The sequence below is a fragment of the Dryobates pubescens genome, chromosome 15 (genome assembly GCF_014839835.1).
Source record: "Dryobates pubescens isolate bDryPub1 chromosome 15, bDryPub1.pri, whole genome shotgun sequence".
Taxonomy (NCBI): domain Eukaryota; kingdom Metazoa; phylum Chordata; class Aves; order Piciformes; family Picidae; genus Dryobates; species Dryobates pubescens.
In genome coordinates this window covers 26,816,514-26,956,053 of record NC_071626.1, presented here as the reverse complement: position 1 = coordinate 26,956,053, position 139,540 = coordinate 26,816,514, and the positions used below count along the sequence as shown (strand labels likewise).

Genomic DNA, 139,540 nt, shown 5'->3' with positions numbered 1-139,540 from the left:
ATAAGAGAAGGCTCCAAGGAGACCTTATTGTGGCCTTCCAGTATCTGAAAGGGGCTACAAGAAAGCTGGGGAGGGACTTTTGAGGGTGTCAGGGAGTGATAGGACGGGGGGGATGGGGAAAAACTAGAAATGGGTAGATTCAGATTGGGTGTTAGGAAGAAGTTGTTCCCCATGAGGGTGGTGAGACACTGGCCTCATCCCTGGAGGTTTTTAAGGCCAGGCTAAATGGGGCACTGGGCAACCTGATCTAGTGTGAGGTGTCCCTGGCCATGGCAGGGGGTTGGAACTGGATGATCCTTGAGGTCTCTTCCAACCCTGACTGTTCTTAGATTCTGTGTGATTCTGAGGTGCTTGAGATACCTTCTCAAGTACCAGGTGTACTAGAAGCAGCCTGAAAGCCCTGAGGAAGTATGTGGTGTGCAAGTGACTTTCATTCAGCATATGGGCAAGAGAGCAGCAGGTTCCAAAACAGTGCCTTCTGCCCCAGGGGAATGTGCTGTTCTGAAAGGTTTGTTAGTTTTACACACCAGACAAAATCATTAATGAAGCTTAGTAACTAACCAGACTTCATAGTACTAAACCTTAGGGATATTTTAACTTTGGGTTTATTTTACTTCAGTAATTCCTTTCCCTGGTAAGTGCTGTTACAGAGGCTTTGTGAGGCTTTTGCTCACATCAGGCTGCCCAAACCTGTGCCACTCTGCCAGCGCAGAACAACCACCACTGGAAGCTGGAGACTGGCCTTGTTTGGCTGTTGTACAGTGACAGTGGTTCCCAGGGCTCTGAACTCCCTGTTGGAGATTTTCTAACCCTTTTTCCAAGGCTGCCTTCATCTGGTCCTACCTCTGTGAGGGACAAATAACTCCCTGGAACTGGCAGTTGTTCTGTACCAGCTGCAGGCTCAGGGCACAAGCAGGTTGAGGTTTGTAAGTGCTGTCCAATACTCTGCATCATTTCAAGTGCCTCTTTCTTTCTGCCTAGCACAAATTGCAGTGGGAAGTCCATCAGCGAGAGGAGGAGGTTGCAGAGCTGCAGAAGGCTTTGAGTGATGTGCAAGTCTTCCTCTTCCAGGAGAGGGAGCAGGTCCTGCGCCTCTGCTCGGAGAATGACCGCCTGAAGATCAGGTGGGATGGGTCACTGGCAATAGCAGCTGCCTTCTGGGGGGTGCTTCTGCTCTCATGCAGGTCTGGAGCCTTCAGAGGAACTACTATGCTGCACTTCCCAGGGAGGGGCTCCTATGAAATGTTACCAGTCAGGAAGGTGGAAGGCAATCTGTTCAGCTGCTAAATATGCTTCCACTCATTATTCCTCTGGTCTGGTAATAGAAAGAAGAGGAGAAGCTGAACACAGGTTGAGGTTTGACTTGAGACTTACCAGTTTGAATGTGGAGATTTTGATTTAACCAGGTTGTGGTGGGTTCACCCTGGCTGGTGTCCACCAAAGCTCCTCTAATCACTCCCCTCCTCATCTGGACAGGGAGAGGAAAGGTAGCATGAAAGATTCCTGGGTTGAGACAAGAGCAGGGAGAAACCATTGACCCCTTACTAACCCATTAGGACACAGAAATAGAGACAAATCTTGAAACCCCCTTCCCCCACCCCCCTCTTCTTACAAGGCTCAATTTCACTGCTGTGGTTGGGTTTTTTTACTACCTCTTCCTGTGCAGTACAGAGGCATGGAAAATGTGAGTTGTGGTCAGTTCATTACAGGTTCTGTGCCACTCCTTCCTCCTCAAACTTTTCTGCTGCTCCAGCATGGGATCCCTTCCGCTGGAGACAGTCTTCCATGGAATTCTCCAATGTGAGCCCTTCCCATAGGCTGTAGCTTCTGTAGAACTGCTCCAGCATTGGTCCTATCTATGGAGTGTAGTCCTTCAGGAACAGGCTGCTCCAGTGTGTGTGTGTGGGGAATCACAAGTCCTACCAGCAAATCTGCTCCAGCGAGGGCTTCTCTCCATGGGGTCCCAACTCCTGCCAGGAGCTTGCTCCAGTGTAGGTTCCTACAGGGTTACAGCCTCTTTTGGGCATCTGCCTGCTGTGGTGTGCTCCAGAGGCTACAGGCAGATATCTGCTGCACCATAAACCCCCCTGAGCTGCAGAGGGACAGTCTGCCTCACTGTGGTCTTCACCATGGGCTGCTCCCTTCCTCCTCCTCCTTCATCGCTTCACCTTGGTGTCTGCAGAGTTTGCTCTTCCAGCTGCTGCTGTACAGGTTTCCCCTACCTTCTTAAACATACTGCCACACAGGGGCTACCACTGCTGTTGATGGGCTTGGGCTTGGCTAGCAGCAGGTCTATCTTTATCCTTTAGCCAGAATTACTGAGGCTGGAATAGACCTCTGAGATCAAATCCAGCCTAAGACTGAACACCACCACACCAACCAGACCGTGGCACTGAGTGCCACATCCAGTCTGGCCTTAAACACCTCCAAGGATGGCAACTCCACTGCCTCCCTGGGCAGTCCATTCCAGTGTCTGATTGCCCTTTCTCTGAGGAAGTGCTTCCCAACATCCAGTCTAAAACTCCCCTGGTGCAGCTTCAGGCCATGCCTTTTCCTCTTTTGCACAAATTGCTTGAGAGAAGAACCTGACCCCCACCTTACTACAACTTCCCTTCAGGTAATTGTAGAGTGTGATAAGGTCCCCCCTGAGCCTCCTCTTCTTCAGGCTAAACACCCCCAGCTCCTTCAGCCTCTCCTCATAAGACTTTTCCCTCTGTTCCTTCAATTACATCATTGTGTTCTATTTGGCACAAGGGAAGTTTCTAGCAGCTTCTCCAAGAAGCCACCCCTATAGCCCTGCTGATACCAAAACCTTGCCACACAAACCCAATACACAGACCTTGCACCTGCCTGGCACAACTTCCTCCCTCAGCCTTAACAACCCTTAAGCTCAAACAGCAAATGCAGCCCAAAGCTAACAGTGCTCTGTGAGCTTGTGTGACAGCCACAATCTCAAAGGTTTTCAGTGGTGAGCTGGAGCCTAGCCTGCTGCACCAGACTAGCTGCTGGGGCAGATGACTTCCATATCTTCTTCAGAATGCTTGTGGGTGATGGCACCAATTTCTTTGTTGAGGTTTTAAGAGCATAAGTAAAAATGTGTGGTGGTGTGGTCTGGCACTTGTCAAGAGTGTGACTAAAAGCCTCATAAAGCCCTTAGCAGAGTCTGCTTTAAAACTATGGATGCTTACAATTTGCTGAAGAAAGTGTCAGAAAGGATTTCAGGCAGTTCATAACTCTGGAATGAAAATTCTTTGCCACCATGTGCTAATGCTGTACTGGCCTAGGTAGCTGCTGTGGGTTTAAGACTTAACCATAGAGAAGTCCTCCAAGTACCAGAGAGGTGCAGGGAAGTGGACACTGGAAAAAATGGAATCTTTTATTTCATCCCATAATGCCTCCAGCCCCTCTGCATAAAGTGACTGCAGAGTCAGTTCTGCTTTTTCCCCCCATCTCTCCTGCTCCCAGCATGGATTGCTGTCTCTTGTTTGGTATTTCAGGGGAGGCTTTTGGCCTTGAGCAGCTTGGTTCAATTTTTACTGTGTCACTGGGGCCTGGGTAGGGAGATATGGGGGGCCAGGGGGCGTTTAAGGCCTGGGGTTTTCACAGAATCAAATAGGCTGGAAAAGACCTCTGAGATCATCAAGCCCAACCTGTCACCCAACACCATCTCATCAACTAAACCATGGCACCAAGTGCCTCATCCAGGCTTTCTGAAAACGCTTCCAGGGACAGTGACTCCACCACCTCCCTGGGCAGCACATCCCAATGGGCAATCTCACTTTCTGGGAAGAATTTCCTCCTAACATCCAGCCCAAACCTCCCCTGGCACAGCCTGAGACTGTGTCCTCTCATTGTGTCACTGGTTGCCTGGGAGAAGAGACCAATCCCCACCTGGCTGCAACCTCCCTTCAGGGAGTTGTAGAGAGCAAGAAGGTCTGCCCTGAGCCTCCTCTTCTCCAGGCTAAGCAACCCCAGCTCCCTCAGTCCTACCCACCTTCAAATTTCTTCACTAAATGAGGTAAGAACCACACAGGCAACAGTTTTATGTAATGACCTGGTTTAGGGGAAGGCTTGTGGAAGGCTTTGGCATAATGAGGTTCTGTGGTAAGCCCAGGCTGGAGAGCTGGGCTGAGGCTGGGGTTTGTATGTTGTGTTTTTGTACCTAGCTGTGAACAGTACTCCTGTTTCAATCTCCAGTTCTTTCCAATCTGGAGCATTTTTCTTTCACTCCTTTGGGAAGGGATAAAGAGCATCTGTCCTTTCAAACCCCAGGAGAGTAATGTTGTCAGGTTTGAAGAGAGGAATGCTCCCCAGTGGCATTGGTGATGTTCTTAGCACATGGGCAACACCAGTAATGTCTCTGGGAGGCTGCTGGAGGTTTGTGAGCAATGTTCTCCAGAACTGCAGTGTTTTGGAAACCTGTAAATATTAATGAGGAAACTAGAAGGGTCTTGATGTGCTTCAAAATAGCAATGTGCTGACCACTGCCTTTGAATTCCAGGGAACTGGGAGATAGGAGAAAAATTCAGCATCTCCTGGCTTTAGTAGGAGCAGACGTAGGAGAAGTTACCTATTTTCACGAGGAGCCTCCACATAAGGCAAGTTCCATTTTCCTGTAGAACTCTGCTTTTGATTGTAATAAGAGCTGTACCCTAAGCAGCTGACCACAGACCAGGTCTGTCCCACAAATCAAAAGTTGCTTAATCAGCCCACAGCAGGAGGAAGCTGTAGCTCTGTAGCGATATCAGGTTTTAGTATAGCAGCTCACACATGAGCGGGAACAAGCATGCTGGCAGCAGGTCCTCTTAGCATCAGTTCCAGTGAGCCTTAAAACCCTCTCTCCCTATCAGCCTCTTAAATGTCACATAGAAGTTTGAAGCCATGTGGCAAATGTTCATTGAGAAGTTGGAGAGAACACTACAAAGAGAAGAATAAAGGGAGTACAGAAAGTGACCAGGTACAGTGTTTGAAGATAACTGTCTTAGAGTGCCTGTCTCTGAAGGCCTCAGTAAGGAATAAAGCAGTGGTGAGGTTGCTGCAGCAATTTCCTGGGCAGGAGGCTACAGAAGATCCATCTCCCCTAGGCAATATTATGTCAGACATCTCACAGGAGCTTTAAAATTCCCTGCAGCTCTAAAATCAGGCCTGTGACATAGCATTAGCCTCATTGGGGTTGTAACCTGCTCCCTTATGGCCTCCTGTTTTGAAGTGAGTTTCAGCTCAACAGCTGAGTGGTTTCAGAAGTTGTACTGGTTGGTTTTCATGCCAGGCTCGTTCAGTGGTCTGAGTGACCATGGTGATAAATCAAGCTGCATGGCTTTCTGTCTCAGTAAGGCAGAAAGGAGGAAATAACAATCTTCACCTTCCTCTTCCCCTCTCTGTGCCCCAATTGCTCCTTTTCCTGCTGAGAGTGCTGGTTTTCATCCTCATGAAGCCAGCAAAGGCAGGATTACTTCCCAGTTGTTTTGGGGGAGGGGGGGGGGGGGGAGAAAGAGGCAGAGATGGCAGAGCTCAGCCATGATAAAGGAAACTTTTCAACAGGAGCATTGCACTTGTCAATATTTGCCTTGTAGGAGTAAGGTAATGATGTTCTTTTACAGAACTGATTAAGATTTGTTCTTGGCTGTTTCAGCTTTGAAGGAGCTGGATGTTCAGTGCAAATATCTGATCTTGTTTCTGTAGGTTACTGTTCTGCAAAGGCCAGCCAGATCCAGAGGGTCACAGGAAAGGGAGGATGCTTCTCGAGCAGGTACCACACCAAGCTGATGAACAGCAGCTCAGCTAGGGCTGATACTTGTTTCTCTGTGTCTGGCCAGTGCACCAAAATGATTCCTTCCTGTGAACACCTCAGAGAAGTTCCCCAAGTGTCCCATGTGCACACACCTAGCCATGCAATACTCCCTTCAGAATCTTTGGAAATCACCTGACCTGGCCCTCATGGCCATGATCTGCTCAGCTGGGGAAAAGGAGCTGGTGTGACTGTTGCAAGGCTGTTCTGGAATTGTGCAGGTACCAACTGAACAGGGTTCAGCCACAGCTGCTCTAAGGTGTGGGGCTCTGCCTACCTTCAGTACAAACATCAGTGTGGGGCTGTGCACCTTCTTAATGGCTTTCTCTCTTGAAAGTACTTCCTCTTCCAAATGGACTGAAATTAGCTTAAGGAGCTCAAAACTCAGTCAGGGCTTGATGCTTGTGCAGCTTTGTCATCTGTCTGGTCATCATTTATGTCAGGCAATAGGTGAAGTTTACTTTCTGTATGTGCCAAGAAAAGGAGTAGATGGCACACAGTGTGGTATGACAGCATGAGGGTAAATGGGGGTGACTACCATAAGGGCTGAAACTTTCCTCTAGCTTTACTAGAGATTGTTGTGACTGTAGCAGTGGCAAGCTTTTGCTGTGCCTGTAGGCCTGCCAGGACATAAAATGTTCCTTGCTGGGGAAGGTAGTGCACATAAAGTGGACAAATCTTTTTCTGTTGAATTTCTACAGTAGATACCAAGAGGAGCACTTCAAAACAAGCTGCAAAAGGAGAGAAAAAAGAAAGTTCTGAGAGATATCAGAGAGATAATCAAACACTTCTACTTCAGGTAAAGACATTTGCTAACCAGTGGACATAATTTCTGTCTGTCCAGGAAATTGAGACCAATGTCTGATTAGATAAGATGTAGACATACCCTTTCAGAGCCATAAAAATGGAGTGAAACATCTTCCTTATGAGGAGAGACTGAGGGAGCTGTGGCTCTTGAGCTTGGAGAATAGGAGACCAATGGTTGACCTCATTGCTGTTGCTCAAGATGTGCAGGGTGAGTGCCCAGAGGCTGGAGCCAGGCTCTGCTGGGTGATGCCCAACACCAGCACAGGGGGCAAGGGTGGAAGCTGAGGCAGAGGAAGTTCCATGGAAACAGGAGGAAAAACATTTTCCCTATGAGGGAGACAGAGCCCAGGAACAGGCTGCCCAGGGGGTTTGTGGAGTCTCCCCCTCTGGAGATATTCCAAACCCTCCTGGATGTGTTCCTGTGTGACCTGCTCTAGGTGATCCTGCTCTGGCAGGGGGGTTGGACTGGAGGAGCTTTCGAGGTCCCTTCCAACCCCAGATATTCTGTGACTCTGTAGGTTTATGTCCACACATCTTCCTGTGGATTCTCACTTGCTCACTTAGCTGTTTCTTGGGGGTTGGGTTCAGTTTTGTCATGGGTGTAGACTTAGATTTAAGAACTTGGGTCTGGAAGCTTACACAATCAGATGTTCTAGTGATGTCAAGTGGGATTTGTTGCATTTGACTATAGAGTAAGTGATGTTATCTCCCATAATTTGATTGTGGCTATGAATTTACATTAAACCCACAGATGATATTCAGGGCTGGGTATTTTGTGGAAGCCTGATAAAAGCAATGTGTCTGAGATGGAATGAGGTGGCCCTGGTAAGATGCACCAGTAGGGAGGGGATGGGCTGGCTGAGGGGATTTGCCTGGTCCTGGAGGCTTTCCTTTTTGGTTCAGGAGTTCAATGCCAGGCTCAGGTTCAAGTGAGCTGTGCCAGCTCTTCCTGCCCTCACTAAAGCCTGGACAGAGAAGTGGCACTGGTGTTGTCTCTGGAGGGCCAGGCACCCCAGAGGTCAGGACAGGGCTGCTGGTATCAGATGTTCTCCATACAGCTCCAAGCCTTGCTGAGATGCAGTTTGTCCTCTCCCAAAGGCAGGAGCTTTGGGTGACAGAGTCATGCAGGCCATGTTCTGGGTCTGTGTAGGCAGTTCTTGGACCTTCTGGAAAGGGGTGGTGCTGAGGGACATGGCTTAGTCATGACCTAGAGGAGTTGGGTTAACAGTTGGACTTGATCATAGAATCACAGAACATTAGAGGTTGGAAGGGACCTCCAGAGATCATCCAGTCCAACCCTTCTGCCAAAGCAGGATCACCCAGGGCAGTCTGCACAGCAATGCATCCAGGTGGGGTTGGAAAGTCTCCAGAGAAGGAGACTCCACAGCCTCTCTGGGCAGCCTGCTCCAGGGCTCTGCCACCCTCACACCAAAGAAGTTTTTCCTCATGTTGAGCTGAAACCTTCTCTGGTCAAGTTTGTATCCATTGGTCCTTGTCTCATTGCTGTGCACCACCCAAAAGAGCTTGGCCCCCTCCACTTGACCCCCAACCCTCAGCTATTGATAGGCATTGATCAGATCCCCTCTCAGCCTTCTCTTCTCCAGCCTAAACAGCCTCAGGGCTCTCAGTCTCTCTTCACAGGGGAGATGCTCAAGTCCCCTAAGCATCCTCCTGGCTCTCCCTGGGACTCTCTCCAGTGATAATCTTTAAGGTCTCATCCAACCAAAATGATTTTGTGAATGCAGTGGTCCCTTTGCTAGACTTCAGTGAAAGAAAAGGTGTAGATGGCATAACAGAACAGGGATAAAATACAGAGTCATCAGCTGGGGGAGACAGCAGAGGCTTTATGGAAAACATGAGGAAAGATGAATCAAAACCAATTGAAGAGCAAAGTTGTACAGCACACAGATTTTTCTCTGGTTTTCTACTTCTAATGTTTTGCTGCTGCTGTTGAGGGGCAGTGATGGCTGACCTAGGGGCTACTTAGTCTCAAGCTGCACCAGGGGAAGTTTAGGCTGGAGATGAGGAGAAAGTTCTTCCCAGAAAGAGTAATTGGCCACTGGAATGTGCTGCCCAGGGAGGTGGTGGAGCCACTGTCCCTGGAGGTGTTCTAAAAGGGATTGGATGTGGCACTTGGAGCCATGGTTTAGTTGTCAGGAGGTGTTAGGTGGTAGGTTGGACTTGATGATCTCTGAGGTCTTTTCCAAGCTGGCTGATTCTATGATTTGTTCTGGAGCAGAAGTGTCCTGAACACTCCCTGGGTTTGTTCAGCTGCTTTCCTACACAGAAGCCAAATGCACATTTTGCTATTTCTTGTTTCAATTTATCTCCCTGACTATGTGCCCTAGGGGAGGATTCTTTGCATCCCTCCTCTCCTCTTCCCTTGCCAGCTTGTTTACATTCAGTAACTCCTCCTAGTTGGGTGACTTCTTTTGTTTGAGATCTAGGAAGGCAACAAGTTCATGCAACTTAGCTATTTTGCTCTCCCCACTTCCCTGGGAGATGGTAGCCATAGGGACAGAAGTGTCTGTGTATTGCACAAGAATTGTCACAGCCTGTGTGCAATTTAAATCTTTCCAGTCTCTTTGGTCTATTATTGTTGCTTACAATATGCCTGTCTTGCCTGTAGCATGATTCTTTTTTTTCCTTACAATGCTTCAGTTGTTTGAAACAGCCTTCCAGCAAGGCCAGGAACTGGAGAAGTTGGAACTCTCAAGGGTCTTATTGGGTAGAGTCTTTGGTCTGAATCTTTGAATTTAGAAGAGACTAGCAAGGACAGGAGCAAAGCTCCTGTGAGGTCTTCCTCAGTCATGCCTTTGCTTATGCAGGTGGAAGCCCTGCAAGCTCAGCTAGAAGAACAGACAAGATTATCCAAGGAACAGGTCAAGGCACTACTGGAGGACAGGAGGATTCACATGGAGGAAGCCCAGGTCCAGCATCAGAGGGACAAGGACAAGATCAAAACTGTAACAGATAAGTAAGTGTGAGAGAGTGACTGTGGTGTAGTCATGAGATGAGAAGAGAGGGCAACAATGGAGCTCTTTTGGCTTTCAGTGTGTCACCTCCTGCAGCAGGCAGAACAGCAAATCATGCAGCCATCTGTTTGGTACTGTGTGCAAGATGAGTGGAGTCATCTACACACTGCAAATCCTGCTTCACAGTGGAAGGTGATCACTTCCTTCATTAGATGAGAAGAGCTAAGCTCTTGAGGGAAGCACCTATCTCTTTCTTCCATGCTTCTTTCTACTTGCAATGGTGACTGAGAAAATGAATGTAGGAGCTGGGAAAGAAGTTAATTAACTCTGCTGGGATCCCTTTGTACAGGCTGCATAAGACTCAGGATCTCTTGTACCAGAGTACCCGTGACTTTCTGCAGCTCAAGCTTGATGCCAGAGCCAAAGAGAGAGCCTGGATAGCAGAGAAGGACAGTCTGCTGAAGAGACTTGACAGAGGTGTGGGGCAGCATAGCAGCAAGGAGCCAGGAAGAGAGAATAAGCAGAGACATACTAAGGAGGTGCTTCCAGCAGATGATGGAGCCTGCAAACTCCATGGCAGAGAAATAAAGGTAACTGTTTTGTCCTAGGCAGAGGCACTTAATCAGACAGGCTTTGACTAGCAAATGGAAAGCATCTGGGGTTTGCCATGGCAGGTAGCAGCTAACAGCTGTTCCAAAGCTGGAAGGGCTCGCCATAAATTCTGTTGCTGTTGCCACTAACATGACAAAACCTCTGCTGCCTCCAAACCAACACTGCCTGTGACTTTGAGGGGCATTTATGGCATCACTTCACTGTCAGCTTCCCTAACACCCACAACAAATCCATGTGCTGTGTGACCCCACAGTTCTTAACCCTCCTGTTGCACATGCCTTACTTTTGGTGTAAAGTTTCTCAGCTAAAGGACTTGCAAGGCAGTGCCTCTGTCTTCCTTGCTGCTGTCAGGAGAGACTGAGTCCTTTCAGCTGGAATCTCCCAGCTCTTCCATAGTAATCAGGATTTTTCTTCCACTTCTGGTATTCTTCCAGTGAGAAAGTGGGAGAGCTCAAGTGGGTAAACAGGCAGCAAGGAACTGGAAAGTAAACAGGCCCTAGGAAATTGCTTTAACTTACCACTGATGCAAATGCTTCTGAAAGGCAGTACTGGGTGAGCAGCTGTGAAAAGGAATTACAGCATGAGCTGAGTATTATTTTTAAGGGGAAGAGGAGAGAGCTCCTTAACTGGTGACAAGCAGTTGTGGAGAGCTGGTAATCTAATAAGGAGGTTTTGGTAATGGAGGTGTGTCTTAGTTTAGGGCCAGACAGATTGCTCTTCTACCCCTTCCAAAAGGGGCAAAACAAAAACACAGAAAGGACTGAATGGGATTGGACAGTTTAAATGGGAGTGCTGTTCACAGCTGCACAAAACAGTACAAAGCATATAAAATGCACAAGATCCACAGTCTGGGTTTAACACAGAAGCCCATTAAGCCAAAGCTTTACACAGACCTCCCTTTAAACCGGGCCAACAAACCCAAGCCTTCATGCCCCCTCCCTGCCATGCCTCTCTACCCTCCATACCCCACACTGTTGTGACACAGCAAAAATTCAGCTTGGCAGCCCCAGGGTCCAATTAGGCTGCTCCAGGCCTGATAGACAGCATTGCCAAGGCTGACTCCAAGCCTCCCCTGCAGGAGAGAGCAGCCCGTGTGTCCTCCTGGGAGGAGAGAGGGAGGGAAAAGAGAAGAAAACCGAAACCGCAGCCTGTATATAGGGATGCAGGACATATGGGAATGAAATACACTTCCCAGTCCCCCTCCTGGTCACTCTCTAGCCTCTGGAGATCTTCAGCTTTGTGGTTTCCTACAGGCACCCAGCCTCAAACTACCACAAAGTGGTGTTGGAGTGCTGTCCTTTGCACGTTCATTTTGTTAGCTTTAGATCCATTTGTTCACTTTCATTTGCCTGCCCTAGTGTCAGTCTGTCACAGTTGCTGTTCCAGAGCAGGGGAGACTTTGTGGGCACTGCCTTTCAAGTTGGTTTTGTCTGTTCCTCCTCTGTCCCAGTCACTGCTAGAACAGCTGAAGCAGGAACAGCACCTGTCAAACATGTACAGGGAGCAGTGTGTCGCTCTGGAAGAGGAGCTGCTGAGGATTCGTGAGGAGGCAGATGCTGGCAGAGAGCTCTTCAAGGTAATCAGTCTCTAATCGTTTGGCAGCTCTGTGATGATCTTCCAGCCTCCCTCAAAAGGGGTTGAGAGAGTTCTGTTGAGTTCTCCTCTCCATAGGAACGCTCAGAGAAGCTGGGGAAGCGCCTGAAGCTGGCGACGCAGCGCTACGAGGCCTTGGAGAAGCGTCGCAGCCTGGAAGTGGAAGGCTTCCGGAATGACATCAAACAGCTCCAGCAGAAGCTGAAAGATGTGGAGAAGCAGCTTTTTAAGGTAATAGCTAAGCAGTTCTGAGGCTTATCCTGCAGAGGTGTGTTCACAGTAGTGAAATGCAGCTAGAGTCTCCCTAGAGTGGGAAATAAGCCCCTTTGTGTTAGGCAAAACATGCCCTTCGTTTTCATGAAGCAAAACCAATTTCTTTGTTAATCAGTCAGGCATTAAGCTCCCCAGAGCTGTCCTGGCTGTACATTAGCTGTGCACTTCAGCTGCAACCCTGAAAGTTGTTCTCTGATGCCTGTAGCTCCCTTAGCTGTCTCAAAGTTGTAAGGCAGAGATTGGTTTCAGCAGTATATCCTGCAAAGAAAACAATGATTGGGCTTTCCTTCTGGGGACTGTAGTGTTTGGTTGGTTCCAGTAAGAGGGAGATCCTTTACCTAAGTATGGTGAGTATTCTGGATATCCCTCTGTTAGCATCTCATTTGTAACTCTGCAGGAACAAGGTCTTGAGGTTGAAGCTGTGTGTTCTTTAGTAGCTTCCAGATGTGTAGATTGAACATGGGGACAGCTTAGATGGAAAGCACAACCTGGGTGTTGCTTGGAGTTTAGGATGAGCTATTTATCTAAGCTATGTTTGAGAGGATGATCTAAGTTAGTATTGTCCAACAGGCCCTTTCAGCAGTCTGGTGGTGCCACTGGTTCACTTGTCTCTTGTTCTTTTGGCACATAGTGAAGACAAATGCCTTAGTCTAGAGCTTTGGTTCTTTTTCTAATCTGTTGTTTTTACTGCTCTGAGGGGTTTTAAGCTTTAAGGACCAAAGAGCATATGTGAGTGGTGGAGAAATTGTCTGTGACACCTTGACTTGTCCGTCTGTCTGGGTGTGCACTTAATGCTAGCCTTAATTTCTTTACATTTCTAACCACAAGAGGGCAGAGGAACAAAATAGTTGTAGAAATCCTCAGTGGTCTTTAAATCCTTCTCCTCACTTGATGTCAAAATGGCATTTCCTGATTTGCATATTAATATCTTTGTCCCAAAACTACACTGGGACAATGAGACACCCAAAAGGGTCAAGAGAAAAGCCTGAGAGCAGCTCCTAAGGCTGTGCTACTCTGCTGTTGAAAGTAACAGGGCTGATAATCCAGCAGCCTTTGTTCAGCTCAGTATGGCCATATGGCATGGCCTGAGACTGGGCATTGTACTTGAACTGCTGTTGTGCAGTTCAGGAGGCAGCAGGCTGGCCACAGCAATTAAGCCACCTCTAGATCTAGTAGCAGAAGGTGACAAAATGTCATCATACTGCATGGAGCTCTTGGAGCGAGCTAAAAGTTGGTTTACAAGCATTTTTAACTTGTCTCTTCTTGAGGGTCTCTAAATACCAGAGGAGTTAGAAGTCAGCAGATTGAGTCAACTTGGTGACCTTCTATCCAGATTTCTTCTTTGTCTTAATGTAGAAAACCTTTGTTCTTTTTGTTCCTGGAGCACCTTTCTATTGGTGAGCTGCATTAGCCTAGGGATAAGCTGAAGCATTCCACAAAGGGTCTCCTTTAAAGTTCTCTCTCTCATCCTCTCATCATCTTACTCTCTAAAGTGTATTCTGTTCAGGCTTGGCCCTTTAGCCTGTGTTTCTTTTCTTTAGGTGACTCTGAATATTGGACCAGACCAGGATCTGGCAATCCTTCACGAGATCCGCCAAGGAAACAGATTGACTCACAGAATTCAGGGAGAACTGAAGAACTTAAAGGCAAAAATCTATGCCTTGGAGAATGAGCTGCGGGCTGTCTGAAGCTGGGGTGTGAGCTGGTACCCTGCTTTCAGCAATGGGACATTGCTAGCTGGAACAGGCACATGAGAGCAGCTGCTGCCTGCTTTTGGCACCCAGTGGCAGCAGTTAATTTTATGACATCGTACCTGAGCCACTCCTGAGGTGCCTGATCATATTGGTGCTGCATCTGGGAGATGGCATCTGACACCTAATGTGATGACAGATAGATCAGGACTGTGCTTCTGACTTCTCACATCTGTGCTAGGGGTCAGTGTGTGCTGGCCTTCAACTTTATTTGCAGCATATTCTAAACCACATTCATGGTTATAATGAAATGAATAATCATGGAAAGATCTAGGTCAAGACCTTGAATTGCTTGACTGACCTTTTCCTATGTGAGAAGCAGCTTTTAAAGGGGGTTTAAATGACTTTGGTTTTGGTGCTTGGGCATTTCAGGTTGAACATCTTCATTGATAAAAGACCATGTATAGAAAGTACGTAGGGAAGTGTGGTGTCTGACTCACCCTTTGACAGCATCACTCTGTTTCAATGGCTTCCCTGTGTCTGGGTCTGACCTAATCAGGACAAACTTGACTGATATAATATGGTGGGAAAAGAAAAGCTGGCCTAGAACTCCTCTGCAGCACCTACACCTGTAGGAAATCCTACACTATTGGCTGTCCTCAGCCCCTTCCTCTGGGTTTATCACAACACACAGGAAGGCCAGAATAGGACACCTGGTATCCTTCTCGACCACCACTTTATTTGTACCTTGGTTATGTACCCACTATCATGGTCAGCTTTTGCTACAGCAGTTGCTGCTGCTGAGCTGCAGCTGAAAGTGGGCTGGAGGAGCAGGTGCCTGCAGATGGAACTCTAGCTGTACAATGATTATCTCCATACCAGACATCAGCACATCACAGTCCTAGCAAACAGGTGAAATCATGGCAAGGGTGACTTCAGGATGGTTTGTAATTGCATGTATTGAGATTTTCACTGTAGCATCAGCAAATATTGTCCACCTTGTAGACTGAGAGCAGAAAAGTGCCTCTGTTGCCTACTGTACTTTTCCTACCTTCTTAAATGGGACAGAAGCAGGATAAGAGCTTTCTGCAATAGACACCTGTTGGCTCCCAGCACTTCCTTTCCAGCTGGAAGGAGCTTAGCCTGGGAAAACAGGCAGTTTCTTTTGGATATGGTGGCCATGGAGATCCCCACTCAGTGTCTGAGAGAGGTAAATAAGCAAAAGATGTTCTTGTGCTGGCAAGGTGTGGAGAAAATTGTGTTTATAAGCACTAGCTAAAGCTCTCCAGGAGGGGAAAGTGCCTCAGGAAGGGAAGGCCTACTTCAGCTGGCTGTCCTTTGTGACAAGCTTGCTGTCCTTCATCCTCCTGGACTGTGGCCTTTATCTTTTTGTGTGTTCTTGAGGTGAAATTCATCAAAACAGACTTCAGTGTGGGTGGATGACAGTCTCTACCTAGATGCTCAACTGCTCCTCCAGTGTGCAGGAGGCTGTAGTATGTTGCACTGAGCAGTGCAGCTGAAAGTGCTGAACTGTTCAGAAACCAATTAGTGAACAGCTTGAGTGCTGATGCTATGGGACAGTGAAAGTTGAGTAAACAATGCTGTCCATTTGAGTCTCACTCTGCCTCAGCTGACTGTGGCAGTGTGAAGTGAGTTTGTATATGGAATGACATGCTACCCCTTTGAAGAGTTCCAAGTTAGCACAGCTCCTGGAAGGCTGTTCCTAAACACTGCTATGCAATGAAGCCACTGCTTCAGTAGGATCAATCTACTTCAATTCAGCTGAGGGGGAGCCAACACCAAGGTCTCAAGCTTACAGAAATAAATGGGTTTCTGTTTGTGTTCAACTCTTAGAAGCTGAAGAATTGCCTGTGAAGTTACATTGTCCTCACTTTGACAGCCACAGGCTTTGACTTTCAGGTTTGTAAGACTGAGAGGATGTATTGGGGAAGAAGGATGTAAATGTTTAATTTCCTGACTTCCTTACCAGTATTCATTAGTACTTGAAAGGCTGAACAGAATAAAATGACCAAGTTCCCAGTGTCCCTGCTGCTGTGTCAGAATCAAACTGTAGAGTGAACTTTGGTCTGAATTTGTCACTAGGCTCTGAACCCTTCCTCTTCCTGTGCCTAGTGGGTACAGGAAAATCATATAATTGTCAGAGCTGGATGGGACCTCAAGGATCAGCCAGTTCCAGCCCCCCTGATAGGGCCAGGGGCACGTCACACCAGGTTGCTCAGAGCCACAGCCAGCCTGGCTGCAAACACCTCCAGGCATGAGGCTTCCACCACCTCCCTGGGCAACCTGTGCCAGTCTCTCACCACCCCCATGGGGAACAACTTCCTCCTAACACCCAATCTGAATCTCCCCATTTCTAGTTTTGCTCCATTCTCCCCAGTCCTATCACTCCCTGACACCCTAGAAAGTCCCTCCCCAGCTTTCTTGTAGCCCCCTTCAGACACTGGAAGGCCACATGAAGGTCTCCTCAGAGCCTTCTCTTCTCCAGCCTGCACAACCCCAAGTCTGTCTGTCTCCATAGCAGAGCAGCTCCAGCCCTCTGCTCATCCTTGTGGCCCTTCTCTGGCCACCTTCCAGCACCTCCAGAGCCTTCCTGTAATAGAGGCTCCAGCAGTGGACATTCCAGGTGGGGTCTCACCAGAGCAGAGGGGCAGAACCACCTCCCTCACCCTGCTGGCCACACTTCTCCATGCAGCCCAGGATGTGGTTGGCTTTCTGGCTGCCCTCAGGCCAGTCCCTGTCCAGCCTATATTGGTAGCAGTGGTGATCTGTAAATCCATTTTATTTGGAAGTTCATCTATTTGTCCAAGGGCAGGAAGGGCAAAGCATTGTGCTGCTCTTTGTGTGACATGGTGTGGTCAAGTGAAACGTGGCTTTGTTGCCCACACAGATGTGAGCCTTCAAGCCAAGACTCTGCTTTAAAAACCCAGGTGCTTTCTGCCACTGCCAGCTACCCTTCAAGGTGTCAGTAAAGGATTACTGGCATTTCCAAAAGGGTTTCCTGGGAAAGGTTCCCAGACCTCTATTACTCAGCTCCCCCATTTTTGGGTAGAAACCAAGAAAGAGTATTTACTTCTAGGACTGCTTAGGGGTTTTGCTGCTTTAAGTTAGCAGTGTATGACTCAGAGCATTTTGATACAACTAAAGGCCAAGCCCTGGGTGCAGGATCACAGGATTTGAAAGATCTCCAAAATGCCTGGTTCCAGGAATATGGACACTACCCTGGAGAGGTGTAAAGGCAGGACTGGACAAATGTTCATGTTTCCTGCATAAAGAAGAGAGAAATGAGCAGTAGGAGAAAATTTGATTGTGTAGCCTTATTTAGATAAGGAAGGAGTGCATGCATTTGGGAGAGGATGTTGAAATAGTGGGCAAGGCAGAGAGCCACAGATGATTCAGCAGAAGAGAAAAGGTTGTGTAAGAGCTCCTCACATTAAGCAGACTGATTAATATGCAAGTATCTAGAAGATCAGAAACTACCAAAGGCCTCTCTGTGCCAGCAGAGAAAGGCTTAAGCAAGAGCTGGCAGCCTGAACCTGAAGTTACACACACATACTTTTAAGAATAAGATTGTGCTTTTCCCCTCATTGTAATCGGCTTTGTGTGGAGGTAACAAATTACATAATCACAGAACTGTCAGGGCTGGAAGGGACCTCAAGGCTCAGCCAGTTCCAGCCCCGCTGCCATGGCCAGGGACACCTCACACTACAGCAAGTTGCTCACAGCCATATCCAACCTGGCCTTCAAAACCTCCAGGCATAAGGTTTCCACCACCTCCCTGGGCAACCTGTGCCAGTCTCTCACCACCCTCATGGGGAACAACTGCTTCCTAACAAATAACCTCAGTCTCCCCTCTAGCTTGGATCTATCCCTTCCCCATCCTATCACTCCCTGACACCCTCAAAAGTCCCTCCCCAGCTTTCTTGTAGCCCCCTTTAGACAGTGGAAGGCTATAAGAAGGTCTCCTCGGAGCCTTCTCTTCTCCAGCCTGGCCAACCCCCACTGTCTCAGCCTGCCTCCATAGGAGAGGTGCAAATTCTACATCTCTGTCTTCAAATCAAGAACTGATTGCACTTCTGGAGAAGGTAACTTGTTTTAATAGATTACTAGGTTTGACACATAAGAACTTCATGAAAGATAATGACATAAGCTACCAGGAAATCATTTAATAGTTCCTCCTGGCTTTCCAGCCATGATTATGTCTGCAATATTTGTGGGACTTCAGCACTCCTGCATTTGCCTTAATTATAGTAATGTCTGCTGTGTCAGCAGGGCTGCACAAACAAAACAAGCCAAAAACCCCACCAAACAGCAACAACAAAACAAAACCTTAACATCCCTTATGACCTTCCTACACTACAATTTGCAGTAAATCCCAAATTGATGCATTAGGACTGTGCCTAGAAATGCAGGTGAACAGTACCCTGGTGACCACAGCTGTCAGAAGAAATTGAAGTAAGCATAGAATGGTCCAGGCCAGAAGGCACCTCCAAAGCTCATCCAGTCCAACCCCCTCTGCACTCAGCAGGGACATCCCCAACTAGATCAGGTTGCCCAGAGTCCTGTCCAGCCTCACCTTGAATATCTCTGGGGATGGGGCCCCAACCACCACCCTGGGCAACCTGTGCCAGTGTTCCACCACCCTCATAGTTAAAAACCTGTTCCTCACATCCAATCTCCATCTGCTCTTCTCTAGTTTGAAGTTACTGTCCCTGGTCCTGTCCCTGCAGGCCTTTGCAAACAGTCTCTCTCCATCCTTCTTGCAGCCCCCTTCAGGCACTGGCAGGCTGCTCTAAGGTCTCCCTGGAGCCTTTTCTTCTGCAGGCTGAACACCCCCAGCTCCCTCAGCCTGTCCTCATAGCAGAGGTGCTCCAACCCCTGATGACTCTCATCAGTATAGAAGGTCTTGAGAGGTGAAAGCTGTGATGATTCCTTTAGGCTACTGTACTCATAGGGAACACAGTTTGCATCAAAAGCTGAGGACTCTGAAACAGGCTGCTGGAGGTAAATGCAATTTAATCCCCAGGATAACAGGAAACATTGCTGCTATGCCTGCAGCCTCTCAGAAGAATGGGATGGGTTGCTGGTATTTCCTTTTTGGCACCAAATGAGCTATTGGAGAAAGAGCATCTTTGAGTATGAGTTAGAGTGGCTGCTCTTCAAGTGCACTCCAAAACTACAGCTTTCTGAGGATCCCTCGGTGGGGCTGGCTCTTCACTCACGCTGACTACCTTGCGTGGGTTAAGCGTCAGGATGCTGCTGGCCTGTGGCCACTAATGTGTAAATAGGGATTGTTTGGTTTTATTGTTTGGTTTTATTCAGAAAGCCCAGGGAGATCTTCAACAGGGAAGTGTCAATGTTGCAGCAGGACAACGATTAACCAGGCAGGCATGAAGCCTTTCCTTGTTGCAACAGGTTTGATTTGAATAAGAAGCTCTGGGTTTACCCTAGCAAAGCAAGTCCAGGATGTGCTGGATTCTGCTGTGTTGATTCAGAGATCAAATTGCCTTTCTTTAGCTGTAAACATTTATCTCAGTGTAGATTGCCTTCTAAGCTGTCCAGCAAATGAGTTCTTTTTCCTCTTCAGTGCTAGATTGGACAGACAGAAGTCTGCTCGGTGCCATGGGGGGAGGGGCTCAGGTTTGTGTGCTGTGCCCTCATAAAATGCCTGGCACGTCCTTGGGACTTCTGGAAAATAAGGGTGGCAAACACAACCTGGTACTTTGAAGACAGGGGAAGGGGGAAATTGAATAAATGTTTACAGATATCTGAGGGCTGGGGATCAGGAGGGAGTGGACAGGGACAGGCTCTGCTCACTTGTGCCCTGGGACAGGACAAGGGGCAATGGATGGGAACTCCAGCACAGGAGGTTCCACCTCAACATGAGGAGGAACTTCTTCACTGTGAGGGTCCCAGAGCCCTGGAGCAGGCTGCCCAGAGAGGTTGTGGAGTCTCCTCCTCTGGATGTGTTCCTGTGTGACCTGTGCTGGATTCTCTGCTCCTGCTCTGGCAGGGGGTTTGGACTTGAAGATCTCCAGAGGGCCCTTCCAGCCCCTAAGATCCTGTGAGCCTGTGAAATTCAGTCAAGAGTGGAGTCAGATGTGAAAACATGTTTTTCCAAACTGATCTATCTTTCACTAGAAGAACTGTCTAAACCTTGAAAAATCTTTTGAAGAGTCTCAGCTTAAAGTATGTGAAATCATTTTTCTAGGAGTGCAAACATGCTCTAGATTCTGAGAGATGGTTCTGACACACAGAAAGTCACTCAGGCCAAGTCACCGAACGGGCCCTGCAGTAAAGAGGTGCTCCTGGAGGTGCTGGTGATAAATGCACAGGTGAAAGCGATGGGCTTCCATTGCTGTGTGATCTTATTGGCACAGCTACTGTTGAGAGATAGGAAAAAAGAGTTAGTACAGAATCTCACAAAGGAAGCTTTGCAGCCAGCCAGGTGAGTTGTAGGAGAGCAACGGTGTGGTGACGGTGCTGGCAAAGTCAGCAGTGAGGGAGCGAGCACAGCCCTGGGAACAGTGCAAGTCTCAAACCCTGTCTCAGGCCACTTCATACAAATGGTGGCAGTGCAGCTGTGTTGGTAACAACCACTGCTGCTTGCTGCAACTGCCAGCAAGCCCCACAGCTCCACTGGGCAGGAGGTCCCTTTCCCAGCAGGCTGTAAATTGCAGACCAAGCCAGTTCCCTTACTGAGTTGTTAAGAGTGCAGCATCGGCAGGGACTCCTACGGGACAGTCACACCTGTAACGCCTTATAGAGCCTGCTCTGGTTCTGAGGACCCAAAAAGGGGAACTGCATCTGCAGAGACTGTCTTTTCCTCTTAAAACCACTTCTGCCTTTGAGCTGTTTTGATGAGGAATGTTGAGATGAAGTCATTGTTTGTGCTTCAGAGCATGGCTGAGGTCAGGAAGAGGGGTGTGGAGCCACGGGAGTGGTGAAAGCCAGGGACAGTTGGGGATCTTTGATGTGGAGCTGGTAATTAGTGTTAAAATGAAAATTACACAAGAAGAAAGAAGGGAAGGAGCAAGTGGCAGATAATTGAACCTTTGGGGAGGCTACAGAGAAAGGCTGTTGGCAGGGAACTAAAAGCAATTTTAGGGAACAGAGAAACAGTTGTTAGATAACTAGAAGCAAAAGCACAACAAGGAGGGGCAAGGGTGTGCAGAGACAGAGAGAGAGTGGGGAGCCAGGAGGAACAGGAGACACACATTAAGTGCTGCACTCCTATCAAAGGTTGCTTTTATCCCGAGGAAACAGCCAACACAGACAACAAACAAAAGCCAAAAAGGGCAGAAGAGACTCGAGTTGCCTCATCTGACAATCAGTCAGCTCCTTTGAAGCTGGTATTCAGGGCAGGCCTGGAGAGCTGTATGCTGAAGCTAGCTCTGATGTTCAAGGATGATCCAGCAGGGCAGTCAGCAGTATCAGCTTCCCCAGGTCACCTAAATGTGACCTGCACTTTATCCCTGCAGCACCTGTTTCCAGCTTCCTTCCCTAGTGGGCCTGACCCCAGCAGGTGAGATCATTGCGAGCTGTGGCTTCCAATGCTCCCACCGTGCACTCAGCCACGGGGAGCTATAGGCACACATTTGGGTGACTGCAGGACACTGCAACTTGGAGAGCACAAGGCTGCTGCTGGGCTTGGGGTAAAGCATTCACATGAGGTGCTTTATAAACAGTGATAGTCTTATTTCTGGGCATCAGTGCTCTCTGCAATGAAGCAGTGGGCCCAAATAAGCTGCTTTAACTGCACTGCAGGCCTGTTCAAATTCTTCATTTCACTACTATGAAGACAGACTGAGGGAGTTGGAGCTGTTCAGTCTGGAGAAGGCTCTGAGGAGACCTTCCTGTGGCCTTTCAGTATCTGAAGAGGGCTACAGGAAAGCTGGGGAGGGACTTTTGAGGGTGTCAGGGAGTGATAGGACTGGGGGGAATGGAGCAAAACTAGAAATGGGGAGATTCAGATTGGATGTGAGGAAGAAATTGTTCCCCATGAGGGTGGTGAGAGCCTGGCACAGGTTGCCCAGGGAGGTGGTGGAAGCCTCATCCCTGGAGGTTTTGAAGGCCAGGCTGGATGTGGCTGTGAGCAACCTGCTGTAGTGTGAGGTGTCCCTGCCCATGGCAAGGGGGTTGGAACTGGCTGATCCTTGAGGTCCCTTCCAACCCTGACAGTTCTATGATTCTATGGTTCTATTTATTACACACCCAGATTAGTTTTTCTCCTTTAATATTGCTCTGCTGCAGTGATGCTTGTAACAGGCTAACAGCAACATGCCACACTTGTTTCCTGAAGCTTTTTCTCCAGACACAAGAGCTCTTCACTATCTTTGTTATAGCAGGGTTCTATCAGGAGAAATCCTTTATTTCTTTACAAGTCACCAGTACTGCTGTTGGTCTGCAGTGTCACTTTCCCCCCCACCCTAGTAGCATTTTCACAATCGATGCTAACTTATTTTAATCTCCATCAGAGTTTTAGCAGAGCGCAGTTGTCATTTTTCAAAGTGAAGTTTGTTCTTTGAAGAACAGCAGGCAACTTCCTGCTAAGAATCCATTGATTAGTGTCAATGATCTGGACCAGGGGATGGAGTTCACAGGCAGTGTGCAGACAACACCAGCTTAGGCAGGAGTGCTGATCTGCTTTGGGCAAGGAGGACCTACAGAGGGATCTGTCCAGGCTGCATCAATGGGCTGAGGCCAACTGTGTGAGATTTAACCAGGCCAAGCACCGGGTCCTGCACTTGGGTCTCACCAACCCCAGGCAATGCCACAGGCTTGGGGCAGAGCGGCTGGAAAGCTGCCTGGCAGAAAGGGACCTGGGGGTGCTGGTTGACACCTGGCTCAATATAAGCCAGCACTGTGCTGAGGTGGCCAAAAAGGCCAAGAGCATCTTGTCTGGTATCAGGAACAGTGTGGGCAGCAGGAGTAGGGAAGTGATTGTCTCTCTGTACTTGGCACTGGTGAGGCTGTAACTCGAATGCCGTGTTCAGTGTCAGGCTGCTCACTGCAAGAAGCAGAGAGAGGTGCTGCAGCACCTCTGAAGGAGAGCAGCGAAGCTGGTGAGGGGACTAGAGCACAAGTCTCAGGAGGAGCAACTCAGGGAAGTAGAGTTGTTCAGACAGGAAAAGAGGCTCAGGTGAGTCCTCATCACTCTCTGTGACGACCTGAAAGGGGATTGCTCGAGGTGGGTGTCAGTCTCTTCTCCCATGTAACAAGCAATAGGACAAGAAATGGTTTCAAGTCACACCAGGGGAGGTTTAAATTGGACAAGAGGAAAAAAAATCTTCACCAAAAGGGTTGTGAGGCACTGGGACAGGCTGCCCTGGGAAGTGGCTGAGTCGCCATCCCTGCAGGCATTTGTTAAGCGGTGTAGATGTGGTGCTTAGTGACACAGTTTAGTGGCAGACTTAACAGAGCTGGGTTAACAGTTAGACTTGATCTTAAAAGGTCTCTTCTAACCTAAACGATTCTCTGATTCTCATTCTTTAAATGGTGAATAAAGTCTCACGTGGACCTGTATTTCCTACACATTTTTCCTACTATTGTCTCTCTTTGGTTTTTGTTGTGTTTTTTTTAGCAAATATGAAATATTTGGGTTTATGTCATGCTGGAAACAACTGCAGCCAGCACCCCACCACAACACCTCACCGGTGAGTGCCAGAGCCTTGTGCGAGAGGCCGGCTCTGTAACGATGACCTGGAGCACCGGCTCAGGGTCTGATTGTAGGGGTGCTGGTGGTGGCTGGGTGCTGGTGGTGGCTGGGCACTGGCAGCCCTCTCTGTCTGCACCAGAGGGAGCAGCACCACAATTCATGCTTGGCCCAGTGCCACGTGCATCTGCAGCCTCCAGCAGCGTCGGAAGTAGGAATGCAAGTGCTGAATCCTTGGAAGCTGCAGACTGGACCTCACCCTTAGGGAGGCAGGGGAGCCCCTGGGACAGATCTGTTCCTACCTGCCCTCACCTCGGGATTTGTTTCCAGTCTTTTCCACCTTGACAAACGCCACCTCTCTCCAGCTCCACAGCTGAGGTGTGAAACCCTCTGGATGCACTTGCCCCAACCAAGAGAAATCTCTCACACACAGAGCTGAAGAGACATGGCTATGAAACTTCAGAAAGGAAAACAGTGGTCTGCCCATCCCAGCTTGTGACAAGCAACAGCAGGGTCTCTACGTGCTGCCTGGACACTGGCAGCACAACGTTCAACACTTGATGCTGGGGACTTGCACTGCTTCTACTGGTGCAATGCTTGGGACGCTGTCACTTGGGCTGATGTCAGCCAGTCCCTGCTGGGGCACTGCTGCTCTTCCTTGGCCGTCTGTGCCATTTAAAGGCCTTTAGCATGCTTTCTTTTTGTGCAGCCTCTCACTTCAGAATGCTGCTATGAAAAGAAGCTGGACCCTTACAAAATGGTTTGTCATTGTTACATACATTTTAAAAACTGTGCCTAAGCTCGAGGTTTTCTCTCCATGGTTGCACACAGCACAGGGGCTGCTGCATCTGTGCAGCTGCAGAGCCTTTTTGGTGCCTGTGACCAACTGCCCACACAGTACGTTTGGTCAGAGGTCATCCTGGGCTCTCTGGGATGCATAACGTGCATCTCAGAGAGTTTACTTTCACCCGGGAGGGATTCAGTTCTCATCCTCTGAGATCTTTTGTGTGTGCGAACGAAGCCAACAGCGCGGGGGGGAGGGGAAGCTGAGAGAGCCGCTACAAAGGCGTGCTTGAGATGCGAAACGCTGAGCAGTGGGCGCAGCACCCCTCCTGCTCTGCCAGTGGGCTTCCGACGTCCTCCCTCTGCTGGAGCTGAACAGCCTAACATTGCATCTAGTCAGCTGCTTCACAGCGACTCGGAGATTTACGGAGCCTTGCTCGTCCTTGCTTCGAAGCAAGCACACTTGTTGCGCCAGGTGAGAGACGCTCGGAAGTGGATTCAGCTGCGTGTGGCTGTATGAACTTGAACCGCCCCGCTCTAGTCCTGCTTACCGCAGCGCGGAGGAGTCCCCTCTCGTCGGAGGGAACCACGGACGCTCCTGCCGGCACGAAAACTGACTCGGAGGAGGGTTTAGAGGTGGGAGCGTGGCCGCCCCTCCGCTGCTGGCGCAGCCTCCCCACCGCCTTGGCGGCAGCCGAGACCTGTGCCAGCGCTGACCCCGCGGGCCGGGCGGCGGTGGGGCCAGGCGCGATGGCAGCGCTCCCGGCGCCCGCCCGCTTCGGCAGCGCCGAGAGGGGCGGTACGGGGGCAGTCCCGCCGCGTAGCCCCCGGCTCGGCCCCGGCGGGGCGGAGGCAGGTGCGGGAGGCGGTGGCAGAGCCTGGCCGGGAGCTCCCTCGGCGGGGGCGCGGCGCCGCCCCACACCTGGGCCCGCCCCGCGAAGGAGTGGGGCCGGAGCGGCGGGGCCGGTGCGGCGCGGCGGGAGCATGGCCCGGGGCGGCGGGGGCCGGGCGTCCTGAGCGGCGCCATGCGGGGCCGGCTGCTGGCGCGGCTGCGGCGGCGGCGGCGACTGCTGCGGCTGCTGCTGGCCCTGGGCGCCCTGGCCCTGGGGCTCTGGGCCGCTTACCTGGAGCTAGTGGCGGCCGCGGCCGGCGGCGGGGCTCCCCCGGACCGCGGTGAGTTACCCTGAGGAGCCACAGGGGAGGGCGAGGCAGGGTGGTAGGGTCCGGTCCCAGGCCGGCTCGGTCCCGGGCTGCCCTGGGCGCTCCGTCCTGCTCGGAAGCCTCATACAGAGTAGCCGGTCCCAGGCCGGCCGAGGAGGAGGGGGTGGAGGCAGCGCCGCTGCAGCGGTGGCCGCTTCCCGGGTAGCCCTCGGGGACAGAGGTTTGGGTTTTGTAGCCCGGGAAGGAGATGTGGCTTCGGAGCCTTCGCTTTTCTGCCGTTGGCTTGTGGGCCCTCGCTCTCCTCTCCGTCAGGAGACCTGTCAAAGTGTGACCTTTCCTGGAAAGGCAGAGCCCGGAGTCACGGCTTTTGGTGTCTCTTGTGCGCGGTGCTCCGGTGCTGGAAGGCATCAAAAGATACTTTAAATACTGCTTTGGTTAAAGAAGTGTATGCAAAGGAGGAGGGAATGCATACCCTGCAGATGTGCCCTGCTCGCCTGTAGCGGCTTCGTTTTGTTCAAACTTCTGGTGAGCAGTGCAGCAGGGCAGACGCCAGGTGCAGCTGGCTGCTTTTTCGACCCGAGGAGGAGAAAACAGCCATTGCTAATCGCGGTCGGGTTTCTGTGGGTCTCTTCTCTTTTTTTGCAGCTACAAGAAAGCGTTAAACGGACCAAGGTTTTATAAAGCCTGTGGTGGGGTGGCTGCTGGGTTTGAAATCGTAGCAGTACTTGGTGCTGGTCTAGGTTGAGAGAGTAGTTTTCCGAATGCATGTGAGCATTTAACTAGTAATACTTTGTAGTATGCTAGTCCCTTAATCAATTAACGCCCTCGATTCTTATTTCCACAACTCAGACCTGGTTGCAGTCTTAAAGCTTTAGGCTGTGGCTGTGTAAGGAGCTCCACAAATATCTACCCCCACTAAGTCCATTACAGGACTTCAGCTTGTCCACTGCTTCTGTATTCTATGTGATGTTGAAGCTAAACCCACATATTTATTGTTCCAACAGCATAAGAGAACTGATTTCTTTGGCTGAGAGGAATCTTCTGGTTATAATCCACTGGGGGGTTTGCCTGGTGGAACTGGGCTGTGAGAAGATGAGTTGTGCTGTAGCTCTGCTTTGCATTGTATCTGCCATGCAGTCTAGCTAAGCCTCCTTGCACCACTTTGCCAACGCCCCCAGAGATCCTTAGAGAAGGCTGGAGGGGCGTGTGGAGGGCAGCAAGGGGGAGAACAGCCCTCTGGAGGCATTTACCATAGTGTCTGTAAGGAGAGAGGGTGTCAGGCATACAGCTGACAGTCCTCTTGCTGCCAGCAGTGTGAATGGAGGAGGAGGGGACTGGAGAAATGGGCAGAGAGCACGAGGACAGGAGAGATGTGCAGGAACAAGCAACTTTTCTTGCAGATTTGGTTCATCTCTGCTTTTAGACAGGGTTATTTTTGCATCTCTTACAGAAGACTGAAACTGTTGTAAGACTGAAACTGGAAACAGTGATGTGACTGTGGCTAGTACCAGATAAAACAGAGGATGAGCAAATTAATGACATTATATTAAAGCTCAATTATGTAAAAGTCCAGAGTCCCCCAAATCCACCAGAGATGCTGCTTCTCCTTGCATGTGGAAGGCATTTAAATGCTGCTGGAAAGAGTGGGAGTGTGAAACCCTCTGGCAGGCAGCTCCTCGTGGCTCTGCGGCATCACGGAGGGAAAGCTGTGCCCGAAGAGCTGAGGCTCTGCAGGCACACCAGGCAGGTGGCATCATGTTTTCCTGGCCACAAGGCCAGGATCCCAGAACCTGCTGATAGGAGGAAGGGTAATCTATGACCCTCTTGCCTCAGTACCTCTAAAAGCCCTCTTGTTGTAAGAGAAGGCAGAGGTTGGAGTGAAGGACAAGTGCTTTCTTTTGGCTGTGAAAACGAAGTCAGATTTTTGTCTGTGGAGACTCAGGCAGCTGCATTCGTGACTCCACGTGGTGAGACTCTGCAGAGATCCCAGGGGGCTGGGGCAGGTGGGAGTGACTCTGAGAGCAATTAATACTTCCCCCACCATTTCTGCATTGTTTTCTGTCGCATGTCCCAGTTGGGCACCCTACTGTAAGTCACACCTGGGACCAAGAGCTACCACCTCGAATTACCTGCTGCAGCAGCCTCCCCACTTATTACCTGTATTAGTGATAGTGTAAAGGCTGTTTGTTGGGTATGCTTTTTCTAGGCAAAAGGCTAAGAGTCTTCCTCCATTGGGGCCTGGATGCTGAAGAGCTGTTTGGTTTAGATGGAGATGTACTGTTTCCATCTGCTGTGCCTGTAACAAGAGTTTCTCCTTGCCTCCCTAAAAGGCCTTGCAGAACAGCCTGTGTATGGAAAGCCAAGGTATTTTCTCTTTCCAGAAAGGGGAACCTTCTTATTGCAAGGCTGTAGGGAGTCACAGAAAATACTCCCCTTCCTCTCAGCCATGCATGGGATGGAGCACAGGCTGTTGTGATGGCTCTGCCCTGCCCCTGCCTTGGAGCAGGTCTTCAGGCATGGTAGATCCTCCCCAGCTGGTCCTGTCCTCCCTTTCCCCCACAAGATCAGTGTGTAGTGGAGGAAGCAAACATCAGATAGCCTGGGTATGGGTATTTGAGGAAGTGATGCTTTAAAATTGTCCTGACTGTCCTCCTGTAATACATGAGCTGCTCTGGTATGCAACAAAGATGAGTGTCCAGATTGTCTGGATGAACGAGAGTGAAGAGCCTAGGAGAATATGCTGTAATCAGCAGTGTGTGCTGGCTTCCATGGCACTGCATCACTGCGCACTGGAGAGGCTCTGGCCGTGAGGTTCATTGTGCTGTAACATTAAAGGTCAAGGAACTGACCCAAGATGCAGAATTCAGGTTCAGTTTACCCCTTGGATTGGGATTAATGTGCTGATCAGGCTCCTTTTCTAGGTTTGGGATGTGCTGGACAGGGACAGGTGGCAGTATGGACTCTCAAGAGTTAGAACCTTCCTTTGAAAGTGATGCTGGAAGGAGCAGGCAGTCCAGGGAGGGGGGAGCAGGAATATATATATATATAAATATTTTTCTTGTGCTGTGACTGCATCAAGGTATTCCTTCATATGCTTCCCAGGGAGCCTCAGTGGCAGGACTATTGTCTCTCCCGGGCAGGAGGGTGTTTCTTTTCCTGCCTTTCTTTTGTCTTTTTTCCCTCCAGTTGAGCAGTTGGGCTGCTGCTGGCCAAGGAGTATTTATAGGAATCTTAAAAATGTTTACAGTTGAGTGAAGAAAAACAAGCAAGCTGATGTGAGTTGGAGACGGGCACAACTCTCCTCACATGAAATGTGGCCTGTTGTCATCCGAAACAAGTTGTAACAGGCAGGACCCTGCCTCCCTGCCAAGAAACCCGAGGAGCTGGAGAGTCTGTTTACTGCTGCTGCTGACAGGCACTAACCTCAGCTCCCTGCAGTTAGCTCTCCATCAGGAATGTTTTTCTCCTCTTTACTAGCTGCTGCCCCGCACGCTGTGCTCCCACAAGAGAGTGCTGGAGGCTGGAAACTTTCTCATGTCAAAGGTGGATGAGGTGTTGGGGTGGGAGAAAACACCAGTAAAGCACAGAGAAGGCAGGTCTGGAAGAGAGTCCTGCACCCTGCCTTTGGCTTGTGTCGTGGCTTGGGAGACCAATTCTCCCCCCACAGGCAAAGAAAGACTCAGACAAAGGGATTGCAGAAATGGTGGAAAGGTTAAATGGGAAAACAGTGAAAGTTTTACAGAGAACCACAAGCACCGTGACAAAGAGAGGGAGATCCCAGAAGGTACCCAAGAATGTCCCAGCCCCACCTGGGGGTACACCCAACCCCTCCCCAGGGCTCTTTCTTCCCCCCCCAGCCCAGCCTTGGGCTGGCCCAAGGGAGGCAGCTCATGCCATTCACCTAGGCAGCAGCGGGGACGGAAGAGGCAGTGAAGACCCCGCGCTGATGTATTATAGGGGAGCTGGGCATTATGGGAATGGAATACCTGGTTGCCTGTGACCACCCCCCTGGGCTGGGCCCACCCCTTGGCACCTCCCAGGTGTGGTCTGTGCAGCGGCATCGGGGGGGGGGCCGGCACCCAGCCTAAACCACCACAGCTTGGCAGCCTGGCCGGAAGGGGCAAGGGCAGGGACAGCCAAGACGCTGCCTCTTTCCAGAGCTGCTGTGGCTGGGTAGAAGGGCTGGTGGGACAGGGACCTCCTCCTGCTACTTCTGTTTTTCTCTTCCGTGTCCAGCAGTGCCTCATCCTGCCCACCCGTGCAGAAGGGTATGACTGAGGGAGCCAGGCTGGCACCAGCAAGCTGTGCTTGAAGGCAAGGACGATGAGCAATGCTCTCCCTTTGCTTTAAAACCTTACATCGACACAGTCAAAGCAAATCCCAGTGCCTGAGGAAACTTGGGGGTGAGGTCGTTCCCAGACACTGCTGTGCAGAGTGTTTCTTCTGCTGTCAGGACTAGGGTGTCCTGGGAGACTGGACATCACCTGCACTGATTTTCTTGGTGGCAGATGTGTGTCACTCAGCCAGGCACAAGCAGCGTGTGCATGACTGCTGGGAGGTGCAGCTTGTAGGAGTACGGGGCAGAGGGCCCTTCTTCAACCTGCCTCTCTCAGCTGCTTCAGCCTACTATTGTTCCTTCACCTTTCACTGTTGCATGTCAATAATAGTGGGAGTGTGTTACCTTTTTGGCTTGTGACAAGTGGATTCTCACTCGCTTCCAGTGTCTGGCTGCTGCTTTTCAAACTCACTAGCTGCAGTCTCACACTGAAGTGGAAACAGGAGGGGGTCAGAAGAAACCATGGGAATGTGATGATAAAGAAGCCCTTATACTTCTACCCCACCCATCTCAAGTGTCCTTTTCCTTCCCCAAAAACCTGGTTTCTCACCTCCTCTCCTCCCTGGTGAGCCATCAGGCACCCAGACTACTACAGAGAGCAGGAGTTGCTCAGAGGCTGACCTGAGCGTGGGCAAGTGCAGGAGTTTGTGTGAGAAAAGCAGCTGGCTGAGAGCCCAAGCTCCCTGCTGAGTGTAAGGCACTGACTTCCTTCTCCTGCACAGGCACCCTTGGGAGCACCTCTGCATGAGGTGAGCACACCTCCAGCTGCAGGTTCATTCCCATGTACACAGGCTGGCTTTTGCAGTCACTGGCATGCAAGGCTGCTTGCTGTGCATGCACAGGGTTGCTCTCTGGCACAGCTGGTGGAGGTGGAGGTTGCTGAGTGCCCCTGGTGAGACACTGGACTCTTCAGTGGTGGCTGAAGTATCTGTTTCCTCTCTGTGGAAACTGTTAGCCCAGAGGAAAAATTAGACTAGCTGTCACCCTCAAAGCACCACATCCTGACTGAAGAGCAATGCTGGCAGCAGGGCAGCATCTGTACCATTAGGTCTGCAGAGGTTCTTTCTGTGTGTTTGAGTCGAGACCCTCCTGCACAGGCACCTGTGCCAAGTGACACTGTTCCCCAGAGTGATCCCAGGCTGCAGGGAGGAGCAGGGGCACTGCAGCTGGATCAGATTCTTCACTTCCAGGTAGTCAGTTCAGTCTCCCTGAAAGATAATAGGAAGTGCTGCTGTCACATCTTGCTCTGCATCAGTGCCTGTAAAGTAAATTGGGGTTGCCAGGCTCATAGCCACAGCACAGATTGCTGTCACAGACTCAGCAGAGAAGCCAGAGAGCAGCCTCATGGTGAGGTTCACTGACACAGCAGCCATGGAATGCCTGGATCCTATCCTAACCATGCCAGACTTGTCCTGAGCCACTGCATCCTTCTGGGGCATGCCCTGCAGGTAACTTGTGGCCTTTTCTCACCTCTTGAAGTCAGGTCAGGATTAGACTCTTAACATTTTGTGGAGTGGCATGAAGTGCCTGGGTCCTGGTGCACGAGGTGAGCGTTGTGTTTGCAAGCCAGATTCCAAGAAAACAGTTTGGCTCCATCAAACCCTTTGCAAAGGTTACAGATCATTGTACATAAACCCCTGCTGTCCTCTCTGTGTGCACATTACCTGTGATGGGTTTGTGTTGTGCTGTGCCAACACTGCTTTGTATTCCTGCACCATGCTTGCTGGTGGGATCACAGGATGTTAGGGGTTGGAAGTGACCTCTGGAGATCATCCAGTCCATCCCCACTGTCAGAGCAGGACCACAGAACCATATAATCTAGTGCAGGTCACACAAGAGACCCTTAAATCCCACTGGATTGGCAGGACTGAGATCTCTTGGAGTGGCGCTCTTCTGTGCATCACCTCTGCACCATGGGGCTGGAAGAGGAATTCTGTTGTCTGCTGGAGGTGCATTTCTGCCTGTGGTACAGCCAGAGGTTTGTCTTCTCTTGCCTGCAAGTTCAGGAAGAGTGGCACTGGGAGAGATGATGGACATGGCCTTCCATCTGGTGGTTTGGAATTGCCAACATCTGCAGTATGGGGACCTACAAGACAGCTGGGGAGGGACTTTTCAGGGTGTCAGGGAGTGATAGGACCAGGGGGAATGGATTCAAGCTAGAAATGGGTAGATTCAGATCAGACATTAGGGTGGTGAGAGACTGGCACAGGTTGCCCAGGGAGGTGGTGGAAGCCTCATCACTGGAGGTTTTGAAGGCCAGGCTGGATGTGGCTGTGAGCAACCTGCTGTAGTGTGAGGTGTCCCTGGCCATGGCAGGGGGGTTGGAACTGGCTGAGCCTTGGGGTCCCTTCCAACCCTGACAATTCTGTGTTTCTGTACAAGCAGGGTTTTTTTTCTTGAAGACAGAGACTGCATTGTAGAGGTCATGGCAGTAGGGAAAGAAGTGTTGATGGGGTTCTTAGGACAACAACTCAGGAATCTCTAAGGTTATATATTTTGTTGTACTTTGAGTTTCCCTGTCTCATTTATTCTTGCTGGGTATTGATCTTCCCTTTTCCAAGCACTTCCCTATTAAATTACAGTATCACAGTGTCACTAAGGTTGGAAGATCTCAAAGATCATCGAGTCCAACCTGTCACCACAGACCTCATGACTAGACCATGGCACCAAGTGCCACATCCAATCCCCTCTTGAACACCTCCAGGGATGGTGACTCCACCACCTCCCTGGGCAGCACATCCCAATGGCTAAGGACTCTCTCAGTGAAGAGCTTTCTCCTCACCTCCAGCCTAAACTTTCCCTGGCACAGCTTGAGACTGTGTCCTCTTGTTCTGATGCTGGTTGCCTGGGAGAAGAGACCAACCCCTTCCTGGCTACAACCTCCCTTCAGGGAGTTGTAGAGGGCAATGAGGTCTCCCCTGAGCCTCCTCTTCTCCAGGCTAAACAACCCCAGCTCCCTCAGCCTCTCCTCACAGGGCTGTGCTCAAGGCCTCTCCCCAGCCTCATTGCCCTTCTCTGGACACCTTCAAGTGTCTCAATGTCCTTCCTAAACTGAGTGGCCCAGAACTGGACAGAGGACTCAAGGTGTGGCCTAACCAATGCAGAGTACAGGGCACAATGACCTCCCTGCTCCTGCTGGCCAGGAGCTTTTTTCAGGCTTGCAGTAAAGCTGAGAAGGACTTCCCAGAGAAGGCAATAAGCTCTCTTGGTTAGGCCTGGTGTGAGATGTAAGAAAGATCCATGTAATGCCTTGGGTGGAAACAGATGTGAACCTTGTCCTGGCTTTTCATTGTTTGACATTCATAGTCTGTGTCTAATCAACCCAACTAAAATTCACTGGGCTCTTGACCTGAGCTCCTCTCAGCTTGTGTCTTTCTGAAGAGACTTGCCCGTTAGACCTCTGTGACCCCCTGGGGTTTGAGGTGCTAAAATTGTCTGGGGCCATGTTCATAAATCATCAGCAGCACAGCCACTCATGTTGGTACAGGAATTTAAATCAGCTACACAGACCAAGGAGCTTCAATAAGTTTTGCAGGTGTTTGGTCACTTCACACAAACCCAGGTGCTGTTGGGTGGACCTGTGAGTCCCCCTGCAGCATCAGTGCCCCTCACAAAAGGTCACTGATTCTGGGTTTACCATTTTCAAAGGCTTTGTTATTGCAGTTCTCTTGGCTTTAGAGGCTGGAAGAGCTGTCCCCTGTTGCTTTATGTTGTAGGTCTGTCAGTACCCTCCCTGGGCACAGGAACTGCATCTGGTGCTGTTCTTGCTTCCCTTTTTACTTTTTCTCAGAGGTGCAAATGCTAAGTCCAAGGCCTTTGCATGCATCCATGGGAGATTTCTTCCTTCCTGGTTTCCATGTCTGTGACCTCGATGTTAATTTCAGACAGTCTAAATATTCTTGAGGTTGGGTGTTTTTTCCCCTCTGTTGAGCCAAACAGGAGCAACTGGCAGCCAGTGGGACTTAGTAATGTGAAAACATTAACTACCGATCAGAGGCTTGACTGTGGGGCCTTCTGTAACAGGCATCTCTTATCTGCCTGCCCTCTGCTCTGTGAGCATTAGGAAGATGCAGGCTTGTACAGAAGCCCATATTCCCCTGAAATGGTGTAAATTCATGCACACTATCCTGGTCTGATACTCTTACATCCTGTTTACCAACGCAAATATTTGATCTGCATCATTGCCTCTTAGGCTGCAGAATTGCCTGGTGAAGCTGTCTGGAAGTAAGGATGAAGTGCATTAATGATGTGTGGGTTTGGGGTTTTTTTGTCTGCCATTCTAAATAAATCTGTTTCTGCCTTGCATCAAGAGGCCACTTACTGCCGTGTCATTAGTGTGGGCTGTTTGTCTTGGCTGCTGTGTTTGGTGCTGGCAGCACCAGCAGCTTCCTCAGCGCTGCGGCTGGGCTCAGCCTGCTGAGCTGCAGCCTTTCTCGTAAAGGCTTCGCTTCCTACATTAGTTTTATTTAGATTCTGTAATGTTATTTTCTGAACTGAAAAATAAACTTGCAGTAGTCAGGCCTGGGTGCTGTGAACCCCCTCTAAGCTGCAGAACAAAATTCCTGCTGGTCTGAGACTATCCTGTCCAGACCACCCTGTGCTGATAGTCTCAATTAGCTGCAGCAGCAGCACACTCGGCATGAGCTGCTGCAGGCTGTGTTTTCTTGTAAGCTGGGAGAGTTTGGCTTGGTTTAAATCAAAAATGCAAATTAAGCCAGCAATCTGCCAAAGCTGGGTTTTCCATCAACCCTTCCTGAGCTGTAATTTCCAGAGCTGTACCCTGAAAGTAAATTGTCTGTCTCACACAGGAGTGAGTGGAAGAAGTCTCATTTTCCCATTGCTGTGCCTTCAAAGTATCAGTGCCTGCCTGTGTCCCAGGAGGTGGTGTGAACAGCAGCTGTGCCCCAGGGTCTGCACTCTTGTACCCATGGGAGGGGGCAGCTGCATCTACTTAGAAATTCCAAACAACACCCAAGTCAAGGTGTTAGGAATAGATGCACTACTGAATTCTTTCCCAGGTCATGTGTCCTTTAAATGTCATCCAGCCCAACCCCCCTGCAGTGAGCAGGGACATCTGGAACTCCCATCAGGCTGCTCAGAGCCCAGTCCAACCTGACCTTGAATGTTTCCAGGGATGGGACATCCACCGCTTCCATTGTCCTTACAACTAAAGAATGGAGCAAGGGTGAACCTTGGAGTGGAAAGAAACCTAACCACCTCCAGGCCCCTTGGTCCTCCCTCTGTGGCATCTGGCAGGTTCTTTGTGTTGTGCTGGAAGAGCAGACCAAAGGACTCCAGGCCCTCTCCTCCCCTCCTCTCCCTGCAGGCTCTGCGTAGAGGAGATGGCAGCTCTCCACACTCCAGGGCAGGGCTGGGGGATGGAAAAGAAAGGTGCATGGGACACTTGGCAATCAACTGTGGAGTGCTGGGAGACCTTGTGTAGGCCAGCTGCACCCCCTTGTCCGCTGGCAGGGTGTCTGGATGCTTTACTCCCCCATAGCTGCTGAAGCTGAGTTGCTTGCAGGGACCTGGGTCAGACAGGGGTCTCTGAGGACCCTTGATCTTCCTGAAACACTGGCCATCATTTTCTCCAGGCCCTTCTAGTTCCTAGAACAACCATCTTTGGCCACATGCATTGCCATCACAGTGGCCTCCTGCTAACAGGAGCCACCTCGCTGCCCTCTGTTCTGGCCACCGGCACACCATTTGCGGAGCTTGGAGCCTTTGGGTTCAAGGATGATTGGAAGAAAGGTTCCCCAGTAGCAGGGTGAGGGGGGCAAGGCAGGTAGGTGATTCACAGAATCATTCAGGTTGGAAAAGACCCTCAGGATCATCAAGTCCAACCCAGAACCCTACTTTGCAAGGGTCACCACTAAACCATAGCCCCAAGCACCACATCCAAATCACATCTAAACACATCCAGGCTTGGGGACTCCACCACCTCCCTGGGCAGCACATTCCAATCCCTGACCACTCTTGCTGGGAACAAATTCTTCCTACTGCCCAGTCTAACCCTGCCCTGCTGCAGCTTGAGGCTGTTCCCTCTTGTTCTGTCACTAATTACCTGGGAGAAGAGACCAGCACCAACCTCTCCACAACCTCCTTTCAGATAGCTGTAGAGAGCCAGGAGGTCTCCCCTCAGCCTCCTCTGTTTCGCTCTAACCATCCCCAGCTCCTTCAGTCACTCTCCATCAGATTTCTTCTCTGTTGTAGGAGACTTGGAGGAAGAGGAGGCACGGTCAGAGGTGGGGCACCATCAGCTGCATGGTAGCAGTGGGCATCACTGGTGGTGGAGGTGGATCCTTGCGAGCCTCTTCTCACTCAAACCATTCTCGGTGTGAGACAGGCGGTGTTGTAACGTGCTGCTGTGCTCGGGTGCCCTGCATTTTTGTGGCCTTTGCTAGCAAGTGTCTGCAGTCAGCATCCCTCTCTTGGGCTGGTAGGCAGTTTGTGAAACAGGGTTGTGCAGCACCACCGAGCAACACACAGGCTGTGCAGCACTACCTTACTGCTTATTCTCAATGTGCTAAGCCTGCGTCATTTCTTTTGCAGCTTCTTGGCCGAAACTTGAGCCCTGTGCCTGTAGGATGCTTTAGCTCTGAAGGACATTTTTTTCCCCCAGCATTTATAATTTGCTTGCTGTAATTCAGCATTCCCAGAATCACTGTATCCCTTCCTGCTGGTTCTGAGCCAGGCACCCAGACAGCAGCCTGGAAGGTATGTTTGTTGTTTTTATTCCCCTGTTTGTCCCACAGGTTGTGTAGTCTCTTTTGCTTAAGCCCAGACTTTTTCTAAGGCATGGCTGATGACCCTGCAGGCCTGTCCCCCTGCCTCATAAATATCTTCATGGATCTAAGTTCATGTGGGTCCTAGAAAGAGCTTCATTGAAGAACACAGCCGGTATGGTGGTCTGTGGAACAAAACTTTAAGTGACACTGGCCAGACCAGCTGTGAGCTCCAGAAGTACCAGAAGTGGTTTGGTATTGGCCATCATTCTCTTCTCCCCTTGCAGGCTGGAGCAAACTCCTCTTTATAAAGATACTTTAATTCTTCAGGGCCTAAGCAGTCAGGTTTGGGGAAGGAGGAGCACGGCAGGGGTTGCTTCATCATCTCTTTCTGCTCAGACTCCCGGGCTGCTCCAGTTCTGTTCTGGTTTCAGGGGCTGTTCCCAGTCTAGCTCTTTTGCAGCCACTTCCTCAGGATAGGAAGATGTTTGTAAGGTGGTGCATTGAAGGACAGTTGCACTGCTCTGGGTTGTGCTATGCTGGGAGCTTATTTTGTCCTTCAGTAGATGTATTCTAATCCTGTCTTTGCTGTTTTGGCCTCCTGTCTCTTCAGGGCATTGAGAGTGCTTTGTGAGGCCAGGGTCAGACCCCTGGCAGCGGCTGTTCTCCTTTGCCCTGCAGTCGCTGGCTGCACTCCATCAACTGGTCCCTGGTGTTCACCTGCCCCAGTGGTGGAGCTGAGCTCGCCAATATTTCAGCCTGAATTTGATTTGCTTCTCCTGCCAGCATCTTTTCATCCACTGGCAGTTGCTGGCATGATGCTGATCACCTGCGCCCGGTCTGCAGCTAAATGCTTCTGCCTTTCATGTTCCTTTCCTCTTTTTCTGAGTCCTCATCTTCATCCCTGCTGCTCCTCTGAGAAGTCCTGCTGGCAGTAGTGCTGCTGCCCATCTTGTGGTCATGCTCTGCACTTGACATTCCTCTGACCATTCTGCCATTCCTTATGGGTCTTGCAGGGTGTTTCCAGGTGTCTCCCCCTGACTTGCACTGCTTGCTGCAGTGGGGCAGAGGGTCTTTTTTGTGTGCTGGTGGGGCAGCAGAGGATGCAATCCCCCTCTGAACTCCTGCTGTCCCCCTGCCTCAGTTTGGCTGGTATTATTTCACTTTGTCTGTACTGCCTGATCGCTGTCTGTATTCCACTAGGTCCAGCCATGCAACTCATTTCCTTTGCTTCACAAGTTGTAATTGCTTTGCCAATTAACTTTGGGTCTCCCAGTGCTGTCTCTTGAGTGCTTTGTCCCCCAGCCCCATGCTCCCCAAAGGGCATGATTAGTTGGGTTTGGTTTTTTCCCTATACTTAGATTCTTTGTAAATTCTCCTTCCACCTTTTATCTTCTATCTCAGTGTTTGAATTAGATATCTGACACAGCCGCACCAACGGAAGGAAAGAAATAGTTTAGCAGGTCTTGTGCCTCTCAGAGATGTAGAAGAAGAAAGAGAAGTGCAAGACCAGCAGGACAGAAGAGGCAGCATTTGGCAACACAGACAGCAGGGCAGCTTTAACACAAGTAAGAAGTGGTCAGAAATGAGGCATAGTGAGATGAGTGTCAGAGCAGGGTGGTCAGAAGGTGCCAGTGGTCACTAGCAAGTTGTAAGGGAGAAGGAACTGAAGCTAAATCAGCAGCAAATACTTGGGATGTCAGTGGAGCAGAGGCTGCATGTCAGGTCTCAGGTAGAGAGATCATAAAGAGAGATGTGGAAAGGAATTGGAGGGCACGGAGTAAACCCCAGACCTGGAGTTTTGAAAGAGCTGGAGGAAAATGCAGGAACAGAATTATATGTATATTATTTATACATAAATTATGGATGCTGACAGGGACCATAAGCAGCACTACTGAGATGGTTAAGAACATATTTGGTGTCATAAGGGTGTTTGGTGCCTTAAAAATTGGTCCCATGGTGGCTTTCTGCTGGAGTCGGTGTCTGCCAAGCCGTCTGGGTTCCCTGTGCTCAGCCCTGCTTGGTTTTGCAGTGTGATTACCTGGTTTGCTCTGGGTGCTCAGCACTTTGCCTCTTTCCCTGCAGGAAAAGGGTTTGCTTATGCACTCAGGAATGTTCCATGTGTCCCTCTGTTTCCAAAAGATGCAAGCCCTTCTGCCCTTCAAAGGTCAAAGAAGAGATGTCTGCTGTGTGCGTGGTCCGTGGCTGGGTAGCATCTAATTCAGGAGCTGCCTACATTTGCCGAGGTTCACTCCCCCTCTGCTCTTTCCTAACCGTTGGAGCTTGTTGTGGGTTGAGGGAAACCAAGAGTTCATTGGTGTAACCATGAAGGAAAATCCTCCAGAGGCTGGAGAGTGCCAAGGGGATGGGCAGTTTGTCCCAGGATGTTGTGATCTGTTGCTCTGTTCCCTTCTCCTGTATCTCACTATTCAAGGGAGTGTGCAGCCAAGTCTTTCTCTTCTCTCTGTCTCAGGACATGCGCTTGCAAGCGAGCTTGGCTGCTCTTGGGCTGCTGAGGCTGAGGGGGGTGGAGGTTCTGGCCTGGTAGGCCCAGTGAAGGACTGAGCCTAGTTTGTGAATGGAATCCTTCTACCTGAATACCTTTCATATATATTTGTAAATAGAATTTCCATTTAAACTTCCAACCCAGTGTGGAACATTTTTATCTCACTCCTTGGGAAGGGCTTCTCTGTTCTTTTGCCCTGGGCAGCTCATGGCTCAGAGCTAGGACAGAGCTCTGTTCCTTTCCCTGCCCTTTGGATTTTTCTGTTGCACAGAGGACCAGGGGGTTTATGGCATGCAGTGTGAGCTTCCATCCAGGCACAGGATAAAGCTTACCCTGAATCACAGAATCAGCCAGGTTGGAAAAGACCTCAGAGGATCATCAAGTCCAACCTATTACCTAACACCTCATGACTAACTAAACCATGGCTCCAAGTGCCACATCCAGTCCTTTATTGAACACCTCCAGGGATGGTGACTCCACCACCTCCCTGGGCAGCACATCCCAATGGCCAATCTCTCTTGCTGGGAAGAACTTTCTCCTCACCTCCAGCCTAAACCTTCCCTGGCACAGCTTGAGACTGTGTCCTCTTGTTCTGGTGCTGGTTGCCTGGGAGAAGAGACCAACCCCCACCTGGCTACAACCTCCCTTCAGGTAGTTGTAGAGAGCAAGGAGGTCTCCCCTGAGCCTCCTCTTCTGCAGGCTAAGCAACCCCAGCTCCTTCAGCCTCTCCTCACAGGGCTGTGCTCCAGACCCCTCCCCAGCTTTGCTGCCCTTCTCTGGACACCTTCCAGTACCTCAACATCTTTCCTAAACTGAGGAGCCCAGAACTGGACACAGGACTCAAGGTGTGGCCTAACAGTGCTGAGTCCAGGGGCTCGACTCCTACCCCAAGCCCTGACTTCCAGAGCAGCCCCTGCGATGTTACAGCTGCCAGCCCCTGCAGCAGGGGCCTGCTACCCCCAGGGCCCCTTTGCTAGTGGGCAGCAGGGTGTTGAAGGCAGTGTTGCAGGAAGGAGCTGGAGCAGGCTGCTGTGGAGCAGTGCTTGCAGAGTGGTGGTTGCTTGGTGTGGTGCACTGGGCTCTGAGGTGCTCCAGCTCCACATCTGTCCATAGATCTGCAGGACACCTCTGGTCCTCTTGCACATTTGCAGCCTGAATTAGCACACGGGCAGAAAGCACTGCCGGCACTGCCCGGGTCCTGCCACAGATCCCCTCGGGAGCTGCCTTTTGTCCTTGCCTCAGCCCAAGCCAGCAGGGCTCTGTCCCTGCCTGCCACTGCTTTATATTTAGCTGGCAGTGTGCTGCCACAGAGGCCGGCTGAAGGCAGCTCCTCCCAGCCCTCACCCCGGTGCTGCCCAGCTTGCCACAGCGTTTCGGCTGCAGCTGCCTGGGTGGAGAGCTGGAGGCTAAAATTAGCAGGGAGCTCTCCTGCCAAATGCTGTGTCTGACCCAGCCGAGCCTGCTGAGGGGAGGAGGAACAAAACAGGCTTAAATCTCCCTGCACAGAGCACCCAGCATGCCTGCCAGCTTCTTGCTGCCCTTGTTGCAATGGGAGGGCATGCCCAACATGGGGTGCTTGGGGAGGTGCTGAGACAGTGGGGAGAGTAGGGTATTGCCTGGACAATTCTCAGGGCACAGCAGGAAATCTTGATTCTCAGAGCTCTGTTTCCTTCTCAGTCTCCCTTTGAATATAATTTAAAGAATTAAAGAGGACAATTCTTGCTCTTGGATGTCTTCAGCGCTGCAAACATCTTCTTGCTCGGGGGTTTGGCTGCCATAGGAAAAGTAGTGTGTGTTCCCTGCTTTCACCACACCAGAACAAGCTGCTGAAGACTTTGCTGCCCCTCGTAGCTGTCCCCCCCAAATGGGCAGTTGTTTGCTCTCTATTATGGGGCAGGCTCCAGGAGGGCGCCGTGGTGTGGTGGTCACAGCACCAACTGGGGTGAGTGGCAGCATCCCCTGGTGTGGTGGTCACAGCACCAACTGGGGTGAGTGGCAGCATCCCCTGGTGTGGTGGTCACAGCACCAACTGGGGTAAGTGGCAGTGCACAGCATCCCCTGGTGTGGTGGTCACAGCACCAACTGGGGTGAGTGGCAGCATCCCCTGGTGTGGTGGTCACAGCACCAACTGGGGTGAATGGCAGCACACAGCATCCCCTGGTGTGGTGGTTCCAGCCAGATTAGAGTGGATGGCAGTGCACACCATCCCTGTCCCTGCTGCTGAGCAGCCAAGGCTTTGGAGCAAGCTGCTGCAGCAGCTCTTGCCCCAGCTGGGCTCTATAGCAAGCATGTCAGTGATAATTGCTACTTACCGGTGTGAAATACTTAATGCCCATGAATCAAGCAGCATTACTTTGGCTCCAAATGACTTGAATGCAGGAAGAGAGGCTGCTGTGTCGTTATTGACTGTTGTGCTGCACCTAGCCTGCCATGAGGATACAGTCCTGCTGCTTTGGCTGCCCCAGGCATGCTCCCATTGTGTCTTTTGAGAACCAGCTTTGCTAGTGTGTGTATGCAGCAGCAGGGACTTGACTGGGCTCCTGCAGAATGCAGGCCTTGCCTCTGACCTTTCCCGTTGCACTTGCCTGAATTGCACAGCCTGGGGCAAGAAATTGATGGAAAGAAGCAGCAGAGAGGGACCTGATACCTTAAACCCTATCCTGCCTTTTATCTATGGCCTTAGGAAGGGCCTACTGCAGTATGTGCAAGGGCAGCACAACAGCAAATAGTGACCATTGCAGGGAGGATTGCAGAGCTGTGCAGGTTATATTGGTCCTGACAGCTCAGGAGGAGGCAATCCGAGAGACACCATGGGTGTGATGAAGCAAAACAAGCCCCCATGACAGCCTGATGAAGCTCAGAATAAACATACATGAGGTTTGCAGTGAGATATTGACTTCTTTTAGCAAGGGCTGGTGGGCATCGATGTGGGGAAAATGCTGTGCCAGCTGCAGGAAGGAGAGCCAGGAAGGCATGTTCATGGTCTGCCTGACAACTGTTGCTGCTGCAAGGGAGGTGAAATTCCACTTTTCCTGTAAGCAGCAATGAAAGGAGAGCAGCTGAGATGATGCCTGCACTAGCTGTGTCTTCTGTCTTTGACCAATTGGTTTGGAAAGTGGCCTCTCCCGTTGTGTGTGGAGGTGTGTGCAGAGGGTCCCTGCCTGCCCTCCTGCCAGGTCTCCATGACATTAGGTGCATGGGAAGCAAAGAGCTCCAGGACCTGGAGAGGGTGCAGTGCTGCTAGAGTCCATCCTTGCTCCTGTGTCAGCTCCAGGCACAGGTGCCTTCCTCCTGTGAGCACCACTCTGTGGTTTTCATGCCAGTGAAGTAAAGGAAACTACTTTCAAGGGAGTCTTCAGCATCCTTTTCCTCTCCCCACCAGAGGCAGAATGAGGGGTAGTGTCTGTGTGAAGGACATCAAGGTATTTTTAGCACAGATGAAGTAAGGCAAAATGTAAAATATGTGGGAAAGTGTGGCTCCTGCAGCTGCAGAGGAATTGCTCTCTGTGCTAGACCAGCTGAGGGCTCCTGCTTGTGCTGGAAAGGATTTGCGTGCCTGAATCCCAGCAAGGTGGAGGAAGTACCACCAGCTGCAGGCTTGCCCCGAGGCTGGGGCAGAAGGTGGCTGTGTCCTGCACTTTCTCCTTCATGCAAATCTGACAAGTCCTTTAGTAGCAGATTTATTCCTGATGCTGGCACCCTGCATCCCTGGCAGCTCCTGGCTCCCTGTGTTGGCACTGGAAGGCACAAGGGCTGGAGTGAAGCCGTGGGGCACTGGCTGTGATGAGGCTGAGTGCTTAAGCCAGTTGTGTCACTTTGGCTAACAAGCCTGAGAGGAAGGACCTGTCTTTTCCCAGCTGAATACTGCTCTGTGATGAAAAAGTATCTTTTTCCTGCACTTGCTGCTAACAATGAGAGGGACCTCCTTGCTCTTAATCATAATATACCGGGGGAGGAGGAGGAAATTGTTCTTCCATGTACTCTTCCAGTGCTGAACTCTGTTCTGGCATTCCCTCCTGGCAAAAATACTGATTCTAACGAGAGAGACACTTGAAACGTTCTGCCTGTGCTGCCTGAGGCTGTCCGGGAAGAGTCTTCTCTTGCAGCTGCAGCCCTGGGCAGCTCTGTCCCTGCCAGGCAGGCTGGCAGCATGCCTGCCCTGCAGAGCTGCTGGGAAGATGCTATAGGACAAAGGCTGTGTAATATGGAGGGTCCCTCACCCACCCTAGAGAAGGTGTTGAGAAGGGGCTGGTGTTCCCTTGAGGATGGGACAGTGTGTCCCCAATAGCTTGGCAAAGGAAGGAGTTGAACTTGTCCCTGTACTGAGTTTACCTCTGCAGTCAGGGTTTAAAATTCACTATTGCAATATTGGCCTGGAGCACCTGGCCTGCAAGGAGGGGCTGAGGGAGCTGGGGGTGTTCAGTGTGGAGAAGAGGAGGCTGAGGGGAGACCTCATTGCTCTCTACAGCTCCCTGAAGGGAGGTTGGAGTGAGGAGGGAGCAGCCTCTGCTCCTTGGTGGCAAGAGACAGGAGCAGAGGGAATGGTTCCAAGCTTTGCCAGGGGAGGTTCAGGCTGGATGCTAGGAACTATTTCTTCCCAGAGAGGGTTCTCAGACACTGGAATGGTCTGCCCAGGGCAGTGCTGGAGCCACCATCCCTGGAGGTGTTTCAGCAGTGTGTGGAGCTGGTGCTTAGGGACATGGTTTAGTATTGACCCTGCAGTGCTGGGTTGAGGGTTGGGCTGGATGACCTTGGAGGTCTCTTCCAACAGGATGTTTTTTGGGATCCTGCTGCCTGCCCTCTGCAGAGCTCAGTCATCTACAATGTCTGCTGAGATTCCTTCTCAGTGTCAAGCTGCCAAAACCCACAGAGATGCCTTTATTTGGCTCTGAAGATATGGAGACCGCTTACAATTCTTGTCTCGGACCTTGGGATGGTTCAGGGGCCTGCCACTGCCACCTGCCACAGCCCCCTGCCACATCTCCCCAAGGTGGTTCATTACCTGTGACAGTTCTCTAATCTGGTTTGCAGAGATGAGAATACACCTCTCCAGGGTTAAGTACACTTACCTGTTCAGTTTGTTTGGGGGAAATACATTTTGATGTTGACATGTGGAAAGCTGGGATCCTGGGTCTTGTTTGCTCTCTCAGGGCTGGTTTCCTGTGTGTATTTTCTCTGTTACTTTCATTTTAAAGTTACTTTTTCCATTTCATGCCCACATGCTTGAGACTGTGTCCTCTTGTTCTGGTGCTGGTTGCCTGGGAGAAGAGACCAACCTCTGCCTGGCTACAGGCTCCCTTTAGGGAGTTGCAGGCAGCAAGAAGATCTCCCCTGAGCCTCCTCTTCTCCAGGCTAAGCAACCCCAGCTCCCTCAGCCTCTCCTCACAGGGCTGTGCTCCAGACCCCTCCCCAGCTTTGTTGCCCTTCTCTGGACACCTTCAAGTGTCTCAATGTCCTTCTTAAACTGAGGGGCCCAGAACTGGACACAGGACTCAAGGTGTGGCCTAACCAGTGCAGTGTACAGGGGCAGAATGACCTCCCTGCTCCTGCTGGCCACACTGTTCCTGATGCAGGCCAGGATGCCATTGGCCCTCCTGGCTGCCTGGGCACACTGCAGGCTCATGTTCAGCCTACCATCAACCAGCACCCCCAGGTCCCTCTCTGCCTGGCTGCTCTCAGCCACTCTGACCCCAGCCTGTAGCTCTGCCTGGGGTTGCTGTGGCCAATGTGCAGAACCTGGCACTTGGATGTGTTCAATCTCCTGCCCCTGGACACTGCCCATCTGCCCAGCCTGTCCAGGTCCCTCTGCAGAGCTCTCCTACCCTCTAACAAGCCCCCAGCTTGGTGTCATCTGCACACTTACTGCTGATGGACTCAATGCCCTCATCCAGATCATCAATAAAGATGTTACAGAGCATGGGGCCCAGCACTGATCCCTGGGGGACACCACTGGTGCCTGGCTGCCAGCTAGAACTACCTGAAAGGAGGTTGTAGCCAGGAGGGGGTTGGTCTCTTCTCCCAGGCAACCAGCACCAGAACAAGAGGACACAGTCTCAAGCTGTGCCAGGGGAGGTTTAGGCTGGAAGTAAGGAGAAAGTTCTTCACAGGAAGAGTAATTGGCCATTGGGATGTGCTGCCCAGGGAGGTGGTGGAGTCACCATCCCTGGAGGTGTTCAGTAAAGGACTGGATGTGGCACTTGGAGCCATGGTTTAGTTAGTCATGAGGTGCTAAGTAATAGGTTGGCCTTGGTGATCTCTGAGGCCTTTTCCAACCTGGCTGATTCTATGATTCAGGGTAAGCTTTATCCTGTGCCTGGATGGAAGCTCACACTGCATGCCATAAACCCCCTGGTCCTCTGTGCAACAGAAAAATCCAAAGGGCAGGGAAAGGAACAGAGCTCTGTCCTAGCTCTGAGCCATGAGCTGCAGGGGCTGGCAGCTGTAACATCGCAGGGGCTGCTCTGGAAGTCAGGGCTTGGGGTAGCAGTTGAGCCCCTGGACTCAGCACTGTTAGGCCACACATTGAGTCCTGTGTCCAGTTCTGGGCTCCTCAGTTTAGGAAAGATGTTGAGGTACTGGAAGGTGTCCAGAGAAGGGCAACAAAGCTGGGGAGGGGTCTGGAGCACAGCCCTGTGAGGAGAGGCTGAGGGAGCTGGGGTTGCTTAGCCTGGAGAAGAGGAGGCTCAGGGGTGACCTTATTGCTCTCTACAGCTACCTTAAGGGAGGTTGTAGCCAGGTGAGGGTTGGTCTCTTCCCCCAGGCAAGCAGCACCAGAACAAGAGGACACAGTCTCAAGCTGTGCCAGGGGAGGTTTAGGCTGGAGGTGAGGAGAAAGTTCTTCCCAGCAAGAGAGATTGGCCATTGGGATGTGCTGCCCAGGGAGGTGGTGGAGTCATCGTCCCTGGGGGTGTTCAAAAAGGGATTGAATGTGGCACTTGCAGCCATGGTTTAGTTGTCAGGAGGTGTTAGGTATTAGGTAATATGTTGGCCTTGATGATCCTCTGAGGTCTTTTCCAACCAGGCTGATTCTGTGGTTCTGTTTCAACATGTTTGACACAATCCGACAAACAGCAGCACCTCCCAGAAAGGACTTAAAAGCTTGCTTTCTTCCTCCCTCCTCCCTCACCCCCTTCCTATTCCCTGTGTCTTGCTCATTTGATCTTAAGTGGGTGGTGGACTGAAGAAAGTTGTGAATTTGCTCTGGGTTTGGGGTTATTTTGTTTTGCTGTAGCAGCAGTGTGACAACTGTGTGACTGGAGTCTAAGAGCAGGAAACTCCTGGAAAGGCCAAGTTTGGTGTTCAGGTCTGACCAGTGGTCTGGAAGTACAGACAGTGGATGTATAAATTGTCACTGACCATCTTGAGTGAACAAATGGAGTGTTGGGGGAAGGCTTTGTGAGGGAGAAGAAAGAGGAAGATGTAATACAGTAAGCATCCACAGCACAGACACGTTGGAGCAGAGCCAGAGACCACCACAGCAATGATCCAAGGGCTGGAACCTCTCAGCTGTGAGGACAGGCTGAGGAAGTTAGGCTAGTTCAGCCTGGAGAAGGCTCTGGAGACCTTGTTTGTGGCCTTTCAGTACTTCAAGGGGCTGATCAGAAAGATGGGAGTGGTTGTTGTAGCAGGACCTGTTGTGATAGGAAAAGGGATGATGGCTTTAAATTAAAAGAGAGAAATTTAGGCTACCTCTAAGGGAGACAATTTTTTACACTCAGGGCAGTGAACACTGGCTCAGGTTACCCAGAGAGGTGGTTGATGCTCCACCTCTGGAACCATCCCAGGGCGGGTGGTTTGAGGCTCTGAGGAGCCTGCTGAAGATGTCCCTGCTGGCTGCTGGGGGAGTGCACTGGATGGCTTTGAAAGGCCCCTTGCAACTTGGATCCTGTGGGCCTGGATTTGGGTGAGTTCTGTTGCTGCTGTGATGCAAAGGCAGCTCAGGATTTTAGTTACTAGAAAGCTTCTACTGGGGGAATGGGGCTTCATATGTTGCTTTCCTGAGGGTAGAGGCCCCTGGAGGGAGGAAAGCTCAGGTGAATGAGCTGATCCTTAAACCTGGCAATGCTCAGGAGGTCTCCCAGAGCAAGCATGGTCAAGTGAAAGACAGAAAGAGAATGAGAAAGTAGTTACAGAGGGGAGGAAAGGATTTGAGCCACCTCTTCTGCTGGTGGCAAATGCTCAGGACAGCCCTTGTCCAGCTCTGGCCTCCTTGGCAGTTCCAGCTGAGCAGCTCTGCTCAGGAGAGGGCAGAGGCTGCCTCTCTTGAAGGCAGTAGATCTGTTGGTACAGTTGCAGGTACCTGCATACCTGCTGTGATGCTTCTGTCACACTCCTAGACTTCGCCAGCTGTGTCTGCTGTGGGTGCTTCGGATACGCCGCCTCACGAGCTGGCTTGAGTAAAACCTTGCCTTTGTGAATTTCTTTGCATTCCTTTGTAAATAAGCTTTATTTTGACAGTTAGAATAAAGCTCTGGATCATAGGATCACAGGATGTTAAGGGCTGGAAGGGACCTCCAAAGACCATTGAGTCCAACCCCCTGCCAGAGCAGGACCATAGAATCCAGCACAGGTCACGTAGGAACACATTCAGACAGGGCTGGGAAGGCTCCAGAGAAAGAGACTCCACAACCTCTCTGGGCAGCCTGCTCCAGAGCTCTGGGACCCTTACAGTAAAGAATTTCCTCCTCGTGTTGAGGTGGAACCTCCTGTGCTGCAGTTTCCATCCATTGCCCCTTGTCCTATCCCAGGGTGCAACTGAGCAGAGCCTGCTCCCTCCCTATTGACACCCAGCCCTCAGATATTTAGACATTGATCAGATCCCCTCTTAGCCTTTTTCTTTCCAGACTATGCCCCAGGGCTCTCAGCCTCTCCTCCCCAGGCAGTGCTGCAGCCCCTTCAGCATCCTTGTAGCCCTCCCTTGGACTCTCTCCAGCAGATCCCTGTCTCTCCTGAACTGGGGAGCCCAGAACTGGATGCAGTATTCCAGGTGAGGTCTCAGCAGGGCAGAGTAGAGGGGGAGGAGAACCTCCCTGGATCTGCTGGATCTGTGACTTTGTAAAGCGATGGCTGTAGCTTTGCTCCCTGCGAGTGTCTGTGCAAGGGTTCGAAAGGCATTTCCGTCTGTAGCACTTTCCACGTGTCAGGGGGGGTGGGGTGTGCTTCAGGTGCAAGCCAACCAGCCCAGAGTCCAGAAAGCAGCACTTGAGTCTCCCAACAAAACAAAAGGTCTGGTCTAATTCTGCATCTCGTGCTGAGGCTCACCTCATGATGATGCCTTTAAGTGTGCTGTGCTGCAAAGGCAGCTGAGCTCCTCCTGCTTGCTGAGCACATCTAACCAAACCTGTTTGCTCTGGAGCTAAGAACTATTATTTCCCAGCAGATTAATTGCTGAGCCACCTGCACTTCACTTTCTGTTGTTTCAGGTGTCCAGGGAATTTGATGCTGAGCTTTGTGGCCTGACAGAAAGCTGAGCTAGTGCTAGGGCAATTTTACATGCACTGTGCTGACCCAAGGCGGCCTGCATGGAGCTGATCTGTAATGAACAACTAATTGCAGCTCTTCCCTTCCCCTTCTGAGCCTGAGAAGGCCACAGTATGAAGTGGAGGTGAGGGGTTTGGCAGCTAAGTATTTTGCTGCTGCTCTTGAATGACCTGCTGACAATGCTTTGTGCACTGTTTGGTGGACCAGAGGTGTGTGGGCAATGGTAGCTGTACAGTTCTGCATGGAAGCCTTGTGTGCTGCAGCCACTTCCTTTGTATGGGGCTGGGCTGTGGCGCACTCATTAGATTCTACCCTGAAGTTTTAACTGGAGTTTTAACATTAGATTTAAAGTTAAGATCCAGCTTGGGGTTTGTGAGATGCTGCATTAAAGCGCCCTGGGTGATGCAGGTTGCATTCTGCACTTGCCATGAGTCAGAGGAGCAGGTGGGTTCAGGCCCTGCTCAGTGAGCTGGCTCACCAGAGCTGCTCCCTGCTCAACACAGGGTTGCTCTTGTCTTCCCTCACCCCAAGGCTTCCCTCTGTGTAGGACACTAGGGCAGTGACAGTGCCATGGGCAAGAGGATTCAGTACATGATGTTTGTCTAATAGGTGCTGCTGTCTCCCACCTAGACACGTCCCAAGGACTCGCTGTACAGATGGACACACAGGCACATCACAGAGCTGGGCTGCAGGTTCTGTACCCACTGCCTGCCCAGGGGAAGCCTGGATAGCCCCAGTGTGCGTGTGTCAGGGCTTGGAGCGTGTGCTCGCTCCTGTGTGCTGCTCCATCAGCTTTCCTCACCTCCCAGCTTCCCCACCCACACCCACGTGGAGGGACTCCCAAAGCCCCACACTGCTCTGCCTGTCCTTGCAAAACCTCTTGCATCACACGGAAATGTTCCAGCCCTTCATCTCTGAGACTGTCCACCCACCTCAGCTCACAGCTTTGTGCTCCCTGGTGTTCTCTGGGTGTGTAGATGAGCTCCCCGTGTTACTCACCCCTTTCCACACATACCTGTGCACCCCAGCGTGCAAGTACCTGCATGTCACTGACCTTGCCTGCTTAGTGCTCTTTGTAGTGTTCATAGCCTTTCTCTCCCCTGCTAAGCCATTGGGACTGCACAGCTTGTTGTACATTCTGGTGTTTTACCCTTCTGGGGTCCTTTAAGCTGGAGAGCAGCGTTCACAGATGGGGTAGGTGAGAGCCTGGAATAAATAAGACATGACACAGCTGTGGTGCTTGTAAGTTTCCTTTCTAAAGTGGCAACCATGCATTTCCCTTTCGGATTCTGACACCATCCCATGCTGGCTGCTCACCAACCTGATCCACATCCTGCAGAGAGGAGTTTCAGCTTCCCCCAGCACTGCTCTCCCACTTCATCCCAACTAGCAGTCCCCTCTGCCCTTCAGCACCTGTCCCCTCCTCACCTAGCCCTGCCCATTCCCACTGTGCTTGTGGCTGCCAGTGCCTGTTGCCTGTGCTTGTTTTGGCTGCAGTGAGCTAACTGGGCTGAAGTATGGGTCTGAGAGAGAGCAGGAGTCTCTGTGCCCCTAAGGCACGGTACAACACAGCAGCCTACTGGCACTGCACAGTCAGTGGTCGTTTCCTTTGTGGCCCCCTTAGCTTCTTGGTGAAGCTCACTGAGGGCTTTCATGCACTTTTCCTCTCCTTGGCCTGCAGCTTTCCTTGCTCATCCCCTCCTGGGTCCTTCTGCACTACGTATGTGCGTCTGCAGAGCAGAAGTACCCTTGGCTGCGAGTCTGCTGAGAGCCTGCAGCTAATCAGGGAGTGTACCTGTTTTCTTCAGCACTTTGTTCCTCAGGTGTTTTACAAAGACTTTCTTAATCTCCTTTTGCTTAATCAAAGCTGCAGGATCTTATTTCTCTCCCCAGATGTTTGTTGTTTTCCAGTTTTCAGGTGCTGGCAGGTGTGCAGGTACCTGAAGGTGTTGGGCACCTTCCTAAGGAACACATAAAGCAACTGTTCTGCCTCAGGAGGCAGGCATCTTAGATCAAAGAGTTGTCACTTGTAGTTCACTAGGATGAGAAGAATACTAAATACTACAATGCTGGAAACCAGTCTTCATTTCTGAGAGCCTTTGTGCTCCTGTTAGCCGAGATCAGAGATACTACCAATGGTTGTCCAGTCGCTGCAGCCTCTTCTTAAGAGGCTGAGAGGGCACAGCAGAGCACAAACAGCACCGAGGCAGCCTGCAGGGCTATTGAAATTTTAACTCCATAGCAGATTCTCCCCATCCCCCCTCCCCTGGAGGACGCATCCTCCTGCCTCACCGGTGCGGCAGAGGGGCAGGTCTGCCTGGTGGGCAGCTGAAGGGAACTTGTGCAGAGGGTCTCTGTGACAGCCCACGTGCTTTCTGGCCTTTGCAAGGTTTCCTGTCCTGGCACAGCCCAGCAGTGCTGCACTGGGTAGCTTTCCTGCAGGAAGGCTTTGATGTGAAGGTCTGTGTGGGGAACTGGTGTCAGTTACTGCATGCTGCCTCCCTGCTCGCTGGAGGAGGCTGGACTGGCTCCCAAGGGCAGGGTGTCACAGGAAGCCTTTCTGCCTTTGCACAGCTCTAGCTCATGAACCTTCCCTGCCTTGCCTGGGAAAGCTGACTTCAGGAATTGAGGATAGAAAGAGGCAGGTGTTCTTCTGGATCTTTCCAAATGCACCATGTCAAAACCCCTCTCCTTTCTGGTGGAGGTGCTGTGGAGAGGAGGCTGAGAAGTCATGGCCAAGGGAACTGGATGTGAAGTGGGTGATAGTGGCAAAGGATGAGTGGCAGTGGGGAGATAAGGAGAATGAATCCAGATCCCAGCCACCCCTGGCACAAAGTGAGTTGTTGCTGATCTCTAGGGACCCATCTAGACCTCCTGATAACCCCAAGAGAAGTGCAAGGGAATGATAAACCTTGTTCACACAAGAGCACTGTCACCTGCTGTTATCCAGTCCCCAGCTGGGTTCTGCCACTGCTCTCGCTCAGCTCATCTTGGATGGAGATGTCTCTGAGGCCAGGTGCATGTGCAGCAGGTCACAAATAACAATCCTGTGGGCAGTGCCACCGTTTAGGATGCTTCCTCCTGGCTGTGTGCATGGGGTTGTTTTTTTCATCTGCTCAGTCCAAGGGTGGGTGCTGGCTCTGTTTGGTCATCTGAGCTTCCTAGCTTTGAGGGTGACTCCTAGAATGCTGTGTGGTTGCAGGCTACCAGTGCTGGAAAGCAGCAGTAGCTCTGAGGTACCCCACTGTGTACCTGGCCTGTACAGATACAGATTACCTGTGACAAAATGCTGCTGGACAAAGGTCTGCAGAGACTCACATAACAATTCTGAGCACTTTCCTTGGGAATCTTGCAACAGTGGAGTAAGCAACTGGGTGATCAAGGACTCATTAAAAGTAGATGCAAAGCTAAACTGTGGCATGAGAAAGGGTTACAGCTGCCCTGGGTGCCAATATAAACCAATAGATGCCAAGATAAACCATAATATGTGTGCATTTGCAGGCACCTGTGCCTGTCTTTCAGCTAAATGGTATAAGCCAAATAGAATTCCTCTGGAGATCAGCTGCAAAAATCCTACTGGCCTCAGGCAGAGTAAGGTACAGCTTACTGCAGCTGACTCTTCAGTGCCTTGTGTGAAGGAGAGGTGGTTGGTAAAGCAAAACGGAGCTCTTCCTTCCCCAGGGTATGCTTGCCTGCTGCTACCACAGACCCTCTTCACAGATTGCATTGGCTTGGAAGGGACCCTCCAAATCCAGCCCCCCAGCAGTCAGCAGGGACGCCTCCTCCTGGGTGAGGCTGCTCAGGGCAGCATCAAATCTGAACTTGGATGCCTGCAGGGGCAGGGCCTCAACCGCATTGCTGGGCAGCCTGTTCCAGTTTCAAACCACTGACCCTTGGCCTTTCACTACAAGCCCTTCGAAACAATCTTTCCCCAGCCTTCCTGTAGGTCCCCTTCAGGTGCTGCAAACCTGCAAACACCATCCCCTGTCCACCACACAAGCCTAGCAGGAGCATCCCGGTGCTGGTTACGTCAGTCTGATGCTGGTAGAGTTGCACGGTTTGGGGGAAAAAGCTACACATGATGCAGGTCTCAAGTGAAACTGCTTGGAGTGTTTGTAGGGAGGTCAGAGAGGAGGAGGCTGCCATGCTCAGGCAGCATCTTCTGGAAGGATAGCAAAGGGAGTTAGAGGGAGGCTAGGAAGCCATGGGAAATACTCAGCATGAGCTAGGATTAGGGTTACAGAGAGGCATCCACCAAAACAACCACAGAGCAGTTGCAATATAGAATAGAATAGAATAGACTAGACCAGGTTGGAAGAGACCTTCAAGATCGAGTCCAGCCTATCACCCAACACCACCTAATCAACTAACCCATGGCACCAAGCACCCCATCAAGTCTCCTCCTGAACACCTCCAGTGATGGTGACTCCACCACCTCCCCAGGCAGCCCATTCCAAAGGCCAATCACTCTCTCTGTGTCGAACTTCCTCGTAACTCCAGGCTAAACCTCCCCTGGCACAGCTTGAGACTGTGTCCTCTTGTTCTGGTGCTGGTTGCCTGGGAGAAGAGACCAACCTCTGCCTGTCTACAACCTCCCTTCAGGTAGCTGTAGAGAGCAATAAGGTCACCCCTGAGCCTCCTCTTCTCCAGGCTAAGCAACCCCAGCTCCCTCAGCCTCTCCTCACAGGGCTGTGTTCCAAGCCCCTCACCAACTTCGTTGCCCTTCTCTGGACACGCTCCAATTGAGGGGCCCAGAACTGGACACAGGACTCGAGGTGTGGCCTAACCAGTGCAGTGTACAGGGGCAGAATGACCTCCCTGCTCCTGCTGGCCACACTGTTCCTGAGGCAGGCCAGGATGCCATTGGCCCTCCTGGCTGCCTGGGCACACTGCAGGCTCATGTTCAGCCTACCATCAACCAGCACCCCCAGGTCCCTCTCTGCCTGGCTGCTCTCAGCCACTCTGACCCCAGCCTGTAGCACTGCCTGGGGTTGCTGTGGCCAATGTGCAGAACCTGGCACTTGGATGTGTTCAATCTCCTGCCCTTGGCCTCTGCCCATCTGCCCAGCCTGTCGAGGTCCCTCTGCAGAGCCTCTCTACCCCCCAGCAGATCAACTCCTGCCCCCAGCTTGGTGTCATCAGCAAATTTACTGATGATGGACTCAATGCCCTCATCCAGATCATCAATGAAGATGTTAAAGAGGATGGGGCCCAGCACTGATCCCTGGGGCACACCACTAGTGCCTGGCTGCCAGCTGGCTGTGGCACCATTCACCACCACTCTCTGGGCTCAGCCTCCAGCCAGTTCCTAACCCATCGCAGTGTGCTCCCATCCAAGCCATGGGCTGACAGCTTGGCCAGGAGGTTGCTGTGGGGGACAATGTCAAAGGCCTTGCTGAAGTCCAGGCAGACTCCATCCACAGCCTGCCCCACATCCACCAGGCAGTCCCCTGGGCATGGAAGGTGATCAGGTTGGTCAGGCAGGACCTGCCCTTCCTAAATCCATGCTGGCTGGACCTGATCCCTTGGCCATCCTGTAAGTGCTGTGTGATTGCACTCAAGATGACTGTTCCATAACCTTGCCTGGCACTGAGGTCAGGCTGACAGGTCTGGAATTCCCTGGCTCCTCCAACTGGCCCTTCTTGTGGATGGGCATCACATTGGCAGCTTCCAGTCCTCTGGGACCTCTCCAGTGGGCCAGGACTGGTGGAAAATGATGGAGAGTGGCTTGGCAGCTCATCTGCCAGCTCTCTCAGCACCCTGGGATGGATCCCATCTGGTCCCATGGACTTGTAGGGATCCAAGTGGCTGAGGAGATCTCTAATTACCCCCTCCTGGAACAGAGGGAAACTATAGTGTGTAGTAGAAAAGACTAAGACTGGGGCACGTGGGTGGGGGTGATCAGAGGCAGTAGGTTCATCCTCGAGGTGGATGAACTGGCCCCTGGCACCCTCTTTGGCATGAGGAGCTGGTGAGGGCTGTCTGTAAGCATGTTTATACAGGTGCATTTCCTAAGTGAGTGACCAAATGCCATTTGTTGCTTCCAGGTGTCAGCAGGTTCAGTATCTCAGCCAGGCTGTTTGTGGTGAGTAACGTAGCACTAGGCAAGCAGCCCAAGCAGTTTAGATGCCTGTATGAAGACAGCACTGGCTTAACAGAAAGATGTGCCCACAGCAGCAGCATTTATCAGCACCCAGCTCTGCAAGAATAAGGAGGTGCAGAGAGCTGCTCATGGGTCCTGTCAGGCTGATGGCCAAGCAGAGCTCTGATATGAGCAGGTAAACCTCCAGTGAGATTCTCATACCTGTGCTAGTACTCAGCTCAGTGCAAGAGGAGTAGCACACCTTGGCTGCATGGAGCTGCAGCTGCCCCACGGTGGGACATCCTTTACCCTCCTGTCCTCTGTGCTGTTGCCAAGCCAGGCTGAGATGTCTAGGGGTTGGCTTTATGCAAACCAGCCTCATCCACAAGAGTTGCTGCAGGAGCAGAGCAGAGGGTGCCACAGGAAGGTCCTGCCTGCAGGAAGGAACCATGAACTTGCTGGTTAGGGGGCACGTGGGTTTGAAAGCTGGGCCCTGGGAAGCTGGTTGTGCCTGGAGCCACTCTCATAGCTGGCAACTGATCAGCACTTGTAGTGCTGTCAAAGGTCAGAACTTCACTGCAGGGGCCAAATGCTGTTCTCAAAATGCTGCTCCTGAGGGGACTTTCTCTAGACTTACCATGCTGTTTCTGAGACCAAAGTCAGGCCATAAGGAGCTAATTAAAGTCAGACTAGTATGAGATTTGATATGGTCAAACTAATACATCCTTGATCTGCATAACTGGATCCCTCTGAGTTACCAGACTTGTCTGAAAAGGCCACACTGAAACCAGACACCATTACCTAAAACTGAAGAATCCAATCTCTGGAGTTCCAAAGACTGTCAGGCAGGGGGCTGCTTAGAGGGTGACCCACCCAGGAGTTCCTCACTGGGCTGTACAGTAAGAACTGGCTAAGTAACAAAGCTGTCTGCCTTGGCTGCTGCAGCTAAGCAAGTGTAAGTAGAGTGAGGGCCAAGGGCTGGATCTAAGCCCACAGAAGCTAGTGGTAGGGCGTCCACTGTGTTGAAGCCTGTATAGTCCAGAGCAGCATTGGTTTAACAATGGAAGAGAATGTAAACAGGCATGACTGAGCTCTGGTATTCCCTGGAACCCAAATTCAGAATCACAGGATCACAGAAAACATCCTGTTGGAAGAGACCTCCAAGCTCATCCAGCCCAACCCTCGACCCAGCGCTAAACCATGTCCCTAAGCACCAGCTCCACACACTGCTGAAACACCTCCAGGGATGGTGACTCCAGCACTGCCCTGGGCAGACCATTCCAGTGGCTGAGAACCCTCTCTGGGAAGAAATAGTTCCTAGCATCCAGCCTGAACCTCCCCTGGCAAAGCTTGGAACCATTTCCTCTGTCCTGTCTCTTGCCACCAAGGAGCAGAGGCTGCCCCCTCCTCACTCCAACCTCCCTTCAGGGAGCTGTAGAGAGCAATGAGGTCTCCCCTCAGCCTCCTCTTCTCCACACTGAACACCCCCAGCTCCCTCAGCCCCTTCTGGTAGCCCAGGTGCTCCAGGCCCTTCTCCAGCCCCATTGCCCTTCTCTGGACACTCTCCAGCCCCTCAGTGTCCTTCCCAGGCAACCAGTACCAGAACAAGAGGACACAGTCTCATGCTGTGCCAGGGGAGGTTTAGGCTGGATGTTAGGAAGAAGTTCTTCACAGACAGAGAGATTGGCCATTGGGATGTGCTGCCCAGGGAGGTGGTGGAGTCACCATCCCTGGAGGTGTTTAGGAAGAGTCTGGATGAGGCATTTGGTGCCATGGTTTAGTTGATCAGATGGTGTTGGGTGATAGGTTGGACTGGATGATCTCAAAGGTCTTTTCCAGCCTGGTTTACGCCACGCCACGCCACGCCACGCCACGCCACGCCACGCCACGCCTCAGCAGTGCTGAGCACAGGGGGATGGTCACCTCCTGTCCCTGCTGGCCACAGTGTTTCTGATCCAAGCCAGGATGCCATTGGCTTTCCTGGCCACCTGGGCACTGCTGGCTCATGTTTAATTGACTGTCAGCCAGAGTCCCCAGGTCCCTCTCCAAGTGGCAGCTAACTCTGTGTGCTTGCCTGCTCAGGGCTATTGAGAGGTCTGAGAAGGACCGAGGGGAAGAACCAGCAGCGGTGGGTGAGGCAGAAGAGGTTCACTTGTGCCAGGATTCCCTTGCTTAAGGTATTCAGAGCTACTTTTTAGATTTTTTGGTTCTCTTTGAAAAGTGTTGAGGGTTGGTCCCACAGCAGAATGCAGGCTGGCTCCAGAAATGAAATTGGTTTCCTGCTTTCCCTCAGCCCCACAGCACGAGGGAGTGAAGCCATGAGATTCAGAAGCATTACTTCTAAGAGAAGTCTATGATGTAGGTGCTGGCTCACTGCAGCAGAGCTAGCTCAGTGCTGCAGGAGCCAATCATGCAAGTGGTGTGACTGCATTTTTCATAGATATATGTTTATTTGTTTAAGGGTTGGATAATTTAATGACTAATAGCAACTCTTGCCACTACACCTAGTGAGAGAAGAGCGATCCAGGTCTGTGCTGTAGGGCATAAGCTGACTGTCTGCATAGGTCATGAGGGCTTTGGTGGTTTTTTTCCCTCCTCTGTAAAGTAAATACAACCCAAGGTACTTTTGAAGGTTGTTTTCTTCTGCCTTCTAAACAGCACTTGGCCACTGGTCAAAGGCAGCTATCTGATGGGACGAGGCAATGGGCTGATCTGCTAATTACTGAATTCCTGCGCAGGGCTTTTCTTTCCTGCCCAGGGAGCTACTGTGCATGGGCTGGGCCTTTGCAGAGATGCCTCTTCTGCTCAGATGGAGTTCAAGCACCAGCTCTGGTCCCTAATTGAAACCAGCAGCGTTCAGGGAGCCTGGCCCACGTCTGCATGCTGAGAAGCCCTGGGCAGGCCTCTGTGGTTTCAGGAACTGTATTTCTGGCAGAAGCTCCTCAGAGCGGAGTGAAGAAGCTGCAATCAATCATCTAGCAGATTTGTTTCATTTGGGGTGTTTGCTGGTGGAACTTCCAGCAGCAGATCAGAATCTCCTCCTGTGTACTTGATGTTGTTCAGCAGCAGTTCCTGGCGTGGGCTTTGCTGTTGTTCCCCTGGATCTGGCTGATAACCCAGGCCTGTCGGGAGTGCTCGTAAGAAGTGAATTCAAAACTGGCCCCCAACGAGTAAACAAAGACACAAGCTGAAAGTATTTTGGGTTTGATTCTTCCAGGGTGGTTGAGTTGCCCAGAAAGCTGGCAGAAAGCTACCTTGATTACTGGGAAGAGGATGAAAAGAGTCCTTTGAGTGCTGCTGGTTGTGGCGAGTTGGTTGTGCTGTGTTCCTTCCGCTCCTGTAGCTGTACAGCCCTGTACAAATTGTGTACAGCTGTGCACACAAGTGAGCAGCTGGGCAGCCCTGACCATTGGGCAAGAGCCCTGGTGGGGGTGGTGTGCTGTTTTTTGAAAGAGCAAAAAATAACCTGGCCTGTTTTTCCAGCTTGTGGTTTGCACAGCATCCCTGCAATTGAAAAATGGAGTGAACTGCAGCAAGCTGCTAAAGGAGGAAATACAGGACTCTGAGATGCTGTCCTGTGTCACCTCCTGGACTGTGATTGCATTTCCATGTCTCATGGGTCCTGATTAAAGCCTGCACTTTGTGTTGCTCCACAGCCTCTTCTGCTTTGTTTATGATGTTGAAGCAGCCAGGATTTCACTAAGGATTTAGTCTTCTGTCTCAGCTTCACAAGTACCAGGCTGTTCCCAGATCCTCCTCCCAGCAATCCCTTCACATTCAGCTCTACACCTTGTCAGACTTCCTTTGCTGTAAGAAATGTGGCCCTACACTGTAAGGACATTAGCACTAAGGGTTCACCCCTGGCCCTTGTAGCAGCTCAGGAGTCAGCAGGGTCATTTGGTGCCCATCGCACCCAGCCCTTGCTGGGGCTCTGTGACTCTGCTGTAATGTTCCAGTTGGTGCTTTCCTCATTCTTGAGATGGGGAAGTCCTGGGTGTGAGGAATGACTTCTAGATTTTCCCATGTGGCAATTACTCCTTTCTCTGTCTCCTCCTCATTGCTCATTTTCTTAGCTTTACCCTGGGTGAGGGATGAGTCATGAAATCCAATGGCTTTTCATGAGAAGAGCCTTAGGCACTGAGCAGGTATGGAACAGGGAGTGCTAGGATTGCTTGGTGGCCATGAGGGAGGCATGAGCTGTCCACAGCCTTCAGGTGAAAAATGATGGTGCCTCAAGCTCTGATGGTTCAAAAGGCTGCTGGGGAAGACCCCTTGGTGGAGGTGGCCCCCAGGGGATGCTGAGCTGGATGGGAGCCCTTGTCACGGAGTCATAAAATGTTAGGAGCTGGAAGGGACCTCAAAAGCTCATCCAGTCCAACCCCCCTGCCAGAGCAGGGGCACCTAGAGCAGGTCACACAGGAACACATCCAGGCAGGTCTTGAATATCTCCAGAGAGGGAGACTCCACAACCCCCCTGGGCAGCCTGCTCCAGGCTTCTGTCACCCTCACAGGGAAAAAACTTTTCCTTATGTTTCCATGGAACTTCCTCTGCCTCAGCTTCCACCACTGCCTCTTGTGCTGGCATTGGGCATCCCCCAGCAGAGCCTGGCTCCAGCCTCTGGGCACTCACCCTGCACATCTTATCAACATGAATGAGGTCACCCTCAGGCTCCTCCTCTCCCAAGTTACAGAACCCTCAGCTCCCTCAGGCTCTCATAAGGAAGAGACTGAGGAAGCTGAGTCTCTGGACTCATAAGGACTTCTCCACCCAAGCAGAAGGCCGAAGCAGCTGAGCAGAGCACTGTTTTGGCTCGTTCACCAGCCTGCTTAGATGGTAGCCTGGCCTGGAGTCAGCCCTGGGGCTTGCTGTGGCAGCACCACAGCTTACTCACTGCCTCAGCAGCAGGCAGATCGCTTACAGCCAGAGAAGAGGAGATGAAAGGGAGCAGAGGGCAGAGCTATCATTTATTAATACTGCTGGGTTGTGTTTCTCTCCAGTGCTGTAAGACTAGTGCAGGACCTGCAGGCAGCTGATGAAAGAGAACACAGAGCTCACCAGGAACTTGAAGGAGGAGTTTCAAGAGGCTCAGTGGGAGATGGGCAAGTCTGGGTGCTCCTCAAAAACTTTCAGAGGCTGGAAGAGTCTGAGAGAGTCAGGGAATAACAGGAGGAAAGAAATGAAATAAAGGAAAACCCATGGGGAGGCCAGCTCAGAAGGGATGGCAGCAGCTGGCAGCCAGTGTGCTATTGCAGAGGTGGTAGGAAGAGACAAGATTCTTATCCCCCTTCTCTGTAATATTTCCTGTTTGATAAATAGTTTTAGGATAGTGTTATGTCTGCAGTGTCTTTCCTGTCACTGAGCTGTTGCTGGGGGGCAGCTTACCTCATGCAGAGGCCCTACCCACTTTTGCTAGCAGCAGTGAACTTGGGTTTTGTGAGGACCACCTGGAGCAAATTTTGGAACACCCTAAAAATGTCTGTAGAGTTTGGTGGGAAAGTGTGCATGCTCTGCATGGGTTTGTGCTGCGGGCTTAGAGCAGGCAGAAGCTCTTTTACCCCTCCCCAAAGGACTGAAAGGAAAATGCTCCCCACAGGATTGGAAAGGATTGGAAATGTAAATGGAAGTGCTGTTCACAGCTATATACAACAGTACAAAGCATACAGGATACACAAATCCATATTCAGCCTTGGCCCAGTTCTCCATCCTGGGCTTATCAAAACCTCTCTCCAAAACCTCCCTCCCAACCAGACCAGAACCCCAGGCTGCAGTGCTCCCCCCTCCTCCCCCCTCACCTCCCTACCCAGGCCCAAATGGCACAGTAAAAATTAGCCAGGCTGCTCAAGGCCAAAAGCCTCAGGACCCCCAAAATACCAAAGAGTCTGCACTGGGAGCAGGGGAGAGGGAAGATGGCAGAAGAGGCTGTGCTGTCTGTGTGTACAGGGGAGATGCAGGCAAGTGCTGGGCTTTGGTGCTTTTATCCCTTCCCTGCTCCATCTAATCTCCTCGTGGTGTGGACTTACTCTTGGTGCTCAGTGTAGCAGCTGGTTTGGGCATTACTGGGGACGTGGCAGGATGAGCCTGGGTAACTGTGCTGTCTTGCATTCTGCACCAGGCTCTGGACACTTAGGGGATTTGGTTCTTTCTCAGAGCAGAGTCTATGCAAGATCAGATGCAGAAGAAGGTTGATCTCTGTTGTTCCAGAGACATGGACTTCATGCAACGAAGCTGGGGAAGGGTTTGGAGCACAGCCCTGTGAGGAGAGGCTGAGGGAGCTGGGGTTGCTTAGCCTGCAGAAGAGGAGGCTCAGGGGAGACCTCATTGCCCTCTACAGCTCCCTGAAGGGAGGTTGTAGCCAGGTGGGGGTTGGTCTCTTCTCCCAGGCAACCGGTGTCAGAACAAGAGGACACAGTCTCAAGCTGTGCCAGGGGAGGTTTAGGCTGGAGGTTAGGAAGAAATTCTTCCCAGAAAGAGAGATTGGCCATTGGGATGTGCTGCCCAGGGAGGTGGTGGACTCACCATCACTGGAGGTGTTTAAGAGGAGACTGGATGAGGCACTTGGTGCCATGGTTTAGTTGATCAGATGGTGTTGAGTGATAGGTTGGACTTGATGATCTCAAAGGCCTTTTCCAACCTGGTTAATTTTGTATGCTGTGTTTGTATGATGGGATGGCACTTTCTGGTGCCCACCCTGGGCTGTCCAGTCCCCCTGGAGGGCTGTGCTCTCTGCTTAAGACACCAGCCTTAAACCCACAACAGCTGGGTAACTTTCCTTAACAGTCTGTAGTAGTGATAAAGTTGCTAATGAAACTCTTCTTTCATCTGGGATGGCCCAAAATAGAGCTGTTGATGAAGGGCATCCCACCAGGAGGGCTGCCTGCAGCAGCTGAGCGTGTCAGCAGCCAGAGGCTCTGCGGCGTGCTGCGTGTCTCATCCTGCTCGCTGGCCATCATGCTTCTGATCGTATGCAAAGGTGCAGTTAAAATGTTACCCTGACGTTTCCCAACTATGCAAAGTTAGGAGCACTTGAAGCTGAAGCCTTGTGAGGCTTCCTTTGGCAGCTTCAGTGCTGCAGAGATGCAGCCATTGCCAGAGGAGACTCTTTGGTTGTGGTGTGCCACTAGAAAGCATTGTTTTCCTTGCTTGTAAGGAGCACCAGCGTGCCCAGCAGCCTGATGTTCCCAGCAGCACCAGGAGCAGTTCTGCAGCAGGCCTGTGTGCACAGACTCTGGATCAGACTCTCGAGACACCCCTGTCAGTTTTGGTGATTTAGAAAGTGGGCTAATCAGGCCCCCCAATCCCCCTGGGAAGCAGACAGGCTTGTGTTATTCTCACCATCAGATGATGATTGAGAACCAGAGCACACTGGCACGTATCTAGGACGTGCCTGACTTTCACCACATGAGTGCAGTGGCATTGATCCTGGTGCAGGGATGGCTGCTGCTGCTTCCCTGCTTCCTCTTCACTGTGTGTCCTGTTAATGCCTTGGTGCTGCCATGGGGATTAGTGAATTTTCAAACCTGGAGACCTCTGCTCTTCAGGCAGGGTGAAAGCCATCTTCACTGTGCTGAGATGTCCAAAGCAGTGCTGAAGGCACCCCTAGGATTTCAGACAGTGCTGCCAACAAAGCCTGATCAGATTCACTCAAGCATCTCAGGTCCCTGCAGGCAGGTAAAAATCAAGGGGGTGATGTTACTTCAAGGGGCCAGTAAGGAAGCTGGGGACAGATTTACTTTTCAGGGCCTGCTGTGAAAGGAAGGGTGGTGGTTTAAACCAGAAGGGGGACATTTAGACGAGACAGGAGGAAGGACTGTTTTACACTGACAGTGCTGAGACCCTGGCCCAGGTTGCCCAGAGAAGTGGTACATGCCCTGTCCCTGGAATCCTTCCAAGCCAGCTTGGTTGAGGCTCTGAGCAACCTGCATTTCAACCCAAGCTGTCCACCAGGGACTCAAGGACCTTTCCTGCAAAGCTGCCTGTCCCAGGGCAGAGTTCTTCCACGAGATTCTTTGCAGCAGGTCCCTGAGTAAGACAGAGTTTGCTTTCCTGAAGCCCAGGTCTGCTGTTTGCCTTGTTGCAAGGTGACACCAGCCTGTCCACCACGCAAGGCAAAAATGATCTGCAGTTAATTGCAAGCAGTTGAAACCAGCCAGTCATTTGCACACACTGATAACTCTGAGCCCCAGAAGTTTCCAACCTCACTGCTTTTTGAGCAATCTGCCTGTAGCTACCTGAGCAGCAGAAATCCCAAGGGAAAGTTGCAGACATCCCTGCTGACTGCAGGGGGTTGGACCTAGATGACCTTTAAACGTCCCTTCTACCCAAGCCCATTCTCTGATGTATGCTGTGCAAGTGGCACTCGGTGGCAGCTGAAAGAGCAAAGGCATAAGAGAGCCTGCTTGGGCTTTTCTGAAACGGTGATGCCTCCGTGCACTGTGTCAGGGCTTCCTCCTGACTTAATTGTCACCAAGACCCAGGCTGGGCAAAGGAGCAAAACAAATGATCCTGGCAGGGGTGAGCAATTCTGTCTCTGCCAGTGTACCTGTTACAGCAGAACTGCTTTGTTTGATGGATAAGCTGACAGACAATGGGCCCCTTGCATCGCCTCGCAGGCTGAGGAGTGTTGGCTAGCAGTGGAAGTGCAATGGATTATAGAATAGACAAAGCCCTAACATCCTGCAGCAAACAGGATTTGCAGTTTGTGAACCCTGTGAAGTGCTGTTGTGGTAGGCTGGATGTTATTGTTGCTTTGTTTGAAATTAAAAATCAGTATCTGATTGCCGTAGTAGGGAGGTGAATAATGAGCTCAGGTTGCAAGGCCTCTCATTATTCCTCCTAGCATTCAATCCCTTCTCTTCATGTCCTTTCAGTCTCATTTCTCAGGGTTACAGTTTTTTGCTCACAGACTTGAACCTTGCTGTGGAGGAGGCAGATTTGTAATGGGGAGGTGGAAAGCCCAGAAGGAGGAAAGCTTGCAGTGGTTGTTGCAAACTCTGAAGTAGTTAATTGCATTGCCATTTTTAAGTCAGGCTCTAAAAAAGCACATGTGTGCCTTGGCTCTGATCCCAGCACTTTCCCTTGGGATTTCTGCTGCTAAGGTAGCTACAGGCAGATTGTTCAAAAAGCAGTGAGGTTGGAAACTTCTGGGGCTCAGAGTTATCAGTGTGTGCAAATGACTGGCTGGTTTCAACTGCTTGCAATTAACTGCAGATCATTTTTGCCTTGCGTGGTGGACAGGCTGGTGTCACCTTGCAACAAGGCAAACAGCAGACCTGGACTTCAGGAAAGCAAACTCTGTCTTACTCAGGGACCTGCTGCAAAGAATAGAATAGAATAGAATAGAATAGAATAGAATAGAATAGAATAGAATAGAATAGAATAGAATAGACCAGACCAGGTTGGAAGAGACCTTCAAGATCATCGCATCCAACCTACCATCCAACACCACCTAATCAACTAACCCATGGCACCAAGCATCCTGTCAAGCCTCGTCCTGAACACCCCCAGCGATGGCAACCCCACCACCTCCCCAGGCAGCCCATTCCAATGGGCAATCACTCTCTCTGTGTAGAACTTCCTCCTAACCTCCAGCCTAAACCTCCCCTGGTGCAGCCTGAGACTGTGTCCTCTTGTTCTGGTGCTGACTGCCTGGGAAAAGAGACCAACCTCTGCCTGTCTACAACCTCCCTTCAGGGAGTTGTAGAGAGCAATAAGGTCACCCCTGAGTCTCCTCCTCTCCAGGCTAAGCAACCCCAGCTCCCTCAGCCTCTCCTCACAGGGCTGTGCTCCAAACCCCTCCCCAGCTTTGTTGCCCTTCTCTGGACATGCTCCAGCAAGTCAACCTCCTTCCTAAACTGAGGGGCCCAGAACTGGACACAGGACTCAAGGTGTGGCCTAACCAGTGCAGTGTACAGGGGCAGAATGACCTCCCTGCTCCTGCTGGCCACACTGTTCCTGATGCAGGCCAGGATGCCATTGGCCCTCCTGGCTGCCTGGGCACACTGCAGACTCATGTTCAGCCTACCATCAACCAGCACCCCCAGGTCCCTCTCTGCCTGGCTGCTCTCAGCCACTCTGACCCCAGCCTGTAGCTCTGCATGGGGTTGTTGTGGCCAATGTGCAGAACCTGGCACTGGGATGTGTTCAATCTCATGCTGTTGGTCTCTGCTCATCTGTGCAGCCTGTTGAGGTCCTCTGCAGAGCCTCTCTACCCTCCAGCAGATCAACTCCTGCCCCCAGCTTGGTGTCAGCTGCAAACTCTGAATCTCATGGAAGAACTCTGCCCTGGGACAGGCAGCTTTGCAGGAATGGTCCTTGAGACCCTGGTGGACAGCTTGGGTTGAAAATCAGTCAGTAGTGTGCCCATGCAGCACAGACCAACAGCCTGCTGGGCTGCATTAGTAGAGGTTGAGGAGATGATCCTTCCACCCTGCTCAGCCCACACAGGACATCTGTAGTGCTGTGCCCAGTCCTGGGCTCCCCAGGAAAGAGACATGGACATGCCAAGGGCCTTGGAGACAATTACAGGACTGGAGCATCCAACATAGAGAGGCTGGGAGGACTGAGGCTGTTCAGTCTGGAGAGGAGCAGGCTCAGGGGGATCTTTTCCATAGATGATAGGAAGTAAGGAAGGAGGAAGCATACAGGCTTCTCACTGCTATTTGGGGAAAGAACAGGAAGCAATGGGCACAAACCAAGCCAGAGAAAATTCCATTTAAACATAAGAAAAACTTCTTTTCACTGTAAAGGTGGTCAGGCATTGAAAGAGGCTGCCCAGGGAAGTGGAGCCTCTGTCCTTGGAGGTATTCCACACCTGTCTGGCCATGGCCATGTGCAGCCTGCTCCAGGTGATGGTCATGGCTGCTCTGGGCAGAGATTCAGACTCGATGGTTTCCAGAGATGCCTTCCAAGCTCAGAAGGAATCCTGTGGTTTGTATTAGCATTTAGAAAACAAAGAATTAAAAGAAGGGATGGAGAATGGGCTGCCCTGGGCTCTTTATGGAGCCTGGGAAGCTACAGGCACACACAGTCCTCATCTCCATCCCAGGAGACACCAGGTTGGGATTTTTCCCATATGAACTGTGCTGCAGTGTTCCAAGGCACCAGAGCAGTGTGATGTGAAACCTGGAGCTGTGTGAGCTGCTGGGGTCAGCGGCACACGGAGGACAGACGAGTCCCTCGGCAGAGAGCAGCAGAGGGGCCAGCTGCCTGTCCTCACCAGAGCATGGCAGAAATGGGTGTGCTGATCTGTGTGGGGCAGCTGGTGGTGTGGCTAAGGCACTGCACTCACACCCTCATGGAAAGGGAATGAAACTAAACAGCTCAGTGGGGAGCGCAGGAGGAGCCTGTGGAAAAGGTCAGTAAAACATAGCAGAGAGGCTGAGAGCAGAGGTTGGAAATCTCAGGTCAGCATGTGAATAACTAATGTCAGATGGTATTTTCATTGGGTATTTATTCTGGAGCCAGGGCAGGAGTTTCTGTGTGGGTTTCCTGTGCTGGCTGACACAGGAGGTGGATTGCAGTTGTTACGCTTTCACTCCTCCTTGAGTTCATTAGGCACTTGCTAAATGAGTGCTGGGCAGCAGGAGCCTCTCTCTTCCTTGACTTATGGAAATTTCCAGCGCGTTGGAAAGGAAACAATCATTTTGCAATCGGTCCTTGCAAGCCACCTTAAACATTCGGCGGGGTGATTTTGCTGCTCCGGTGGAGAGCTGTGGCAGGGTTAAACATTGCACTGAAACAGGATAGCTCTGTAAGGCACGCTGGCCCAGCTCCAAGGTGACTAGCCCAGCCTCTGGGTGAAGGATCACCTCCTGCAACCCTTCAGGAGTGCCTGCTGATGGAGAATGGGGGCCCTGGAACAGCGTTTGGCTGGCCCCTGCAGCCTGGGCTGTGAGAAGTTCAGCTGCCTCTCAGCTTGTGGAAGGTTTGCTCTTTTTTGGATAAAAAGTGATTTCTGGTTCCCATCCTCACAAAAATCACAGATTGTCAGGGTTGGAAGGGACCCCAAAATTCAGCCAGTTCCAACCCCCCAGCCATGGCCAGGGACACCTCACACTACAGCAGGTTGCTCACAGCCACATCCAGCCTGGCTGCAAACACCTCCAGGGATGAGGCTTCCACCACCTCCCTGGGCAAGCTGTGCCAGGCTCTCACCACCCTCATGGTGAGGGAGATTTCATTGTCCAGCATGTTGTTTTGAGGCTGATTTGAGAGCCAGGGCAGGACACTGATGTGTGATTTAGTCAAGAAAGAGAAGAAACAGTATTTCAGAAGTTGGTATTTTGGTATTGGGTAATAGTTCCATAAAGAGAGTTTGCAGGACTGATTCTTCCCCATGGCAACCCGTGTTATGTCAATAAAGCCAGCCCAGAAGCAAGTGCCAGTGCTGTGCAGCCCTTCCCATTGCAGGCTGTGCATTTGCTTGGAGCCAGGATGCCCAAAGGGAGGCCTGGCAGCTCGTTTTGTCCACTTGAATTTTGAGCCTGTCTTGTGGAGGAGCTGGAGCATGCACATGCCCCCTTAGTACTCTGAGGCTTGAATTGGGGTTTAAGACACAGCTGTACAGGATGATCCATAACATAGCTAACCCTTAGGGATGGAATTCTGCCCCTGTGCTCAGCACTGCTGAGGCCTCACCTCCAGCACTGTGTGCAGCTCTGGGCCCTCGCTGCAGGAAAGATCTTATAGAATAAACCAGGTTGGAAGAGACCGTCAAAACCATCGTGTCCAACCCATCAACCAATCCAACCAACCTAGACAACTCACCCATGGCACCAAGCACCCCATCAAGTCTCCTGAACACCTCCAGTGATGGTGACTCCACCACCTCCCCAGGCAGCCCATTCCAATGGGCAATCACTCTCTCTGTATAGAACTTCTTCCTAACATCCAACTTAAACTTCCCCTGGTGCAGCCTGAAACTGTGTCCTCTTGTTCTGGTACTTGAGGTGCTGGAGCAGGTCCAGAGGAGAGCAACCAGCCTGAGGAAGGGACTGGAGGGAAAGGCTGAGGAGGAGAGGCTGAGGGAGCTGGGGGTGTTCAGCCTGGAGGAGAGGAGGCTCAGGGGGGACCTTCTCACACTCTACAAGTACCTGAAGGGAAGCTGTAGTCAGGTGGGGGTCAGGCTCTGCTCCCAGGCAGCTTGTGCCAAGAGGAGAGGGCATGGTCTGAAGCTGTGCCAGGAGAGGTTTAGGTTGGATGCTAGGAAGCACCTCCTGATGGGAAGGGGAATTAGAGACTGGAATGTGCTGCCCAGGGAGGTGGTGGAGTCGCTGTCCCTGGAGGTGTTTAAGGCCAGATTGGATGTGGCACTCAGTGCCATGGGCTGGTTGATGTGGTGGGGTTGGGTCAGAGCTCAGAGCTCTGTTCCAGCCTCAATAACTCTGTGATTCCTAGTCCTCTGGCATGCTTGCCTGCCCTCCCAGCCATCAGTTTGGAGGACATCAGTGTTGCACATTGCACCTGCGTGGTGGTGCTGCGTTGAGAGCTGCTGCACAGCTCCTCTGTGAGGGGATGAAGGCTGCCATTTAGGTTGAGAGGTCAGATGAAGCTCTGGGCTTAGATTTGGTGCTGTCAGCATCAGATGAGGAGTTTCACACACTCTTGAAGAATATCCTGAAATCCCAGTTGCTTGTTTTTCTCTGATTTTAATCAACATTTGACAAAGTGTGTACCTGGACCAGAATTTGGAATCAGAAGCATGGAGGTGAGCTTGTGCACAGGGATTGCATCCAAGTTCCTGCAATTCTTGAAGTAATTTTGTACCCTTATACCCAGGAACATTCCCTTCCCTTCAGGTACTTGTAGAGTGTGAGAAGGTCCCCCCTGAGCCTCCTCTCCTCCAGGCTGAACACCCCCAGCTCCCTCAGCCTCTCCTCATCAGCCTTTCCCTCCAGTCCCTTCCCCAGGCTGGTTGCTCTCCTCTGGACCTGCTCCAGCCCCTCAAGATCTTTCCTGCAGCGAGGGCCCAGAGCTGCACACAGTGCTGGAGGTGAGGCCTCAGCAGTGCTGAGCACAGGGGCAGGATTCCATCCCTAAGGGTTTGCTGTGCACCTGTGTCTTAAACCCCATTAGCATTACCAGAAGGGCTTCATTGGACTCGAGGTTCACTCATCAAACTGCTCCTCATCTGACCTCCCTAGAGAGCAACGCGAAGCAGTACCTCAGGCACTCCTCTTTGTTACTGAGAAGACGTGCTGTGTTTCTCTGGCTTTGCTACTCCCCAGGATGCCTTCTTTTGTTTCCTGCTCGGCGTAGCTGCCGTGTTGTCCCACCTTTCAATGTGCCTCTGTCTTCAAGGCTTGCTTTGGTGTCCGAGCAGGATGTCCCCTGCAGACCCCTGGCAAGTCCAATTGTTCTGCTGACCTGAAGAACTTAAGAAAGTGAGAATCATTGAACTCAATCGTAAGACCTTCCTGGGGGGGCCTTGAGGAGTGTTGGGTTAACATGCTTGCTTGCCTCAAGGTCAGACCAGCCCTACCTGCAGCCTCTCTGGCAGGCGTTTGTCCAGCCTGTTCTTTATCTTAATTCCTCTCTTCCTGTTGTCTTGGCCCCAGGCTGCCTCCAGACACCGCTGAATCTGATAGCTTAAGGTCATCATTTTGTCGCAGCGTTCCAGAGGCCACGGAAGCTGCTTTCAGTGGGGGTGGATTGCTGCCTTGGAGTCATTCAGTACAGCACTTTTGAGCAGCTGGAAGTGGCGAGGAGAGAAAAAAATAAGGTGTCAGGGGGGGCTGGAGGAAGTTTTCTAGAGGCCAGAATTGCACAGAACTGGACTGAAAATTAAGCTGCAGGCAGATCTCTTGGTGTCTGGGTGGCAGTGGCAAGCTGCTGAGTCTTTAGGACAATCTCCACCCAAGATAAATCTTCTTTCCATACCAGGCAACTTGAGGGCTGGATTGGAGTTTCAAAAGGCATTGTTATTATTTTTGGTTACTAATTTTTTTAGTAATAATAAATGTATTTTTTAGGAAAGAGGCAGACTGTATGCAGTGTGGGCAGCGTGGTGCCCAGCCACAGGAGGGGCTGGTTGGAGGAGCCAGGGAATTCCAGGCCTGTCAGCCTGACCTCAGTGCCAGGCAAGGTTATGGAACAGTCATCCTGAGTGCAGTCACACAGCACTTAGAGGATGGCCAAGGGATCAGGCCCAGCCAGCATGGATTCAGGAAGGGCAGGTCCTGCCTGACCAACCTGATCACCTTCCATGCCCAGGTGACTGCCTGGTGGATGTGGGGCAGGCTGTGGATGGAGTCTGCCTGCACTTCAGCAAGGCCTTTGACACTGTCCCCCACAGCAAACTCCTGGCCAAGCTGTCAGCCCCTGGCTTGGATGGGAGCACTCTGAGCTGGGTTAGGAACTGGCTGGAGGCTGAGCCCAGAGAGTGGTGGTGAATGGTGCCACAGCCAGCTGGCAGCCAGGCACCAGTGGTGTGCCCCAGGGATCAGTGCTGGGCCCTGTGCTCTTTAACATCTTCATTGATGATCTGCATGAGGGCATTGAGTCCATCATCAGTAAATTTGCTGATGACACCAAGCTGGGGGCAGGAGTTGATCTGCTGGAGGGTAGAGAGGCTCTGCAGAGGGACCTGGACAGGCTGGGCAGATGGGCAGAGGCCAAGGGCAGGAGATTGAACACATCCAAGTGCCAGGTGCTGCACATTGGCCACAGCAACCCCAGGCAGTGCTACAGGCTGGGGTCAGAGTGGCTGAGAGCAGCCAGGCAGAGAGGGACCTGGGGGTGCTGGTCGATGGTAGGCTGAACATGAGCCTGCAGTGTGCCCAGGCAGCCAGGAGGGCCAATGGCATCCTGGCCTGCCTCAGGAACAGTGTGGCCAGCAGGAGCAGGGAGGTCATTCTGCCCCTGTACACTGCACTGGATAGGCCACACCTTGAGTCCTGTGTCCAGTTCTGGGCCCCTCAGTTTAGGAAGGAGGTTGACTTGCTGGAAGGTGTCCAGAGAAGGGCAACAAAGTTGGTGAGGGGCTTGGAACACAGCCCTGTGAGGAGAGGCTGAGGGAGCTGGGGTTGCTTAGCCTGGAGAAGAGGAGACTCAGGGGTGACCTTATTGCTCTCTACAACTACCTGAAGGGAGGTTGTAGACAGGTAGAGGTTGGTCTCTTTTCCCAGGCAGTCAGCACCAGAACAAGAGGACACAGTCTCAGGCTGCGCCAGGGGAGGTTTAGGCTGGACATTAGGAAGAAGTTCTACACAGAGAGAGTGATTGCCCATTGGAATGGGCTGCCTGGGGAGGTGGTGGAGTCACCATCACTGGAGGTGTTCAGGAGGAGACTTGATGGGGTGCTTGGTTGCATGGTTTAGTTGATTAGGTGGTGTTGGGTGATAGGTTGGACTCGATGATCTTGAAGGTCTCTTCCAACCTGGTCTGGTCTATTCTATTCTATTCTATTCTGAGCTTGCAGGTTGGGAGTCAGCAGCTGAGGATGTGGTCATTGGGAGTGAAGAGTTAGGAACTCATTGTAGATGTTCCAGGATTTCAAGGTGGTTGTGCTCCAAAAATAATGTCAGATGTTACTGACTACCAAAAAAACAAAAGAAGGGAGCAGCGAAAAAGAAAACTATGAAACTGGAGTCCACAAAGGAGGAAATGACTTTGATCTTAAAAGCAGGAAGAAACCCCAAAACTTAAGCTTGTATCTGTGCTCTTCTGTCAGCCTGCTGCAAATCCTGTAGTTCAAGCAAGCCAAGCATCTCCATATCCTGTAAGTAAATGGTTTGATGCAAATTCTCTGTTTTAAAGGCAGAAACTGGCAAGAGCCTGGCTTGGTAAGTGTGAGACTCTGAGCTACTCCATAACCTTAATCTTGGTAGGAGTGGAAGCAGCTCTTTTTCACACTGCCTGTGGCTGGTTTGAGAAATTCATTGCTGTACATAAATGTCATGGTTTGAGGCCGAGTGCCTTTAAGAAACCATAGAGAAGACTTCCAGGAGGACCCAAGAGGGCTGGGGGGGGACTGGAAAGTGTAATTTGTTGTTATTTCATTCCCACAATGCCTGCATCTTCCCATTTGTAAGGGGACAGCAGAAGCTATTCCTTCCCCCTTTTTGCCTCCCTCTCTGCTCCTGGGTGGATGTGCAGAGCCTTATCTCAGGTTTGGTGCAGGGGGGGAGGTCTTGCTCATGCTGCCAGTTTGGGTCTGGAGCGACCTGGCTTGCCCTGGAGCCGGTGAGCTGGACTGGGAGCTGTGTCACTTGAGTATGCAGGGGTGCAGAGGGCTGGGGGGGCATTTGGGCCTGGGATTCTGACCTGCTTTGGAGGGAGTTCCCTGGAAGCTTTGGCCTAAGGAGGTTTTGGAGGAGCGTGGCCTATGGATTTGTTTGTGTTTCATCTGCTTTGCACTGTAGCCTGCAGCTCATGAGTGGCATTTCCAGGCAAACTTTCCAATTCAATCCTGCTGTGCTGTGTTTTGTTTAACTACTTGGAGCAGGGTTACAGAGCCTGTCTCACTCCTGAAACAGAGGCAAGAAAGAATGTGAATGCTCTAAAACTCTTAGCTTTTGATGGTAGTGCCTCATGAGGAGGCAGATACAGACCCAGCCCGTGTGCAGCAGTGTCTTGGGGACAAGCACACCAGCGCTGCAGGACAGCTGCCACACCAGCTGTAAATTACAGAGCTGAGCTTGCCAGCCCTTAATGGTTTAACTGCACAGCTATTACAGCCATAGTGCTGAGAGCACATTCTAGTATTTAAAGGCTCCTCCATGTGTTCTGTGTGGGTAAAATGATCTCTGGATTACTGTGACAGAGTAACAGAACAGAGAGTGTTTCTCTGCCTTTGCTGTGGAAGTTAGCAGTACCAAATCCGTGGTGCTTCTCTTACGTTCCTAGGAACAGCAGCAGGAGCTCTTCTGGGACTTTGAGTTAGTCTTGTCTCCTTCCCTTGAAAAACAAAGTGCCTTGCCTTTTCCCCAGCCTAATCCTTCATAGTTCTTCAGTACAGCTTTGCAGAGGCAGAAGAAAGGCAGGTGAGGAAGCACTAAGTTGCGTGGTCGGAGATGTGAGGATGGGCAGGAGAGGATTATCCCCATTGCTCAGGGGATGCCCCAGACAGGAGATGACAGCTGGGCAGTCAAAACTGCACCTCTGTGGCCTGGCATATCAGCTGGCTGCCAGTCATAGATGCCCTTTCTCACTGTTGTAGTTTGAGTTGGGTGCCCCTCTGGTGCATTCACTTCCTGTGTCCAGAAGTCCAGCCCAGAGGGATGGACACAGGAAATTGTGTATTTCCTACCATAATTCTTTGCACCACTATAAGATCCAGTGCGGAGTCTGGCACTTCCTCTTTCCTTCCCTCTCCGAGACTTGGTAACTGGGGGAGAGATCTCCCGGCCATGGGCCTGATTGGGCCCAAGGCCACAGGGGGATGGGCAGTCTCAGGCCTGGCCAGCTGAGACTAGCCCAGCAGAGGGAGGGGGAAGAAGGAGCCCTGGGGGTTTTGCATGCACCCTCAGGTGGGGATGGGATCTTTCTTTGTCACTGCGCTTTGGGTTTTCTGTAACATTCACTGCTTTCTATTTAAACTTTCATCACTTTTGCAATCTGTTTGCCTGAGTCGTTATTTCTGCCTGTGGTGGGGAGGGGACCTGCCCCAACCCATTACACTCACTCCTACAGGCTCTTGAACCTCCTCTTTCTTCAGCTTGGTAAGTGCAGATAGAATCACAGAGTGGGCTGGGCTGGAAGGGACCTCCAAACCTCATCCAGTCCAACCCCTCTGCACTCAGCAGAGACATCCTCAACTAGATCAGGTTCCCCAGAGCCTTGTCCTGCCTCACCTTGAATATCTCCAGGGATGGAGCCTCAACCACCTCCCTGGGCAACCTGTTCCAGTGTTCCACTGCCCTCCTGGTGCAGAGCTTGTTCCTAACACCCAAATAGTTTGCAGTTGTTTTACCTTGGCACACACTAGGTTGAAGCGAAAGCTTGGCAGCTCAGCCCCATTATTTTACAGGGCAGTGCAACTGGCAGCCATGTCCCAGGTTTCTTGCTCAAATTGAGTATTGAGTCCATCATCAGTAAGTGTGCAGGTGACACCAAGCTGGGGGCAGGAGTTGATCTGCTGGAGGGCAGGAGAGCTCTGCAGAGGGACCTCGACAGGCTGGACAGATGGGCAGAGGCCAAGGGCAGGAGATTGAACACATCCAAGTGCCAGGTTCTGCACATTGGCCACAACAACCACAGGCAGTGCTACAGGCTGGGGTCAGAGTGGCTGGAGAGTGGCCAGGTAGAGAGGGACCTGGGGGTGCTGGTTGCTCGTAGGCTGAACATGAGCCTGCAGTGTGCCCAGGCAGCCAAGAAGGCCAATGGCATCCTGGCCTGCATCAGGAACAGTGTGGCCAGCAGGAGCAGGGAGGTCATTCTGCCCCTGTACACTGCACTGGTTAGGCCACAGCTTGAGTCCTGTGTCCAGTTCTGGGCCCCTCAGTTTAGGAAGGAGGTTGAGTTACTAGAAGGTGTCCAGAGAAGGGCAACAAAGCTGGGGAGGGGTCTGGAGCACAGCCCTGTGAGGAGAGGCTGAGGGAGCTGGGGTTGTTTAGCCTGGAGAAGAGGAGGCTCAGGGGAAACCTTCTTGCTCTCTACAGCTCCCTGAAGGGAGGTTGTAGACAGGTGGGGGTTGGTCTCTTCTCCCAGGCAAGCAGCACCAGAACAAGAGGACACAGTCTCAAGCTGTGCCAGGGGAGGTTTAGGCTGGAGGTTAGGAGGAAGTTCTTCCCAGAAAGATGTGCTGCCCAGGGAGGTGGTGGAGTCCCCATCCCTGGAGGTGTTTAGGAAGAGCTTGGATGAGGCACTTGGTGCCAGGGGTTAGTTGATCAGATGGTGCTGGGTGATAGGTTGGACTGGATGTTCTCAAAGGTCTCTTCCAACCTGGTTCATTCTGTTCTGTTCTACTCCATTCCATTCCATTCCATTCCATTCCATTCTATTCTATTCTATTCTATTCTATTCTATTCTATTCCAATTCAGCACTGCAGTTCCATGTGCATATCCTCACTGAGAGTTTGGGGGGCAGGCACTCTGTGCCAGATCATGTTGTGGCAGGGGTGGATTTAATGGTTTAACTAGGACCATTTTAGTGGCTGAAGTAAGCTTTGAATTGAATCTCCCTCAAAGCAAGCCAGTGCCCCAGCCACTGCTGCTCAGCTCCTCCCTTCTGTATGAAATCTGCCATACCTAGAGGGCAGCAGCAGTGAGGTCTTGCTTTGGTGGCAGTGTCTGGGAGGAGACTGCAGAGGCAGTTTTGTCTGCTCCTTTTTCTTCTGCTCCCGAGGGCAGGGTCCTGCCTTTGCCTCCATCACACTGTTTTGTCCTTTTAACGTTCTGCAGGTTATTGCCAGAGTTTGCAAACTCAGTTTCACAAAGCAGTGAATCAGAGCCGTGGCTGGAGGAGGCATGGAGCAATTTCTGTCTGCACACACAGCCTCTGACTCCTGATTTCGCCCCAGAGGAGGCCAGCAATCAGACTGGCAGGGGTTTTGCAGGGCTTCCACTCTAACACCAGCTTTCATAACTTCCTCAGTCCTCTCAGCTCCAAGACTGTTGTTCTGATCTTGGTCTGAGGGCAAGGAATTCACTTTCTTCTGCCTATGCATTGTATTCACTTGAAAAAGTAACCAGAGGCTGCCTTGGCCTGGCTCTGCCCTTGAATTATTATTTTGGTACTTTCTGTGACCCCCTGTCTGTGATTCATGACTTGGCCTCAACTCTAAGGCTGCAAATCATTGGCTGTTCACTTTATTCTTCCCCCACACCTCTGTTTTTAGGAGGTCATTGTTGTGCTTGGTATGCCTGGGGTTGTGAGGCTGCACACGTGCTGTGTGGTACACCAGGAGGATGCTGCGTGGTAGACCAGGGGCAGGGGGTTGGCTTCCCCTGCAGGATGTTTGCCCTGGGCAGGGTGTGTGAAAGTCAGGCCAGGCTCTCTCATACCCTTCCTACACCATGGTGCACTCATGCCAGGCTCTCAATACCTTTCCTTAGAGCATGGTGCAGTGCAGCATATGGCCAGGTGACAAGAAGTTAGCTGCTGTCAGGCTGCAGGCACAAAACCTGTCTGCCTGAGGTGCACAGCTCAGCTTGTCCTCATGATCACACCGTCCAGAAGTATTTGGTAGCTGGACCACAGCCTCACTGCTCGTGCCACCCAGTGCCATGTGGTGGGGTGAAAGCACTCCCAAGTGCACTGCTGTAGGAGCAGGGCTGTGTGTGTGGAGTGTAGTCAAATGAGAGCAGGGAGTAGGAAGCAGAGCTGCGGTTCATGTTCAGGGCAGGAGGTTTGATCCATATGTGTTAGAGTCTGCTCCCTGAACTGAGCTCTTCTGTCATGTTCAGTTTCAAGCAGCCTTGCCCAGCATCTGTTGGACTGGTATGTTTGCAAGGCACCTAAAGGTAGTGTTTGATGGAGTGGAGCACTGCATCTCTACATCTGTTCAGCCAGCAATAAGGCAGGTATCACAGTATCACAGTATCAGTCAGGGTTGGAAGGGACCACAAGGATCATCCAGTTCCAACCCCCCTGCCATGGGCAGGGACACCCCACACTAGATCAGCCTGGCCAGAGCCTCATCCAGCCTGGCCTTAAACACCTCCAGGGACAGGGCCCCAACCACCTCCCTGGACAACCCATTCCAGGGCTTCACCACTCTCATGGGGAAGAACTTCCTCCTCCCCTCCAGCCTGAATCTCCCCACCTCCAGTTTCATTCCATTCCCCCCAGTCCTATCACTACCTGAGATCCTGAGCAGTCCCTCCCCAGCCTTCTTGGAGCCCCCTTCAGATACTGGAAGGCCACAATGAGGTCACCTCAGAGCCTTCTCTCCTCCAGACTGAACAGCCCCAACTCCTTCAGTCTGTCCTCACAGGAGAGGTGCTCCAGCCCTCTGCTCATCCTCCTGGCCCTTCTCTGGACACCTTCCAGCACCTCCAGATCCCTGTTGGAATAGGGGCTCCAGAACTGGAGGCAGTACTCCAGGTGGGGTCTCAGCAGAGCTGAGCAGAGGGGGAGAATCCCCTCCCTGGCCCTCCTGGCCACACTTCTCTTGCTGCAGCCCAGGCTCTGCTTGGCTTTCCAGGCTGCAAGTGCTCACTGAGAGCTCCTGTTGAGCCTCTCCTCCCCCAGCACCCCCAAGTCTCTCTCCTCAGGGCTGCTTTCCAGCCAGTCCCTGCCCAGCCTGGATTTGTGCCTGGGGTTGCCTCGACCCAGCTGCAGGACCCTGCCCTTGGTCTTGTTGAACCTCCTGAGGTTGGCTTGTGCCCACCTCTCCAGCCTGTACAGGTCACTCTGGATGGATCCCTTCCAAATAACGATAAACAGAACTCTGCTTCATACCTGCCAATTTTTCCTTGCCCTGAGCCTGCAACAAAAGAGGAGGAAAGGAAAGGAAAATGTTTGTGTGCAGAGCAGCCCCAGGACCTGCTCTTTGCTGAGGCTGCTGAGTGAAATCGTTTAGCAGGGTTACAGAAGGGCTGGGCAGCATGTGGGTGTTAATAGCATTTGCAGCTATGTAAGCAGCAGGAACAACAGCAGGGTAATTAGATCTCATCCTTCAGAGGGGAAGCTGATCACCTGAGAGGGTCTGGGATTTCTCCCTTGCACAGTTGTCAGGTACCTTCTCAGACTAATTGAATGTGGAGTGCTGGCTGGGGCCAGGGGCTTGGCAGTGGCTGGCTGGATCTGGTCTCCAAGTACAGCAGCTCTGGTCACGCTCCTGCCTTGAGGCCTGAGAGCTCCCCAGGTACTGCTCCTGTCTCTGGCTGTGGCTCTTTGCTCTTCAGTGTTTATTTATTTCTCTTGAGCACAGCTTCAGCTGCACTGCTCCAGAAGATTCATAACTGCTGCATGAGATCTCCCCAGCTCCACTTGCAGCTGAGGAAAGGCAGACGTGGCGCTGGGCCCTGACTAGACCCAAAGCAAGAAGCAGCTTCATCTTATTTCCTCTTGTTATGGCTTTTCTGTCACTTAGCAGTTGGCTTTCTGGCTCTTTGAGCAAGGGATTCCCAGCAGCCTGCCTTTTGTGGGGGTTTCTGCTTTACTGTACAGCATCTGTGTACCTGCCTGGATGTGCTCCGCTGTGATCTGGTGTGGGTATCCTGCTCTGGCAGGAGGGTTGGGCTGGATCAGCTTTTGAGGTCCCTTCCAGCCCCTAACATTCTGTGATTCTGTGAGCTGTCTCAGCCTCCTCTTCAGCCTCTCTTGCTTTTCTTTGTGTCCACTTTGTTTTCCAAAACAAGTTCAAGTCCTGAGGACTTTTCATCTCAAATCCAGTGGGGCTGCTGAGGCTCAGCCCCAGTGGTCATTTGTGTCCTCAGCAGGCAGCTGCCAGCCTGCCTGGCAGGAACAGGAAGGAAGAGGACCCCTTTTCTCTGAGGAGGAACCACCTTAATGTTTCTGGGCAGTAGCTGATGCCTGTGAGGCACTAAAGCAGAAAGCAAGGTGGATCCCTGCTTGTAGAAAGCAGTTGGCCAAGCCTCTGGTTGTAGGCACAGGGAGAATGCCGTGGGGGTGGAGTGAGGCTAAGAAGTGCAGTTTGAATGCACTCTGTGCAGAACCTCTGTCATCTCCAGCAAACTGATCTTCCCTTCTGGCCCTCAGCTGTGCCTTTGAGAGCATCTCTTTGCTCTTCAGGTCCCTCGCAGCACAAACCCATCCAACCCTCCCCAGCACTGTGCTGTGGCACGAGCAGCATGGCCACAGGCAGGAAGGTGAAGGTGTGGGGCTGATGTCAGTCCACTGAGGGAGAGCTGCAGGTTGCATGGATGCTGCTCTACCCTGGCTGCAGTGGCATCCCCCTCCCTGAGCTCTGCCCTGCTGCTTGCATGGCCACCAGACGGGCTGATTACAGTATCACAGTATCACCTCAAAGATCATCCAGTCCAACCTGGCACCACAGACCTCATGATTAGCCAAGCTGGCCCAGGAAAAAGCCATGTGCCTGCCTTTAATCTGGATTTAGGGTGAATCTCTGCCCTGGGCCATACCTCCTGGCCATGGAGAAGCTGGTCCTGATGCCAAGGAGAGGGCTGCTGCTTCTGACAAACTGTCCCACATCCACCAGGCAGTCCCCTGGGCATGGAAGGAGATCAGGTTGGTCAGGCAGGACCTGCCCTTCCTGAATCCATGCTGGCTGGGCCTGATCCCTTGGCCATCCTGTAAGTGCTGTGTGACTGCACTCAGGATGACTGTTCCATAACCTTGCCTGGCACTGAGGTCAGGCTGACAGGCCTGGAATTCCCTGGCTCATCCAACCAGCCCTTCTTGTGGATGGGCATCACCCTGGCAGCTTCCAGTCCTCTGGGATGTCTCCAGTGAGCCAGGAGTGGTGGTAAATGATGGAGAGCGGCTTGGCAGCTCATCTGCCAGCTCTCTCAGCACCCTAGGATGGATCCCATCCAGTCCCATGGGCATCCAAGTGGCTCAGCTACTACTTCCTAACTACTTCCTCATAGATTTCAGGGACACTACACTGCTCCCTGACCCCATCTACCAGTTCAGGAGGGCAGTTATCCTGGAGTCCTCCTGCCTCACTGCTGAAAACAGAGGCAAAGAAGGTACTTAGAACCTCAGCCTTTTCCTCATCTTTGGTTACAGTGTTCTCCTCCAGATCCCACAAGGAGTGGAGGTTCTTCTTGCCCTCTTTTTAGCATTACTATAGTTATAAAAATGCTTTGGGTTGTCTCTCACAGCAGTGCTCAGCTTGAGTTCTAACTGGGCTTTTGCCTCTCTCTTTTTTCTCCTGTGTGATCTAACAACATCCTTAAGCACATCTGGAGTTGCCTCCCCCCTTTCCAAAGGTGATATACCCTGGGTTTTCCCCTTAACTCCTTCAGGAGCTTGCTGGTCCATCTGTCTGGCAGGCTGCTGGCATCTTCAGCTATTCACCTGCCTGTGGGAGAGGCTGTTCCCAACATCCCAACCCTTCCCCTGGCTGTGGGAGAGGCTATTCCCAAACCTTTGATTTTTGCCTTTACAAACTCTTCCCTGCCTTTTGCCCTCCTAGCCAGGCCTGGGTTTGTAGAGGAGCAAACCCATCAGAAGGCCTTCTGGCCTTCCCTCTTAGAGGCACTGGAGTGTTTGCTGGGGTGTTGTGGCTGCTGCCTGCTGCTTTTTCCCAGGCATGTCCTCCTTAACTGGAATTAGCCATCCAGAAAGTGCTGCAGGCAGCTGGGCTGCTGAGCAGTGCTCATGAGGTGCTTGAGGCTAGCCTGAACTTCCTGGTGGTTTTGAGACAGAGCAGTGGATGTAGCTGCAGAGCTGCCCCACAGTTGTCATGCAGCAGGCAATATCCACAAGGTGATGTCTTGAATCCTGTGGCCTATACTGGGGAGAAAACCTGGGTCAGGATTTGGCCTCAGCATGTCTTCAGCTGCAGGAAGGTCACAGAATCACACAACAGCTTAGGCTGGAGGAGACCTCAGAGATCATCTAACCCAACCCCCTGCCATGTGCAGGGTCACCTCTCAACCAGCCCAGGTTACCCAAGGCCACATCCAACCTGGCTCTGAACATCTCCAGGGAGGAGGCATCCACAGCCTCTCTGGACACCCCATTCCAGACTCTTGCCACCCTTGTAGTGCAGAATTTCTTCCTAAGATCCAACCTAAACCTATTTTCCTTCAATTTCACTCCATTTCCTCTTGTCCTATGGTTGGACACTCCTGTAAAGAGTCTCTCTGCAGCCTTCCTGCAGGATCCCTTCAGGTACTGGAAGGCAGCTCTAAGGTTCCCCCAGAGCCTTCTCCTCTCCAGGCTGAACACCCCCAGCTCCCTCAGCCTCTCCTCACAGCAGAGGTGTTCCAGCCCCTGGATCATCTTTGTGTCCCTCCTCTGGACTTGTTCCCACAGATCTGTGTCCCTCTTGCTGTGGGGACACTGGGAAGGATGAAGCTACATCGGTTTTTTTAGCTCTCTCTCCTCCTAGTAAGGAAAGCCTGGGCCAAGCCAGGTCCCTCTCCAAGGGTGCCACATAGAGATTCCCAGGGAAAAGCCAGTCTTCTGGGAAGGAATGGCAGCACCAGGCCCTTTCTCTGAGGGAGGTTTTATCCTATTATGTTCTGAAAATCATTTCCCAGCAGGGTGGGAATTAGCCTGCCAAAGTACAGACTACCCAGCAAGGACTTCGCTGCCTGCAGATTAATTCCTCTCTCTCTCCTGTGCCTGGCTGATGTGTCAGTTAAATATTTGGACATCACAGAGGAGTGCCTCCCTTTCTTCTCTTTCCCAAGGGTCAGAGAAACGTCAGGCACTGGCCCTGGTGTGTGGCTGGGCTCTGCTGCAAGGCAGGCTCTGTGCCCTCTGAGGGCAGGAGCTGCAGTGTACGCGAGCCCAGGAGTCCCTGCACTGGCAGTGGCAGGCTCTGGTGGCCAGCATCCTCTTCCCAGGGGAGCTGGGTTCCTGATGCTTTGTCCTGAGATTATTCTGCTGAGCATGAAGTCCTGAGCTTGACAGTGAAAGCAAATAATCTCTGCCCTCTGCACAACAGGAAAAACCTCTTGGTGTCTTCACTTAATGTATCTCCAGCAACCAGCCAACTTCTGGTGCCCTTTAAAATGTTTCCTGTTTGAGAATCATAAAACCACAGAACTGTCAGGGCCCCAAGGCTCAGCCAGTCCCAACCCCCCTGCCATGGGCAGGGACACCTCACACTGCAGCAGGTTGCTCACAGCCACCTCCAGCCTGGCTGTAAACACCCCCAGGCAGGAGGCTTCCACCACCTCCCTGGGCAACCTGTGCCAGTCTCTCACCACCCTCATGGGGAACAACTTCTTCCTGACATCCAATCTGAATCTACCCCCTGCCCTCAGAGCAGTGAGTGCTACTTTCAGGCTGTTTCAGCCCCATTGAAGGTGGGACCATGTGTCCAGCTGCAGGACACTCACTGCTCACCAGGATTGCGTTATTTTGTGTGGAGACAGGAGCTGCTTCTCCTTTCCCATCACAGTCTCTGAAGCACAAGATGTGCTTAGCTGCATTAGTCAGTAGATTGCTCACCCAGAGTGTCTGACTGAAAGATCTTCTGCAGAAGATAAATATTGATGTTGATGTTTGTAGTTACAGGCTTAAAGCTGTAGCTTCAGATCAGAATCTGGTGGTGGGAAGATCTAACTCAGTAATTTGTGGCTGTTCAACATCTAGCAGGGCCTGGATGAAACCCACATAGCTAAGGCAATGTTCATGTCAGCAAAGCAGGACACAGACCATCTTTGTAGGGGAAGAATAGACTAAGGGCTTAGCACAGCCAGGGAGGGGAGTCTGTCAAAGGGTCATTCCTGGGGCTGGTTTGGGTTTGCCTTGGTCTCTTTATAGCCCAAAGGTGTGCTGGAGCTGATAGTCATGTGGCATGCTGTCTCTGTCCGGAGAGGGAAGGAGACTAGTTCTTTTGAATATTCCCCTGTTGTGAAATTAAGGGCACAAAAGGAGGCCAAAATATCAACAGCTAGGCTATTGATTACATAAATAAAATGGAAATAAGACGGGGAGAGGGAGAAGATAGGGAGGGAGGGAGAGAAGAGAGAGAGAGAAGAGGAAAGGAATCATATTACCACACCCCTCACCCACCCCAAGACAGTTTGAGTCTGTGGAGGAAAGATGCTGGGTTTGTGCTGAGGCTTTGGCTGGAGATGCGATGTGATCCCTCTGGGCAGCCTGGGTCTGTAGAGAAAGGGTGCTGAGGCTTTGGCTGGAGAATAGATGAGGTCCCTCTGGGCAGCGTGGGTCAGCTCCATGAGTAGCAGCAAGCGGGACTTAGGACACGGAGAGAGGGTTCAGTCTGCTTCCTTCCTTCTCAGCAGCATGCTCCTCCTTCAGCGTTTCTCTCTCTGCGGTTTTCTTCCCCTGCGTTTTTCTTCCCACTGAGCCAGTAGTGGTCAAGTCTTTTATACAGTTTTTAGTCCTTAGGTATGTGTCCAAGCATTCTCCCTCAGGAATTCAGGAGCCAGGAAATCATAAGTATCCAGATATCGTTCCCCAGGAAGTCTTTCTGTGTATTCATGTGAGTTTGGACAGTGGTCTGGATGGAGTGGGGGGGGGGCCTCCACCTCCTTCCTCTCCATCTCCCTGCCTACCCACTTATCACACATCAGGAGACAGGTGGAGAGTCCATTGACTCATCACCCTCCCTTCCTGGGGGTATCTGATAGCTGTCTTGAAGGCGTGCTGGCTGGGTCCTTGGGTCATTGTTATAGGCCAGCTGCAGTCCAGTGTTATTCAGTATTCAGTATCAGTATTCAGTATCACTAAGGTTGGAAGAGACCTCAAAGATCATCAAGTCCAACCTGTCACCACAGACCTCATGACTAGAGTAGGGAGGCCACTACTGCCCACTGCAGGCTTGAACTCACAACCTTCCCATTAAGGGTCTTATGTGCTACCAACTATCACGATGCAATCGCAAGGTGATTTGCATCCAGGATTGGTACTGTCTGGGCAAGCAGCAAGTGATTTTATCTTTGTTGAGTCACACCAGGAGTAGACTCTTACACATGCAAATGCCCCCTCCAAAGCAAACTGATGGAGCATGGTCCTGCTTAAGCCACCATGAGTCTCCTGTGCTGCTGGGGCGGGTGACCAGGCTGGAGATCGGTATGATGGTTCCAAAACAGTAGAGCTTCCCCAGCAGTGGGTTGTGCTGCCTGCTCACAGCCACTTTGGGCTTCAGAAGCAGTGCAGAGGACCCAGACTGTTGTCTCAACACTCAGAGCTGAAGCTGGTGGGATGGCTCCCTTTACTTACCAAGGCAGCCAGCTACTCTGGACCTCCTAGATGGGGGTGGAATTGATAGAGCCTGGCTCTGCTCCCTGGCACATGGATGCTGAGCTGCTCCACCTCCAGCCTGGGACAAACAAATGCTCGTGGCCCTTTTGGCGCTTGCACTCCTTACAGATAAGCTATCATGAGGTGTGGGCCCTGCACTGAGCTGCTGGCAGGTTGGTTAGCTGCTGACTCAATGCCAAAATGTTTAGCAGATCTGAAAACCACACAGTGTGAGACACTTCAGCACTGCAGGGAGGCCTGAGCTCTGCTCACCAGCACTGACTCGGTAGTGACACTGAGCTCCAGAGAGCTACAAGCTTGGGCTGCATCTTAGAATCAGAGACTTGGCAGGGCTGGAAGGGACCCCACGGATCAGCCAGTTCCAACCCCCCTGCCATGGCCAGGGACACCTCACACTACAGCAGGTTGCTCACAGCCACCTCCAGCCTGGCCTCAAACACCTCCAGGGATGAGGCTTCCACCACCTCCCTGGGCAACCTGTGCCAGGCTCTCACCACCCTCATGGGGAACAACTTCTTCCTAACATCCAATCTGAATCTCCCCATTTCTAGTTTAACTCCATCCCCCCAGTCCTATCCCTCCCTGACACCCTCAAAAGTCCCTCCCCAGCTTTCTTGTAGCCCCCTTCAGATACTGGAAGGCCACAATTAGGTCTCCTTGGATTCTTCCCTTCTCCAGCCTGCACAACCCCAACTCTCTCAGTCTGTCTCCATAGCAGAGCAGCTCCAGCCCTCTGCTCATCCTTGTGGCCCTTCTCTGGACACCTTCCAGCACCTCCAAATCCTTCCTGTAATAGAGGCTCCAGAGCTGGACACAGGGCTCCAGGTGGGGTCCCAGCAGAGTGGAGTGGAGAGGGAGAATCACCTCCCTGGCCCTGCTGGCCACACTTCTCTTGCTGCAGCCCAAGACAGGATTCTTGCTGATCTTTGTGCTCATCAGCTGCAGCTCCAGAGAGCTACAAGCTTGGGCTGCATCTTGCTCATCTTTGTCCATCCTAAGCTCAGGAGGCCAGCAGGGTTGTAGAAGGAAATCACCACTGCTCCTGGATCAAGCAGCCTGGTTGGTGAGGGGGGTGTGAAATGAAGCTGCTTTGAATCTGGAAGCTGCCTTCACTTTGTGATGCCATTGAGTGCATCAGTGCTGTGTTTAGGCTTTACAGCCCAGTCCCATCAGGGGCATTCTTTGCCATCATTTCCTTCAAGAAAAAGATTGAAAGCTTTTATTGTGCAAATATGTAGATATTCAGACTAGTATCCTTTTGATGGTTAAACTAGTGAATGATCTGCTTATTGTCATACTTCATTTTCCTTTGGGCTTGCTTGTTCAAACCCAGTGATGTTCTTGTCCTGGTTTAACGCAGCTGGCTCACAAGCCAGCCTCCCCTCACACAGGTAGAAGGGAGAGCAACACAGAAAAAAGCAAACCTGGGTTGAGCTAGAGAGCTTTCCTGTGAATGACACAAGCATGCCGTCCCCTTAGCCTCTTTGCAGAGCAGCTCAGCAAACTGCAGAAGCAGCAGCAGAAGCCAGAGACAAACCCACCCCAAACACACAGCAACCAGCCCAGAGGAAAAGCCCAGCATCCCAAACCCAGGAACCAGAAGCTGCAGGTGGAACAGGAAGCCTCTCATGTTTCAGTCTGAACTTCCAGCCCCAGGATCCTTTGCCTCAGCCAGCACTTGGGTTTTGAAGCTGGCCTGAGGGCAGCAGGCTATTGAATGTGGGCAGCAGACTCAGCTCAAGCCATGCCAGTTCTGTAGTGTGACCAGTGGGAATGGTAGGGGTTGGAAGGGACCTCCAGAGATCATTGGGTCCAAACCCCCTGCTAAAGCAGGATCACCTGGGTCAGGCCACACAGGAATGCATCTGAGTTGGCTTTGGAAGGCTCCAGAGAGAGAGACTCTCTCTGGTTATACTGTGATACTGTGGTACTGTGATCATCTAAGGGATCCACAAAGAGCTTCCCAGTGCTGGGGTGATTAATGGAATCTCTGGCATCTATTTGAGGGCTGTGATGAATCTTTAATACAACAAATTAATAAGGAGGAGGGGAAAGCTTTTAAGCAAGACAAAAGCAGTTTCTCTCTCTGTGTCAGTCTGTCAGCTCCAAAGTCACACGAACAGCTCCTGGTCTCTGCTGGACCATGGCGCAGTGTTAGAAGTCTCTCAGCCTCGTGGAGGAGCAGTTTATGTTGGTAGCTGCTGCAGCTGGTTCTTTTAGCCTGTGCTCTGACATCTCTCTGTTTCCTTTGTGCAGGATATGAAAGCTGGAGGGAGCTGGCTAAGGCTCTGGCAGGCACCAATGACCCAGGTGGGAGCCCAAGCCTTCAGTTTTCCTATCCACAGAAACTGGAACACCAGGTGAGGAGGCTTGAGATGCTTTCTGAAGGTTTAGAAGGGCAGACCTTCCCTTCTGATGCTGGCCCCAAGAGACAGCAGGAAAGGGAGCATGCCACAGGGCAAGAGCTGAGCTGAGTCACAGCAGTGACTCCACTGGAGCCAGCTGCCTTACTTCAGCTGTGCCAAGTTGCAGTCGTGGGCCCAGGCTGGCTGTGGCACAGGAAGGGAGCACCAAGCAAGGTGGGAGCAGAAATGAAAGGTCAGGAGGCAGTTTGTAGGTCTGCAGTGAAGCACATCCCAGTACTGCTGCCTGAAGGAAGCGCTGGAGGATTGCTTGGAGCTGTTTGAAACATGGCTGGGGCAAAAAGGTCTCACTCTCTGCTAGCAAACAGTTGCAAAGTGCTGGTGTCCTTTGCCCTCAGTAGCTCACCATGGAATGCCCCAGCCAGGGAACATCTTCACATTCCCATGGCAGCTCCTGCCCCTTGGCAAAGGAGCTTCAGAGCCTGCGTTTTCCTCCCAGGTCCTGGTGAGCAGGTGTGAGCTCTCTCCTGGAGCTGTCAGTGCTGGGCCATTCAGGAGGCTACTCTGACTTCCTCTACTTGTGTTTCAGAGCCAAGAGCTGCCAGGAGGTAGGAGGAATGAATCAAATGCTGCAGCTGTGGACAGCCCTGTCCCCTGGATGCCAGAGGTGGGTGCCTTTCTCCTTTGCTTTGCCTGAGGGAGCTCTAGAGGTCTGTGCAGCAAGAATGGAAGGCAGGGACCTCTGCCTGGAAATTAATTTGCTTCACTGGAAGTCCATTCCCTATCACACCCTCCTGCCTTAATGACACTTACAGACCTGAGTAATCATCTGGAAAGACAGGAGTGTCCAGATTCCTGACAATTTGTCTGTACCAGCCACCAAGGCTCCAAGCACTACCCACAGTTCCCTGAGAGCAGCCAGCTTGCTGCCTTCCTGAGAGGTAAAGTTTATTCAGGGCTGGCAGTGCACAGGGCCAAGGATCAAACAAATCAGTGCAGGACTGTGGCACACAGAAGTGACACACTGTGCTTCTGTGCTGGCATTGCTTGCTATCCACCCCCTGTGTGCCAGGCACAGATTTCCCCACTTCAGTGGCACTTGTGGTGAACAGAGACCTTCTCCAGTGACCCCTGAAGACTGGGGTAAATGTTGGTTTGTTTTCCTCATGCCTCTTACTCTTTCCTCCCCTGCTCCCTTATCTTACCATTCCTCTTCAGATAAGGGACCAATGCAGCTGGTTGTTAAGGAGAGGGACAGCAGCCCAGGGGCACTTAGCTCTTGGAGTCAGCTCACTGAGTTGCTCAAGGTGATTAGAGACCTGCACAAATTAGAAGGGCCTCTGTGGCTCTCCTGGGAAGGGAATAGGCTGCTGCCCCTGCACTCAGGGCAGGAGGGAAGTCCCTCCCTCTGGGCATAGCACTGGGCAGGTCAGGTCCCTGCACCATAGGCTAAAGCTTTCCTGGAAGCAGCCAGCAGCAGTCACCCTCCAGAGCCCAGAAGCAGCCCAGACCATTGATCTGTTCTGCTCCATCAGCTCTGAGGAGTGCCAGTCCCAGCTGAGCCTGAGGCAGCACAGGGCTGCCTCCCCCATGAGCAGCTGCTGCTCAAGAACCAGCAGGATGTGAGGGCCAGGACTGCTGGCAGGCACAGGGGGTGCTGCCTTCTCCCATGACACTGGGCAATACAGGCTTTACATGGCCTCCCCCAGCTTCTCTGAGGCTTAGCCCAGTGCCTGTGGTGCCCTCCCTGGTGATTTCTCACAAGCATGTTAGTCTTGAGAGCTGCCAGCTGTGGTGTGCAAGGAGCCTTTGATGGGCTAGAAATGCACCTGGTGGGGGCTGTGCTGTGGCTTGGGCAAAGGGCAGTGTTCAGCACAGGGCTGATTGGCAAAGCCCTCTGCTTTGCTGGTGGGGGTGAGTTCATGCCCCTGCATGCTGTGTGGCATGGCCCCATGCCTGGAAAACTGCTGCATGCCTCCAGCCCTGTCCTGCACTGCTCCCTGTTGGGGAGGAGAGCTGTGCCAGGCAGCAGGGCTGCTGCCCCAGGCCAGCTGTGTTGAGAGCTGGTGGCTGCCCAAATCCCTGGCTGTGCCCTGTGCCAGGGGGTGTGCAGCAGGTGCACTGTCAGAAGACACTGCTTGCTAGGGCACACAGAATCATCACAGAATGGTAGGGGTTGGAAGGGACCTCCAGAGATCATTGGGTCCAAACCCCCTGCTAAAGCAGGATCACCTGGGTCAGGAACCTTGTGTGGCTCAGTTGGTAGCACATAAGACCCTTAATGGGAACCTTGTGAGTTCAAGCCTGCAGTGGGCAGTAGTGTCTTCCCTACTCTAGTCATGAGGTCTGTGGTGACAGGTTGGACTCAATGATCTTTGAGGTCTCTTCCAACTTTAGTGATACTGAAAGAGATTACTGAAATTGTACTGAAAGAGGCCACACAGGAATGCATCTGAGTTGGCTTTGGAAGGCCCCAGAGAGAGAGACTCCACAACCTCTCTGGGCAGCCTGCTCCAGGGCTCTGCCACCCTCACACCAAGGAAGTTTTTCCTCATGTTGAGCTGAAACTTCCTGGGTTCTAGCTTGTATCCATTATTCCTTGTCCTATTCCTGGGTGCCACTGAAAAGAGCTTGGCCCCTTCCTCTTGGCACCCACCCCTCAAATATTGATAGACATTGATCAGATCCCCTTTAGAGGGGATCTCTCTGGACTAAACAGCCCCAGGGCTCTCAATCTCTCTTCACAGGGGAGATGCTCAAGTCCCCTAAGCATCCTCATGGCTCTTTGTTGGACTCTCCAGCAGGTCTCTGTCTCTCCTGAACTGGGGAGCCCCAAACTGGACACAGTACTCCAGCTGTGGTCTCAGCAGGGCAGAGCAGAGGGGGAGAAGAACCTCCCCAGCCCTGCTGGCCACACTTTTCTTGCTGCACCCCAGGATCCCATTGTCTCTCTTGGCCACCAGGGCACATTGCTGTCCCATGCAGAACTTGCTGTCCAGCAGCACTCCAAGGTCTTTCTCCATGGAGCTGCTTTCCAGCAGGGCAGCCCCTAACCTGTCCTGGTGCTTGCTGTTATTCCTCCCCAGCTGCAGGGCTCTACACTTGTGCCTGCTGAACTTCATGAGGTTCACCTTCCCCCAGCTCTCAGCCTGTCCAGACCTCACTGGATACAGCACAACCTTCAGGGCTGTCAGCCACCCCTTCTAGCTTTGCATCATCAGCAAACTTGCTGAGGATCTACTTTGTCCCCTCACCTAGGTTGTTAATGAAGATACTGAACAGAACTGGACCCAGCACTGATCCCTGGGGTACACTGCTGGCCACAGGCCTTCAACTTGGCTCTGTGCCACTGAGCACAACCCTCTGAGCTCTGCTGTTGAGCCAGTTTGCAATCCACCTCACAGCCCAATCACCTAGCCCACACTTCCTGAGTTATGGAGACTGTCAAAAGCCTTCCTGAAGTCAAGGTATCCAGTGCTCCCCCTGCATCTACCCCTTTGCTTCCTTCCCAGGATATCAGCTTAGTCAAGCAAGGGTTCCCCTCAGTAGATCCATGTTGGTTTCCCCATAGTAAATCCATGTTGGCTGCTCCTGACAACCTTACCAGGGGTAGAGGTGAGGCTGGTCTTCGTTCTTGCCACTTTTGAAGACTGGACTGACACTTGCTTTCTTCCAGTCACAGGCTCACAGGATGTCAGGGGTTGGAAGGGACCTCTGGAGATCTCTGAGTCCAACCCCCTGCCAGAGCAGGACCAGAGAATCCAGCTCAGGTCACACAGGAACACATCCAGACAGGGATGGAAAGGCTCCAGAGAAGGAGACTCCACAACCTCTCTGGGCAGCCTGCTCCAGGGCTCTGTGAGCCTCACAGTCAAGAAGTTTCTCCTTGTGTTGAGGTGGAACCTCCTGTGCTGCAGTTTCCATCCATTGTCCCTTGTCCTATCCCAGGGCACAGTGAGCAGAGCCTGTCCCTGTCCCTTCCTTCCTGACCCCCAGCCCTCAGCTATTGATAGACATTGATCAGATTCCCTCTCAGTCTTCTCCTCTCCAGACTAAACAGCCCCAGGGCTCTCAGCCTCTCCTCCTAGGGCAGTGCTGCAGTCCCTTTAGCATCCTGGTAGCCCTCCCTTGGACTCTCTCCAGCAGATCCCTGTCCCTCTGGAACTGGAGAGCCCAGACCTGGATGCAGTACTCCAGGTGAGGTCTCAGCAGGGCAGAGTAGAGGGGGAGGAGAACCTCCCTGGATCTGCTGGACACATTCTTCTGATTGCACCTCAGGATCCCCTTGGCCTTCTTGGCCACCAGGGCACATTGCTGTCCCATGCAGAACTTGTTGCCCACCAGCACTCCCAGGTGCCTCTCCCCAGGGCTGCTCTCCAGCAGATCCCCTCCCAGCCTGTCCTGCTGCAGTTTATTCTTCCTGCCCAGGTGCAGGACTCTGCACTGATCCTTGTTGACCCTCATCAGGTTCCTCTCTGCCCAGCTCTCAGCCTGTCCAACTCATCTCTGAATGGCCAAGCCTCCCAGTTTGGTATCTCAGCAAACTTGCTGAGCAGCCTCTGTCTGTCTCCTCATCAATGTCATGGATGAAGATGCTGACCAGGACTGGCCCCAGCACTGATCCCTGGGGCACTCCACTGGTCACAGCTCTCCAGCTGGGCTTGGCACCACTGACTTTGGACTCCATTTTGTAGCCCGTTCCTAGTCCGCCTCACTGCTCCTCTGTCCCATCCTTCCTGAGCTGACTCCCAAGGATGTCATGGGAGACAGTGTCAGAAGTCCTCAGGCATCTCTCCCAGTCTCCATGGCTTTTCAGAACTGATGGAGGGCAGCTCAGCAGCACCACCAGCAGCTCCCTCAGCACGTGTGGGTGCACCACATCAGGGCCCATGGATCTGGGCAGTTTCCCCTGGTCCAGATGGTCTCTAACCCAGTCTTCACTGACCAGTGGAACACCTCCCTCCCTCCTTCCCTCCCTCCCTCCCTCCCTCCCTCCCTCCCTCCCTCCCTCCCTCCCTCAGTTTTGCTCTCTTTTTCCCAGGGACTGGGATTGCTGTGGGCTGGTCTCAGGAGTGCAGACTGAAGCAAAAAAAGCCCTCAGCACTTCTGCCAGCTCTGCATCCTCTGTGACCACAGCTGCCTCCTCCCTGAGCAGTGGGACAGCTTTCCTCTCTGCTTCCTTTTCTCATGGATACATTTGAAGCACCTCTTCTTGTTTTCTTTTACCTCCTTAGCCACACTAAGTTCCAAGAGAGCCTTTCTTGTGTCTCCACCTATCCTGGCAGCATTTCTGTAGCTCTCCCAATGGCCCAGAGCCTTTTTCCACGTGTTGTGAATTTCCCTCTTCCATTTGGGTGCTCTTAGGCCCTCCCTGCTTACCCCTGCAGGTCTCCTGTCTGCTTTACTGTTCTGAGCTGGGAGCTGGGAGCTGGTTTGGGTGGCCTTGCCCTCCTCCTCCATCAGCTCTGCTCTCCAACCTTGCTTCTGTGAAGCACCCACCTCCTTCAACAGTTTTCTCTTTGTCTGTGAGGCAAAATTTCCTGCCCTAGCTACAGGGGTCAGCAGAGCCACCCTGAGTGCCAAGAGGGACGGATGGTTCACCAGCACCAGCTGCAGGACATGCAGGGGGATGCACAGACACGTCTCTACAGAGCTGCTTGCTGTCCTCCTAGACACTGGCTGAAGTTTCTCCTGCCCTGGGGATTAAGTTTGTTGTAACTCTGCCTAAATTAATCCCCCTGGGTCTGTGACCCTGTGGTGCCATGTGAGGCTGGGGACATGTGGTTAATTTTGTTTGATTAATCCAGAAAGGTGCTTGGCTATCACCAGGGCAGACCTGTGCTGTGGGACTGTGAGTCCCTTTTGGTACTGCCATGGGTGTGGAGGGGGAGGGTTTCCAGAGATGCACCTGGGTAGCCTGGTTATTCTCTTCTGCCTCTGCAAAAGCCTCTCTTCAGCTCTGGCAGCACAGGGAGCACTTAGAGCACGTGTCCCCATTCATGCCTGCACATCCTTGGGACCTCTCTCTAGAAGGAGGTGTGAGCAATGTCCAGGAGCACAGCTCCTCGCAGGCAGCACCTGTGCAGGTGCATAGATGCTGCATGAGACCAGAGCCTTGTGGCATCCTTCTGCTACCAAACCTGCCCTGAAGGGAAGCATCCTCTCCTTAAAGGACTGAAATATGAAGTTACTGCTGCTTGTTCTGTCCCTCCCTTCCTCACCCACTTGCACCCACCAGGTGTCAGGGCTTGGTGGGCCAGGGAGGGCTTTGCTGCTGACTCGTCTTGATGGATTCCCACAAGTGCCCGGAGCCTGCAGCTCAGCCCAACTGCTGGCTGCTGGCTGTCAGCCAGGCAGGGGAGCTGGGCCAGGCAGGAGGAGGGGCTGCAGCCGCTCCACGGACACAGAAGAGTCTCACAAAGTCAGGAGTTTCCAGCTGGCAGCACAGTGTCTCCTTTCTTCCCCGGCTCAGGCTCTCTCTGTGCCCTGTTTATCGTCCCCGGCGATGCGTGCCCTGGGCCGCACGCAGCCACGCAGCTGATTTGCCTCTGTCCTGCCAAAGCTGCCTGGGCTTTCATTAGGAGAGAGCTCTCTGCTTCGTTCTGCCCCAGTTACAGTGCAGCAGGTCGTGCCTCAGCTGCTGCACTCCTCCCAGCTCTGCTGCTTCCCCTGCCTCACCTTTCTGCCCTGGGGCTCCTTGCTCGCCCGCAGCTGCTGGGTGCATGGTGCCATCCTGCTGGGTGCTTTGCACACAGTCAGGCTTGGGCTAGAGAGAGGGGTCTGTGGTCTCTGCCTGCCTGGTTCTCCTTGGTGGTCTCTTTTCCTTGGAGGGGCTGATAGTCTAAAATCCCTCTCTAGGAGGCAGCAGGAACACCAGGGTCTCTCAGCACAAAGCCAGGGTTGCAGCATGCTCAGTGGAAAGGGTCAGCACTGGGGCCTGGAGCCCAGCCACGCTCCCAAAGCCATGGCTGCTGCTGGGGGGGCACCAAAGCAAGTCCCAGTTCTTGCACCAGCTCGGGTCCAGCTCTCCCTTCCTTTGGGCAGTGCTGCAGCTTTGTGCCTGTGGCACTGTGCTCAGCAGGGCAGCAGCCTGTGCAGGCCTCCCTGGGGAGGAGAGCTCTTGCAAGGATGCTCCTGGGCATCCTCTCACCGGTGCCCTCGGTGCTCAGCTAGTGGATCTGAGCTGGGTTCTTGCAGTGCTCCCTTTTCAGCAGGGGGGAGGTAAGCAGCTGGGAGGTGGAGTTGGGATGGGGAGGAAGCCGAGGGGCAGGAGAAGCCCTCTGCATGGGAAGGCACAGACCAGCGAGAGCCCAGGCTCTGGGCTTCTCTTCCTGGCTCTGCCCAAATCAAGCTGTTCAGAATTTTGAAAGCAGAGGGGTGTAAGGCAAGAAGGGGAAAATAGCTTCTTGCCTACTAGGCCCTTTGAAAAGCAGGGGCAGGTATCACAGTATCACAGTGTCACAGTATCACTAAGGTTGGAAGAGACCTCAAGGATCATCGAGTCCAACCTGTCACCACAGACCTCATGACTAGACCATGGCACCAAGTGCCACATCCAATCCCCTCTTGAACACCTCCAGGGACGGTGACTCCACCACCTCCCTGGGCAGCACATTCCAATGACAAACGACTCGCTCGGTGAAGAACTTTCTCCTCACCTCCAGCCGAAACTTCCCCTGGTGCAGCTTGAGACTGTGTCCTCTTGTTCTGGTGCTGGTTGCCTGGGAGAAGAGACCAACCCCTTCCTGGCTACAACCACCTTTCAGGTAGTTGTAGAGGGCAATGAGGTCTCCCCTGAGCCTCCTCTTCTCCAGGCTAAACAACCCCAGCTCCCTCAGCCTCTCCTCACAGGGCTGTGCTCAAAGCCTGCCCCCAGCCTTGTTGCCCTTCTCTGGACACCTTCAAGTGTCTCAGTGTCCTTCCTAAACTGAGGGGCCCAGAACTGGACACAGGACTCAAGGTGTGGCCTAACCAGTGCAGAGTCCAGGGGCACAATGACCTCCCTGCTCCTGCTGGCCACACTGTTCCTGATGCAGGCCAGGATGCCATTGGCCCTCTTGGCCACCTGGGCACACTGCTGGCTCATGTTTAGGTGGCTGTCAGTCAGCACCCCCAGATCCCTCTCTGTTTGGCAGCTCTCAGCCACTCTGACCCCAGCCTGTAGCTCTGCATGGGGTTGTTGTGGCCAAAGTGCAGCCCCTGGCACTTGGACTGGTTCTAATCTGGGAAGTCAGAGTCAGTAGCTGTGTTTCAGGAATCCCAGTGACACCCCTCAGGAGCTGTGTGCATGAGCTGGGAATGGTGGTGCCATTTACCTGCTGCCACAAGCTGCACAAGCCCTAAGCAGCAGATTTTTGCTGTGTTCCAGAGGAGACCCAAACAGTCAACAGAGCTGCCTGCAGTGGAGCTGAGCTGAGTTGGAGGAGCAGAGGTGGTAGAGTTTCAAACCAGCTGCTTCACTGATGACTTGTGGGGGCCTAAAATTGAAGTCTGTCTCGGTTTTCAGTCCCAGGGCACTGCTTTGGGCAGCCAGCACTGCCAATAAAGTTCCTCTTTTCTCTGTCAGAGGAAGCAGGCACTAAACTTGACTGCTGTAGCTCATGAGAAAGTCTGTTTGGCTTTAGAAAAGACTCAGAAACTGCATGCAAGAAATGCTCATTATTTACCAGTTAATTACTCCTAATAGCTGTGGTGCAGGAAAGCAGAACGACCTCATTAGCTCCTGCTAGGATCTTCTCCCCTCAGGGCTTTGCCAAGCTTTGGAGACAGGGGTATCAGGCTGGAAATCCCAGGGACCATCTCTTAACAGCGTTGGTGGAGCACCAAGTACAGTGGTGTCCACCTTGGGTTTAGTAGCCTGCCCTCTCCCTAATCCTGCCAAACTATGCAGTAAAGTCTTGTGTTAGAATGGGAGTGGTTGAGGCTCCTCTGCAGAGCCTTGGGCAGGGCTGGCCACTCTTCCTGGGCCTCTGTCCTGGCACTGCGGCTATCCCGTGCTAGAGCCAGCCCAGCTCTGCTGCGTTCCTGAGCCTCCCAGCCTTCCCTGGCTCAGTCTTTGCGAGAGGGGAGTGCAGCACCAGCCTCTCCACAGTGTGGGAGTGTTGTGCTGCGCTTGGGAGAGGTCTGAGCCTGCTACCTGCAGTGAGCACACAGTTTTCTGAGAAGAAAAGTCAACATTACTTGCAGGTAGCAAGCAGGCTGCCATAAGACTCAGCCTCCGTGGGAACCCAGCCTCTTCACCTCACTTCATGTGCCACAAGAAACAGCAATTGTGTTTGTTTGGTTTGGCTGAGGAAAGCCCTGTGAAACCCTTGGGTGTGAACCTGGGTCTGGCCGAGGGGCACGGGACTGCCTGGCAGCTATGCTCCAGTTCAGTGTTTGCCACACTTGCAGTGATTTATTTGTGCCCAAGTCCCTGCAGAGTCCCAGGTTCCTCCTGGCTGCACCCATCACCCCAAGCCCTCTGCATGGTTCCTCTGATTTTCTGCAGCATCAGAAGGAGGAGTTGCATTCACTTTGGCTCAGTGTTTCTCCTCTTGACTAATGGGCAGAACCCAGGCTGAGGGATGTCAGTAAAGAAGAGGATATGGTGTCAGGGGCCAGCACCAGCTTGCAGACATCAGTCAGGCCCTGGCAGAGTGGACACCAGTGAGACAGGACTGGTGAAAGACCATTGGAGCAGTGGCTGTGAGTGTGCTTTGCCTGGCACACGCAGAAATGGTTTTTCACATGCATGACCAAGGCCTGCAGCTTGCAGGGAGCATTACTGCATCAGCTGGTGCCAGGCCAAGCCTGCTCTGCATCCTTCCTCCCAGCCATGGCTTCCTCCAAAATGAAATTTCAACACTCTGTCCTGGGAAAAATAACTCCCTGAAGAAGTTTCTCTGCCAGGAGTGGATGGAGGGGTTGGGCCCTCCTGCTGCTGCAGCCCTGCTAGAGAGTCCCCAGCCAAAACTAAGAATGTGCTGCCATCTGTAGACATTTGGGTGCTGGTCAGGCTGTTTCCCCAGCCCTGCTCACACAGCCCTTATACAGGCAAGACAGCCACAGCAAAACCTCCCTGGTCCCAAGGCAACCTACTCCTTTCTTCAGCACTTCCCCATCTAAGGTAGCTTCTACAGTCTCCAGTTTATTTATTCTCCGCTGTTGGATGTCATTCCTGCATGGAGAGTTTCAGTGGCCAGCTCTGCAGGTTGAAAGCAGAGAGCTCAGGCTTTGCTGGGGTACAGCCAGCTCCTTTCTCCTGACTGGCTCTGGTGAAAAGAAAAGAGAAATCCATTCCATGAAGTCCCACAGGCAAAAGAAAGAAAGAAGCAAACCCAGCAGGCTTTTCCTAGCAAAGCTGTGCTCCAGAGCTCCATCAGGCATGGCCCCTGGCAGGGCCAGCTGTGTAGAGGGGACAGCCACCCAGGCCCAGACTGCACACTGCCAAGCTGGCCCAGAAGGGACTCCCTCCTCTCACAGCATTTTTGCTTCTTTGGGCACATGGAGGCCACATGGTCCTGCCTGTGCTGCTGCTCCCCACCCTGCTGAGCCTCCATCTCCCTGTCCCCATCATCCCCCATGAGCCTGACCTCACAGACACCCTTAAGAAGGAGATCTGCCACCTCTCCCTAGGGTCTGTCTCAGGTCAGGAGAACAGCCTTAAAATGGCAAGGGAGCCAAAGAGACCTTCTTGGGGGACATAAGACCCTGTGCTGTGCCTGCTGGACTGCAGAGGGCTGCTGCCACGCTGCAGCGTTTCCCACACCATGGCCTCACATCACAGCCCTCTGCTTCAACACCGCTTGGTGAAGCAAGATGGAACTAGCATCAACCACTTCACTGAGATGTCCTGTGCACTATTGCAGCTCCCTGGTGCCATTCACAGTGTCACCTGCTCCGGTCCTAAACCTTCAGCAGATTAGAAACAGGAGGCTGGCCCCACGTGTCCTGCAGAGCAGCCCCTTGCAACAGTGCTGCACTGCCAGGGGCCACTGCTGAGGCTGGCAGGAGAGTGGAGGGATGCAGGGGAGAGACACATCCATTCATGGTGCCCCACTTCTGCCCCTCAGTTCCAGGGTCTGGCCAATCTGCACGTGTTTGAGGACTGGTGTGGCAGCTCCATTGAGCAGCTCAGGAGGAACCTCCACTTTCCCCTCTTCCCCCACGTGAGTAAGATACCAACACTCTCTGTCCCCCACTTCCCAGCTCTGCCTCCTAGCTGGATCACCCCTGCTCCCTCTGCATCCTGTCCCCATCCCTCTCCATCACCTTCTCTGTCCTGCTGCTCCTGGGGGAGCAGGAAGCTTGCACATGGGCTCAACACTGGCAGCTTTTCTGCTGAGTGGGGGAGGCTCATTTTATCCATGCTGGTCTCACAGGCCTTGGGCACAGAGTGAAGGAGCCCTGTAGTTGGTGCTGTCCCTCCAGAAGGCTGGCCTATGCCATCTCCTCCCCACCATCTTGCCCACATGCCCCATGCAGCTCTCCCCTCTCTGCAGTGGCTCCTGCATCAGTTGCTCCCTACCTGGCCTGCTCCTTTGCCCCTTTCCAGCGCACACTGTTCCCCATCACCTTCCCAGGGCAAACCTCATGCTTCTCTCTTCCCTCTTGTCACAGGGCTTTTGCCTCTCCCCTTTGTTCCTATCACATCTAATGGTTGTGTTTGTTTCTTTCTCTTGCCCCTCAGACTCGAACCACCCTGAGGAAGCTGGCAGTGTCCCCCAGGTGGACCAACTATGGCCTCCGCATATTTGGCTACCTGCATCCTTTCGCCGACGGTGAGGCTCCCAGCCTGCTGTGCTGCTGCTGGGCACTGCTGCCTTCCCCTGCCCAGCCCAGTGCCACATCCCCCACAGCCCTAGCCAGCTGTGCATGACCAGCCCTGCCCTTGGCATGGGTGCAACACATCTGCCTGCCCTGCAGGGTGGAAGGACGAGGCTGGGAAAGAGCAGCTGGGAAGTGCTAGATCAAAAACAATGCTGCCTTGACTGTGTGGACGTGGGCACCAGCCCTGAGCTTTGCCTCCCTCTCTGGCATGCAGGGGGCTGTAGATGTCATCACTGCTGTTTGTTCATGAGTGCCACCTGACATCTGCAGCAGCCAGTGGCAGGCTTCTGCCCAGAGCAGCCTGCTAGCAGTCACCCATGCTGCCTAGTCCCCTGGCCTTCAGCTGCCATCCCTGTGACCCCAGGCAGGACAGGCACTCGTGTCTCCCTTCGTGGCTCCGGGTGCACGTCCCTCTGTCCAAACACAGCCTCTCTCACAGAAATTTGCTCTGGAAACAAAAGAGGAGGCAAAGAGACTTTGTGTGGACTTGTTGGCTTTTCAAGTCAGGTGTTGGATGAAGCCAGTGCAGGGGGCAGAGTGAACCAGATGTGTATTTGAGGTTTTGTTTTCAGTCACGGCTGCATTAGAGAGTTCAGAGAGGTTCAAAGGGGTGGGGGTGGTAATACCAAAAGAGAAGGTATGGTCTTACCAAGAAAAAGGGTGAGGACAGTCTTTTAGAGGAGCAGGATCCATTCTGTGCACAAGCCCTTACCCAGAGCCCTGCTTACTCCTTCTATCTTTCAACAGGGGAGTTTCAGTTTGCCATTGCTGCAGATGACAATGCTGAGTTCTGGCTGAGTCCAGATGAGAAGACTTCAGGTCTGCAGCTGCTGGCCAGTGTAGGCAAGGTACAGTGCATGCTGTAGGCTCCTTCTATCAAGGCTTTAATGTTTCTGTGAGGATGGAGACCTTCCTGTCTGATACACTTGTTTGGACTACCCAAGTTTCCTTTCCTGTCTGACTCCAGACACCAGCAGCACAGATGCCAGATGGGTATGATGTGACATACCTTGAGCCAGTGCTGTTGGGAGCCCCATCTCTATGATTAAAGAATTTAAATCTGAGCCAGGTCATGGAGCTCACAGACAACTTACCAGGAGCAGCTCCCAGTAGTTTTCCCTTTTCATCACTCCTAGGGCAGTAACCAGGGAAGAGACTTGTCTTAACCACAGCATTTTCTGTCCCTCCACAGACAGGGAAGGAGTGGACTGCGCCAGGGGAGTTTGGGAAGTTTCACAGCCAGCAGTCAAAGATGGTGAGGTGAGTAACAGAGCCCCTTGCTCCCAACCACCTCTGCACAGGAAATCACCAGGATGAGGGAAAGGAAGGCAGGTTTGTTCTGGAGAATTCAGCAATATGGAGAAGAGGATTACTCTAGGTTGTGGCCAAAGCTGACGTACCACATCCACACCTGTGCCGGCTGCTTTGCTGCTCTGCTGCAAAAGTGCAACACTGATTTCTTTATTTCCCTGGAGGAAGCTGCCACCAGCAGATTCAGACTCCTCTGTGAACTGTGTCTGAGACTCCTGCCCTGCAACTGGCCAGGTTTCCCAGAGCATAAAACCTAGCAGGCAGAACTGAAAGGGAGTAAGAACAGAATTAAACTGAGAAGGGTCTGTAGCCCTCCAGGTGCACAGGGGGAGCTGCCTATCTCACTGCCAGCATCTGGATTGTCTTAGTGGTCCTAGCTCTGCTCACCCTGAGAATTAGGTTGTTCCATGGGTGTGGTTGCTCTGCTGACAAGCTAAGAAACGTTACTTAATTCTGCTGGTGACAGACATGTTGTTCTTCACAGGTTGTCAGCTGCAGGCAGGTACTATTTTGAGGTGCTGCACAAGCAGGATGACAGAGGAACAGACCATGTGGAAGTAGCAGTGAGTCTGTGCAAATGGCCATGCCCTATATGTCCCCTTAGAGCTCAGGAGTGATGTTTGTAATGATTTCCCTCCTTCCCCAGGCCCCAGCTCCTCCTTGCATGAGATTTATCTAATCCCTTCCAGAGCCCTTACGTAGTTCTGTGTGGGATAGTCCTGGCCACAGGTTAGGACCCTTTCCCCTGCTTGCCTGGGGTTGTTCTGCCCTCTCCAATCTCCGCTGCAGCTCTTTGTCCTTTCCTGGCTTTGGATCTCAGCTCATTCCCAGTGTGTTACTTCTAGGTAAACTCAGCCATAGTATGCAGAAGGAGGAAGCTGTGAGCCCATCTGGTGGAAAAAACATCTTGTGCTTGCTCCTTCTGCTCAAGCTGCACTTCATTTTAGTGTGTTTCTCTGTTCTAGTGGAGAATGAATGACCCAGAAGCCAAGTTCAAAGTCATTGACTCCAAATACCTCTCCCTTTTTGCTAGTAAGTATTTGGACCACAGCTTTCCCCAAGCACCTTCCCATTCTTCCCAAACGCTTCTCTGGCATTTCCCCATGGATCAAAGCCTAGCCAGGCACATACCCTGCACACAGATCATGTGAAAGAGAAGTACAGAGGTCAAGAGAGAGACCTCTGGACAAGAGTGTGGCTCATTACATACAGGAGAACTGGCAGTAAGACTGGAACATTATTTCAGGAAAATCTAGAGGCAGAGAGGAGAGTCTGTGAGGGTGAGAGCTGTTCCAGATGTGCAGGTTGCCTGCAGAGAGCTAGGGATGCTGTGAGGCCCGTAAGATGGGATCTGGGTGTTTGTGGGGGTGCTAACAACTCCACCAGGGAGAAGGGGCTTGCTGTAGCACTTCCAGGGGATTTCACTCTGGGGGTTGGATACAGCACTGGGTGTCCACTCTGGGTGTCTTACAGCAGCTCTGTTTGGGGATGCTGTATTCTTCTGCACCAGCCTCAAGTCTCTCTGCTGGATTGCAGCAAGAACATTAGCTTGGTCCTTCCTGCTTTGTAAACCCTTCTTATCACATCAAGTGATATCTTCATCAGTTAATGAGCTCCTTAGTGCTCTTTACCTGTATCTAGCTTTGTCAGCATCGCTTTCCTCTGCCAGCATTCTCCCTTCCCTATCTGCCATTGCCTTTCAACATCTGTGGACTTTTTTCCATGACAACAGTTTTGCCCATGAAAGACTCCCTGACAATGGAGACATCTGTTTGCTCTGTCTTGGTTCAAAACCTGCTGCTCTATGTTTTGAAACCTGCCATTTGGCCAGGTCTAAGCTTTCCTTCAGGTCTTCTGTCTCCATCCTTTTTTCTTACACTGTTTTCTTTTTGTTTCTCTGTAGAAGGGAAGGCTCACACCCCAGAAGATCCCTTTGTGACTGGGCACAGTGCTGCAGTCTCATCTTTACTTGGCACCTTCTGCCCGTGCAGTCCTTCCCTTTCCCACATCAGCCTTTGGTTGTATCCTATCATCCCATTCCTTCTGGGTTCCCATGTTGTTCAGTTCCCAAAAGTTGCTGGCACTAACCCCAGCACCCCTGGCAGTATGCTGCCTTTCCCTCCTGGGTATTTATTTAGTTCCCCTCATCTCAGTACAAGATCCATAGAGACTTGAAGTCTTCTGGCAGCAGCACCCAACAAAAAAGCTTGCCTGTGCTTCTGGCTTACTGTGAGTCTCCATTTGCCTTCTGGAGCTTTATCCTCCTCAGCCACTGAAGGCCTTGTCCCAGGGTCCTGCTGCTTTTCCAGAACAAGAGAGAGCTCTGCTCAAATTTCTCCTCACTTTCATCTTTTCTCTCTCCTTTTAAAGTAAATGTAATGCTAATTATTCAGCTGTGGCCATTACAACCACATTCATCTGTTTGCTTTCAATGGTAGCCATGTTCCTGCCCCACAGCTTCTGTATCTGCAGCTTTCTGAGTCAAAGCCTTTCCTTCCTACAGTGTACAGAACCACAGAATTGTCAGGGTTGGAAGGGACCTCAGGGATCATCTAGTTGCAACCCCCCTGCCATGGGCAGGGACACCTCACACTGCAGCAGGTTGCCCAGAGCCACATCCAGCCTGGCCTTAAAAGCTTCCCGGGGTGAGGCTTCCACCACCCCCCTGGGCAAGTCTTTGCAGTGAAGCTGCACCAGTTAGGCATGGCTGTGCCAGAGACAGCATTCATGCAGTGCCATTTAGAAAGGGCTGACACTAAGGAAGGCCATTCCTGGGACAAGAGTCGAATTAGTTGTGCCCTCTCCGTCCTGCTCTCTCTCTGCTTTCTAGATGAGACACTGCTAAAGATGGATGAGGTCAAGCACATCCCTCAGACGCTGGCCAGCCACAGGAGCAGGCCTGATGACAGCACAGGCAGCAGGGCACACCCAGCTGACATGCTGAAGCCTGACCCTCGGGACACTCTTTACCAAGGTAAGACTTGCAGAGCACTGCAGGGGGTAGCTGCAGCCTGTCACAGGATATGCAGTAGCACAGCCAAGGAAGATTGTCCTTTTATATCACAGTACTCACAGAATTGTCAGGGCTGGAAGGGACCTCAAGGATCATCCAGTTCCACCTCGCCTCCCTGGGTAACCTGTGCCAGTCTCTCACCACCCTCATGGGGAAGAACTTCTTCATAACATCCAATCTGAATCTACCATCTTCTAGTTCTACCATTCTCCCCAGTCCTACCACTACCTGACATCTTAAGAAGTCCCTCCCCAGCTTTCCTTTAGCCCCCTTCAGATACTGGAAGGCCACAAGAAGGTCTTCTTGGATCCTTCCCTTCTCCAGACTGCACAACCCCAACTCTCTCAGTCTGCCTCCATAGCAGAGCAGCTCCAGCCCTCTGCTCATCCTCTTGGCCCTTCTCTGGACACCTTCCAGCACCTCCAGATCCTTCCTGCAATAGAGGGTCCAGAACTGGACACAGCTCCAGGTGGGGTCTCACCAGAGTGGAGCAGAGCAGCCACACATTTTTCTCCCCAGAGCAGAGCATACAATGAGAGTCACTGCAGGAGACAAAGCACAGGCTGGGCTCCTTTCCTTCTTCTTGGCATCCAGCTCTCAGCATCCCCCAGGTGTGAGGCTTCAGTTCAAGTGCTGTAGAGCAGTGTAAAGAGATGAGCTGCACAGGATCGTTTGTGTTATGCCTCTGTTAGTGTTTCACATGCACAGACAGAAGCTAGGCACAGAAGTAGCTCAGCTGATGCATCAGATCCAGCAGGGCTCCTCCAGCAGTCCTTGACTTCTTGTTTCTTGTTGGCAGTGCCTCTGCTGAGCAGGTCTCGTGTGCACCGCGCCTTGCCGGACTGCCCATACAAGCCCAGCTACGTGGTGAATGGATTCCCTCTGCAGCGCTACCAGGGCCTCCAGTTTGTAAGTTCTGTTCCCTGAACAGAGACCTGCCCAGGGAAGAAGCAAGGAGGAAGGAGAGATAGCTCATTAATCATAGTGTCATAACATGGTCCAGGCTGGAAGGGACCTCCAAAGCTCATCCAGTCCAACCCCACCCTGCACTCAGCAGGGACATCCTCCACTAGATCAGGTTGCCCAGAGCCCTGTCCAGCCTCACCTGGAATATCTCCAGGGATGGGGCCTCAGCCACCTCCCTGGGCAACCTGTGCCAGTGTTCCACCACCCTCATAGTAAAGAACTTGTTCCTAACATCCAATCTCAATCTGCTCTTCTGAAGTTTGAAGCCATTGCCCCTGCTCCTGTCCCTGCAGGCCTTTGCAAACAGTCTCCATCCTTCTTGCACAGCCCCCTTCAGGTACTGGCAGGCTGCTATTAGGTCTCCCTGGAGCCTTGTCCTCTGCAGGCTGAACACCCCCAGCTCCCTCAGCCTGTCCCTGTAGCAGAGCTGCTCCAACCCCCTGATCATGGGCCTCAGCGCTGATCTCCTCAGGCCTTCCCAGCTCTCTCCTGGTTAGTTCTGGCTTCAGAGCAAGTCACACCAGTGCACACATCCCAGCATGCTGCCCTCTCCTTTCCTTTCTCACAGCTTGCTACAGGCTGCCTTGGAGAGGCAAAGAGTTAGTGAGCAGTCCTTGCTCCCTCTGGGAGGGCTGGTGGCTCTGCAGCTGTGTCTGGGTCACCTGGTGACTGATGCCTGGTGTTTATGAGGGTTCTGCTTCATTCTTCTCCCTCCTCTTCAGGTTCACTTATCCTTTGTTTACCCGAATGATTACAGCCGCCTGAGCCACATGGAGAAAGACAACAAATGCTTTTATCAGGAAAGCCCTCATTACTTGGAAAGGTAGGGTGCTGAACATGCAGATTTGGTTAAGCAGGGAGGAAGGAGACAGTGTGAAGGCAGGAATTAGGGTGGAAGCTCATAATCACTTCTGTAGGGCTCTTAAAGATTCCCCAAGTCCTGCAAAGCATGAAAGCATTTATGGTGTCTTTGAATAAATGATGTTCCCTTTAAGTGGAAAGCTGTTTAGGTCTCAAGGGGAATCTTCCACTGCTTCTCTTGCTCTGTTAACCTGGGAGCTGGGTCAGAGTGTGTTTGCTTGTTCCCTCTACACCAGGGAATGGATTTCCAGCAAGCTTTGCCCGCCAGCAGCTGCAGCCTCCTTATGGCTGTGGCTGTGCAAACCAACCCATGCTCACCACCAGGTGTCTCTCTGGGGGAATAAATAAATGGTTGCCATTCATCTCCACTGGGCTCTTGCTCCCAGCTGTAGACCTGTGAGAGAACCACAGCAGACCCTGTGCAAGGATTCCCCTCTATTCAGAAGGACCTTTTTGCAGGATAAGGAGAGTCACTGTTCCAGTGAGGTAGGTCATGGTGACCTCCCTGTGCTCAGGGTTTTCTTCCTCCCTACAGGACTATTCTGAGGGCTGGAACAAAACACCATGTTGTAGGTTTGGGAGGGAACTCCTGGGACTGTGGCTCATAGTGAAGGGTGGAGAAGGTGGCTGCAGCCCAGGTTCTTTGCTCTGACAATTCATTTGTATTGTGACAGGGTGTGGGAACTGGGGAGCCGTTTTGCTTAGCATACATGGAGGGAGGTGGTCCTGGTAATCCCTGGCACACAGACAGTAGTGGCAAGAGAGAGTAGAGAGAGACATCGCTGCAGTTACCTGCCTGAGGCACTTTTGCAGCTTGATGACTTGTGAACACTACATCAAAAGGGAGCCTTAGGGAGCAGTTTAAGGGTGGCTGAAGGAGGGTTTCAGGATACTTGTGTTGGGATGTCCTTCTGCACTGATGAGAAAATGTCTGAAAGATAATAAGCAAGGAAAGCTGACCAAAAATTTGCAAGATGGGGATGATGATAGTCTGTGACTTGCTGGAGAAGAAGGATCTTGAAATGCTGGGTGGGTGTAATCAAAGTGAGGGATCATCATTCATTCATTCATTCATTCGGAGACAGCAAAGTACCTGTCATCAAACCTGTGTTTTGCCCTTCCCTCTGCAGATTTGGGTTCTACAAGTACATGAAAATGGATCACCCAGAGAAGAGCCTAGACTCCAGGGAAAAGACAGAGCAGCCAGGTAGGGGTCCTAGGGTCAGAGCCCAGAGCATCCTTTTGTCTATCACTTTTGTGAGTGACCTTTCAGCACCAGCTGAAAGAAGCCGTTTACTTTCTGCACCAAGGAAGTCTCAGCCCTTCCCTGCCTGACTGTTGTGGCTAGGAGGAGATTTTTGCTGCCACTTCGACTTTTCTCCAGGGCAGGTCAGGAGGTCACTAAACAGCGGGCTGGAGTAGAGAATGTGGCAGCTTCCTTTCAGGCCCACAGCTTAACTGAGCTGTGGTTCCAGGGGGGAAAAAAGATGCAAGCAACAGAGCCAAAGGTGTGCTCACACACGCCCTGCAGAGCTGTGGCCAGATCAGCTGAAAGCAAAGCCAGACACCTCCACAGCCTTTCGCAATGCCAGCTAAGAGGACCTGAGAAAGTTGGTAACTAGCAAGAGCACAGCTGCTGGGTGTGAGAGCATCCCTGTCCCTCTAAGCAGGTGTGGTGGGTTGAAATTACTCCCCAAAATAGAATTGCCAGACCAGCTCAGTTGGAAAGCAAATGAAGCTCTATTTACAAGCAGACTAAAATCTATAAACATGAAATGCTGTGGATATGTACAGAACATGCAACTCTTACATGATTTATAAACAGCACCAGAATCCCCCTGGACAAAAGCAGGGGGTTACCAACAGCCTCACCCTCTCCACTCCCTTCCCCCCCCCATACAAAGGAAAAGAGAGAAGAGCAGAGAGTAGCTTGTTAGTAGCTAGCCACAACAAGCAAGGCAGCCAAGGTCAGCAACAGCTAAGCAGAAGCACCAGCTGGTATCTGCTAGAGCACAGGGCTGGGAGAGAGTTAGTTTCCACAACTAACTTTATGTTAGTTACCAGAGCAATGGGATTATTTAGACCTTAGCATTATTTTCCCTTTTACATCCAATGGTAATTTGTTTACATTCTCCCACTTTCTACTCAGTCTGTTGAAAACTTCCTAGGTGTCAGCCTGAAACTGCCCCAGCAGGAGACAAACACCGAGATAAGGCAGAAAGCAGCTGCCCCCAGCTGGGCAGGTGCCAGGGTCAGGGCAGGGAGGAGGCAGCAGGAGGGTGCCAGAGGTGTAACTGCAGTTCCTCCTGCAGGCTCCCAGGAGCGGAACGTGGATGATCTGCAGTATGTGGAGCAGGAGGTGGAGGTCACCAGCCCCTCGCAGCACCCCGAGGTGGGGAGGGCGGCGCCGGCAGGCAGCACTCCCAGCAGCCGCAGCCTCCGCCGGGACTCTTCCCTGCCGGAGCGGCGCCGGCTCCTGTCCCTGCCGGAGGATGGCACGGGAGAGGGGACACAGACCAGGAGCACGAAGAGGGCCGGCTTCAAATCAGCCGTGATGGCCTCTGCCAACCAAAGCTTCGGCCAGGCTGGTCTAGAGGGGAACCCAGAAACGAGGAGACCTGGTTTCAAAGGGGGTGTCAGAGCCAGCTCCAGGAGCCCTGCACAGCGTGGCAGGGCCGTCCAGGACCGAGTGCCGCTCAGAAAGGCAAACGCTCCGTCTGGGGCTGTGTCGCAAAGGCAGCGACCTCTCGGCAACCCCAGGGACTCAGGGGTCATGATTCCCAGAAGGATGAGACCTCAAGGAGACCTCAGCACCACTAAGGATGGGCTGCAGGCAGCAGGCTCCATGCCAGCTGGGAAAGGAGGCCCAGGCTCTGTCAAGGGCACCAGACGTGCCGTGAGCATTGCCAGCCCCAGCCAGGGGCCTGGGCTGTCGCAGTGGCTGAACCAAGTGCAGTCCTACATTGCCGAGCAGAAGGCAGCCAATGGTGGGGAGGTGGGCCAGCCAGAGGCACAGGTGGCATCTCCTGTGAAGGGCAAGCCTGAACCTGTGACAGCAGGAGAGGAAGACGCGGATGGAGAGCCAGAGGAAGAAGAGGAGGAGGATTTTGACTATGTAGCAGTGTTTGACCAGGCGGTGAAGTGGGAGCAGACCTTCAGCGCAAGCAATCTGGACTTCCACATGCTGCGTACAGATTGGATCGACCTGAAATGCAACACCTCAGGAAACCTGCTGCTGAGAGAAAGGGAGGCCCTGGAGGTCACACGTGTCTTCCTGAGGAAGCTCAACCAGAGGAGCAAAGGGTGAGGCACAGGGGAAAAACCAAGGGGCAGCGTCCCAGGGCTGGCATCCCAGGCAGCACAAGGGAACGCTCATTCTGGGGGAATGGGAGGATCAGCTAGAGGTGGGAAATAAGACTTCAGGTAAGGCCTCTCTGTAAGAGCCTGGGCTTTAAATACATCCTTTGGCTGAGAAATGGGAATTGATGGACAACAGACCGTGTCTGGGGTTTGGATATTGCCCTCCAAGGCTGGTGGCAGTAAATTTGTAAGATTGGAGGTTTCCAGCTGTTTGGCATCCCTGGCCTCTTGCTGACTTCCTGCTTGTGCAGCATAGGTATTGAGAGCTTCAGGTGAAGAAACCCTGCTGATGAGAAGTAGGACTGGAGCTCCTTGAGCTTGTGATTTGATGGGTACCACATCACAGTATCACAGAATCACAGAACCACAGTAGATTAGAGGTTGGAAGGGACCTCAGAGATCATCCAGTCCAACCCCCCTGCCAGAGCAGGATCACCCAGGGCAGTCTGCACAGCAATGCATCCAGGGGGTTTGGAAAGTCTCCAGAGAAGGAGACTCCACAACCTCTCTGGGCAGCCTGCTCCAGGGCTCTGGCACCCTCACTGTAAAGAAGTTTCTTCTCATGTTGAGGTGAAACCTTCTGTGTTCAAGTTTGTATCCATTGGTCCTTGTCTTATTGCTGTGCACCACCCAAAAGAGCTTGGCCCCCTCCACTTGACACCCACCCCTCAGATATTGATAGGCATTGATCAGATCCCCTCTCAGCCTTCTCTTCTCCAGACTAAACAGCCTCAGGGCTCTCTGTTGGACTCCCTCCAGCAGCTCTCTGTCTCTCTTCAAGTGGGGAGCCCCAAACTGGACACAGTATTGCAGGTGTGGTGTCAGCAGGGCAGAGCAGAGGGGGAGAAGAACCTCCCCAGCCCTACTGGCCACACTTTCCTTGCTGCCCCCCAGGATCCCATTGGCTCTCTTGGCCACAAAGGCACATAGCAGCTTATGAATCACTGAGGACTAGAAGGAACCTGTAAGATCATGTGCTGCCCTCAAGGACAACCATATACCCAAGGCTGTTGTCTGATTGTGTGCACCTCTCTCTTAAAACCAGCTGGATTCCTAGATCATAGCACTGACCTGGGGAGATGTTTCAGCTCATCACCTCTTTGGTGACCTGTTGGAAGTCAGCTTTTTCAAGTACTCTATTTTTTCATGGTCTTAAAATGGTTCCTTTTCTTTTCCAGATTTACCATCTTGATTGCCTTTCTGGCAAAGAGATATACTTCCTCTGAGCTTTTGTAAGATAAGCAATTCAACTCCTGAGCCTTTGCTGAGTGGGCCTCCACTTCCATCTTTTCTGTATCTGTTCTTCTCCATGTGGGTTTCAGTTTGGGTTAGTTTTCCTGTGCACAACTGAACACTATCCTGGGTGTTTTATAGAATGGGTGTTAGTAGTTCCCAATCACAGGCTCACAGAATGTTAGGGGTTGGAAAGAACCTCTGGTTGGACTCTGGAGATCTCTGAGTCCAACCCCCCTGCCAGAGCAGGACCAGAGAATCCAGCACAGGTCACACAGGAACACATCAAGACAGGGAAGGAAAGGCTCCAGAGAAGCACTCCACAGCCTCTCTGGGCAGCTTGCTCCAGGGCTCTGGGACCCTCACAGTGAAGAAGTTCCTCCTCATGTTGAGGTGGAACCTCCTGTGCTGGAGTTTCTATCCAGTGCCCTTTGTCCTATCCCAGGGCACAAGTGAGCAGAGGCTGTCCCTGTCCCTGTCCCTTCCTTCCTGACCCCCAGCCCTCAGCTATTGATAGACATTGATCAGATCCCCTCTCAGTCTTTTCCTCTCCAGACTGAACAGCCCCAGGGCTCTCAGCCTCTCCTCCCCAGGCAGTGCTGCAGTCCCTTCAGCATCCTTGTGGCTCTCCCTTGGACTCTTTCCAGCAGATCCCTGTCCCTCTTGAACTGGGGAGCCCAGAACTGGATGCAGTATTCTAGGTGTGGTCTCAGCAGGGCAGAATAGAGGGGGAGGAATAGAATAGAATAGAATAGAATAGACCAGGTTGGAAGAGACCTTCAAGATCATCGTGTCCAACTTATCATCCAACCCACCTAATCAACTAACCCATGGCACCAAGCACCCTATCAAGTCTCCTCCTGAACACCTCCAATGATGGTGACTCCACCACCTCCCCAGGCAGCCCATTCCAATGGGCAATCACTCTCTCTGTGTAGAACTTCCTCCTAACCTGCAGCCTAAGGAGAAGCTCCCTGGATCTGCTGGATACACTCTCTGAATGCACCCCAGGATCCCATTGGCCTTCTTGGGCACCAGGGCACATTGCTGTCCCATGCAGAACTTGTTATCCACCAGCACCCACCAGCACCCACAGGTCCTTCAGCAGCTCCTTCAATCCATAGCTCTCATCCTACATCTTAAGACTGCATTTGCTGTCTCAGGCACAGTCAAGCTGTGACTGTCAGCAGACACAGGACTCTTTTAGGGTTTTCACCTGATGAGCATCCACTTCACAGCAGGAACTCTTCCTGTGGTCCCAAAGGGCTCGAGCTGGCACTTCATCCTGTTCTGGCCATTCCAAACTCCAGCTCACCTCAGTTTTCCCTGTGGGATTGCTCAGCCCTACTTGGTGTCCCTGGCTGATAAGCTGTCATCAGCCAGTTTGAGTAGCCCAAACAGCCTCCTCGTGCCGGGCTCACTGTGGGAGGTGTTGAATACACTCGGCATTACCAGCCCTGTAATCGTTCAGGCACACTTGTTATCTCCTGTGTCACCTTGATGTCATCCCCCTTGCCAGCTATTTTCTGTTGGCCACAATCCCAGAGCTAGTCCCACGTGTGTGGATTTGGGAGGCAGGTGCTAAAGCTTCCCGGGGGGCGGTGGGAGCCTGGCAGCAGAGCGGGAGGGAGCTGGGGACTGAAGGATTGGTGCTAGGCAGCAGCCAAGAGCCTGGCAGAGCCAGGCAGGCTGGGGTGGGAGCGGGGCTGGCGCCGGGGGCCGGGGCCAGCTCAGCCGTCTGTCCTGCAGGCGGTTCCAGCTGCAGCGGATCGTCAACGTGGAGAAGCGGCAGGACCGCATGCGGGGCAGCCGCTACCTGCTGGAGCTGGAGCTGTGGGAGCAGGGCCGCCGCCTCGTCCGCCTCTCCGAGTACGTCTTTGCCCGCGGCTGGCAGGGCCTGGCCGGCGACCAGGAGGAGGAGAGGAAGATGAGGAACCTGGCCTGGGGTCGCCGCCGGCACCTGATGGCTGCGGCGAACGAACCGGAGCTGTGCTGGCCCCAGGGCTTCTCCTGGAACCACCAAGCTGTGGTGCACTTCGTGGTGCCAGGTGAGAAGGGCCTGCCTGGGCAGGACACTGAGGGGGGCGCGGGGGGTGGGTTCCACAGGGGCAGTCCTGAGAAGCGCTTCTGGTCCAGCCTCCACCATTGTATTTGGGACATCTCCAGCTTGGGCCGTTTCCAATTTCTGTGCCCCACACCTTCAGCATCCTCAGGAACGTGGCAGGGCCCAGACTCCCTCGGGTGGTAAGCTCAAAGAAAGCACCTCACACCTGGGGAAAGAACCCACGCGGATTCCTGGCTCTCAGGGCCAACATTTCAACCTGGACCATAGAGAGCTCCAGGCTAGAAGGGACCTCCACAGATCATTCAGTCCAACTTCCCCACAGTCAGCAGGGACATCCCCAACTAGATCAGGTTGCCCAGAGCCCTGTCCAGCCTCACCTTGAATATCTCCTGGGATGGAGCCTCAACCACCTTCATGGGCAACACTGTTCTGGTGTTTGAATGCTGGTGGAACAGTGTTCCACCACCCTCATGGTGCAGAACTGGTTCCTAACATCCAATCTCAATCTGCTCTGCTCTAGTTTGAAGCCATTGCCCCTGCTCCTGTCCCTGCAGGCCTTTGCAAACAGTCTCTCTGCAGCCTTCTTGTAGCCCCTTCAGGTCCTGGCAGGCTGCTATTAGGTATCCCCAGAGCCTTCTCTTCTCCAGGCTGAACATGCTCAGGTCCCCAGCACCCTCAGCCTGCCCTCATAGCAGAGCTGCTCCAACCCCCTGATCATTTTCATGGCCCTCCTCTGGACCCTCTCCATCAGGTCCATGTCCTTCCTGTGTTGTAGGCTCCAGAGCTGGACACAGAACTGCAGGTGAGGTCTCACCAGAGCAGAGGACAGTGGTAGAATCACCACTGCTCTGTATCTGCTGGCAACACTGCTTTTGATGCAGCCTAGGCTGCCATTGGCCTTCTGTGCTGCAAGCTCACACTGCCTGCTCATGTCCAGTTTCTTATCCATCATCACCCCCAAGTCTTTTTCCTCAGGGCTGCTTTCTATCACCTCCTCCCCTAGCCTGTATTGATAGTGAGGATTGTTCCAGCCCAGGTGCAGGCCCTTGCCCTTGCCCTTGCCCTTGCCCTTGCCCTTGCCCTTGCCCTTGCCCTTGCCCTTGTTGAACTTCATGAGGTTGACTTGAGCCACCACTCCAGCCTGTCCAGGTCCCTCTGGATGCCATCCTGTCCCTCTGGCATATCAGCAGCAGCACTCAGCTTGATGTCATCTGCACACTTGCTGAGGGTGCCTGGATCCTGCTATGTCATTGATGAAAGTATTAAACAGTACAGACCCCTGAGGGACACCACTGTCACTGCTCTCCAGCTGGACTTCAAGCCATTGAGCAGCACCCTCTGGATGTGACCATCCAGCCAATTCCTTACCCACTGAACATCCACTCAGCAAATCCATCTCTCCCCAACCTGGCCAGCAGGATGGTGTGGGGGACTGTGGCAAAGGCCTTGCAGAATTCCTGCAAGGTTAGTGGGGCTTGAGGAGAGGCAGGAAGCCTCACCTGATGAGAACCCACAGTCTTTTAAACTAGTTTTGCTTTGATCCTCTGCCTCTTGCAACCCAACCAGTGAAGAACCAGGCACGCTGGATGCTGCAGTTCATCTCTGACATGGAAGAGCTGTTCCGAGTCACTAAGGATCACTACTTCAACGTCATCATCACAGACTACAGCAGTGATGACATGGATGTAGAGAAGGCTCTGAAAAGGTCTGCACTGCACAGGTGAGAGCACTTCCTGGCCTTAAAAGCTGCTCACATGCAAACAGTCTCTGTGTATTGACCACCCACAGCCTCCTGCAGCTGGAAATCCCATGGTAAAGGTTGTGCGGACCTTCCACATCTGCTTGAACGTTGTTGTTAGAGCACAGAGCACCTGAAGACTGCATGGTAGAGAAGTGTAAGGCAGGAGCTGCTGTAGTTAGCCAGCTGGGTGCATCCCTTTTCTCCTGGCTTTTGTTGAAGTTTGCAAGGGAGAAGGGGAAGCAAGCCTGACAGTGATGGACAGGTGGAAGGAGAGAGAAGTCCAGAAAGCAGTGGGAGGGGGCACAGAGAGCCTGGAGCCCTATGGGGATTCCTTTGCTGGATAACTTCTGGTTTTCTCTACTCTGATCTGAGCCAGCTTTGGCTGACAGTGTGTGTGCCAGCAGTTCCCAGTAACAGGTCCTAGGATAGAGCTGCACTGGAGCTGAAAAGGCTTATGCTAGAGAGTTCCCTATCCTTTGGTGCACGGAGAAGCCACCCTCAGGGCACACTGTGACCTGGAGCAGTGCGGAACTCACACAGCAAAGGCTTTCCTCCTCCTGGAGAGGGTGCAGCTCTGCAGCGTGACAGCTGCAGTGCCCTGCTGCTGGCAGTGCCTCCCCTGCTCACCAGCATGCACACCCTGAACTTCTCTTTCCCATCTGACCCCCAGCTACCAGTACTTGAAGCTGAAAGGGAATTTCGAGCGTTCTGCTGGGCTGCAGGCCGGGATAGACCTTGTGACGGTAAGCCAGGGGCCCTGGGAGCGGGCATGGGTCTGATGCTCTCTCTGTCTTCCATACTGAACATGCTGCTTTAGAGGGAAGGGAATAGCCTGGCAGAACAGGTCAGTTTGGAGCAGAGGAGACCAAGGGCTGACCTCATTCATGTTGATAAAGATGTGCAGGGTGAGTGCCCAGAGGCTGGAGCCAGGCTCTGCTGGGGGATGCCCAATGCCAGCACAAGAGGCATTGGTGGAAGCTGAGGCATAGGAAGTTCCATGGAAACAGGAGGAAGACTTTGTTCCCTGTGAAGGTGACAGAGCCCTGGAACAGGCTGTCCAGGGGAGTTGTGGAGTCTTCCTCTCTGGAGATATTCAAGAGCTGCCTGCATGTGTTCCTGTGTGACCTGCTCTAGGTGCTCCTGCTCTGGCAGGGGGTTGGACTGGATGAGCTTTCGAGGTCCCTTCCAGCCCCTAACAGTCTGTGACTGATTCTGTGAGTCGTAGATGACTCCTGCCCCTCCAGAGTAAGGGTCTCACCCTTCATTCCAAGGAGCTTGTGTTTGGTTCTTGGTCCACATCTGGGACTATGAGACAGGAGGGAAGTCATCATGGAGAGCTGGGCACAGAGGAACCAAATGAGGTTCAGCAAGGACAAGTGCAGGGCCCTGCATCTGGGGAGGAATAACAAACTGTAGCAGTACAGGCTGCAAGGGGATCTGCTGGAGAGCAGCCCTGTGGAGAGGGACCTGGGAGTGCTGGTGGCTAACAAGTTATCCATGGGACAGCAATGTGCCCTGGTGGCCAAGAAAGTCAATGGGATCCTGGGGTGTATTAAGAAGAGTGTGTCCAGCAGATCCAGGGAGGTTCTTCTCCCCCTCTGCTCTGCCCTGCTGAGACCACACCTGGAGTATTGCATCCAGCTCTGGGCTCCCCAGTTCCAGAGGGACAGGGATCTGCTGGAGAGAGTCCAAGGGAGGGCTATAAGGATGATTAGGGGACTGGAGCCCTGGCTGGTGAGGAGAGGCTGAGGGACCTGGGGCTGTTTAGTCTGGAGAGGAGAGGACAGAGAGGGGGTTCAATAAATGTTTACAAATATCTGAGGGCTGGGGGTCAGGAGGGAGGGGACAGGCTCTGCTCACTTGCTCCCTGGGATAGGACAAGGAGCAATGGATGTAACTGCAGCACAGAAGGTTCCACCTCAACACAAGAGGAAACTTCTTTACTGTGAGGGTCACAGAGCACTGGAAGAGACTCCCCAGAGGGGTAGTGGAGTCTCCTTCTCTGGAGCCTTTCCATCCCTGTCTGGATGTGTTCCTGTGTGACCTGATCTAGACTGCATGGTCCTGCTCTGGCAGGAGGGTTGGACTCGGTGATCTCTTTGGGTCCCTTCCAACCTCTGGCATCCTCTGATCCTGTGAGTAGCAGCTCAGTGGTGCTGGCTCTGCCAGGTCACAGTGTTTCACACCTCTCACTGAACAGCCTCTCGGTGCCCATTTTGCTAGCCCCTAGGACCTATTTCTGACGTAGCAGTGAATGGCTCTTCAGTTCTCTCCCCTATCTCTGTCTTGCTCAAAGTCCACTTACTCAAAGTCGACCTTTTGCTTTCCCCACCGGTGTGGTCGGTTCCAGGACCCGCACAGCATCGTTTTCCTGTGTGACCTCCACATCCACTTCCCAGCTGGAGTCATTGACTCGATCCGGAAGCACTGCGTGGAAGGCAAGATGGCCTTCGCCCCCATGGTCATGAGGCTGCACTGCGGCATGTCCCCGCAGTGGCCTGAGGGTAAGAGGGAGGGGAGCCCTCTGGCTCAGTCCTGGGGGAATGGGCAATGAACTGGGGGTGTCTGCCACCCCTAGATTTGTTCCTCTGGTGCTGGCAAGGTCTGGAGCTTCAGGTCCTTCCAGGACCGCTAGGTGAGAGTGCATTAGATGCAGGGTGGGGTTTAAGAGTGTCGGGTACCTGGAATTTGAGATCAAAAAGCCAGCCTTTTATCTGGCAGTTCTCGTGGCTGTCTCCTGGGGCTCTCTGTGGATTCCAGGACCTTGGAAAACCCCTACTTGGCTCCTTTCTGTCCAGTTATCTTATTTCTTAGGGGGCACAGCCTGTCTTGAGGAGAGCTAGTAGCCTGGGGTTGATGGTGAGCAACCCATGCCAGGCGGTGGAAAGTGGCACAGGTCATCTGAGCACAGCTTTTCCTTTAGTGGGAGGTGGCCATCCTGAGGCACCCAGGCATGCAGACAGCCCTTTGGAGCTGTGCCAGTCCAGTTAGGTGCTGTGCTGGCAGACAGGAGCTGTGGGAGGCTCTGCTCAGTCTGATGGGACAGCCTGTGCTGCCTGTTGGCAAGCCCCAGAGCTTTCATACGGCTGGCTCAGCCTCGCTGTTGAGTTGACCGTGGTGTCCGCATTGTGCTAAAGGTAGCTGGAATCTCACTCCAGCAGCCCTGCTGGAGTCATCGGTGGTTCAAAGCTCTAACACACCTGTGCCTCTGTTGTGCTGTCCTCAGGCTACTGGGAGGTGAATGGGTTTGGTCTCCTGGGCATATACAAGTCTGACCTGGACAAGATTGGAGGCATGAACACAAAAGAGTTTCGGGACCGCTGGGGAGGAGAGGATTGGGAGCTCCTGGACAGGTAGGACACGCTTGTCATCATGCCTGTGCTCGGGAGGGGACACCCGTCAGATCCTGGGGGACTAACAACCAGGGGAGCAGGGGGCTGAGGGGACTGAGGTGACTGATGCCACAATAAGCCTGATCAGTGAGGGAGAGTCTTTGAGCACGTCCTGACCTTAAACTCAGGCACTGGTGAGTGCAAAGACTTTGTTGCAAGTGAGTCCAGTTTGGGTCCCGCAGGCTTCCCACACTCTGTGACAGTTGCCCAGAAGAGATCACGGTCATGAGGTGCAGTTACAATTTCTGAGGAGTCTGAGACAGAGGATCTCTGCTGTACAAATCCTAGGCCTCTGGGTTTGTAGTTCCAGGTTTGGGGACCTGTCCTGCCTGCAGTGCAGACTAACATCCTGAGCAATGCTGTGCTGCCTGATGCCTTTCCTCCTAGCCTGGCACGGGCAGGCTGCTCCTGCCCAGTGCTGCTCTCAGGTGTGGGTAAGCACTCAGCAAGCATCCTGAGATGTGTGCTTGTGGACGTGAGGCACCCCAGAGCTCCTCGGGACTCCTCGGTTTGGTTGCAGTCTCTTGATGGCAGCACATTGTACAAGGGATTTCCTCGGGCCGAGCCCCTCAGTACCTTTGTTGACCGAGTTTGGGCTAAGTCTGCCCTTCTGCTTTGTGGCAGGATCTTGCAGGCCGGGCTGGAAGTGGAGCGCCTGTCCCTGAGGAACTTCTTCCACTGGTTCCACTCGAAGCGGGGCATGTGGAACCGGCGCCAGCTGAGGACGCTGTGACCTCGGCCCCCCGCTGCGGGGCAGCACCGGCCGCGCCCGGCTCAGCCTGCTCCTCGGCGAGGCACGCAGCTGAGCCCTCGAACTCTGCCTCCAGAGCCCCGCCAGGGGATGGCACAGCCCAGGAGGGGGTGGCCAGGCGAGAGGAGTGGGAGCTTCTCTTGTGAGCTGTTGCATCCAAGATGCAGGATCTGTGTCTCGCTGGGAAGAAGCGCAAGGGAGACACCATACTACGTGAAGGGCTGGTGTGTCCTGCCATGCAGCCTGCTGGGTGGTGCAGTGGGAGAGGTGCCAGAGTTCCCATCCAGTCTGGCATGGTGCAAACGAAACAAACATGAGTCCCAGCTAAGCCCAGAATCATTTCTGTAGAGCAGCACAGCTTCTCTTCTAATACTTGAATGAAAAGAGAGGAAACCCAGCCCTGCTCACTTCCCCTCCTTCCCTGTTTCTCCAGTATCCATGCTTCTGGACAGGGGACCAAAGTGAGTTCTCTCAACTGTGTTGTGTCCATATTTCCATGTGCTGACCCAAGGAAGTCTGTACATGGAGGAGCTGGTAGGCACTTTAGGCTGCTGGTGCTTAGATGTGTCTCTGTGCTTTTCACTGAGTCATGATGAAAAACTGTGCTCATATCCAGCAGGCTGTGGGGCATGGATGGAGATGCAGGTCGGCTTCCCTTATGAGCGCCACATTTGCCTGCAGCTGGGTCAGGTTGGAGCAGCAGGGGTTGAAGTTGCAACTCCACTTAAATTATTGATCCACTGCCTGAGGATAGTGGAATGTTACACAGAGAAGCTAGAAGCATCTCAGGAGGAACTTTGCAGCCTTATCTGACAGACATATGTTTGTCCTAACGATATCAGGGAAACCCTAGCAGGGAAGAAGTGGCAATATTTTATTAGTTGAAATGTTGTGATTTTGTCAGAAAAAGAGGAGACAGAGTATTCTGCTCTCTAAATCCTGTACATGTATGCAGCATCTAAAGGTTAATTTAATAAGTTATGGCCTCACAGTTATGTCTTGTCTTAGTTTGATTGTTATGTAAGGAGAAGGCTTCTTGACTGCAGAACCAGCACAGCTGTTGATGCTTCACCTCTGGGACAGCCCTGTGAGCTCTGGCCTGGTAGGCAGGCCTTGGCACATGCATTGTGTGTGAAGAACAGCAAGAACAGGAGAGAGGATGGGCAGATCTGTGTGAGCAGTGACCCAAGAACTGTGGAAGTAGCCCATGTCCATAGCTGTCCTGATGCTACAGGGAGTTCCTGTCCTCTGACACTTCGGTTAACCTAAGGCGAGGTGTTGAACCCCTGGAGCCATTTCACAGGGGTATGGAAACCCAGGGATCCCAGCACACTCCATGCTCTACGCTGGAGCTCCACGGTCCCCATACCATCCTGAAAAGGTCTCCAGCTTGAGGGGAGAGCATGCCTCGGGATGATGCTCGTGGTGCTCCGCTGGGAGCATTGAGCAGTGAGTCATGGAGGTGTGAAGGACTCAAGCCATGCTGACTTGGTACTAGAGCTGTTTGCTTTTTGCAAGCCAATTCAGAACAGACATTCATTCATTATTAATGCTTGACAAGTCCATCAGGTTCCACTGTTGCAGTGGGAAGCTGCACGCTCAAGTTGAGGCACGTGAGGCAGACATCTTGTCAGATCATCTGCTTGCCTCGGTCTGGGCCTTGGGACTGACAGAGGTAGGCAAAGTCAGTTACATTTCAGAACGTTTCCCTGTCCAGCGTGCAGCCATGGGGAGAGGCAGCTGTGTCTCTGCACGTACAGAACCTTCCTCAGCATGCAGACTCTGGTTTCCTCAGGAGAGGCAGCCACAGCCTTCTGGCCAGGCCACAGCAGACTCTTTACCGAGGAAGGTATCGGTGTCTCTGAGCAGAGACTAAGAAACGGAACGTGGCTGCTGAGGTGAGAGCTCTGAGGCTGACACCAGTCTGCACTGTTGTTCTGTTTAATTTCTTAATGCACCAGAGGAGTTCAGGAGGGCAGAGCCAGTGATGTGCTGTTGCAGTACGTCCTGTGCCGTGCAGCAGCCCTGCCGCGGGCCCCTGCCAGAGCCGCGCTGCCTGCAGACACCGGCACAGCCCTGCCAGGGTGCAGCTCAGCTGCTCTCCAGCCGCCAGGACTCTGCCTCCACAGCCTGCCCAGGCTGGCTCCCTCACGCAATCCCTGTGGAATGGGGAGAGGCTGTTGGGGAGGGTGAGCGCTGGTACACAAGACCCAGCTGTGAGGCTTAACCAAGTAGGGAATGGCATGAGGCCCATTCTGCCCATGGGAGCTGATGGATGCAGTGGTGGCCCTCGTGCCATGCACAGGGAGGAAGGTTTATTGGTACCACGTGCTGTCACATCCGGCTTCAATGTGATCTGCAGCACCTTCAGTTGGCAGCTGGCATTCATCTGCAGACACTGGGAAGAATTAGGTGCATCCAGAGGGTGACTCACTTGGCTTAAATAGTACAGGTAGCCTCTCTTCCTCACCAGAGAGAGCAGCCAGAAGAGAGTGGATCTGGAAGTAGGCTGCCACCCTCAGAAGGATTCACCCCCATGCTTTAGCCATGAGTGTGTGCTCCTCCCTTCAAGCCTTGTAACCCAGGCTGGTGACAAGCAGAACTCTTACCTCAAGAGGACTTTTGGGTGAAGTTGTAAGGAGTTAGTGGTTTCAGTTTCCTGATAGTTGGTGTCCCCACTGCCAAAGCTGCCATCACAAATGTTCTTCCCTTTCTGAAGCAGTGGGGGTTCTTAGCTGGTGTTTAAGCTTTGTAGTAATTACCAATTAAGATGATTAATACTAATTGGCACTACTTGGCAGCCTCTATGGAGGAGCATGAAGAGAGCATATGGAGACTAAAGCTGCCTTCCAGCCCACATACACAGAGACCACTGCAAGCTGTAGGGACCCAAGTGGCTACACACTCCCCAGCTTGCCAGCCAGCAGCACATCCTGCAAGAATGGTGCTGGGCTTTGCTCTGGGGCTGCTGCCCTTCTCCCAAAACAACCTGCAGGTCTTCTCCCCAAACAGCCATGAGGAGTGGGGAAGCAGGGAGCAGGGCAGGAGCAGGTCATCCCACAGCCATACAGTGAGGAGACATGGGCAGACAGGGCAGTGGCTGGGCCACCACGGCTGCTGGCACTGGTGCTGCACAGTGCGCTGCCACTGCGAGCAGGGCAGAGTCCTGGGTCCAGCAGAGCTCCCAGGGGGCAAGAGGCAGTGTGTCTTCACCATGGCCAGATAGCTGACTCCTCCTGACAGTTGATCTCATTTTTGTCACCAGGATGTTTTGGGAAGCTGTGCCTGAGTTTGCAGTGAAGGTTGCCCCCAGTTTGTGCCTTCCTGTGCACCCTGGCCGTATCCTGACGCTGCGGCAGGAGGAAGCCAGCTGCGTGGAGTTTCCTGTGCATCCTGCAGGCAGACAGCTGGGGAGGTGATGGGCCATGCTGCAGGGGAGACCTTCCTCTGAGGCAGGAGGTGGGCAGACTGGGGACCCTGGGCCCCCAGGGGCAGGTTGTACAGAGGGGGGAGGGGGACTGCCCACAAACGCCAACTCCATCTTCAGGCCTGTGGGGCTGAGACTTGTTTCAGAGGTCAGCAAAGGGAATAAAGAAGGGCTGGGTTCTGTTCTTGAGAGATGTGTTGTGTGACAATTACAGTGTGACTTGTTTTGTCATTGTCTTTAACGTTTGCCCACTATGAACATCTCACCTTGTTGCCTACAAATGTCTGAAGCCGATGGGTTTGTAGCTACTGATGCCTTGTGTTAAAAACCTGAATTGTACCTTTGACTTCTCTGCCTTACAGTGGCTCTGTGCCTTCGAGGAGGCTCCCAGGCCACCTCTGTTGGAGCTGGGGGATATTCTGCTTCCCCTCATGTTTTACAAATACATTGTCTTCCTACAAGAGCTCAGTTCTCTCTCTCTGTTACTCACCACCACGTCACCGCGCAGCAGGGAGTACAAGCCAGGCGTTGCTCCTCTGGCTTCCTGTGACCAAGGCTGTCCTGGTTTGAGGCCAGGCAGATCCTCTCTTGCCCCTGAGAGGGGCAAAAGAATGACACTCATCACACCAATGGATTGCAGAAGTGATGGAAAGTTTGAATGGAAAGCAGCAAGTGTTGTACAGAAGCTGCAAGCATAGTGACAGAAGAATCCCAAAGCATGCAGAGTCCCTTAGAGCACACCCAAAAGCCTCCCAACACTTCCCATCTCCCCACCTGAGGGTACATCCAAAACCCCCAGGGCTCACTCTTCCCCCACCCCGCTGCTAGGCTGGTCTCAGGCTGGTCAGGTCTCAGACTGCCTCCCCTCTTCTCTTGGCATGAGGCCTAAGAGACCTGAGATACTTCCCCACTGCTACCCAATAGGGAGCATCTCCCACGGGAGCAGAGAGGGAAGAAAGAGGCAGAGAATGGCTTTGCAGATAGATTTGTAGGGCACAGGGTATTATGGGTATGAAATACACAGCTTTCTGTGTCCACCTTATTGGGTTGGACCCTTGGACACCAGAAGTGTAGCTTATGTGGCAGGAACAGGAGGCACCCAGCCTGAGCTGCCACAAAGGTGTAGGCAATACTGGAGACAGGTCTGTCTGTGTCCCAGCCAACGAGAGCTCTGCAGCAGAGGTGGGTGGGAAACAGCAAGCAAGATTAAACAGCAGCAAAACCTGTTTCAGTCCCTTCTGGAGCTCTAGAAAGTAGGATGGTAACAGAGCAGTCTTTCTCCTGCCTTCCTGGGTTTGCCATGCAAGACAAGGTAGAAACATTGGGCAGGATACACACCCCAGCGAAGTACAAGTGCAATGTGATCAGAGTGTGGAGAATGAAGTGGTCCCTCTTGCAAGCAGCAGATAAGCTCAGTGCTAGCACAAGCCAAGCTCAGTACTTGGCCCAGTCTATGTAAAAGGGTGCTCAGCTCTTTCACAGCAACTGCTTATTCTGATTGGAATTTGGCCCTTTTTCACTTCAACTGTGCCTCCTTTTTATTGAGTATAAAATGCTTGGCAGGAATGGGAGCCAGACATGGAGAGGGGAAAAAAGCAGCCAAGGCTCCTAATGAGTCTGAATCCATTATGATGAGAAACTATTTTTAAAGGTGATGAGGAAAAGCATTCCAACATGCTGCTGGTCTTCTGCTCACCTGGGCTGGCTGACAAGTAGCCCTCCCCGCTTGGGCAGGCCTCGGTGCTGCTGTACCTGATGTGGCATCTCTCTGAGGCACTGATGGTGGAGTTAAGAGCTGGTGATGCAATTCCCCTCATAGCTTCTTTCCCAGCTGAACCTTTTTTTCCCTCTCTTTACATTAAGTCATCAATGCTAATTGCTTTGCCTGCTGCTCTGTGAAGCAGTGAGTCACAGGCTTTGGGATCTGCACACGGGATGCATAGTTTTTAACCTTTTTATGAACCCAGCTGGCCAGTATTGGCTGCAAGCCCTGAGCTGATGGGTTTGCATTGGCTGGAACTATCCTTGCTGCCTCCCCAGTGGAAGGGGGAAAGCAGGATCATGGAGGCTTCCTAGAAGCATTCTCACCTGTTTGCTGCTGGTCTCAGCAGAAACCAAGGACTGAGATGAGCAACAATCTCGGTGTCACTCCAGACTTGCCATGTCCTGGACAAAGTGGAGGATGAGTCACTACCTACTTCATCAAACAGGTCCCAGACTGTGCTCAGCTTTGCTGATTTAAATTCTGCTCAACAGATAACTGATATTTTCCACTCCTTCAGCTGGGCACAAGCTGGTGCTGTCCCACCAGCCTTTCACAGAATCACAGGATAATAGGGGATGGAAGGGACCTCTGAAGATCATCAAGTCCAACCCCCCCCTGTCAGAGCAGGATCACCTAAAACAGATCACATAGGAACAGATCCAGGCAGACCTCGAAAGTCTCCAGAGATGGAGACTCCACCACCTCTCTGGGCAGCTTGGTTCAGTGCTCTGCCACCCTCAAAGGAAAGTTCCTTCTCATTGAGCCCATCAGCAGTAAATTTGCTGATGACACCAAGCTGGGGGCAGGAGTTATCTGCTGGAGGGTAGAGAGGCTCTGCAGAGGGACCTCAACAGGCTGGGCAGATGGGCAGAGTCCAAGGGCAGGAGATTGAACACATCCAAGTGCCAGGTTCTGCACATTGGCCACAGAATCCAGCATGGATCCAGATGGGTCCACGACCTCTCTGGGCAGCCAGCTCCAGTGCTATGGGACCCTCATGTTGAGGTGGAACCTCCTGTGCTGTAGTTTATATCCCTTGCCCCTTGTTCTATCACAGGGTGCAACTGAGCAGAGCCTGGCCCCTCCCTCCTGACCCCCAGCCCTCAGATATTTATAAACATCATCGAGTAAATCCCTCTCAGTCTTCCCTATTGAGCTGGGGAGCCCAGAGCTGGATGAAATACTCCAGGTGAGGTCCCACCAGGGCAGAGTAGAGGGGGAGGAGAACCTCCCTGGATCTGCTGGACACACTCCTCTGATTGCACCCCAGGATCCCCTTGGCCTTCTTGGCCACCAGGGCACATTGCTGTCCCATGCAGAACTTGTTGCCCACCAGCACTCCCAGGTTCTTCTCCACAGGGCTGCTCTCCATCAGGTCACCTCCCAAGCTGTACTGCTGCAGTTTATTCTTCCTTCCCAGGTGCAGGACTCTGCACTTATCCTTGTTGACCTTCATTAGGTTCCTGTCTGCCCAGCCCTCAGCCTGTCCAGGTCTCACTGAATGGCCACATGGCCTTCAGGTGTCTCAGTATAGACTGCAAAGAGAACCTGTTCATAACAGACTTTCCAAGTGTCAGACACTCCCATTAGCTCCTGAAGACCAAGATGTGGACATTTTGGTTGGGTCTGCAGTTTTAACAGATAATTTACTGTCCTGCACCACAGCCTGGTCTCCAGGCTGGTGCCACATGGGTGTGATGGGTGACCACTAGATGGATACAGAACTGGCTTGATGGCTGCACCCAAAGGGTGGCTGTCAATGGTCTATGTCCCAGGGGAGGCCAGCGACAAGCAGAGTCCCTCAGGGATCAGTCCTGGGACCAGGCTTGTTCAACATCTTTGTGGGTGCCATGGGCAGTGGCACTGAGTGCACCCTCAGCAGGTTTGCTGATGACACCAAGCTGTGTGGTGCAGCAGACAGCTGGAGGGAAGGATCCATCCAGAGGGACCTGGACAGGCTGGAGAGGTGGGCACAAGCCAACCTCAGGAGGGTCAACAAGACCAAGGGCAGGGTCCTGCAGCTGGGTGGAGGCAATCCCAGGCACAAATCCAGGCTGGGCAGGGACTGGCTGGAAAGCAGCCCTGAGGAGAGAGCCTTGGGGGTGCTGGTGGAGGAGAAGCTCAGCAGGAGCTCTCAGTGTGCACTTGCAGCCCAGAGAGCCAAGCAGAGCCTGGGCTGCAGCAAGAGAAGTGTGGCCAGGAGGTCAAGGGAGGGGATTCTCCCCCTCTGCTCAGCTCTGCTGAGACCCCACCTGCAGTACTGCCTCCAGGTCTGGATCCCCTATGACAAGAGGGATCTGGAGGTGCTGGAAGGTGTCCAGAGAAGGGCCAGGAGGATGATCAGAGGGCTGGAGCACCTCTCCTGTGAGGACAGACTGAAGGAGTTGGGGCTGTTCAGTCTGGAGGAGAGAAGGCTCTGAGGTGACCTCATTGTGGCCTTCCAGTACCTGAAGGGGGCTACAAGAAGGCTGGGGAGGGACTGCTCAGGATCTCAGGTAGTGATAGGACTAGGGGGAATGGAATGAAGCTGGAGGTGGGGAGATTCAGGCTGGAGGTGAGGAGGAAGTTCTTCCCCATGACAGTGATGAAGCCCTGGAATGGGTTGTCCAGGGAGGTGGTTGGGGTGCCATCCCTGGAGGTGTTTAAGCCCAGGCTGGATGAGGTTCTGTCCAGCCTGATCTAGTGTGGGGTGTCCCTGCCCATGGCAGGGGGGTTGGAACTGGATGATCCTTGTGGTCCCTTCCAACCCTGACTGATACTATGATGCTATGACACTACTCAGAAAAGCATTTTATTCTTGCAACAGGCTTACACCAGGCTGTTAACATGCCACAGTTTTTAGCATGACTGCAGGGTTACACAATGCAGAGTCAGAGATCTGCCCTCTTGCAAAAAGAGATCTGGAAAGCCATGAAGCCAAAGAGTGTTTGGCACTGTTAAAGGAAGCTGTTCCAGTACAAAAGATTGCAATATAAAAATGCACTTGCAGTATAAAAATGCTACCTTTTGAAACACTTCTCTTAGTGATAAGACCCTAAATGACCCTGGTGATGTTTTTAATGAAGCAATACACTCTGCTCCTCTCCTCTCCCGAGGTGGCAACAAGCCCTGGAGTTTCTACTAAATATAGCCAGGGTCAGGTGATTCTGGAGTCATTCCTGGTGGGTTCCTGCTGGTGACATGAGACAATTGTTAGTCTTCCAATGCTGATTTGTTTTCTTCACTGGGGCCTATTTAATTCCAAACAACTAGGACAACCTTTGAGCTGGCTTTCTCTGCCTTGCCACAGACACACTGTTCTGTGCTCCCATGAGAGCTACTTTTTGTTGCAGGCTCAGAAATCCATACTGGCGTTTGGGAGGTGAGCTGTTAGGTAGCCTGGCTTTAAGGATAGCCTTCACAGACAGAAGAGCTTTCCTATGCAGCCTCCAAAGGAAATCACCCAGTCTTGTCTGTAAAATGAACCAATATTGACTATGAGAAGCAGGCAGCTGAAAGAAGAGATGAGATTTACGGAGCTGTGCTTTGAGCTCGTGTTCCTGCTGCTGTCCTGCAGCTTTCTTTAGCCAAGGTTTCTCCAGCTTTGAAAGGCAAAGTGTTCAGGCCTTCAGCCCTGCAGAAGCAGCATGGTAAGGGACCGACCACACACACACACAGAGGGGGTTCTGGAAGCGTAAGGCAGTTCTCTGTTGATGGCCTCCTGCGGAGGAAAGTGTAGAGGAGGAGAGCTCTTCCCACCAGCCATGCTGCTCGGGTCCTGCAGGGGTGACACAACACCAACAAGGTCACAGCAGTCTCCTGGGAGCTGGGTGGGCAGGGAACAGCAGTCCCTGTGTCACCCAGCACCACAGCCACACCTCTGAGTGTGAGGTGCTGCTCTCCAGCACTCACACCCTTCTAGACCCCACGGCAGCAGTGTTTCCATAGAGGCCTCTGCACCCTTTCTCATCATCCTATGCATCTATCAAGCTTTCTTGCTGGCTGTTGCCCCAGTAAGTTGCATTTAAACTGTGTTTACATAGAACCAGAGAATTGTCAGGGCTGGAAGAGACCTCAAGGCTCAGCCAGTTCCAACGCCCCTGCCATGGCCAGGGACACCTCACACCACAGCAGGTTGCTCACAGCCACATCCAGCCTGGCTGCAAACACCTCCAGGGATGAGGCTTCCACCACCTCCCTGGGCAACCTGTGCCAGGCTCTCACCACCCTCATGGGGAAGAACTTCTTCCTAACATCCAATCTGAATCTACCCACTTCTAGTTTTGCTCCATCCCTCCCAGTCCTATCCCTCCCTGACACCCTCAGAAGTCCCTCCCTGACACCCTCAAAAGTCCCTCCCCAACTTCCTTTCTCCCTTCACATACTGGAGGGCCACAATTAGGTCTCCTTGGAGCCTTCTCTGGTCCAGACTGAACAGCCCCAACTCTCTCAGTCTGTCTCCATAAGAGAAGTGCAGGTCATGTAAGCAGAGATGTGAACTTTGCTTCTTGACTTAAAGCTCTTTTGACCTGGCATGGGAACCCAAGCATTTTACTAGACTCTTATTCACCAGACTCTTGAACATGAGAGGTTGTTAAAAGAGCTCCCACCAAGCCTCACTGGCTGTTATGAAGAGCTCTTTCATCTGCACCTTGGCAGAACCTTCTTCCCTTCTGCTCAGACAGTGCTGCTATCCCTGGATGCCTCCCAGAACACCCCTAGTTTTCTTTCCCCAATTTAGCTCCCATCCACAGCTGCTATTTGTATCCAGGGTGAAGCCTGCAGCCTTGTGAAAACCACCTGCTGCTGCTAAATCCCAGCAGCTGGCATGCTTGTGGTGTTCTTGCTTTAAAAATCAACTAAGGAGAAGCCCTCCTCCTCCTCCTGAGGAAATTCATTCAATGGCCTGAGAAGCTCGTGGGACACCCAAGTGCCTCTGGAAAGACTTTGCTCATTTGTGCACTTCTGCCTTCTGTTCAAGCTGGCAGTGATGCTTTCGGAGGCTGAACTCCTCCCAGGGGCTGGCAGGGGTGGGAGCTCAGCCCTTTCTTACCTGACTCCGTTGCACCATGACTTAATAAGGCCGGAAATTCCTAGGGTAAAGGCCAGTCTTCTGCACCCCAAAAGCTGTGATGAAGATGTTGAGGATGACTGTGATGAAGATGAGAGCTGTGGCAGCGTTGTTGAGTATATTCAGGCGGGGCTGCTTTGCAACATCGTTCAGGTTCAAACGGGCTGCGGAATACGATGCACAAAGGCAGGCAGAGTTGTAGCTTGACTCCAAGATCCCCAGCCCCTGTGAGCCTTGCCCTGCCCTTGGGCACTGCAGCCACAGAGCTGGCAGAATAGTCCCAGGACCTTTACAGGGGCTGCAGCTTGCCCTAGGGTGATGCAGGAAGACAGAGCTACACGGGGGTGCCGCGGCACTCCAGCCGGCCAACCCAAATTACTGCTGCAGGCTAGGCAGGCATGTGCCTTGTGCCCCCCACACTGCATGGCCATGGGGCATGGCAAGGGAAGGCTGAGTGACACGGGAAGGAGGTCAGCAACATGGCACTAGGGCTGGGAGGCCACTGTCTCCTTGACACCCAGCCCTCACATGTGTGCTGACACAGCTGTTAACCCCCTCCTCACCTCCGGACCAAAAGGTGTCTGAGCACAGGACGGAATCAGCTCTGGCTGATGGGCACTGATCAGCTCAGACAGGGGAGCCCCTTGGTGACTGGGCAGTCTGGCCAGAAAGCCACCCAAATGGCAGCCTTGTGGATCCCTGTCTTCAGTTGTAGTTCCCAGCCCCTCTTCTTGCACCTGGCTCCAGCCACTGTGGCTGCCACCAGGAAAGGCTGACATGAGGGGCAGGGGGAGCGACCACACCACAGCATTTCCCATAGCCTCTGCTCCCTTGGCACAATGAAGACCCACCTAGGATAGACAGGACAAGGCAGCCTGGGGGGGACTTGTAATGTTAGGCATGTGTTGGAGGATGAAATATAGCAACTGCTGTATCAGATGGGGCAAGTCTGTCTGATGTGCTGCTGTTAATGGATGTCTGTGCAGCACTAGCAGACCTGGGGATTGATTACCTGTGAGGTTAACATGGGGAATACCTCTTCCTAAATCATTCTGTTAGGCCCTGCCTGAGTAAGGCAAAAGATGCAGCAGAAACTGCAGCAGCTGCAGGAAGGGGCACACAACAGGGTGGGCAACTCTCTTCCTTCTTCATGCAGCAGAGAGCCAGGGAAGGAAGAGCAGTGCCCACAGCTGCAACCCCCTGAGCACTTTGAAAAGCAGTGGCACAACCCTCTCCACCACCCACCTTCAGCAGCCCTGTGCCAGCCAAGCCATGGGCTGCCCTGCCCCTGCAGCACCCTGCCATGCTGCTCTGCCCCTGCAGCACCCTGCCAGGCTGCTCTGCCCCGTGCCAGCCAAGCCATGGGCTGCCCTGTCCCTGCAGCACCCTGCCATGCTGCTCTGCCCCGTGCCAGCCAAGCCATGGGCTGCCCTGCCCCTGCAGCACCCTGCCATGCTGCTCTGCCCCATGCCAGCCAAGCCATAGGCTGCCCTGCCCCTGCAGCACCCTGCCAGGCTGCTCTGCCCCATGCCAGCCAAGCCATGGGCTGCCCTGTCCCTGCAGCACCCTGCCATGCTGCTCTGCCCCATGCCAGCCAAGCCATGGGCTGCCCTGTCCCTGCAGCACCCTGCCAAGCTGCTCTGCCCCATGCCAGCCAAGCCATGGGCTGCCCTGTCCCTGCAGCACCCTGCCATGCTGCTCTGCCCCATGCCAGCCAAGCCATGGGCTGCCCTGCCTCTACAGCACCCTGCCATGCTGCTCTGCCCCATGCCAGCCAAGCCATGGGCTGCCCTGCCTCTACAGCACCCTGCCATGCTGCTCTGCCCCATGCCAGCCAAGCCATGGGCTGCCCTGCCTCTACAGCACCCTGCCATGCTGCTCTGCCCCATGCCAGCCAAGCCATGGGCTGCCCTGCCTCTACAGCACCCTGCCATGCTGCTCTGCCCCATGCCAGCCAAGCCATGGGCTGCCCTGTCCCTGCAGCACCCTGCCATGCTGCTCTGCCCCATGCCAGCCAAGCCATGGGCTGCCCTGCCTCTACAGCACCCTGCCATGCTGCTCTGCCCCATGCCAGCCAAGCCATGGGCTGCCCTGTCCCTGCAGCACCCTGCCATGCTGCTCTGCCCCATGCCAGCCAAGCCATGGGCTGCCCTGCCTCTACAGCACCCTGCCATGCTGCTCTGCCCCATGCCAGCCAAGCCATGGGCTGCCCTGCCTCTACAGCAACCTGCCATGCTGCTCTGCCCCATGCCAGCCAAGCCATGGGCTGCCCTGCCCCTGCAGCACCCTGCCAAGCTGCTCTGCCCCGTGTCAGCCAAGCCATGGGCTGTCCTGTCCCTGCAGCACCCTGCCAGGCTGCTCTGCCCCGTGCCAGCCAAGCCATGGGCTGCCCTGCCCCTGCAGCACCCTGCCATGCTGCTCTGCCCCATGCCAGCCAAGCCATGGGCTGCCCTGCCTCTACAGCACCCTGCCATGCTGCTCTGCCCCATGCCAGCCAAGCCATGGGCTGTCCTGTCCCTGCAGCACCCTGCCATGCTGCTCTGCCCCGTGTCAGCCAAGCCATGGGCTGCCCTGCCCCTGCAGCACCCTGCCATGCTGCTCTGCCCCGTGCCAGCCAAACCATGGGCTGCCCTGCCCCTGCAGCACCCTGCCAGGCTGCTCTGCCCCGTGCCAGCCAAACCATGGGCTGCCCTGCCCCTGCAGCACCCTGCCATGCTGCCCTGCCCCTGCAGCACCCTGCCATGCTGCCCTGCCCCTGCAGCACCCTGCCATGCTGCTCTGCCCCGTGCCAGCCAAGCCATGGGCTGCCCTGTCCCTGCAGCACCCTGCCAGGCTGCTCTGCCCCATGCCAGCCAAGCCATGGGCTGCCCTGCCCCTGCAGCACCCTGCCATGCTGCTCTGCCCCGTGCCAGCCAAGCCATGGGCTGCCCTGCCCCTGCAGCACCCTGCCATGCTGCTCTGCCCCGTGCCAGCCAAGCCATGGGCTGTCCTGTCCCTGCAGCACCCTGCCATGCTGCTCTGCCCCGTGCCAGCCAAGCCATGGGCTGCCCTGCCCCTGCAGCACCCTGCCATGCTGCCCTGCCCCTGCAGCACCCTGGCAGGCCGCCTGCACCTCAGCCTTACCAGTGATGATGAGGATGATGCCGATCATCACCTGGAAGAAGAGGGAGATGCTGATGAGCACGATGAGGGTGGTGTAGTACTGGAAGGAGGTGCCCTGCTCCAGCACTGCCTTCAGCTGGGTGACGTTGGCCATGAAGAGCGCCACGTCCAGCATGCTCTCCGCCACGCTCTTCTTGGTGGCGTAGTGGTTGATGTTCATTGGCCCGGAGCTCCGCAGGCGAGGGCTGGCTCCCTGCGGGGCAGGACACAAGCACCAGCTGACACCATGGCCAGGCTGGCACACACAGCCATCACAGGCTGGCTGCTGCCACCCCATGCAGGGCTCCCCTAGAGTCACAGGCTCACAGGATGTTAGGGGTTGGGAAGGACCTCTGGAAAGCATCGAGTCCAACCCCCTGTCAGAGCAGGGCCATGGAACCCAGCACAGGTCACACACAGACACGTCCAGAAAGGGCTGGAAAGGCTCCAGGAAAAGAGACTCCACAACCTCTCTGGGCAGCCTGCTCCAGTGCTCTGGGACCCTCACAGTGAAGATGTTCCTCCTCATGTTGAGGTGGAACCTCCTGTGCTGGAGTTTATATCCAATGCCCCTTCTTCTATCACAGGGTGCAACTAAGCAAAGGTTGTCCCTGTCCCCTCCCTCACAGAATGGAATAGAATGGAATAGAATAGAATAGAATAGAACTGAATTGAATTGAATTGAATTGAATTGAATTGAATTGAATTGAATTGAATTAACCAGGTTGGAAGAGACCTTTGAAATCATCAAGTCCAACCTATCACCCAACATCATCTAATCAACTAAACCATGGCACCAAGGGCCTCAGCCAGGCTCTTCCTATACACCTCCAGGGATGGGGACTCCACCACCTCCCCAGGCAGCACATTCCAATGGGCAATCACTATGAAGAATTTCTTCCTCACCTCCAGCCTAAACCTCCCCTGGCACAGCCTGAGACTGTGTCCTCTTGTTCTGGTACTGGTTGCCTGGGAGAAGAGACCAACCTCCGCCTCACTACAACCTCCCTTCAGGCAGTTGTAGAGAGCAATAAGGTCACCCCTGAGTCTCCTCCTCTCCAGGCTAAGCAACCCCAGCTCCCTCAGCCTCTCCTCACAGGGCTGTGCTCCAAGCCCCTCACCAACTTTGTTGCCCTTCTCTGGACACCTTCCAGCAAGTCAACCTCCTTCCTAAACTGAGGGGCCCAGAACTGGACACAGGACTCAAGGTGTGGCCTAACCAGTGCAGTGCACAGGGGCAGAATGACCTCCCTGCTCCTGCTGGCCACACTGTTCCTGGGGCAGGCCAGGATGCCATTGGCCCTCCTGGCTGCCTGGGCACACTGCAGGCTCATGTTCAGCCTACCATCAACCAGCACCCCCAGGTCCCTCTCTGCCTGGCTGCTCTCAGCCACTCTGACCCCAGCCTGTAGCTCTGCCTGGGGTTGCTGTGGCCAAAGTGCAGAACCTGGCACTTGGATGTGTTCAATCTCCTGCCCTTGGCCTCTGCCCATCTGCCCAGCCTGTCCAGGTCCCTCTGCAGAGCCTCTCCACCCTCCAGCAGATCAACTCCTGCCCCCAGCTTGGTGTCATCAGCAAATTTACTGCTGATGGACTCAATGCCCTCATCCAGATCATCAATAAAGATGTTAAAGAGCACAGGGCCCAGCACTGATCCCTGGGGCACACCACTGGTGCCTGGCTGCCAGCTGGATGTGGCACCATTCACCACCACCCTCTGGGCTCAGCCTCCAGCCAGTTCCTAACCCATCTCAGTGTGCTCCCATCCAAGCCAGGGGCTGACAGCTTGGCCAGGAGGTTGCTGTGGGGGACAGTGTCAAAGGCCTTGCTGAGGTCCAGGCAGACTACATCCACAGCCTGCCCCACATCCACCAGGCAGTCCCCTGGGCATGGAAGGAGATCAGGTTGGTCAGGCAGGACCTGCCCTTCCTAAGTCCATGCTGGCTGGGCCTGATCCCTTGGCCATCCTCTAAGTGCTGTGTGACTGCACTCAGGATGACTGTTCCATAACCTTGCCTGGCACTGAGGTCAGGCTGACAGGTCTGGAATTCCCTGGCTCATCCAACCAGCCCCTCCTGTGGATGGGCACCACGTTGGCAGCTTCCAGTCCTCTGGGACCTCTCCAGTGAGCCAGGACTGCTGGAAAATGATGGAGAGTGGCTTGGCAGCTCATCTGCCAGCTCTCTCAGCACCCTAGGATGGATCCCATCTGCTCCCATGGACTTGTGGGGATCCAAGTGGCTAAGGAGATTTCTTGACCCCCAGCCCTCAGACATTGATAGACATTGATCACATTCCCTCTCAGTCTTCTCCTCTCCAGACTAAACAGCCCCAGGGCTCTCAGCCTCTCCTCCCCAGGCAGTGCTGCAGCCCCTTCAGCATCCTTGCAGCCCTCCCTTGGACTCTCTCCAGCAGATCCCTGTCCCTCTGGAACTGGGGAGCCCAGAACTGGATGCAGTATTCCAGGTGAGGTCTCACCAGGGCAGAGTAGAGGGGGAGGAGAACCTCCCTGGATCTGCTGGACACACTCGCTGAATGCACCCCAGGATCCCCTTGGCCTTCTTGGCCCCCAGGGCACATTGCTGGCCCATGCAGACCTTGTTGCCCACCAGCACTCCCAGGTCCCTCTCCACAGGGCTGCTCTCCAGCAGATCCCCTCCCAAGCTGTCCTGCTGCAGTTTGTTCTTCCTCTGGACTCTGCTCTCATCCTTCTTGACCCTCCTTAGGTTCCTCTCTGCCCAGCTCTCCAGGCTGTCCAGGTCTCACTGAGTGGCTGCACAGCTTCAGGTGTCTCAGCCAAGCCTCCCAGTCAAAGCTGCCTGTTTGGAACCTGTGGAGAGCTTCCTCTCACACTGGCCTCGTGGTATTAAAAGACCCTTGTGGTGATCAGGAGGTTGGCAGGATTAGACAAATACTGGATGTCTTTCTTTGTTTCCATAATGTAGATTGCCCAGAGCCAAGGATGTTGCAAGGAATATTGGTTTCTCTCCCTTCAGGGCACAGACAGGCCTCAGTCTTCAAGGGGATTAGAGAAAGATCTTCTGTTTGGGTTAGACCCTTTGTGGCTGGGCTTTTTGTCTTCCTTGAACGCTTTCTGCAGGCCACTGTCTCAGACAAGGCACTAGAGCAGGTGGGAAAGGGCACTCTCTCTTCATCAGGCTCCAAAACACACCGAGACAAGGGATGGAATCCAGCATCCCTAACTTTAATCTTCAGGCACATTTTTGTCAGTGGAAAGAATCAGCTCTTTACAAGGGCTAACACACCTGCTTGCCCTTCACCTAGCTGCAAGCTGCAGGTGATGTGCCTGCTCTTAGCCATCCACCATTTCTCTCTGTTTCTTGTTAAGTGACTTTCCCTGTCAGCTGTCTTGTCCCAAATGATAAAACAAACCCAAAAGGCAGAGTGGGATAGTTTTCTATTTACCCAGAGCATCATCAGCTGGCAGCAAACCACAAGCAAAGGCACCAAATTACACAAAGCCTGAATCTACAGCAAGCTATGAGCTTCCTCCTTGAAATTAAAGCAAAACTTCCATGTGGCTGACGGGCTTTGGTTCAAACTGAGTTCCAGGAGGGCCTTGGCCTTCCTTGTTGCATCTCTACATTCTCTGGCTGTGTCTCTGTAATCCTCCCAGCTGACTTGGCCTTTTAAATAGAATAGAATAGAATAGAATAAACCAGGTTGGAAGAGACCTTCGAGATCATCATGTCCACCCTATCACCCAACACCACCTAATCAACTAACCCATGGCACCAAGCATCCTATCAAGCCTCCTCCTGAACACCTCCAATGATGGTGACTCCACCACCTCCCTGGGCAGCCCATTCCAATGGGCAATCACTCTCTCTGTGTAGAACTTCCTCCTAACCTCCAGCCTAAACCTCCCCTGGTGCAGCCTGAGACTGTGTCCTCTTGTTCTGGTACTGGCTGCCTGGGAGAAGAGACCAACATCCATCTGTCTACAACCTCCCTTCAGGTAGTTGTAGAGAGCAATAAGGTCACCCCTGAGTCTCCTCCTCTCCAGGCTAAGCAACCCCAGCTCCCTCAGCCTCTCCTCACAGGGCTGTGCTCCAAGCCCCTCACCAACTTTGTTGCCCTTCTCTGGACACCTTCCAGCAAGTCAACCTCCTTCCTAAACTGAGGGGCCCAGAACTGGACACAGGACTCGAAGTGTGGCCTAACCAGTGCAGTGTACAGGGGCAGAATGACCTCCCTGCTCCTGCTGGCCACACTGTTCCTGATGCAGGCCAGGATGCCATTGGCCCTCCTGGCTGCCTGGGCACACTGCAGGCTCATGTTCAGCCTACCATCAACCAGCACCCCCAGGTCCCTCTCTGCCTGGCTGCTCTCAGCCACTCTGACCCCAGCCTGTAGCTCTGCCTGGGGTTGCTGTGGCCAATGTGCAGAACCTGGCACTTGGATGTGTTCAATCTCCTGCCCTTGGCCTCTGCCCATCTGCCCAGCCTGTCAAGGTCCCTCTGCAGAGCTCTCCTGCCCTCCAGCAGATCAACTCCTGCCCCCAGCTTGGTGTCATCAGCAAATTTACTGATGATGGACTCGATGCCCTCATGCAGATCATCAATGGAGATGTTAAAGAGCATGGGGCCCAGCACTGATCCCTGGGGCACACCACTGGTGCCTGGCTGCCAGCTGGCTGTGGCACCATTCACCACCACTCTCTGGGCTCAGCCTCCAGCCAGTTCCTAACCCATTGCAGTGTGCTCCCATCCAAGCCAGGGGCTGACAGCTTGGCCAGGAGTTTGCTGTGGGGGACAGTGTCAAAGGCCTTGCTGAGGTCCAGGTAGACTCCATCCACAGCCTGCCCCACATCCACCAGGCAGTCACCTGGGCATGGAAGGAGATTAGGTTGGTCAGGCAGGACCTGCCCTTCCTAAATCCATGCTGGCTAGGCCTGAGCCCTTGGCCATCCTCCAAGTTCTGTGTGCACATATGGCAAACCTGCTTTTTGAGTTTTACTAAGAGTTCCTTGCTTATCCATGCAGGCCTGCTGCCTGCCCTGCTGGATGTTTTTTTCTCCCAAGGGAATACATTTCTCTTGAGCTTGGAGGAGGTAATGTTTGAACACTAAGCAGCTCTCTCAGGCCTCCCTTCCCTCCAGAGCTCTAGCCCACTGGGTATTTCTAAGTAGAATCTTGAAGAGGGGAAAGTTTGCCCTATTAAAGTCCAGGGTTGAAATTCTACTTATCACCCTGCTTCTTTGTCTGCTGGTATTAAACTCTAACATGTCATGGTCACTGCAACCAAGATTACCCCCAACCTTAACACCTACAGCCAGTCCTTCTTTGTTAATACCAGGTCCAGCATTGCACTTCTTGTTGGTTCTTCAGCTGCTTGCAGCAGAGAGTTGTCATCAATGCACTGCAGGAACCTTTTGGACTGTATGTTCTTGGCTATGTGATCTTTCCAACTCATACCTGAGTGGTTGAAGTCTCCCATGAGCACCAAGGCACTTGATCTTGAGGCTACTTCCAGCTGGCTCATCGGTAGCCTCTTCCTGATTTGGTGGTCTGTAGTAAGCCCCCACAACCACATCAACCATGTTTGTGTGTCCCTTCACTCTTACCCACAAGTTTTCAATGCTTTTATCATCTCCTCCTGGGTTAAGCTCAACACTTGCTAGTTGCTTGTTCACATAGAGAGCAGCTCCATCACTTTGCCTTGTCAGTCTGTCCTTCCTGAGAAGTCCCTCGTGGCCCATACCCACACTCCAGTCATGGAGCTGTGCCATCACAGCTCTGTCGTTGCAGCAAGATAGAACAATGGAACAATAGAATAGACCAGGATGGAAGAGACCTTCAAGATCATCGAGTCCAACCCATCAACCAACCCAACCCACCTAAACAACTAACCCTTGGCACCAAGCACCCCATCAAGTCTGCTCCTGAACACCTCCAGTGATGGTGACTCCATCACCTCCCCAGGCAGCCCATTCCAATGGGCAATCACACTGTCTGTGTAGAACTTCCTCCTAACGTCCAACCTAAACCTTCCCTGGTGCAGCCTGAGACTGTGTCCTCTTGTTCTGATGCTGGGTGCCTGGGAGAAGAGACCAACCTCTGCCTGGCTACAACCTCCCTTCAGGTAGTTGTAGAGAGCAATAAGGTCACCCCTGAGTCTCCTCCTCTCCAGGCTAAGCAACCCCAGCTCCCTCAGCCTCTCCTCACAGGGCTGTGCTCTAAGCCCCTCACCAACTTTGTTGCCCTTCTCTGGACACCTTCCAGCAAGTCAACCTCCTTCCTAAACTGAGGGGCCCAGAACTGGACACAGGACTCAAGGTGTGGCCTAACCAGTGCAGTGTACAGGGGCAGAATGACCTCCCTGCTCCTGCTGGCTACACTGTTCCTGATGCAGGCCAGGATGCCATTGGCCCTCCTGGCTGCCTGGGCACACTGCAGGCTCATGTTCAGCCTACCATCAACCAGCACCCCCAGGTCCCTCTCTGCCTGGCCGCTCTCCAGCCACTCTGACCCCAGCCTGTAGCTCTGCCTGGGGTTGCTGTGGCCAATGTGCAGAACCTGGCACTTGGATGTGTTCAATCTCCTGCCTTTGGACTCTGCCCATCTGCCCAGCCTGTCGAGGTCCCTCTGCAGAGCCTCTCCACCCTCCAGCAGACCAACTCCTGCCCCCAGCTTGGTGTCATCAGCAAATTTACTGATGATGGACTCAACCCCCTCATCCAGATCATCAATGAAGATGTTAAAGAGCATGGGGCCCAGCACTGATCCCTGGGGGACACCACTGGTGCCTGGCCGCCAGCTGGCTGTGGCACCATTCACCACCACTCTCTGGGCTCAGCCTCCAGCCAGTTCCTAACTGAACACAGTGTGCTCCCATCCAGATCATAGCCCTGCCACTGCACCCAGGTTTCCAGTTCATCCTGCTGGTTTCCCATGCTTCTTGCTTTGGTATACAGACACTTCAGAGACTTGGCAGAGGTGTCTTGACCCAGGTGATGGTGATGAAAACAGGCAGCTTGCACATGGGCTTTCCTTGTAGGGATGAGGGCAATGGCATTTGCCACTGTACAGGACATGGTACCACAGGTGAGGAGGCTGCTGCTCTCTGATCTGGGAAACTCTCGCACCGAGAGACAAAAAACTGTGATTCTTGTTTCAAAGTCCTGTCAGCCCAGGCCTAGTAGATCCACAAAGGTGGCCTAAAGGCTACTGGATGGTAAAAGCTGGAGTCTAACAATCAGTCAGGATGCTGGAGCCCTTATGATACTTGAGCATCTGTGGGGTTTGAGCACCTGGCTGTGACTCCCTCTGTTGAGCTGCCACAACACATGCACAGCTCTTCAGAGTGGGACCATTTCTGCTTTCACTCTGTTTTAAAGCTCAATCCTCTAGACTGGTGTGGCTCAGGAGCTGATTCACAAGTAACTCTAGTTTCCCTACAGCAGGATTGCCTGTACAGCTGTGGGGAATCACTGGGGAGATTAAATTATTCCTTTGTGGCAAATGGAGCCTATGTCAAGTCACAGGACATTCCTGGAGTGATTTACACCAGCAGGCTGGAGCTGGTGTCTTTCTAATCACTTGGAAAGTGTTCCTTTGGTCAGTGTGTGAATGCTACCTTTTCTTCTCTCTTTTGTATGGTATCAAAGAGAGGAAACCTGGATCTGGAAGGCAGACACCAAGTTCATCTTTCAAGTGTTGTGGCAGAGCCAGCTTGTCTGCTGGAAACCAGCACCTCACCCGAGGTGAGGATGTAGCATTCCTGCCCACGCTGCAAACGCAGAGAAATCAGAAGCTGAAGAGGTAGAGCCCAGTCACACAGCAGTGCTGGCCGAACTGGTGCTGGGGCTCAGCTCCCAGGTCCCAGTTCCAGATGGTTTGACTTTCCATATGAGACAGCCTCTTTCCCTGCAAAGGCTCTGCTGGCTCTGCCTGACCTCCCCGTCCTGCTTGCACAGCGATGCCCTTCACTGTAGGGCCTGATCGAGACCCCCATCCACCTTGGTTTGATATTTCTCGCTCTTCTAATGCTGCTTTTGATTTTGGTAGGAACTGTAATGGCAAGAAGCATGGCTTACACCACCACCCTGGCATGACATACTTCTCTCTGCTTTTAGACTTGATCTCTGATTTTGCAGAGGGGCAGCTGGCAGATCCCAGGGGCTGTGGCACCGGGCTGTGGCAGCAGAGGGCACGCTGAGCTCCACAGCTCCCTGAAGCTGATTCAAAGTTCCCACTGAAATCAGCTTTTGAGAAATTCTTTGGGGTTCACTGTGTGCTCATTTTTAAAAGAAATAGTTGCTGTCTTCTGAAAACTTGTGGAGGAGGTCTAGCCAAAGATCTCTTTCCAAAGCCTGCAGATTTTGGTCTGAGGGGAGCACAGACCTCTCTTACAGCTCCTTGAGTAATTTCTACAGAACTTGCAGTATCTCTTGTTGTGTTTTCCAGGGCTGAAATAATAAAGAGACTGCACAGTAGCTCTGACCTCCAGTCTGTGTGCTTTGTGGGTTTGGGGACCCTGTAACCAGGGGACAACAGCCTGAAAGAGACAGGGAGAGAGCATGAGGCCAACAAGTGGTGGTGATCTTCGTGGCAGTGCTCTGGCAGAGGGGAAAGCCTGAGGAGAAGCTGTTTTATTGGCCATTAGTTCCAAAAGAAATGCTGCAGGATGGCAGAGAAAGCAGAGCCCTGAATGTAGGCTGTGCACTTGTGGGGGGGAGGTGCAGACACAGCCAGCACAGGGATCCTGGCTGTACACTGCCAGCTGCACGCAGGGGAGCACACACAGCACCAGGGAAAACCCAGACAGTGCTGCACAGGATTTAGCAGTTGGCAGCTCTAAGAGCACTTTGTAAACATCGGTTACTGAAGGTTAAAAGCACACAGAGTCATCTTGCAAGGTACAAGAGGAGCACAGTTCCCTTTCTACAGGCAGAAAGCAGAGGGATTAAAGGCCCTGCTCAATCAGTGCCTCTGGTTTTCAGTGTACTGTTATTAGCTGCTCTGCTTTTCTAGGGGACCTCAGTCCTTGCAATTCCTTACCCCTTCAGCTGGGATGAGGCCAGGCAGTTTTCATATGCTTGGCCTCTGTGCCATGCCTAGGCAGGGGCAGCAGGGATGATGGGAGCGGGAACGGCAGCCAGTGGCAGGCGTCTGCTCACTGTCTCCCTCACCGAGCCGTGCGTGTCAGCTTGCAGGAGCTCTGGGCACAGTCACACATGTGCAAGAGAAGGGGCACACAGGGAATGCTTTGCTCAGTGCCAGCTGTATTGTCAGCTCTGCAAGGCAAAGGCTGTTTTTCTCCAGCTTGGCACAACAGTGAGCACCTTGGCTGTGTTCCATGGACAAAAGGAACAGTAAATCTTGTCATGGATGCTTTGGGGAAGAAGGAAAACTGAGTGCTCAGGGTCAGAGCCCCCACTTCAGCCCCTGTGAGGGCTGTTGGCTAGTCCAGTCCTGCTTGGGGATTTTGCCTTTTAATATAGTCATCTGTTCTGCTCACTGGGGGTCCTGCTCAGAGCCAAATGCTTGTGTTACTTCAATTTGTATTGGATAAATCCCAGAAAATAAATCAGGAATGCTTTCCTGGTATCTCAGTCCCTCCCCACGTACAGGACTGGTCCTGATGGAGTGTATCCAGTGTTCTCCTCCCCCTCTACTCTGCCCTGCTGAGACCACACCTGCAATATTGCATCCAGCTCTGGGCTCCCCAGTTCAAGAGGGTCAGGGATTTGCTGGAGGGAGTCCAAGGGAGGGCTACAAGGATGCTGAAGGGGCTGCAGCACTGCCTGGGGAGGAGAGGCTGAGAGGGGATTTAATAAATGTTTATAAATACCTGAGGGCTGGGGGTGAGGAGGGAGGGCACAGGCTCTGCTCAGTTGCACCCTGGCATAGGACAAGGGGCAATGGACATAAACTGCAGCACAGGAGGCTCCACCTCAACACAAGGAAGACATTCTTTACTGCAATGGTCCCAGAGCCCTGGAGCAGGCTGCCCAGAGAGGTTGTGGAGTCTCCTTCCCTGGAGACTTTTCAGACCC

At 52.7% G+C, this 139,540-nt stretch overlaps 3 protein-coding genes across 3 annotated transcripts in view; 2 read left to right on the top strand and 1 right to left on the bottom strand.

The window, feature by feature from the left end:
* The window catches only part of CCDC77 (coiled-coil domain containing 77), a 14,886-nt gene extending 1,150 nt beyond the window's left edge, over positions 1-13,736 (top strand). The window contains exons 3-11 of the mRNA XM_054167614.1: positions 982-1,124; positions 4,502-4,598; positions 5,683-5,749; positions 6,490-6,587; positions 9,424-9,572; positions 9,920-10,160; positions 11,633-11,758; positions 11,854-12,006; positions 13,590-13,736. Of these exons, the coding sequence (XP_054023589.1) occupies positions 982-1,124; positions 4,502-4,598; positions 5,683-5,749; positions 6,490-6,587; positions 9,424-9,572; positions 9,920-10,160; positions 11,633-11,758; positions 11,854-12,006; positions 13,590-13,736 (1,221 nt within the window). The remainder of the gene's footprint in view (positions 1-981; positions 1,125-4,501; positions 4,599-5,682; positions 5,750-6,489; positions 6,588-9,423; positions 9,573-9,919; positions 10,161-11,632; positions 11,759-11,853; positions 12,007-13,589) is intronic.
* Positions 13,737-25,220: 11,484 nt separating this feature from the next.
* On the top strand, positions 25,221-119,636 carry B4GALNT3 (beta-1,4-N-acetyl-galactosaminyltransferase 3). Its single transcript, XM_054167613.1, has 20 exons — positions 25,221-25,368; positions 85,526-85,629; positions 86,222-86,299; positions 96,687-96,782; positions 97,304-97,394; positions 98,191-98,291; positions 98,636-98,703; positions 99,239-99,317; positions 99,720-99,786; positions 101,585-101,728; positions 102,567-102,676; positions 103,456-103,556; positions 104,725-104,801; positions 105,907-106,897; positions 109,937-110,235; positions 111,819-111,972; positions 112,664-112,736; positions 114,344-114,497; positions 115,220-115,346; positions 116,010-119,636. Exons 1-20 carry the CDS (start codon positions 25,221-25,223, stop codon positions 116,116-116,118), a joined length of 3,171 nt encoding a protein of 1,056 aa, XP_054023588.1. The 3' UTR covers positions 116,119-119,636.
* Positions 119,637-126,365: 6,729 nt separating this feature from the next.
* Positions 126,366-129,730, bottom strand: NINJ2 (ninjurin 2). Its single transcript, XM_009911640.2, has 2 exons — positions 129,502-129,730; positions 126,366-126,542 (listed from the first exon to the last, which is right to left on the bottom strand). Exons 1-2 carry the CDS (start codon positions 129,698-129,700, stop codon positions 126,382-126,384), a joined length of 360 nt encoding a protein of 119 aa, XP_009909942.2. The 5' UTR covers positions 129,701-129,730; the 3' UTR covers positions 126,366-126,381.
* Between the last annotated feature and the right edge of the window lie 9,810 nt (positions 129,731-139,540).

Coding starts and splice junctions, on each gene's coding strand:
- NINJ2 (XM_009911640.2), bottom strand. CDS start 129,700: ATGAACATCAACCACTACGCCACCAAGAAGAGCGTGGCGGAGAGCATG. Junction 126,543..129,501: donor CATCATCCTCATCATCACTG/GTAAGGCTGAGG, acceptor CGTATTCCGCAG/CCCGTTTGAACCTGAACGAT.
- B4GALNT3 (XM_054167613.1), top strand. CDS start 25,221: ATGCGGGGCCGGCTGCTGGCGCGGCTGCGGCGGCGGCGGCGACTGCTG. Junction 98,704..99,238: donor CAGCAGTCAAAGATGGTGAG/GTGAGTAACAGA, acceptor TGTTCTTCACAG/GTTGTCAGCTGCAGGCAGGT. Junction 104,802..105,906: donor GGAAAAGACAGAGCAGCCAG/GTAGGGGTCCTA, acceptor TTCCTCCTGCAG/GCTCCCAGGAGCGGAACGTG.